This window comes from Heterodontus francisci, chromosome 3 (genome assembly GCF_036365525.1).
Source record: "Heterodontus francisci isolate sHetFra1 chromosome 3, sHetFra1.hap1, whole genome shotgun sequence".
Taxonomy (NCBI): Eukaryota; Metazoa; Chordata; class Chondrichthyes; order Heterodontiformes; family Heterodontidae; genus Heterodontus; species Heterodontus francisci.
Window position 1 is genome coordinate 190,074,381 of NC_090373.1, and position 130,970 is coordinate 190,205,350.

At 45.2% G+C, this 130,970-nt stretch overlaps 3 protein-coding genes across 4 annotated transcripts; 2 read left to right on the forward strand and 1 right to left on the reverse strand.

Annotated features, from left to right (window-relative positions):
* Window positions 1-24,424: 24,424 nt before the first annotated feature.
* On the reverse strand, window positions 24,425-94,569 carry sde2 (SDE2 telomere maintenance homolog (S. pombe)). Its single transcript, XM_068027927.1, has 7 exons — window positions 94,422-94,569; window positions 92,313-92,430; window positions 91,683-91,794; window positions 64,218-64,387; window positions 63,467-63,578; window positions 59,120-59,492; window positions 24,425-25,095 (listed from the first exon to the last, which is right to left on the reverse strand). The coding sequence occupies exons 1-7, from the start codon at window positions 94,521-94,523 to the stop codon at window positions 24,880-24,882; spliced, it is 1,203 nt and encodes a 400-aa protein (XP_067884028.1). The 5' UTR covers window positions 94,524-94,569; the 3' UTR covers window positions 24,425-24,879.
* LOC137365390 (left-right determination factor 2-like) lies at window positions 43,316-55,424 on the forward strand. Its single transcript, XM_068027928.1, has 4 exons — window positions 43,316-43,636; window positions 44,568-44,811; window positions 53,264-53,500; window positions 54,877-55,424. Exons 1-4 carry the CDS (start codon window positions 43,351-43,353, stop codon window positions 55,196-55,198), a joined length of 1,089 nt encoding a protein of 362 aa, XP_067884029.1. The 5' UTR covers window positions 43,316-43,350; the 3' UTR covers window positions 55,199-55,424.
* A 7,362-nt stretch (window positions 94,570-101,931) lies between the features above and the next one.
* LOC137365406 (histone H3.3A) lies at window positions 101,932-117,468 on the forward strand. 2 transcript variants are annotated; one of them, XM_068027929.1, is made up of 4 exons: window positions 101,932-102,046; window positions 107,229-107,384; window positions 108,361-108,514; window positions 116,434-117,468. In XM_068027929.1, exons 2-4 carry the CDS (start codon window positions 107,257-107,259, stop codon window positions 116,560-116,562), a joined length of 411 nt encoding a protein of 136 aa, XP_067884030.1. In that variant the 5' UTR covers window positions 101,932-102,046; window positions 107,229-107,256; the 3' UTR covers window positions 116,563-117,468. The 2 variants fall into 2 exon arrangements, with proteins under 2 accessions (XP_067884030.1, XP_067884031.1); XM_068027930.1 differs by lacking the exon at window positions 101,932-102,046 and adding an exon at window positions 102,755-102,848.
* The last annotated feature ends 13,502 nt before the right edge of the window (window positions 117,469-130,970 follow it).

The following is a 130,970-nucleotide window of genomic DNA, read 5'->3' on the forward strand; positions in this document are numbered from 1 at the left end:
ACATAGGTCCAGTACGGAGCATGCGCTGGGAACAGAGTAGATTGCTCCAGTGTGGAGCATGCACTGGGAATAGAGTTGATAGCTCTATTGTGGAGCACACACTGGGAATAGAGTTGATAGCTCTATTGTGGAGCACACACTGGGAATAGAGTAGATAGCTCCAGTGTGAAGCATGTCCTGGGAATAGATTGCTCCAGTGTGGAGCACGCACTGGGAATAGAGTAGATAGCTCTACTGTGGAGCACGCACGGGGAATAGAGTAGATAGCTCTACTGTGGAGCACACACTGGGAATAGAGTAGATAGCTCTACTGTGGAGCACACACTGGGAATAGAGTGGATAGCTCCAGTGTGAAGCATGCACTGGGAATAGATTGCTCCAGTGTGGAGCACGCACTGGGAATAGAGTAGATAGCTCCAGTGTGGAGCACGTACTGGGAATAGAGTAGATAGCTCCAGTGTGGAGCACACACTGGGAATAGAGTAGATAGCTCCAGTGTGGAGCACACACTGGGAATAGAGTAGATAGCTCCACTGTGGATCACGCACTGGGAATAGAGTAGATAGCTCTACTGTGGAGCACGCACTGGGAATAGAGTAGATAGCTCTACTCTGGAGCACGCACTGGGAATAGAGTAGATAACTCTACTGTGGAGCACACACTGGGAATAGAGTGGATAGCTCCAGTGTGAAGCATGCACTGGGTAATAGTTTGCTCCAGTGTGGAGCACGCACTGGGAATAGAGTAGATAGCTCCAGTGTGGAGCACACACTGGGAATAGAGTAGATAGCTCCAGTGTGGAGCACACACTGGCAATAGAGTAGATAGCTCTACTGTGGAGCACGCACTGGGAATAGAGTAGATAGCTCTACTGTGGAGCACGCACTGGGAATAGAGTAGATAGCTCTACTGTAGAGCACGCACTGGGAATAGAGTAGATAGCTCTACTATGGAGCACGCACTGGGAATAGAGTAGATAGCTCTACTGTGGAGCACACACTGGGAATAGAGTGGATAGCTCCAGTGTGAAGCATGCACTGGGAATAGATTGCTCCAGTGTGGAGCATGCACTGGGAATAGAGTTGATAGCTCTATTGTGGAACATGCACTGGGAATAGAGTTGATAGCTCTATTGTGGAGCATGCACTGGGAATAGAGTTGATAGCTCCAGTGTGGAGCACGTGCTGGGAATAGAGTAGATAGCTCCAGTGTGGAGTACGCACGGGGAATAGAGCAGATAACTCCAGTGTGAAGCATACACAGGGAACAGAATAGATAGCTCCAGTGTGGAGCACGTGCTGGGAATAGAGTTGATAGGTCTATTGTGGAGCACCCACTGGGAAAAGAGTAGATAGCTCCAGTGTGGAGCACGCACTGGGAATAGAGTAGATAGCTCCAGTGTGGAGCACGCACTGGGAATAGAGTAGATAGCTCCAGTGTGGAGCATGCACTGGGAATAGAGTTGATAGGTCTATTGTGGAGCACCCACTGGGAATAGAGTAGATAGCTCCAGTGTGGAGCACGCACTGGGAATAGAGTAGATAGCTCCAGTGTGGAGCACGCACTGGGAATAGAGTAGATAGCTCCAGTGTGGAGCACGCACTGGGAATAGAGTAGATAGCTCCAGTGTGGAGCACGCACTGGGAATAGAGTAGATAGCTCCAGTGTGGAACACGCACTGGGAATAGAGTAGATAGCTCCAATGTGGAGCACGCACTGGGAATAGAGTAGATAGCTCCAGTGTGGAGCACGCACTGGGAATAGAGTAGATAGCTCCAGTGTGGAGCATGCACTGGGAATAGAGTTGATAGGTCTATTGTAGAGCACCCACTGGGAATAGAGTAGATAGCTCTACTGTGGAGCACGCACTGGAAACACAGTAGAGAGCTCCGGTGTGTAGCACGCCCTGGGAATAGAGTACATAGGTCCAGTACGGAGCATGCGCTGGGAACAGAGTAGATAGCTCTATTGTGGAGCACACACTGGGAATACAGTAGATATCTCCAGTGTGGAGCATGCACTGGGAATAGAGTAGATAGTTCTACTGTGGAGCACACACTGGGAATAGAGTAGATAGCTCTACTGTGGAGCACACACTGGGAATAGAGTGGATAGCTCCAGTGTGAAGCATGCACTGGGAATAGATTGCTCCAGTGTGGAGCACGCACTGGGAATAGAGTAGATAGCTCCAGTGTGGAGCACGTACTGGGAATAGAGTAGATAGCTCCAGTGTGGAGCACACACTGGGAATAGAGTAGATAGCTCCAGTGTGGAGCACACACTGGGAATAGAGTAGATAGCTCCACTGTGGACCACGCACTGGGAATAGAGTAGATAGCTCTACTGTGGAGCACGCACTGGGAATAGAGTAGATAGCTCTACTGTGGAGCACGCACTGGGAATAGAGTAGATAGCTCTACTGTGGAGCACGCACTGGGAATAGAGTAGATAGCTCTACTGTGGAGCACGCACTGGGAATAGAGTAGATAACTCTACTGTGGAGCACGCACTGGGAATAGAGTAGATAACTCTACTGTGGAGCACGCACTGGGAATAGATTGCTCCAGTGTGGAGCACGCACTGGGAATAGAGTAGATAGCTCCAGTGTGGAGCACACACTGGGAATAGAGTAGATAGCTCTACTGTGGAGCACGCACTGGGAATAGAGTAGATAGCTCTACTGTGGAGCACGCACTGGGAATAGAGTAGATAGCTCTACTGTGGAGCACGCACTGGGAATAGAGTAGATAGCTCTACTGTAGAGCACGCACTGGGAATAGAGTAGATAGCTCTACTGTGGAGCACGCACTGGGAATAGAGTAGATAGCTCTACTGTGGAGCACACACTGGGAATAGAGTGGATAGCTCCAGTGTGAAGCATGCACTGGGAATAGATTGCTCCAGTGTGGAGCACGCACTGGGAATAGAGTAGATAGCTCGATTGTGGAGCACACACTAGGAATAGAGTAGATAGCTCCGGTGTGGAGCACGCACTGGGAATAGATTGCTCCAGTGTGGAGCATGCACTGGGAATAGAGTTGATAGCTCTATTGTGGAGCATGCACTGGGAATAGAGTTGATAGCTCTATTGTGGAACATGCACTGGGAATAGAGTTGATAGCTCTATTGTGGAGCATGCACTGGGAATAGAGTTGATAGCTCCAGTGTGGAGCACGTGCTGGGAATAGAGTAGATAGCTCCAGTGTGAAGCATACACAGGGAACAGAGTAGATAGCTCCAGTGTGGAGCACGTGCTGGGAATAGAGTTGATAGGTCTATTGTGGAGCACCCACTGGGAATAGAGTAGATAGCTCCAGTGTGGAGCACGCACTGGGAATAGAGTAGATAGCTCCAGTGTGGAGCACGCACTGGGAATAGAGTAGATAGCTCCAATGTGGAGCACGCACTGGGAATAGAGTAGATAGCTCCTGTGTGGAGCATGCACTGGGAATAGAGTTGATAGGTCTATTGTAGAGCACCCACTGGGAATAGAGTAGATAGCTCCGGTGTGGAGCACGCACTGGAAACACAGTAGAGAGCTCCGGTGTGTAGCACGCCCTGGGAATAGAGTACATAGGTCCAGTACGGAGCATGCACTGGGAACAGAGTAGATAGCTCTATTGTGGAGCACACACTGGGAATACAGTAGATATCTCCAGTGTGGAGCATGCACTGGGAATAGAGTTGATAGCTCTATTGTGGAACATGCACTGGGAATAGAGTTTATAGCTCTATTGTGGAGCATGCACTGGGAATAGAGTTGATAGCTCCAGTGTGGAGCATACACTGAGGATCGAGTGGATTGCTCCAGTGTGGACCATGCACTGGGAATAGAGTAGATAGCTCTACTGTGGAGCACGCACTGGGAATAGAGTAGATAGCTCTACTGTGGAGCACGCACTGGGAATAGAGTAGATAGCTCTACTGTGGAGCACACACTGGGAATAGAGTGGATAGCTCCAGTGTGAAGCATGCACTGGGAATAGATTGCTCCAGTGTGGAGCACGCACTGGGAATAGAGTTGATAGCTCTATTGTGGAGCATGCACTGGGAATAGAGTTGATAGCTCTATTGTGGAACATGCACTGGGAATAGAGTTGATAGCTCTATTGTGGAGCATGCACTGGGAATAGAGTTGATAGCTCCAGTGTGGAGCACGTGCTGGGAATAGAGTAGATAGCTCTATTGTGGAACATGCACTGGGAATAGAGTTTATAGCTCTATTGTGGAGCATGCACTGGGAATAGAGTTGATAGCTCCAGTGTGGAGCATACACTGAGGATCGAGTGGATTGCTCCAGTGTGGAGCATGCACTGGGAATAGAGTAGATAGCTCTACTGTGGAGCACGCACTGGGAATAGAGTAGATAGCTCTACTGTGGAGCACGCACTGGGAATGGAGTAGATAGCTCTACTGTGGAGCACACACTGGGAATAGAGTGGATAGCTCCAGTGTGAAGCATGCACTGGGAATAGATTGCTCCAGTGTGGAGCACGCACTGGGAATAGAGTAGATAGCTCGATTGTGGAGCACACACTAGGAATAGAGTAGATAGCTCCGGTGTGGAGCACGCACTGGGAATAGATTGCTCCAGTGTGGAGCATGCACTGGGAATAGAGTTGATAGCTCTATTGTGGAACATGCACTGGGAATAGAGTTGATAGCTCTATTGTGGAGCATGCACTGGGAATAGAGTTGATAGCTCCAGTGTGGAGCACGTGCTGGGAATAGAGTAGATAGCTCCAGTGTGGAGTACGCACGGGGAATAGAGCAGATAGCTCCAGTGTGAAGCACGCACTGGGAATAGAGTAGATAGCTCCAGTGTGGAGCATGCACTGGGAATAGAGTTGATAGGTCTATTGTGGAGCACCCACTGGGAATAGAGTAGATAGCTCCAGTGTGGAGCACGCACTGGGAATAGAGTAGATAGCTCCAGTGTGGAGCACGCACTGGGAATAGAGTAGATAGCTCCAGTGTGGAGCATGCACTGGGAATAGAGTTGATAGGTCTATTGTGGAGCACCCACTGGGAATAGAGTAGATAGCTCCAGTGTGGAGCACGCACTGGGAATAGAGTAGATAGCTCCAGTGTGGAGCACGCACTGGGAATAGAGTAGATAGCTCCAGTGTGGAGCACGCACTGGGAATAGAGTAGATAGCTCCAGTGTGGAGCACGCACTGGGAATAGAGTAGATAGCTCCAGTGTGGAGCACGCACTGGGAATAGAGTAGATAGCTCCAATGTGGAGCACGCACTGGGAATAGAGTAGATAGCTCCAGTGTGGAGCACGTGCTGGGAATAGAGTAGATAGCTCCAATGTGGAGCATGCACTGGGAATAGAGTAGATAGCTCGATTGTGGAGCACACACTGGGAATAGAGTAGATAGCTCCAGACTGGAGCACGCACTGGGAATAGAGTAGATAGCTCCAGTGTGGAGCACGCATAGGGAATAGAGGAGATAGCTCCGGTGTGGAGCACACACTGGAAACACAGTAGAGAGCTCTAGTATGTAGCACGCCCTGGGAATAGAGTACATAGGTCCAGTACGGAGCATGCGCTGGGAACAGAGTAGATTGCTCCAGTGTGGAGCATGCACTGGGAATAGAGTTGATAGCTCTATTGTGGAGCACACACTGGGAATAGAGTTGATAGCTCTATTGTGGCGCACACACTGGGAATAGAGTAGATAGCTCTATTGTGGAGCACACACTGGGAATAGAGTTGATAGCTCCAGTGTGGAGCATGCACTGAGGATAGAGTGGATTGCTCCAGTGTGGAGCACACACTGGGAATAGAGTTGATAGCTCTATTGTGGCGCACACACTGGGAATAGAGTAGATAGCTCCACTGTGGAGCACACACTGGGAATAGAGTAGATAGCTCCAGTGTGAAGCATGCACTGGGAATACAGTCGATTGCTCCGGTGTGGAGCACACACTGGGAATAGGGTAGATTGCTCCAGTGTGGAGCATGCACTGGGAATAGAGTCGATAGTTCTCACTGGGAATAGAGTCGATAGCTCCAGTGTGAAGCATGCACTGGGAGTAGGGTAGATTGCTCCTGTGTGGAGCACACACTGGGAATAGAGTAGATAGCTCTCACTGGGAATAGAGTAGATTGCTCCAGTGTGAAGCATGCACTGAGAATAGATTGCTGCAGTGTGGAGCACACACTGGGAATAGAGTAGATAGCTCCAGTGTGGAGCAAGCACTGGGAATAGGGTCGATTGCTCCAGTGTGGAGCACACACTGGGAATAGAGTAGATAGCTCTCACTGGGAATAGAGTAGATAGCTCCAGTGTGAAGCATGCACTGGGAATAGAGTAGATTGCTCCGGTGTGGAGCACGCACTGGGAATAGAGTAGATAGCTCCAGTGTGAAGCATGCACTGGGAATAAAGTAGATAGCTCCAGTGTGGAGTACACACTGGGAATAGAGTAGATAGCTCCAGTGCAAGGCATGCACTGGGAATAGAGTAGATATCTCCAGTGTGGAGCATGCACTGGGAACAGATTAGACAGCTCTATTCTGGTGCACACACTGGGAATGCAGTAGATAGCTCTATTGTGGAGCACACACTGGGAATAGAGTAGATAGCTCCAGACTGGAGCACGCACTGGGAATAGAGTAGATAGCTCCAGTGTGGAGCACGCATAGGGAATAGAGGAGATAGCTCCGGTGTGGAGCACACACTGGAAACACAGTAGAGAGCTCTAGTATGTAGCACGCCCTGGGAATAGAGTACATAGGTCCAGTACGGAGCATGCGCTGGGAATAGAGTTGATAGCTCTATTGTGGAGCACACACTGGGAATAGAGTTGATAGCTCTATTGTGGCGCACACACTGGGAATAGAGTAGATAGCTCTATTGTGGAGCACACACTGGGAATAGAGTTGATAGCTCCAGTGTGGAGCATGCACTGAGGATAGAGTGGATTGCTCCAGTGTGGAGCATGCACTGGGAATAGAGTAGACAGCTCTATTGTGGAGCACACACTGGGAATAGAGTGGATCGCACCAGTGCAAGGCATGCACTGGGAATAGAGTAGATATCTCCAGTGTGGAGCATGCACTGGGAATAGATTGCTGCAGTGTGGAACACACACTGGGAATAGAATAGATAGCTCTACTGTGGACCACACACTGGGAATAGAATAGATAGCTCCAGTGTGAAGCATGCACTGAGAATAGATTGCTGCAGTGTGGAGCACACACTGGGAATAGAGTAGATAGCTCTACTGTGGAGCACGCACTGGGAATAGAGTAGATAGCTCCAGTGTGGAGCACGCACTGGCAATAGGGTCGATTGCTCCAGTGTGGAGCACACACTGGGAATACAGTAGATAGTTCTCCTGTGGAGCACACACTGGGAATAGAATAGATAGCTCCAGTGTGAAGCATGCACTGAGAATAGATTGCTGCAGTGTGGAGCACGCACTGGGAATAGAGTAGATAGCTCCAGTGTGGAGCACACACTGGGAATAGAGTAGATAGCTCCAGTGTGGAGCACACACTGGGAATAGAGTAGATAGCTCTACTGTGGACCACGCACTGGGAATAGAGTAGATAGCTCTACTGTGGAGCACGCACTGGGAATAGAGTAGATAGCTCTACTGTGGAGCATGCACTGGGAATAGAGTAGATAGCTCCAGTGTGAAGCATGTACTGGGAATAGATTGCTCCAGTGTGGAGCACGCACTGGGAATAGAGTAGATAGCTCTACTGTGGAGCACGCACGGGGAATAGAGTAGATAGCTCTACTGTGGAGCACACACTGGGAATAGAGTAGATAGCTCTACTGTGGAGCACACACTGGGAATAGAGTGGATAGCTCCAGTGTGAAGCATGCACTGGGAATAGAGTAGATAGCTCCAGTGTGGAGCACGTACTGGGAATAGAGTAGATAGCTCTACTGTGGAGCACACACTGGGAATAGAGTAGATAGCTCTACTGTGGAGCACGTACTGGGAATAGAGTAGATAGCTCCAGTGTGGAGCACACACTGGGAATAGAGTAGATAGCTCCAGTGTGGAGCACACACTGGGAATAGAGTAGATAGCTCGACTGTGGAGCACGCACTGGGAATAGAGTAGATAGCTCTACTGTGGAGCACGCACTGGGAATAGAGTAGATAGCTCTACTGTGGAGCACACACTGGGAATAGAGTGGATAGCTCCAGTGTGAAGCATGCACTGGGAATAGAGTAGATAGCTCTACTGTGGAGCACGCACTGGGAATAGAGTAGATAGCTCTACTGTGGAGCACGCACTGGGAATAGAGTAGATAGCTCCAGTGTGGAGCATGCATTGGGAATAGAGGAGATAGCTCCGGTGTGGAGCACACACTGGAAACACAGTAGAGAGCTCTAGTATGTAGCACGCCCTGGGAATAGAGTCCATAGGTCCAGTACAGAGCATGCGCTGGGAACAGAGTAGATTGCTCCAGTGTGGAGCATGCACTGGGAATAGAGTTGATAGCTCTATTGTGGAGCACACACTGGGAATAGAGTTGATAGCTCTATTGTGGCGCACACACTGGGAATAGAGTAGATAGCTCTATTGTGGAGCACACACTGGGAATAGAGTTGATAGCTCCAGTGTGGAGCATGCACTGAGGATAGAGTGGATTGCTCCAGTGTGGAGCACACACTGGGAATAGAGTTGATAGCTCTATTGTGGCGCACACACTGGGAATAGAGTAGATAGCTCCACTGTGGAGCACACACTGGGAATAGAGTAGATAGCTCCAGTGTGAAGCATGCACTGGGAATACAGTCGATTGCTCCGGTGTGGAGCACACACTGGGAATAGGGTAGATTGCTCCAGTGTGGAGCATGCACTGGGAATAGAGTCGATAGTTCTCACTGGGAATAGAGTCGATAGCTCCAGTGTGAAGCATGCACTGGGAGTAGGGTAGATTGCTCCTGTGTGGAGCACACACTGGGAATAGAGTAGATAGCTCTCACTGGGAATAGAGTAGATTGCTCCAGTGTGAAGCATGCACTGAGAATAGATTGCTGCAGTGTGCAGCACACACTGGGAATAGAGTAGATAGCTCCAGTGTGGAGCAAGCACTGGGAATAGGGTCGATTGCTCCAGTGTGGAGCACACACTGGGAATAGAGTAGATAGCTCTCACTGGGAATAGAGTAGATAGCTCCAGTGTGAAGCATGCACTGGGAATAGAGTAGATTGCTCCGGTGTGGAGCACGCACTGGGAATAGAGTAGATAGCTCCAGTGTGAAGCATGCACTGGGAATAAAGTAGATAGCTCCAGTGTGGAGTACACACTGGGAATAGAGTAGATAGCTCCAGTGCAAGGCATGCACTGGGAATAGAGTAGATATCTCCAGTGTGGAGCATGCACTGGGAACAGATTAGACAGCTCTATTCTGGTGCACACACTGGGAATGCAGTAGATAGCTCTATTGTGGAGCACACACTGGGAATAGAGTAGATAGCTCCAGACTGGAGCACGCACTGGGAATAGAGTAGATAGCTCCAGTGTGGAGCACGCATAGGGAATAGAGGAGATAGCTCCGGTGTGGAGCACACACTGGAAACACAGTAGAGAGCTCTAGTATGTAGCACGCCCTGGGAATAGAGTACATAGGTCCAGTACGGAGCATGCGCTGGGAACAGAGTAGATTGCTCCAGTGTGGAGCATGCACTGGGAATAGAGTTGATAGCTCTATTGTGGAGCACACACTGGGAATAGAGTTGATAGCTCTATTGTGGCGCACACACTGGGAATAGAGTAGATAGCTCTATTGTGGAGCACACACTGGGAATAGAGTTGATAGCTCCAGTGTGGAGCATGCACTGAGGATAGAGTGGATTGCTCCAGTGTGGAGCATGCACTGGGAATAGAGTAGACAGCTCTATTGTGGAGCACACACTGGGAATAGAGTGGATCGCACCAGTGCAAGGCATGCACTGGGAATAGAGTAGATATCTCCAGTGTGGAGCATGCACTGGGAATAGATTGCTGCAGTGTGGAACACACACTGGGAATAGAATAGATAGCTCTACTGTGGACCACACACTGGGAATAGAATAGATAGCTCCAGTGTGAAGCATGCACTGAGAATAGATTGCTGCAGTGTGGAGCACACACTGGGAATAGAGTAGATAGCTCTACTGTGGAGCACGCACTGGGAATAGAGTAGATAGCTCTACTGTGGAGCACGCACTGGGAATAGAGTAGATAGCTCCAGTGTGGAGCACGCACTGGCAATAGGGTCGATTGCTCCAGTGTGGAGCACACACTGGGAATAGAGTAGATAGTTCTCCTGTGGAGCACACACTGGGAATAGAATAGATAGCTCCAGTGTGAAGCATGCACTGAGAATAGATTGCTGCAGTGTGGAGCACGCACTGGGAATAGAGTAGATAGCTCCAGTGTGGAGCACGTACTGGGAATAGAGTAGATAGCTCCAGTGTGGAGCACACACTGGGAATAGAGTAGATAGCTCCAGTGTGGAGCACACACTGGGAATAGAGTAGATAGCTCTACTGTGGACCACGCACTGGGAATAGAGTAGATAGCTCTACTGTGGAGCATGCACTGGGAATAGAGTAGATAGCTCCAGTGTGAAGCATGTACTGGGAATAGATTGCTCCAGTGTGGAGCACGCACTGGGAATAGAGTAGATAGCTCTACTGTGGAGCACGCACGGGGAATAGAGTAGATAGCTCTACTGTGGAGCACACACTGGGAATAGAGTAGATAGCTCTACTGTGGAGCACACACTGGGAATAGAGTGGATAGCTCCAGTGTGAAGCATGCACTGGGAATAGAGTAGATAGCTCCAGTGTGGAGCACGTACTGGGAATAGAGTAGATAGCTCCAGTGTGGAGCACACACTGGGAATAGAGTAGATAGCTCCAGTGTGGAGCACACACTGGGAATAGAGTAGATAGCTCGACTGTGGAGCACGCACTGGGAATAGAGTAGATAGCTCTACTGTGGAGCACGCACTGGGAATAGAGTAGATAGCTCTACTGTGGAGCACACACTGGGAATAGAGTGGATAGCTCCAGTGTGAAGCATGCACTGGGAATAGAGTAGATAGCTCTACTGTGGAGCACGCACTGGGAATAGAGTAGATAGCTCTACTGTGGAGCACGCACTGGGAATAGAGTAGATAGCTCCAGTGTGGAGCATGCATTGGGAATAGAGGAGATAGCTCCGGTGTGGAGCACACACTGGAAACACAGTAGAGAGCTCTAGTATGTAGCACGCCCTGGGAATAGAGTACATAGGTCCAGTACGGAGCATGCGCTGGGAACAGAGTAGATTGCTCCAGTGTGGAGCATGCACTGGGAATAGAGTTGATAGCTCTATTGTGGAGCACACACTGGGAATAGAGTTGATAGCTCTATTGTGGCGCACACACTGGGAATAGAGTAGATAGCTCTATTGTGGAGCACACACTGGGAATAGAGTTGATAGCTCCAGTGTGGAGCATGCACTGAGGATAGAGTGGATTGCTCCAGTGTGGAGCACACACTGGGAATAGAGTTGATAGCTCTATTGTGGCGCACACACTGGGAATAGAGTAGATAGCTCCACTGTGGAGCACACACTGGGAATAGAGTAGATAGCTCCAGTGTGAAGCATGCACTGGGAATACAGTCGATTGCTCCGGTGTGGAGCACACACTGGGAATAGGGTAGATTGCTCCAGTGTGGAGCATGCACTGGGAATAGAGTCGATAGTTCTCACTGGGAATAGAGTTGATAGCTCCAGTGTGAAGCATGCACTGGGAGTAGGGTAGATTGCTCCTGTGTGGAGCACACACTGGGAATAGAGTAGATAGCTCTCACTGGGAATAGAGTAGATTGCTCCAGTGTGAAGCATGCACTGAGAATAGATTGCTGCAGTGTGGAGCACACACTGGGAATAGAGTAGATAGCTCCAGTGTGGAGCAAGCACTGGGAATAGGGTCGATTGCTCCAGTGTGGAGCACACACTGGGAATAGAGTAGATAGCTCTCACTGGGAATAGAGTAGATAGCTCCAGTGTGAAGCATGCACTGGGAATAGAGTAGATTGCTCCGGTGTGGAGCACGCACTGGGAATAGAGTAGATAGCTCCAGTGTGAAGCATGCACTGGGAATAAAGTAGATAGCTCCAGTGTGGAGTACACACTGGGAATAGAGTAGATAGCTCCAGTGCAAGGCATGCACTGGGAATAGAGTAGATATCTCCAGTGTGGAGAATGCACTGGGAACAGATTAGACAGCTCTATTCTGGTGCACACACTGGGAATGCAGTAGATAGCTCTATTGTGGAGCACACACTGGGAATAGAGTTGATAGCTCTATTATGGAGCACACACTGGGAATAGAGTTGATAGCTCTATTATGGAGCACACACTGGGAATAGAGTTGATAGCTCTATTGTGGAGCACACACTGGGAATAGAGCTGATAGCTCTACTGCAGAGCACACGCTGGGAATAGAGTAGATTGCTCCAGTGTGGAGCATGCACTGAGGATAGAGTAGATAGCTCTATTGTGGAGCACACACTGGGAATAGAGTGGATAGCTCCAGTGCGAGGCAGGCACTGGGAATAGCGTAGATAGGTCCAGTGTGGAGCATGCACTGGGAATAGAGTAGATAGCTCTATTGTAGAGCACACGCTGGGAATAGAGTAGATAGCTCCAGTGTAGAGCACACACTGGGAATAGAGTAGACAGCTCGATTGTGAAGCACACACTGGGAATAGAATAGATAGCTCCAGTGTGAAGCATGCACTGGGAATAGATTGCTGCAGTGTGGAGCACGCACTGGGAATAGAGTAGCTAGCTCCAGTGTGGAGCACACACTGGGAATAGAGTAGATAGCTCTACTGTGGAGCACACACTGGGAATAGAGTAGATAGCTCCAGTGTGGAGCACGCACTGGGAATAGGGTCGATTGCTCCGGTGTGGAGCACACACTGGGAATAGAGTAGATAGCTCTCACTGGGAATAGAGTAGATAGCTCCAGTGTGAAGCATGCACTGGGAATAGAGTAGATTGCTCCGGTGTGGAGCACGCACTGGGAATAGAGTAGATAGCTCCAGTGTGAAGCATGCACTGGGAATAAAGTAGATAGCTCCAGTGTGGAGTACACACTGGGAATAGAGTAGATAGCTCCACTGTGGAGCACACACTGGGAATAGAGTAGATAGCTCCAGTGTGAAGCATGCACTGGGAATACAGTCGATTGCTCCGGTGTGGAGCACACACTGGGAATAGGGTAGATTGCTCCAGTGTGGAGCATGCACTGGGAATAGAGTCGATAGTTCTCACTGGGAATAGAGTCGATAGCTCCAGTGTGAAGCATGCACTGGGAGTAGGGTAGATTGCTCCTGTGTGGAGCACACACTGGGAATAGAGTAGATAGCTCTCACTGGGAATAGAGTAGATTGCTCCAGTGTGGAGCATGCACTGGGAATAGAATAGATAGCTCCAGTGTGGAGCACGCACTGGAATTGCCGTAGATAGGTCCGGTGTGAAGAATGTACTTGGAATAGATCACTCTGTTGTGGAGCTCACATGGACTGAATGTCCTTTTCTTAGTCAGAGTCATGCAGCTCAGAAACAGGCCCATGCCGACCATAATGCCTATCTATACTAAACCCACCTGCCTGCATTAATTCCATTTCCCTCTATGCTTTGTTCATTCAAGTACCTGTCCAGATGCCCCTTAAATGTTGTTACTGTTCCTGCCTCCACCACCTCCTCTGGCAGCTCATTCCAGATACCCACTATTCTTTGTGTGAAAAATTTACCCCTTTGATTCCCTTTCAACCTCCTCCCTCTCACCTTAAATCTATGCCCTCTAGTTTTAGTCACCCCTACCATGGGAAACAAACGCTGGCTATCTATGCCTCTCATAATTTTATAAACCTCTATCATGTCCCCTCTCAGCCTCCTTCGCTCCAGGGAAAACAGACCCATCCTATCCAATCTCTCTTTATAACTCAAGCCCTCCAAACTCGGCAACATCCTTGTGAATCTTTTCTGCACCCTCTCTAGCTTAATCGCATCTTTCCTGTAGTGCAGCGACCAGAACTGCACGCAGTACTCCAAATGCGGCCTAACCAACGTTATGCACAACTCTAACACGACATCCCAACTCAGTGCCTCGATCGATGAAGGCAAGCATGCCATACGCCTTCTTCACCACCCTGTTTACCTGTGTTGCCACTTTCATGGAACTATGTACTTGCACCTCAAGGTCTCTCTGCTCAACAACACTCCCCAGGGCCCTGCCATTCACTGTATATGTCCTGCCCTGGTTTAACTTCCCAAAATGCATCACTTTGCACTTGTCTGCATTAAATTCCATTTGCCAATCCCTTGTCCACTTTCCCAATTGATCTATATCCTGTTGTAACCTTAGACAACCTTCTTCACTGTCCACCATACCACCAATTTTGGTGTCATCTGCAAACTTACTAATCATGCCCCCTACATTCACATCCAAGTCATTAATATATATGACAAACAACAGAGGGCCCAGCACCGATCCCTGCGGCACACCACTGGTCACCGGCCTCCAATCTGAAAAACAACCGTCCACTACCACCCTCTGCCTCCTATCACAAAGCCAATTCTGTATCCAATTGGCTAGCTCACCCTGGATCCCATGTGTTCGAACCTTCCAGACCAGCCTACCATGTGGGACCTTGTCAAAGGCCCTGCTAAAGTCCATGTAGACAATGTCCATCGCCCTGCCCTTGTCAATTCTCTTGGTCACCTCCTCAAAAAACTCAATCAAATTCATGAGACTTGATTTCCCACGCACAAAGCCATGTTGACTATCCCTATTCAGACAAGCCTTTCCAAATGCATATAAATCCTGTCTCTCAGAATCCCTTCCAATAACTTCACCACCACTGATGTCAGACTCACTGGCCTGTAGTTCCCTGGCTTATCCCTGCTGCCCTTCTTAAATTTATTTTCTTCTTTGGCCTCCTTATCTCGAGAGACAATGGGTAAGCGCCTGGAGGTGGTCAGTGGTGTGTGGAGCAACGCCTGGAGTGACTATAAAGGCCAATTGTAGATTGACAGGCTCTTCCACAGGTGCTGCAGAAAAATTTGTTCGTCGGGGCTGTTACACAGTTGGCTCTCCCCTTGCGCTTCTGTCTTTTTTCTTGCCAACTGCAAAGTTTCTTCGACTCGCCACACTTTAGCCCCGCCTTTATGGCTGCCCGCCAGCTCTGGCGAACGCTGGCAACTGACTCCCACGACTTGTGATCAATGTCACAGGACTTCATGTCGTGTTTGCAGACGTCTTTATAGCGGAGACATGGACGGCCGGTGGGTCTAATACCAGTGGCGAGCTCGCTGTACGTGTCCTTGGGGATCCTGCCATCTTCCATGCGGCTCACATGGCCAAGCCATCTCAAGCGCCGCTGACTCAGTAGTGTGTATAAGCTGGAGATGTTGGCCGCCTTGAGGACTTCTGTGTTGGAGATACGGTCCTTCCACCTGATGCCAAGTATTCTCCAGAGGCAGCGAAGATGGAATGAATTGAGACGTCGCTCTTGGCTGACATACGTTGTCCAGGCCTCGCTGCCACAGAGCAAGGTACTGAGGACACAGGCTTGATACACTCGGACTTTTATGTTCCATGTCAATGCGCCATTTTCCCACACTCTCTTGGCCAGTCTGGACATAGCAGTGGAAGCCTTTCCCATGCGCTTGTTGATTTCTGCATCTAGAGACAATTTACTGGTGACAGTTGAGCCTAGGTAGGTGAACTCTTGAACCACTGCCAGAGCGGAGTTGCCAATATTAATGGATGGAGCATTTCTGACATCCTGTCCCATGATGTTCGTTTTCTTGAGGCTGATGGTTAGGCCAAATTCATTGCAGGCAGCCACAAACCTGTCAATGAGACTCTGCAAACACTCTTCAGTGTGAGATGTCCTGAGGTACTGCTCCCTCGTCCCAGCACAGGCATGTAGTGCTGAGAGTATAGCAGGCTTAGCACTCTTGATTATTTCAGGGGTAATGCTGTCCTTCCCAGGGGCTTTTCCGCTGGCTAGAGAATCAATGGCATCACTGAGTTCTGATTTTGTTGGCTGTACGTCCAGCTGATCCATGACTGGTAGAGGCTGGGCTGCATTGAGGGCGGTCTCAGTGATGGTTGGCCCAAAAGCTCTCTTAATGCCATCATACATTCCTCTGATGTTTCCCGTGTCTGAGGCCAGCTGAATATGACTGCATAGGTGTTGCCAGTAGTCATTTGCGCAGCGCCTGGCTGCTTTAAGTGCTCCGGATGCTAACTCGCTCGGGGCTTTCTTGTAGTTCAAAAGTGCAATGCGCTTAGCGGCTATGACAGGTTCCAGCTCTTCAATATGAGATTGAAACCAGTCTGCATTCCTCTTCGCACGTTTGCGGTCGGTGGTCAAAGCTGATTCATAGATGGCGTCTCTGATGTGGGCCCACTTGGTCTCAGCATCCCCTGTGGGAGTGTTTTGAAGGGCTGTTACAAGTGAATTTAGAAATTTTTGTAACAGCTGTGGATGAGAAATTCTGCTCGTGTTGATGCGCGGGTGGCCCTTCTGCTTGGAATGATGCAACTTCTTTGGTCTGAGTCTGACCTTGCTGCACACCAGAGAGTGGTCGGTGTCGCAGTCTGCACTGTGGAAGCTGCGTGTGATTTGGACACTGCTTAAGGAGGCTCAACTTGTGACGATGAGGTCTAGCTGGTGCCAACGACGCGATCTTGGGTGCCTCCATGAAACCTGGTGACAGGGTTCAGTGTGAAAGAACGAGTTGGTGATGCAGAGGTTATGATAGGTACACAACTCAAGCAGTCTCTGTCCATTCTCATTCATCCTTCCAACGCCATAGCGCCCAAGGCAGGAGGGCCATGAGTCATGGTCGGCCCCAACCCTGGCATTAAAGTCCCCCAGCAGGAACAGATGTTCGGTATTGGGGATGCTACTAATGATATTATGGAGTTCCTCGAAGAACTGTTCTTTAGCTTCATGTGGGGAGCAGAGTGTTGGAGCATAGATGCTGAGTAGGTGTACTGGACCAGAGGTGGTGAGCAGTCGGATGGACAGTATGCGTTCCGAGCCATTTGAGGGAGTCTCTATCATGCTGAGCAAGGAGTTTCTGATGGCGAAGCCCACTCCATGCTGTCTTGGTTCTTCAGGATCCCTGCCCTGCCAGAAGAAGGTGTAGTCTTGCTCTGCTAGAGATCCACTCGCGGGGAGGCGTGTCTCCTGAAGTGCTGCAATGTCTACATTGAGTCTACTGAGCTCGTTGTTAATGATGGTGGTCTTCCGAGAATCGTTGATTTGTGTAAGGTCTTCCGACAGGCCAGGACACCTAGTTCTGACATTCCAGCTTGCAAAGCGAAGGGCTTTCTTTCCTTTTTTCATGTTGTTTGTGTCGGTGTTGCAGTCCACTTTTCGGGCAATGACCCTGAGCTCCAAGCACCCATTGAAGCAGATAGACTGTGGTGGGACAGAACCTTATTGACCGGCGGCTTCCCGGTTTGAGGCGGGCGGTAGCTGACCAGTGAGGTGCGATGACCTCTCCCACCGACAAAGGCAACCCATGGCGCCCAGGTTCTACGCCAATTTAGCTGGACTTATAACCCGTAACTGCTGCCTTCTGTGTTGTTTCAGTCGCTGTGAGGCGACTATGGAGTGACCTCTCCATGGCGCATGCCTGGGCGAATTTATGGAGGTTGAGAGTTGCCCAAGCGTCAAAACCCCCCTCTCGGCCTTTCTGGTGGGGTCCAAAGGAATGCAGAGCATGACGTTTGGCACTGGTATGGCTGCAGGAACTGCCGGAAACATGCCAAAGGTGACACATGACTGCCTACGGGGTTCCGCTCCGGATTTTCTGTTCGGGTTTACTCCCCTAGCCTTGGTCTCTCCCGATACGCCCACAAGGCAGTGGGGTTGTTAGGGCCCCTACACAGGTGTAGGAGGATACCGGTGGGAGGAGGGGGTGCGAGGAGGAGCTGGGAAGAGGGCATTAAGGGGGTGCAGGGGAAAGGGGTGCAGGGGGAAGATGGTGCGATGGGGGTGCTGGGTAGGGGTTGTGAGTGCGGGGGGGGGTGGTGAGCTGAGAGAGTGGAGCTGGGAAGGGGGAGGGGGTGGTGGAAGGGGGGGAAGGGGAAGGGGAAGGGGGGGGGGGAAAGGGGTTGCAGGTAATAAGCCATTTCCTCAGTTCCAACCATCGACGCCTGGAAATCTCGTCCGCGTCCTTCGGGAGGTGAGCGACATCCTCGGGCGCCGATACCAGCATTGCCGACAGTGCGCTGCAGATGCTCTCAGAGCCATTTCCCGCAGGCGCTTTGAAGTTGCAGCCGAGGAGCTGTTCGTGGCTTTTTGCGTGTTCGGGGCTTCCCCTCTGTGATACTTATTTCCCTAGGGTCCTGCTGCTCCTTCTTCAATGGACTTACCGCAAGCCGTGGCCGCGGACAGTCTGGACGGTGAAGACAGCAGGATCGGAGATCAAAGTATCACCAGCTGTACTTTGCAGTTTCGTCCGGATTACGTTCAATTTCATTGAGAAAACAAAGAGCAGGTATGGCTGGGGGAGGACAGTGGGCCCAAGTAACATAAACTAACTGTTAGCTTGTAGTTAGGGCTAAAATGAACTGATTAAAGAGCCAGGGGAGTTTAAACAGTTCAAGAGGGTAGATTGGGGGAGAAAACACTGAGAATGGGAGCAGATGGCCATGGATAGAGTTGAACAGCAAGGGAGCTTCCTAGGGAGCTCACAGCCAGGAGTCATCTTGGCTAAATAAAGGCACAATATTAGCAATCCTCCAGTCTTCTGGTACCTCACCCGTGGCTAACGATGATACAAAAATCTCTGCCAGGGCCTCAGCAATCGCCTCCCTTGCTTCCCATAGCATCCTAGGATATACCTGGTCAGGCCCTGGGGATTTATCCACCTTAATGCGCTTCAAAAACCTCCAACACCTCCTCCTTTGTAATGTTGATAAGCTCCAGGATATCGCTGTTCCCTCCCTTGAACTCACTGACTTCCATGACCTTCTCCACAGTAGATACAGACGAGAAGTATTCATTTAAGACCTCGTCCATTGCCCGTGGCTCCACACATAGATTGCCACACTGATCCTTAAAGGGACCAACTCTCTCCCTAGCTACCCTTTTACTCTTAATATATCTGCCAGGGAAATCTCATGGCCCCTTTTCACGCTCCTAATTTCCTTCTTAAGTGCACTCCTACATCCCTTGTACTCCTCGAGGGACTCGCTTGAACCCAGCTGCCTTTTCCTGACATATGCCTCCTTCTTTGTCCTGACCAGACCTTCAATATCCCTCGTCAACCAAGGTTCCCTAAACTTGCCAGCCTTGCCCTTCCATCTAACAGGAACATGCCAGCCCTGAACTCTTCCTATCTCACTTTTAAAAGCCTCCCACAAAGCCTCCCACTTGCCAGACGTCCCTTTACCGGTCAACAGCCTCTCCCATTCAACTTTGGAGAGTTCCTGTCTGATGCCGTCAAAATTAGCCTTCCCTCAATTTAGGGCTTCAACCTGAGGACCAGTCCTATCCTTTTCCATAACTATCTTGAAGCTAATAGAATTATGGTCACTGGTCCCAAAGTGCTCCCCCGCTGACACATCAACCACCTGCCCAGCCTCATTTTCTAAAGGGAGGTCGAGTGTAGCCCCTTCTCTAGTAGGGCCATCCACAAACTATCCTGGACACTTAAATTCTTCCCCATCTAATCTCTTAGCACTAAGGCAGTCCCAGTCAATATTAGGGAAGTTAAAATCACCTATTACAACTCTATAATTCCTACACCTATCTGTGATTTCCCTACATATATGCTCCTCCACTTCCCTCTGACTATTGGGGGGCCTATAGTATAATCCCATCAAAGTGATCACCCCTTTCCTATTTCTAAGTTCTACCCATATGGCCTCACTGGACATTCCCCCCAGGATATCCTCTCTAAGTACTGCTGTGATGTCCTCCCTAATCAATAGTGCAACTCCCCCTCCTCTCTTACCTCCACCTCTATCACGCCGGAAGCATCGGTACCGCAGAACATTGAGCTGCCAACTTGCCCATCCCTCAACCACGTTTCCGTACTAGCTATAATATCACAATCCCATGTACCGATCCATGCTCTGAGTTCATCTGCCTTACCTGTAAGGCTTCTTGCATTAAAGTAAATGCAGTTTAGCCTACCAGAGCTTCCACGCTCCCTGTCCTGCCCCTGCCCGGCCTGCCTATTGGACTTGCTTGCTTTAACCTCTACATTTGCCTCAACTATCTCATCAGAGAGACTGCTACTTTAGGTCCCACCCCCCTCTGCAAGACTAGTTTAAACCCTCCCGAGTAGTACTAGCAAACCTCTCCGCAAGGATATTGGTCCCCTTCAAGTTTAGATGCAACCCGTCCTTCTTGTACAGGTCACCTCTGCACCAGAAGAGATCCCAATGATCCAAGTAGCTGAAGCCCTCCCGCCTACACCAGCTCTTCAGCCATGCATTCAATTGTCTAATCCTCCTATTACTACCCTTATTAGCACGTGGCACAGGGAGTAATCCTGAGATTACAACCCTAGAGGTCCTGCTTTTTAACCTTCTGCCTAACTCCCTATATTCACTTTGCAGGACCTCATCTCTCTTCCTGCCTATGTCGTTAGTACCAATATGGACCACGATCTCCGGCTGCTCACCCTCCCCTTTCAGAATGTCCTGCAGCCGCTCTGAGACATCCTTGACCCTAGCACCAGGGAGGCAACAGACCATCCTGGAGTCTCTTTTGTGGCCACAGAAACGCCTATCTGCACCCCTTATGATAGAATCCCCTATCACTATAGCTCTTCCACCCCTTTTCCTCCCCTGCTGTGCAGCAGAGCCCTCCGTGCTGCCACGAACTTGGCTGTTGCTGCATTCCCCTGGGAGGTCATCCCCTCCCCCCCCACCCACCCCCACCCACAACAGTATCCAAAGTGATATATCTGTTTGAGAGGAGGATGGCCACAGGGGACTCCTGCACTACCTGCCTACGCCTACTACTCCATCTGGTGGTCACCCATCCCTTTTCTGCCTGTGCAGCCATTACCTGCAGTGTGACCACCTCACCAAACGTGCTATCCACCACGTCCTCAGTATCGCGGATGCTCCACAGTGAATCCACCCGCAGCTCCTGCTCCGTAATGTGGGTAGCCAGTAGCTGCAGATGCAAACAGTTCCTGCACATGTGGTTGTCAGGGACACTGGAAGTGTCCCTAATTTCCCATATAGCGCAGGAGGAGCATATTGCGAGCTCTCCTGCCATGACTTACCCTTAGATTAATTAGTTACTCCCTTAATTAAAAAATAGTAATTACACTGGGGGCCATCATTTCTAGAATTATTATTTCTATGATTCTAAGGGAGCAGGGAGGGCTTAAGAAAGGAAGGGAAAAGACTCAAAAATCTGAAACAGGTATTGGAGTGTCTGTCAGGAGTTTGCATTAAACAAATGACTGGATTCTGAAATTTTCCTTTACACAACTGGAGAGCTGGCACGTTATTTTCCAGCAGTGGGCTTTTTCACATCCTCAGGATATCCCTGAAGAGTCATCACTGTTGCAGCATGGGAAATGCAGCAGCCAGTTTATGGATAGCGAGGTTCCACAAACAGTAAACAGTAATGCAATGAGCATCCCAGCAACTTCATCAAAGATGTTTTTGCATTACAAACAAACAGCTGTCCCTGTTGCAGGGCAATCTTAAATATAAATGGGCCCTCACACTCTGTAGTAAACAGGCAGTCTCCGTGACCCAGTAATGCAGGCAGATCAAAAGTACAAGTTAAGTCAGGGAGCATGTATGCACCCCTCTGCAGTCGGGTCGCTCCTATCACACAGCCAACACTGGCAGTTGTCAGCAGACTGACACCCAAGAGCAAATCTCAAATGGAAGGCAGGGCTACACAGGGATTATGCTCCCCGGACTAAAAAGCAAAGCTTAAGTGTAAAGCCTCTTTATTGTTGTGTTATTTTAATGTGGATTTGGAGAGAGCAGTGCCAGTGAGTTGGCTTCCAATTGTTCGTGGTACATCAATGCAGCTCTCTGGTAGATGCAGTTTTTTGGGATATGGATGCAGACAAAAGCAGTGATGTGGGAAAGTGGACAGTGTACCACTGGCGGTACGAGACCAGTGTTTCAGGAACTAGTGGCACCAGCATCTCCTGTGCTGCCAGTATAAAACTCGCTTTCAATCCATAACCAACAGGGATGCACTCCCTCTGTCCCCAGAGCCCGCACTAAAACAGCAGGGTAAACACAGGACAGCTTGCTAAGGCACTGCCCGTGAATACCGGCATCTAGACTAATCTCTGGAGCATCGCTAGCTTAATGATCAAAGTGCTTCTTAAGGAGGTGCAAAGTGCCAGTCAACACAATCCTTAATCATATTTCAGTTTCTCTATAATGAAGCCCCCAAATATCCCACAATCTCTTCCTTTCTAATATGACCTCCCTGTTAAGTGTAGAGTCAAACAACTTTGTAATTCTATGATTCATTTAGCACAGTAATTACACTGTAATGAGGTTAGCTTTCGACAGGGCAGCTTTATTATGGAGCCCCTCCCCACTGCTTCAAATGTTCATCTTCCACCTCATTTAATGTACAAAAGGTATACATTGTATATTTTCCCAAGTTACATGTCCATTTATTTCATTATTTTCCTGCAAAAAAAAGGGGGCGGGAGTGCTGCTGCCAGATGTTTGACCCATCACCACGTTCAAGTCTTCAAATCAAACCAGTAAACCCTTTCCTATCCTGAGTGGTGTGAAACAGGGCTGTGTTCTCGCACCCACACTTTTTGGGATTTTCTTCTCCCTGCTGCTTTCACATGCGTTCAAATCCTCTGAAGAAGGAATTTTCCTCCACACAAGATCAGGGGGCAGGTTGTTCAACCTTGCCCGTCTAAGAGCGAAGTCCAAAGTACGGAAAGTCCTCATCAGAGAACTCCTCTTTGCTGACGATGCTGCTTTAACATCTCACACTGAAGAATGCCTGCAGAGTCTCATCGACAGGTTTGCGTCTGCCTGCAATGAATTTGGCCTAACCATCAGCCTCAAGAAAACGAACATCATGGGGCAGGATGTCAGAAATGCTCCATCCATCAATATTGGCGACCACGCTCTGGAAGTGGTTCAAGAGTTCACCTACCTAGACTCAACTATCACCAGTAACCTGTCTCTAGATGCAGAAATCAACAAGCGCATGGGTAAGGCTTCCACTGCTATGTTCAGACTGGCCAAGAGAGTGTGGGAAAATGGCGCACTGACACGGAACACAAAAGTCCGAGTGTATCAGGCCTGTGTCCTCAGCACCTTGCTCTACGGCAGCGAGGCCTGGACAACGTATGCCAGCCAAGAGCGACGTCTCAATTCATTCCATCTTCGCTGCCTTCGGAGAATACTTGGCATCAGGTGGCAGGACTATATCTCCAACACAGAAGTCCTTGAAGCGGCCAACATCCCCAGCTTATACACACTACTGAGTCAGCGGCGCTTGAGATGGCTTGGCCATGTGAGCCGCATGGAAGATGGCAGGATCCCCAAAGACACATTGTACAGCGAGCTCGCCACTGGTATCAGACCCACCGGCCGTCCATGTCTCCGTTATAAAGACGTCTGCAAACGCGACATGAAATCGTGTGACATTGATCACAAGTCGTGGGAGTCAGTTGCCAGCATTCGCCAGAGCTGGCGGGCAGCCATAAAGACAGGGCTAAATTGTGGCGAGTCGAAGAGACTTAGTAGTTGGCAGGAAAAAAGACAGAGGCGCAAGGGGAGAGCCAACTGTGCAACAGCCCCAACAAACAAATTTCTCTGCAGCACCTGTGGAAGAGCCTGTTACTCCAGAATTGGCCTTTATAGCCACTCCAGGCGCTGCTTCACAAACCACTGACCACCTCCAGGCGCGTATCCATTGTCTCTCGAGATAAGGAGGCCCAAAAGAAGAAACCTACACCAGCAGGGTTTCAGTTTGCCTGATGTGAACGGCACAGATTCTTCAGTAAGGACAGGTTGACCAAGGCACAGGAATACCAGCACCCTCCCCCACCATCCCATTACCAATGAATTTTAACCAGGTAGCTGATAGGACACAAGGAGACTTCGGACTACTGGATCAAATAGGACCACCCTACCAGTTAGCAGAGAGGGATGAACCCCAGCCCCCAGTTATTATCCTTGTGTGGGGACCCGCCAATGAACCAGTCCTGGAGTACAGAGCTCCTGGCTGGTGGGCATACAGTGGGGTGGGAAAGTAAGGTGCACTGGAGAGTAGCTGGTTCCTGTGCTTCATGAGATTAAACAATCAATAGATCGGGGCCAAAGACTGTGGGACTGCACCTCACCTGCACCCCACAAGGAATCAACAGAGCAGAGGTGGGAAAGGAAGAAAATAAAAGTAAACTTTGATTCTCTTTATTCAGCATTTACAAAACAAATTAAAAATGATCCATACAGTCTTAACACACAGCTTTCACCTGACTCCAGCTCAAAGGACTGCTCACTGTCAACATACTGCTAACACCAAGGTTCAGAATTCAGAGAGATGAACAATGTGTGTGGATTGTCTTGAAACTAAGGGTGATGCATTGGAAAGGAGTTCAAACAATCACTTACTGACTGTACACTTCACTGAGCTGGTGAAGCTGTTGTTAACACAATCATGAAATCCCACCCCGTTCTCATCACTGACAGCAGTTGAGAAGTGCAGGAGAGTCTGAATTCCTGGACAATTACTTGTCTAAATAGATTCTGGTGTGAAAATAAATCTGATTCTTCCTTCAATTGTCATTTATTCAGGACACTCATTAGGAAGATTTGAAAACCTTAAAAAAAATAAATAAATCGATATTTCTCATTTCTTTTTCCCTTTGGCTGGTTTGGCAAACAGTGCTGGGTCAATTTGTTCCTTGGACAGTCCCTTCACGGAGAAAAGCCTTGCTGCACGCTCCTGTAAGGTGCCCCCACATTTTAACCCAAGCACCATCAGTTCACTCTTGAGTCTGTCCAGTCCTAAATTTTCAAGCTCCTCCACAGAGTTAAACGCTGTCCAATTCTTCACCACTGGCTCCTGGGGCGGGGGAAGGGGGGGGGGGGCAGAGAAATAAAGCACCATTCAGTTAGTCAGTCACTAAAACCAATGAGAAAGATCAAGGGAAGAGAAATCACTCGTGCTCCCTGTAAGAATTCAAAATAACAACAGCCTAAATCAGAATGGAAAGCATAGGCAACTGTCCCCATTTTGTACTGGGGTTAATATCACAAGTGCAAACAGCAGTAACTCATTTTCCCTGAACCAGAACCATTAAGAATTGGGGAGTAAGACAGTAGTTGCCTGATGGCACAGTGAATTTATTCAGGGATTTACTTAGCACATAGTTCAGGAATGCTCCAAGCTCTATCCTGCATTTGTGCTGAGACAGCTGACCTCAATGACTAGATCATCTGTTATAGTGGTGTTGGTTGAGGGATAAATATTGGCCAGAACACTGGGAAGAAATCTGCTGCTTCACTTCAAGAGTGCCATGGAATCTTTTACATCCAGCTGCAGGGACAGACAGGGCCTCAGTTTAACATTTCATCTGGTTCAGCTACTACTAGCAGCAGTTTCGGTGGGTATCATAATTTTACTGTTGAATTCTACATGAGAAAAACCAGGCCAGAGCTTCCCACTATTGGGCGGCACAGTGGCGCAGTGGTTAGCACTGCAGCCTCACAGCTCCAGGGACCCGGGTTCGATTCCGGGTACTGCCTGTGTGGAGTTTGCAAGTTCTCCCTGTGTCTGCGTGGGTTTTCTCCGGGTGCTCCGGTTTCCTCCCACAAGCCAAAAGACTTGCAGGTTGATAGGTAAATTGGCCATTATAAATTTCCCCTAGTATAGGTAGGTGGTAGGGAAATATAGGGACAGGTGGGGATGTTTGGTAGGAATATGGGATTAGTGTAGGATTAGTATAAATGGGTGGTTGATGTTCGGCACAGACTCGGTGGGCCGAAGGGCCTGTTTCAGTGCTGTATCTCTAATCTAATCTAATCTAATCTAATTGTGAAGTGTGCACCACCACCTAGTGGAGAATTAATAAATTATCCAAGCACCACTGGTTGCTCATATCCCACCAACAAGTCAACAACTTGCATTTTCCAACACCTTTCATGTACAAAGATGCACTCCAAGGAATCCTGCATAATCAGAAAAATGGATGTCCGGCTAACAAAGGAGATTTAGGAGGCTGATGAAAAGTTTGGTTGAAGAGGTGGATTCTAAGCGTATTATGGCAGAGCGCAAGGTGTAGAGGTTTAGGAGGGAACGCCAAAGCATAGGATCTAAGCGTCTGAAGACGAGGAAGTGGACAACAGGCTTTCAAAAGCAAACAACGCATTCGGCAGACTCTGCAAACGTGTGTGGAGCAACCACAACCTCAGAGCACAGACCAAACGTAAAGTGTACAAAGCCGTAATTCTCACCACCCTGGTCCTGTACCGCCATCATGTACGCCTTCTAAAGCACTTCCATCAGCGCTGCCTCCGCAGCATCAGGACCCGCTGGGAGGACCGCATTACAAACATTGAAGTCCTGGAAACAGCCAATATCTGTAACCAGCATCGAGGATATCCTCCTGTAAAGCCAACTGCGTTGGGTGGGTCATGTTGCTCGGATGTTCGTATAGGTTATAGGTAGGTGGAAGTGTGGAGTAATTAGTTCAGCCATTAACTCATTGAATGGCGGAGCAGGCTCAAAGGGCCGAGTGGCCTACTCCTGTTCCTAATTCGTATGTTCGTATGGACGACAGTCGCCTGCCCGAGATCGTTTGGAGAGCTGACCACTGGTAAATGGAACAGAGGGACCCCATGCAAACGTTTAAGGACTCCATGAAGTCCCTCTCTGTGTGCCACATCGACCATCGCCATCGGGAAGCACAGGCCACAGTGAAAGTGAAGGCGCATGGGGTCCAAGGTGTACTAGCTAGATGGATAAAGAACTGGCTGGGCAACAGGAGACAGAGAGTAGCAGTAGAAGGGAGTTTCTCAAAATGGAGACGTGTGACCAGTGGTGTTCCACAGGGATCCGTGCTGGGACCACTGTTGTTTGTGATATACATTAATGATTTGGAGGAAAGTATAGGTGGACTGATTAGCAAGTTTGCAGACGACACTAAGATTGGTGGAGTAGCAGATAGTGAAGGGGACTGTCAGAGAATACAGCAGAATATAGATAGATTGGAGAGTTGGGCAGAGAAATGGCAGATGGAGTTCAATCAGGGCAAATGTGAGGTGATGCATTTTGGAAGATCCAATTCAAGAGTGAACTATACAGTAAATGGAAAAGTCCTGGGGAAAATTGATGTACAGAGAGATTTGGGTGTTCAGGTCCACTGTTCCCTGAAGGTGGCAACGCAGGTCAATAGAGTGGTCAAGAAGGCATACGGCATGCTTTCCTTCATCGGACGGGGTATTGAGTACAAGAGTTGGCAGGTCATGTTACAGTTGTATAGGACTTTGGTTCGGCCACATTTGGAATACTGCGTGCAGTTCTGGTCGCCACATTACCAAAAGGATGTGGATGCTTTGGAGAGGGTGCAGAGGAGGTTCACCAGGATGTTGCCTGGTATGGAGGGCGCTAGCTATGAAGAGAGGTTGAGTAGATTAGGATTATTTTCATTAGAAAGACGGAGGTTGAGGGGGGACCTGATTGAGGTGTACAAAATCATGAGAGGTATAGACAGGGTGGATAGCAAGAGGCTTTTTCCCAGAGTGGGGGATTCAATTACTAGAGGACACGAGTTCAAAGTGAAAGGGTAAATGTTTAGGGGGGATATGCATGGAAAGTTCTTTAAGCAGAGGGTGGTGGGTGCCTGGAACGCGTTGCCAGCGGAGGTGGTAGATGCGGGCACGATGGCGTCTTTTAAGATGTATCTAGACAGATACATGAATGGGCAGGAAGAAAAGAGATACTGACCCTTAGAAAGTAGGCGACATGTTTAGATAGAGGATCTGGATCGGCGCAGGCTTGGAGGGCCGAAGGGCCTGTTCCTGTGCTGTAATGTTCTTTGTTCTTTGTGATGCTTGGAGATGTTACATCAGCAGTGCTACACACACCTTTGAGACTGAGCAAAGAACCAGCATGAAAGAGAAAGGAGGAGAAGGATAGATCTAATTACCCCAGCAGTGACTACACCTTCACTTGCACCTGCTGTGGGAGAATCTGCTGGTCATGGATAGACCTGACTAGCCACCAGTGGGTCTGCAACCGATGAGTACAACCGTCCCAAAATCTTTGTCCGTGAAGAAATGCCGAGAGAAGGCACTGAAGGCACAGCAAGGACAGGGACAGTGATGCAAGACCAGAGTCAGAGGAACTAGGAGTTCTAGGGATGGAGGTTAGAGAGATAAGGAGCAGGGGCCATGAAGGAATTTAAAAACAAGGATGAGAATTTTAAATTTGAGCCACTGGGTGACAGGGAGTTAATGTAGATCAGCAACAGGGGTGCTGGGCAAATGTGACTTGATGCAGAATAGGATATAGGTAGCAGAATTTTGATTGAGCTGAAATTTATGGAGGATGGAGAATGGGAGGCCAGCCAGGAGAGAGTTGGATTAGTCAAGATTTGAGGTAACTATGGCATGAATGAGAATTTTAACAGCACATGAGCTAAGGTAAAGGCAGAGGTGGGTGATGTTAGAGGTGAAAGTACGTGGAGGGGCTTTGTGGCTAAATAATTCACCAAGTTTGCAAATACTCTTGTTCAGCAGGGACAGTGGCCAGGGAAGAGATAAAACCAGTGATGTTTTGACCGAATTTGTCACAAAGCCAGAAGATGGTTTCGGTCCTCCCAGATAGCAGGTTGAAATCAGTCCATCCAATCTTGGATGTTGGATAAGTCTGAGGGGCCGTGGAAGGGTTGAGGGAGACGGTGGAGGGGTAGAGTTGAGTATCTGCGTACATGTGGAAGCTAACCCCAACAGCAGCTTGAACCTTTATGTATATACAGAATGTACAACACAGAAACAAACCGGTGTTTATAATCCACACAAGCCTCTCCCAGTCTAATTACCTCTTCCCACCCTTTATTCCCTTCTCCCTCATGTATTATTCAAGCCTCCCCTTAAATGCATCAATACTAACTACTGACATTTGTGACTTTGGTTGGGTTATTTGTGCTGTGGCATGAGCGCAGTCCTGATTGGAGACTCAAATCGATCTGCAGGACAGATGGATATGAATTTGGACATGACAACTTGTTCAAGGACTTGGGAGAGTAGAGGCAGGTTCCAGATGGAACACTGGTTTACAGAGAAAGAGGATTCAAGGAGGGGGTTGATGGCAGTTTCCACGGAAGAGAGGGAACCATTTACAATTTTGCCGCACAAATTCTCATCCATACTTTCAAATCTCCATTCTCTTTTTCACACCCTCCACTCCTCTAATTCTGAGCTTCTCCTGGTTCACCACACCCTCTGTTCAACACTGAGATTCTCCTGGTTCCTCAGGCTCTCCACTCCTCTAACAGAGCTTCGCCTGGTCCCCCACATCTCCAATCCAATATTACCATTTACTTCTTCAGTCATTAGGCTCCCGTCCGTTCTTTTTTCTTGGCATCTCCACCATTCCCTTTGGTCCCCCACCAATCTCCCCATTTCTTGCTCATCCCACTCTGCTGGAGTCCAGTGCTGTTCTTCCAACTGTAGAATTATAGAAAGTTTACGGCACAGCAAGAGGCCACTTGGCCCATCATGTCTGTGCCGGACGAAAAACGATCCACCTATTCTAATCCCACCTTCCAGCATTTGGTCCGTAGCCCTGAAGATTACGCGCTTGAGGTGCATATCCAGACTCCTTTTGAATGAGTTGAGGGTCTCTGCCTCAACTACCCTTTCAGGCAGTGAGTTCCAGACCCCCACCACCCTCTGGGTGAAAAACCATTTTCCTCATCTCCCCTCTAATCTTTCTACCAATCACTTTAAATCTCCGCCCCCTAGTCACTGACCTTTCTGCTAAGGTAAATAGGCCCTTCATCTCCATTCTATCCAGGTCCCTCAAATTTTTGTACATTTCAATCAGATCTCCCCTCAGCCTTCTCTGTTCCAAGGAGAACAACCCCAGCCTATCCAATCTTTCCTCATAGCTGCATTTTTCCAGTCCTGGCTATCTCCTCTGTACCCTCTCTAGTGCAATTACATCCTTTCTGTAATGAAGTGACCAAAACTGCACACAGTACTCAAGTTGTGGCCTAACTAATGATTTATACAATTCCAGCATAATCTCCCTGCTCTTATATTCTATACCTCGGTTAATAAAGGAAAGGATTCCATATGCCTTCTTAACCACCTTATTGACCCCTCCTGTTACATTCATGTATTGTGGACATTCACTCCAAGGTCCCTCATTTCCTCTACACTTCTCAGTATTTTCCCATTAATCGTGTATTCTTTTGCCTTGTTTGACCTCCCCAAATGCATCACCTGACACTTCGGGTTGAATTCCATTTGCCACTTTTCTGTCCATCTGCCCATCAATATCTTCCTGCAGCCTACAGCTATCCTCCTCACTATCTACCACACTGCCAATCGCCGTGTCTTCGGCAAAGTTCTTGATCATGCCCCCTACATTTACATCTAAATCGTCAATATATACCACAAAAAGGCTCTAAGATGCCTCCTAGGACTTCACGGGTGCTTATAGAAAAGCTAGTTGCTGTTATATTTCAACCAAATGCATACAACTCTGACCACTTGCTTATTTTGCTAGATGAAGACTTGTTTAAAAAAGAAAACACACTGTATGAGCACCCTACTTGTGCCCAACTCAGCAGGAAGCACCAATGGCTGCCTGGTTTATATCACAATGCTGCCTTGCAGAGTGGTAGACAAGATTCTGTGATGCCCTCCACAGTTGAATAATCTGCAAAAACTCACTGCCTAGATTTACGTATGAAGAATGACCACTTCAATTGAGATACAGGAAGGCACGTTTAGGACTGCAGCCCAGGAAGAGATAACAGTTTCATAACAGAAAACTGATTACACGATACCTACTTATAACCAATGTTCCCTCTATGCTTTATGGCCATGCAGCATCCAAAACTTCCTGCAAAGACGGCCCTTTTAAATCACATGTGCAAGGCCATGCAAAAAAATTTAAAGGGGTGTGCACCTAAATAAATTGCCCACACACTTCAAAATAAAAATTAAAGAGGGAACTTTGCTTATAACCTAATCACAGTCCTCTGCCACTCTACAATCTCCCTACAGAAAGGGTTTGGCATCTCTCATGCTTTCCCATGCCACTGTAAGGAAAAAGCTTAGCACAGGCTCCAAGCTCCCACACAACCCATTGCACTCCCAATCCATACTGCAGGATCATATGGGTTGTGTTGTGCTCTCTTTGCCCAGGTAGTGCAGAAAGAGCTAATATATGGTGGATAGTTTGGTGGACCTCAATCACAACTGCATACATACTCACTGGTCTCCATTTGGGCAAATTCCTGAACTCAACCACGTGGTCTTAGGGAGAGGACATGGACAGAAATCAAGCACCTCAACCGGTTCAGAGGACATTAAAGATAGCACCTCAGGATGAGGTCATTAAAAAAAATTCTAATGATGGAGGCTAGGTCAATTGAAAATTTAAAACTGAAATTTATTTGTTTCTCATAAGCAAAGATATTAAAGGTTGCCAGAACCAAGGCAAATGAAGTTAAGATAAAGGTCAGCCACTATCTAGCTGAATAGCTGAGCAGGCTTGAAGGGCTGAATGGCCTTCGCCTGTTCCTAATGGAGCTCCAGGTTTTGCCACAAGAATATAAATGAGATAATGTTATATTATATAAATGTATATTTCTAAATCTAAATCAGGGGACACAATCACTGACCAACGCAAGCAAATGGACCGCTGGGTTGAGCACTACCTAGAACTGTACTCCAGGGAGAATGTTGTCACTGAGACTGCCCTCAATGCAGCCCAGTCTCTGCCAGTCATGGATGAGCTGGACGTACAGCCAACAAAATCGGAACTCAGTAATGCCATTGATTCTCTAGCCAGCGGAAAAGCCCCTGGGAAGGACGGCATTACCGCTGAAGTAATTAAGAGTGCTAAGCCTGCTATACTCTCAGCACTCTACGAACTGCTTTGCCTGTGCTGGGATGAGGGAGCAGTACCTCAGGACATGCGCGATGCCAATATCATTACCCTCTATAAAAACAAAGGTGACCGCGGTGACTGCAACAGCTACCGTGGAATCTCCCTGCTCAGCATAGTGGGGAAAGACTTCACTCGAGTCGCTTTAAACAGGCTCCAGAAGCTGGCTGAGCGCGTCTACCCTGAGGCACAGTGTGGCTTTCGAGCAGAGAGATCCACCATTGACATACTGTTCTCCCTTCGCCAGCTACAGGAGAAATGCCGCGAACAACAGATGCCCCTCTACGTTGCTTTCATTGATCTCACCAAAGCCTTTGACCTCGTCAGCAGACGTGGTCTCTTCAGACTACTAGCAAAGATCGGATGTCCACCAAAGCTACTAAGTATCATCACCTCATTCCATGACAATATGAAAGGCACAATTCAGCATAGCGGCGCCTCATCAGACCCCTTTCCTATCCTGAGTGGTGTGAAACAGGGCCGTGTTCTCGCACCTACACTGTTTGGGATTTTCTTCTCCCTGCTGCTCTCACATGCGTTCAAGTCTTCAGAAGAAGGAATTTTCCTCCACGCAAGATCAGGGGGCAGGTTGTTCAACCTTGCTCGTCTAAGAGCGAAGACCAAAGTACGGAAAGTCCTCATCAGGGAACTCCTCTTTGCTGATGCTGCATTAACATCTCACACTGAAGAGTGTCTGCAGAATCTCATTGACAGGTTTGCGGCTGCCTGCAACAAATTTGGCCCAACCATCGCCTCAAGAAAATGATCATGGGACAGGACGTCAGAAATGCTCCATCCATCAATATCAGCGACCACGCTCTGGAAGTGGTTCAAGAGTTCACCTACCTAGGCTCAACTATTACCAGTAACCTGTCTCTAGATGCAGAAATCAACAAGCGCATGGGAAAGGCTTCCACTGCTATGTCCAGACTGGCCAAGAGAGTGTGGGAAAATGGCGCACTGACACGGAACACAAAGGTCCACGTGTATTAAGCCTGTGTCCTCAGTACCTTGCTCTATGGCAGCGAGGCCTGGACAACGTATGTCAGCCAAGAGCGACGTCTCAATTCATTCCATCTTCGCTGCCTCCGGAGAATACTTGGCATCAGGTGGCAGGACCGTATCTCCAACACAGAAGCCCACGAGGCGGCCAACATCCCCAGCTTATACACCCTACTGAGCCAGCGGCGCTTGAGATGGCTTGGCCATGTGAGCCGCGTGGAAGATGGCAGGATCCCCAAAGACACATTGTACAGCGAGCTCATCACTGGTATCAGACCCACCGGCCGTCCATGTCTCCGCTTTAAAGACGTCTGCAAACACGACATGAAGTCCTGTGACATTGATCACAAGTCGTGGGAGTCAGTTGCCAGCGATCGCCAGAGCTGGCGGGCAGCCATAAAGGCGGGGCTAAAGTGTGGCGAGTCGAAGAGACTTAGCAGTTGGCAGGAAAAAAGTCAGAAGCGTAAGGGGAGAGCCAACTGTGTAACAGCCCCGACAACCAATTTTATCTGCCGCACCTGTGGAAGAGCCTGTCACTCTAGTATTGGCCTTTTATAGCCACTCCAGGCGCTGCTCCACAAACCACTGACCACCTCCAGGCGCTTACCTATTGTCTCCCGAGACAGGGAGGCCAAAGAAGACAAAGCTATTTATCACAACTTATACTTATATTGCACCTTTAATGTAAGAAAACATCCCTTCACAGGAGCATTATAAAACAAACGATGATACTGAGCCACATAAGGAGATATTAGGTTAGATGTCCAAAAGCTTGGTCAAAGAGGTTGGTTTTAAGGAGTGTCTTAAAAGGTGGAAAGCGAGGTGGAGAGGTGAAGGGAGGGTATTCCAAAGCTTGGTAGCTGAAGGCACGACCACCAATGGTGGAGAGATTAAAATCATGGATGCACAAGAGGCCAGAATTAGGAGTGCAGATATCTCGGAGGGTTGTGGGGCTGGAGGAGATTACAGAGATAGGGAGGGGTGAGGACATGGAGGGATATGAAAACAGGGAGAGAATTTTAAAACCAAGACACTGCTTGATCTGGAGCCAATGTAGGTCAGCGAGCTATGGCAGGGGTATGCGACTTGGTGTGAGTTAAGACACGGACAGCAGAGTTTAGGATGACCTCAAATCTATGGAGGACAGAACGTAGGATCGGAGTGTGGTGGAATAGTTGAGTCTAGAGGTAACAAAGGCACGAATGAGGGTTTCAGTAGCAGATGACTTGAGACATCGGGGAAGCCAGGCAATGTAATGGAGGTGGAAATAGGCGGTCTTAGTGATGGCTTGAATACGTGGTCGGAAGGTAATCTTGGCATTCAATGTGACATCAACGTTGTGAACAGACAGGCTTAAGCTCAGACTGTTGCTAGGAAGAGAAAAGGGATGGAGTTAGCAGCTAGGGAATGGAGTTTGGAGCGGGGACGGAGAATATTGGCTTCAGTCTTCCCAATATTTAACTGGAAGAAATTTCTGTTCATCCAGTACTGGATGTCAGATCAGCAGTTTCATAATTTAGCAACAGTGGAGGAGTCAATAGATGTGGTAGTGAGTTGGAGCAGAGTGTTGTCAGCGTACATGTGAAAACTAATGCTGTGCTTTCGGATGATGTCGCCAAGGGACAGCATCTAGATGAGAAATAGGAAATGACCAAGGTTAGATCCTTGGGGACACCAGAGGTAACAGTGCTGGAGCAGGAAAAGAAGCCATTGCAAGTCATTCTCTGGCTACGATTAGATAAATAAGAATGGAACCAGGTGGGGCAATGGAGAGGTGTTGGAGGAGGATGGTGTGGTCAACTATGTCAAAGGCTGCAGACAGGTCAAGAAGGGAAAGTTTACCTCTGAGACTTCAGTTGGACCACTGTGTGCAATATTGGGCTTCATACTATAGGCAACTATGGAGTGACCTCTCCATGGCGCATGCCTGGGCAAATTTATGGAGGTTGAGAGTTGCCCAGTTGTCAAAACCCCCCTCTCGGCCTTTCTGGTGGGGTCCAAAGGAGTGCAGGACACGACGTTTGGCACCAGTATGGCTGCAGGAACTGCCGGAAACATGCCAAAGGTGACACATGACCGCCTACGGGGTTCCGCTCCGGATTTTCTGTTAGGGTTTACTCCCTTAGCCTTGGTCTCTCCCGAGACGCCCACAAGGCAGTGGGGTTGTTGGGGCCCCTACACAGGTGTAGGATGGTGCCGGTGGGAGGAGGGGATGCAAGGGGGAGGGGTAGAGGGAGGGGGTGGGGGGGGGGTGCAGGGGAAGGGGGTGCGGGGTGAAGATGGTGCGAGGGGGGGGGCGGGCTGGGACGGGGTTGTGAGGGGGTGAGCTGAGAGGGTGGAGCAGGGCTGTGCAACAGCCCCAACAAACAAATTTCTCTGCAGCACCTGTGGAAGAGCCTGTCACTCCAGAATTGGCCTTTATAGCCACTCCAGGCGCTGCTTCACAAACCACTGACCACCTCCAGGCGCGTATCCATTGTCTCTCGAGATAAGGAGGCCCAAAAGAAGAACTATAGGAAGGATATTGAGGCTTTAGCACAATGTAGATTTACCAGGATTCTGCCTGATATGAGGAAATCCAGATTCGATGAAAGACTTGAAAGATTGCAACTTTTTTTCTCTGTTCGAACACAGATTACTGTGTAATATAACAGAGGTGCTTAAACTAACCAAAGGTCTAGGCAGGGTTCATAGAAATAATTGACACTTTCCCTTGTTTGGTGCAGGAACAGAATCACAGCAGCCCAACTCTTTACGATCCAGGGAGCTTTCTGGCCTGCTAGGTTCTGCATCACAACTGGCCCACTGACGGAGTCTGCTTGATGGTTCACGCAATAAAAACCTACATGAGTGACAGCTGAGTACCACTCATCCTGTGTGAGCACCCAGCAGGGTGCTTCCTTACAACTTCAGAATTTTAAAAATAAATATTTCTTTGTTTAAAAAAAGCTCCCTCTCCCAAAAGGCAAAGAGAAACTGTTTTCCGACATCTGACTGATGAATACACTAGTCGATACAGTATACATTGTGCATTGGTTCCACCTTTGAAGCAAAGGCTATTATGACACAATCAGACTATGGCCTTAGACTGTGAGGGTGGGTCCTTAATGGGGTTTAATGAGGCAGCAGACAGGACAAAAAGGTTCAGTGAGTACATGAAATCAGTGGTCAATACACAGAAACTTAAAAGACAAACACACACGCACAAATGCCAAGAATGAATAAAAACAAGGGTTTATATAAAGTGTAACACCTCACTAACCAACACAACTGCGGAAACATAACCAGTGAATGGGCATCACAGATAGCTCTGAGGTGGAACATCTGATATGAATGGTTATCAGCAACTTCCTTTCATATTAACCTCTTGTCTTGGTGCATTTCCTACAAGCATCACTGTCCAAACAAATGCAAATGTCAACATGACTGCAGCATTGCCACATACTGCCATGTTAAGTTCATCGATAACACTAGTTGAAAGCAGCTCTGACGCCCACAAAGGCACCGTTAGAGTGCAGATCCTAGAAGCAGTTCCACAACTTGTAAAGGCTGCTGTTACTCTAAATTCAACCCATTTTCTAAAATTGTGAGGTCAAGCCCCAGCATTGAAGCAATTCATCCACATGTTATTTGTTCAAATGTTGCAATTGCAACACAGTTTCCAGCTATGCATGAGGATAAGGTTAAACTTAGCTGTGATGGCCCATGTGGTTGAATAGTCTAACATAATGCTTGCCATGGCTTCACATAAAGAATGGCCAAGTAGGTGGGGTACCGGTGCTCATAGAATCATGCCCCAGAAAGGAGGCAACAGCTTAGATGGGAACAGGAAAAAAAATCAGGAAATAAGAAAGCCTTCAGATATCTCAGTTGAACACTCAAACTCCCTCCTTAAACCTCTTCAGCTTGCCACCTTCCTGTCCATCTTTAAAATCCTCACAACCTGTGTTTTCAGTCATTGTCGTTAAATCTATTCCCACAGCCTATCCACCATAAAACGAAGCACCAGGGGAGATTTCATGACAGTAAAAGTACGAAACAAGGTGCAAGCCATTTGTGAAGCTGCCAGACCTGCTGAGTATTTCCGGGACTTTCTGTTCCCACTTCAGAGTTCCAGCATTCACAATATTTTGCAAGTCATTTATATTAGTTGTAGAATCACAGAATGGTTATAGCACAGAAGGAGGCCATTCACACAGTCAAGTCCGTATCCACACTCTGCAAGAGTAATTTAGCTAGTTCCACTTGCCACCTTTTCCCCGTAGCCCTGCAAATTCTCTCTCTTTAGGTGCTTTATCCAATCCCCTTTTGAAAACCATGATTGAACCTGCCTCCACCACACACTCAGGCAGTGCATGCCGGATCCTAACCACTCGCTGCATAAAAAAGCTTTTCATGTCGCCAGTGGCTCTTTTACCAATCGCCTTAAATCGGTGTCCTCTGGTTCTCGCCCCTGAAATCGGTGTCCTCTGGTTCTCGCCCCTTCTGCCAAAGGGAACAGTTTCCCTCCATCACTGTCAAGATCCCTCATGATTTTGAACACCTCTGTCAAATCTCCTCTCAACCTTCTCTTCTCTGATGAGAACAGTCCCAGCTTCGGCAATCTAACCTCGTAACTGAAATCTCTCATTCCTGGAAATATTCTCGTGAATCTTTTCTACACCCTCTCTAAATCCTTCACATCCTTCCTAAAGTGTGGTGCCCAGAATTGGACATAATACTCCAGTTTAGGTCAAACTAGCGTTTTATAAAGGATCATCATAACTTCCTTGCTTTTGCACTCTATGCTTCTATTTATAAAGCCCAGGACTGCTTATGCCTTTTTAGCCACTTTCTCAATCGGCTTTGCTACCTTCAACGAATTCTGCTGAGAATGGCCTGTAATATGGACAGGTTATAAGTGGACATGTCAAACACCAAACACTCAAGTCTATGTTCTACTGGATGGCTGCACAAACTCCCAACTACCCTTGTTTCATAGAGTCAGAGTAATACAGCACTGAAACAGGCCCTTCGGCCCACCGAGTCCGTGTCGACCATCAACCACCCATTTATACTAATCCTACATTAATCCCATTTTTCCCTCTCACATCCCCACCTTCCCTCAATTCTCCTACCACCTACCTACACTAGGGGCAATGTTTTACAACGGCCAATTTACCTATCAACCCACATGTCTTTGGCATGTGGGAGGAAAACGGAGCACCCCGAGGAAACCCATAGGGAGAACTTGCAAACTCCGCACAGGCAGTACCCAGAACCGAACCCTGTTCGCTGAAGCTGTGAGGCTGCGGTGCTAGCCACTACACTGCCCCTCACAATTCCCTCACAAATCGATCTGCACCCTGCCCAGTGGAATTCTCTCGACAAACCTCTTTGTTGAACACAGCAGCCTTACATAAATGTGAGCTGCTGTGTTTGAAGCTCATCCTATCAGCACTGAGATATTTCAGGAAGGTAGAAAAAGTAAATTTTTTTTTTTAAAGCAGAAGTCAAACCCCCGCCTCCCCACAGTGTCTGGGGAATATATAGTCAGCACACCATATACCGCAGGATGGAAGACGGTCACATACCCAAGGACCTTCCGTATGGTGAGATAGCCGGGGCCAGATGACCAGTGGGGCCCAAAGTTCCGCTTCAAGGATGCCTGCAAGTGTGACATGAAGGCCCTAAATGTTGACTATCGCACCTGGGAGTCACTAGCTGGGGAAAGAGGGAAATGGCGACACATCCTGTGGACTGGTGCGCACTACCACAATGACCAGTTGCTACGGCAGCTTAGCAACAGGTGCCAAAATCAAAAACAACTCACAGCGTCATTTGGCAGCTTCACATGTGACTCTCAATGACTGGCCTTCAGGGCCACCAGCAAAGGTGCACCAAGAGAAGACATTCCCCACCTAAATGGATTGTTTTCTGCATGTCCATCATCTTTTGTAGATGGAAGGATGCCAATCTACCAATCAATATCATATACTTGTGCTGTTTGCATCTTTGCAGGACTGCTATTTGGACACCGTGAGGCTGTGGTTCATGGACATGCGAGTCTTTAATGTATTATGACACAGACAACACAAAGGTACAGCATGCAACTTATACTGGCATCAAATACACAAAGAAAAACTATAGAGATGGGGCTCACTATCCTAAATTGTATGTCTTATGAAAAAGTAAATGAAGCACAGAATTAACAAATGCTTTCTGCAATCATGCAGTTTTGCTTCTTTTAGTTAGCTGACTTTTGTAAGTTGAGGCAAGGGGTCCAGGGAGTATGTAAGCTGAGCACTGTGGGAGTACCTCTATCACACAGATACAGCAGTTCAAGGTGGCTGCTCAGCACCACATTTTCACCACCTAGGGATGGCTAATGAATGCCACAATGCCCACATCCCGAGATTGAATTCCAAAAGCATATACAGGCATGATTACAACTTTTTGAACTGCAAAGTTCTGAACTGAGCTGCAAGAACGCAATGGTGTCAGTGGTGCGCTGAATTCTACTGTTAATGGGGTAGAATTGAAGCACCAACATATTCCACATATTATGAACCCCAATATGTTGCTTCTCTTAAAGTTTCATTTCATCAATGAAACAGGACTAGCCCATTCAGCTTCTCAAGTCTGTTATGCATTCTATTAGATATTGGCGGATCTGTATCTTAACCCAATTTACCACCTTGACTGCATATCCCTTGAGACCCTTGTCTAACAAAAAAAAATCTATGAATTTGCATTTAGAAATTTTCAAATGACCACCAGCATCAATAACCTTTTGGGAGAGTTCCAGATTTCCACTATCCTTTTACATGTAGAAGGCTTCTTGACATCACCCTTGAACGGCCTAGCTCCAATTTAAGATTATCTCCCCTTGTTCTGGATTCAACCACCACCCGCACCCCATTTCCCCCCACCACAACTAGAGGAAATAGATTCTCTATCTACCCTATGTGTCTCATTTATTGGCAAGCATTTTGGTAGAAAACTGCCCTTCAATGGTGCATGAGTTTGTTTTTTTTTCAGGGCACTTGTTTGCACACAGCATCGGTTTTCATTCTGCATGCCAAAGTCAAGTCAGAGCAGTTAGCATCGAAACGTCAGACTGGGTGTTCATGTCTCACAACCTCTCATCAAACACAAGTGCACCTCATGGATGTGTATTCTAGGAGCTCCCAAGTTAGACAGGGATAATTCCCAGCAGCAGGAATGTGGATTGCAGGCTTTCACAGGCTAGTGATTATCCTTTCTGATTGCTGGATTTGAGTGTAGCCCTTTGTAATGCAAACGACAAGAGTCAAGAATTTATAATCGTGTAGCTACTACTGTGCGTGTGCGCGCAGCCATGTAATGCTGTTTATATTATAACTCCATTTGTTAGACGTTAGAAAACCACTTGTTTTTGGCAAAAGCTTGTGTACACTGATGTTCTATATACTGTAATCCAGTCAAGATCTGGTATGGAATTGCCATCTTTACTTCCTAGTCAATGCACCAAGGCTCCTTTAACAGCACCTTCCAAACCCGCGACCTCTACCAACTAGAAGGACAAGGGCAGCACATATATGGGAACACCACCACCTGCAAGTTCCCCTCCAAGTTACACACCATCCTGACTTGGAACTACATCGCCTGTCGCTTCACTGTCGCTGGGTCAAAATCCTGGAACTCCCTTCCCAACAACACTGTGAGCAAACCTACCCCACATGGACTGCAGTGGTTCAAGAATGCAGCTCACCACCACCTTCTCAAGGGCAATTAGGGATGGGCAATAAATGCTGGCCTGGCCAGCGACGCCCACATCCCATGAATGAACAAGAAAAAAGCACCACAGGCACATGCAAGGGGAAGGGGATGAGATTATGCCTTGAGTTGATGAATACTGGTGAAAATTGTTAAAATTTTTAAACAGAGGGAAAATAATGCCATTTGCTCCCTTGACAAGTCAGCCTGTCTTCAGAATCATACAATGCTGAGTTAGAAAGAACAATCTGCATTTCCGTCACGCCTTTCACAACCTCAGGATGTCTCAAAGGCAGAGCAGGCTCGAGGGGCCGTATGGTCCAGCCCTGCTTCTATTTCTTAGGTTATGTTCAAAGCACTTTACAGCCATTGAAATACCTTCTGAAGTACTGCTGTAATGTAGGAAATGCAACAGCCAATATGTGTACAGCAATCTCCCACAACAGCGACAAGATGACAACCAGATATTTTTTTTTAAAGTGATGATGGTTGACAGATAATTATTGGCCAGGACATACAGAGGGGGCCTCAGTTTAATGTCTTATCCAAATGCTGCGCCAGCTGAGATCAGCTAATTTAACACACACTGGCTTGGAGATCAATCTAGGATCTTCCTGATTTGTGCTGCTCAGACTCTTGTTGAATAAACTTAGTGATCCACTGGTAGTGTCAAAAGTATCTTTATTACCCTTTCATTAATAGCACTGTTGATTTGTACCTGACTGACAAAAGAAGACATCCCCTTTATGACAATGTATATTTGAACAGTTGGTAGCCAGTCTAAAACGTAATTTTAATTGTCGTACATTGATGTGCTACTTCCTAACTGATTGCCAGCCATCTATTACCCTATATGCAATTATTTTAATGAAGAATTAAGAGTCTGACAACATTAGCACCACATTGAGCTGAGAAATGGACTGAATATGTGACTGTATATTCCACTTCTTTCCTGGGTCAGACATATCATGGAAGCTGCAGCTGGCTTCCCTACAGTTGAATTCTCTATCACAAGGAGTAGTTAAGGCAACTAGCATAGATGCATTTAATGGGAAGCTAGATAAGCACGAGGGAGAAAGGAATAGAAGATTATGTTGACCAGATTATATCAAGTAGGGTGGCAGGAGGCTTGTGTGGAGCTTAAACACTGGCACAGACTAGCTGGGCAGAATGGCCTGTTTTGGCATGGTAGATGCAATATAATTCTATGTAATTCTCAGCCCCCTCACTGACCATGCAGCGCTAGAAGTGAATCTTCACTGCTATCAATTGCAAGGATATTTGCATCAGCACAGCAGTGATGAAACTATTGCGCTGTTCTTATCTTCAACCACCTTTCCCCAGTCCCCATCAGATCACAGCTACAGAAGACACAAATGTGTGCACAATGAAATTAATCTACAATGTGAAAACCTTTAACCTGAATGTACGCAGAAAGTAGTGCATGCCACATTTATTCCCCATCAGCTTTAGACCCATCTAAACTGCAGGTGCGGGCAGGCTCCTTGCTATCAAAGCCTTGCCAACGCCACTAACTGGGCACCACAGTATGGGCAAACCTGCCTTCCTTCCACTGTGCTGTCCCACTGACAGCACATCACAAAGTCACCGTGTAGGGAGAACAAACTCTCATTTAAGTATTTCAGAACCCCACATTATCAAGGCTTCATAATTCTGAGTGTTCACAGTCTTCTTTCTGTGCTTTTTGTCTACTGCTTAAAGTGCAACCGTGTCATGTAGACTCAAGTTCCCATGTCTACCCAATCCCGGCTATGACAATATGGTCTCAGTACTCCTCAGTTAATAAAGGCGGTGGTGCGGGGAGGAGGGTGGAACATAAACATATCTCAAGTTCTTGTTTGTGTTCATGATTGAGAAACCTTGCTAAAAACTGCATGTATGTTAACAGCGGTTACAGATGGGGCAGGGTTGACGCAAGTGCATCCCCCCCACCCCCGCCTCGTAGCCCAACAGCTTGTGAGCACCCACCGACCCGGGTCACAGGTGGCTCATGGCCATTTGGGAGTGGTACTAGAGGGTTACACTGTACCTCAGCACTAGTCACCACCTTTATGGGGAGGCAGGGGAAAGCGAGAGAGAAGGGACGAATAAAAAAAGGAATATATATATATATACACACTCACAGACTTTTGTGTTTGTCATAAATTTCACACAGGCTAGCTCAGTCCTTTGTAAAAATTTAATGAGTTTTTTTAATTAGCCCGTTTGTGATTTCCACAGAAGTTAGAAGGTGTCAATCAAACTTAATGGGTGTGACTTTGACTCCATGGCCTTTGATGTCTGGTCTCTTTATATAATCTGCTTTGTCTGGAGTGCAGCAACTGCTTTAAAAACTCAAAGCTACCATCAGTTTGAGAGAGAAGGCAACTAGCACTTTTAGTTAGGAACTATACGGGCTAAAAGCCCCTCAGTCATATAGGACCGTTCAAGAACATGGTCAGAACCAACAACATTGCGCTGCTTGGCTTTGTCTTGTTCATGCTTCGGGCAAAGCAGGTGAGTGGAATCGCCCATGACAACATTAGGTACGTCATGCTTCGCAAACTGGGGCTAAGTGAAGTGCCAGAGATCGAGAAAAGAGACCTGGAGAACACAGTGGTCCCGGCTCATGTGAGGAACAAGTATATCGCCATGCTACAGCTCCACAAGGAAAAGGAGAGGAAGCGGAGAGCCCTTCCCAGCCTGACCGGCATCTTACGAGGAATTACAGGCAATGCAGGTAAACTGGTTTTAATTGCTGACTTATTTCTGGATCTGAGGACATAAGTAGATTTTCCTCCACCACTGCTGTTCCCACCACCACACCTTTGCCAGAGACACTAACAGGCATTGGGAGATGGCTTATATTATAGCAGCCAATGAAGGGAGATGCATACAGTGGGTGTATGTTGGAGCCCATTCCTAGAGTGCAGGTACAGCGGGGAGAACTCCACAGCATTAATACCAGGAATGGGCTCCAACATACACCCAACTATTTGTGTCGTCAGGTTAACAGAGCCAGTTTTAGTAGACACGGAAAGCTGGCATCTGGTTCTCTCACTTGGGTCCCTGCACTACACAGTGATGTGTACTGTGCACTTCAAGCACTTCCATGAGAAGTAAAGAGAAAAGTAATGTGTGGAGGGGATCCATAAACAGAAACAATGTGAGCTAAATAATGTAAAAAAAAAATTGTTACTAGGTCACCTCACCCAGCTGACCATTCACTGCATGCTGGTAGGATGCTCAACTGTGGGAGGCATCACAACTGATCCTGTCCTCATCCGATGGCTACAGAAAAGCACTGCAGTAAGAGTTCCTGAACAACAATTACAAGTGGAACTCTGGCAGTGATCTGCTAAGAGCAATTAACAACAATGGAGTTATTTAGTGTTTAAAAATAAAGGCATATTTTTAAAGTTTTTTTTCAAAAAAAAGCCTGCAAGAACTCCTCAGCCCTGTCTGGGGGGTCGGGGGGTGCAAGTGTGTGCTAGAGTTGCAAATTGATGAGTGTTTCACAGCTATGTGAATTACAAAGGCTGCAGCCAATTTCACACTGTCTGGAATACACAGTTAACTATCAGAAACCTTCTGAAGATTAATATTCTCAGGCAATCGAGTGGAAACGAGATTATAAACCACCTTGTCTGTGCCCTGCCCCGTTTCCCCAGATACGACTGGAGACGTGCTCTATTCGGACCCCACCAGGCAGAGGCTGGTGTTTGATATGAAAGGGCTGATTCCTGAAAACAGCGAGGTGACCATGGCAGAGCTCAAGCTCTTCAAGAAAGGTGTCCACAAAGGAGAGCTCCCTCCCAGGAGACACAGCCGGCCAGTAAACAACGCCAGGGTCAGCGTGTACTGGGTCAAGATTCTAGCTGACGGGAGCAACAGGACCTCACTCATAGATTCCAGGTAAGAGCAAGATTAATGCAGGAATATAATCTAGTGTTTGGCAGGTCTTTAACAAAAGGACAAATTTGTTCATTGAAAACGTGCCTGACATTAAAGCTGATCTTTGCCTCATATTTGCCAGAGATTATATTAAACAATCATTTGTGACTCATTCTGTACTTGGCAATGTTTGAAAAGCCTTTTTTAAAAATATATTAATTCCCAGGATAGTGGATATTGCAGGCAAGGCTGGCATTCACTGCCCATCCCGAGCTGCCAAAGTGACAGGGCCCACTTCCGGAACCAATGCAGTGCTGACAGGCATCTTGTGTAGTGGCTTGATACAACAGAGTCAATCAAATCAGTATGGGACTACACTCGCCAGGTTTTCTGGTGAACAAGTGAACTAGTTGGGTTTTTACGACCATCTTCGTGCTCAATTATATTGATACCAGTTTTTTAAAAAAAAGAAAACTGAATTAAAACTCAAACAGCAGTACAGGTATCTGAATTCTTTCCCTGGATTCCTTGTCCAGGGAAAGGCAGTTCAGAGATAGTTTACTAGGCTGATTCCTGGGATGCAGGAGTTGTCTTATGAGGAAACGTTGAACAGGTTGGGCCTATACACATTGGAGTTTAGAAGAATGTAAAGTGATCTTATTGAAACATGTAAGATTCTGAGGGGGCTTGACAGGATAGATGCTGAGAGGTTGTTTCAAAATGATGGGTCTCCCTTTTAAGACGGGGATGAGGAGGGATTTCTTTTCTCAGAGGATCGTTAATCTTTGGAATTCTCTTCCCAGAGAGCAGAGGCTAGGTCACTGAATATATTCAAGGCTGACTTAGACAGATTTACAAGGAAGTCAAGGATTATTGGGGGCAAGCAGGAAAGTGGAGTTGAGACCACAATCAGATCAGCCACGATTTTATTGAATGGTGGAGCAGGCTCGAGTAGCCAAATGGCCTACCCCTGCTCCTATTTCTTATGTTAACCAATGTGTATTAGTTTTTGCTGAAAATTGCTGTTGAGTGTTTTGCTGACTACTTCTACTCGGGTCATTATGCTTCAAATGAAACTCAGCAGAGTCAGCAGTCAACCACAGAGATGGCTGCTCCTTCTCATTTTTCCTCTTTAATCCACTTTGCTCCTAAATTGAGGTGGCTGTTACTGGGATACAGTGCCAGTTGCTGTCCTGTCACATATAAACCAGGACACAGAGGGCTTTTAGACTATTTGACCATGGAAACTAGCACAGCCAAATCCATCCACTATCCAGCAGGGCCTACTGGAACATAAAGTAAAATATAGGAGGAGTAGGCCATATGGCCTCCCAAGGCTGCTCTGCCATTCAATAAGATCATGGCTGATCTACTACCTCAACTCCACCTTCCGGTCCTATCCCCCTTCTCTTGACTCCCTTTGTGTCCAAAAATACATCGCTCTCTTTAGCAAGAGCTCTACTTGCCAAAAAAGACAGCCATGGATGACTAAAGAGGAAAGGGACAACATATATAAAAAATAAACAAAAATGCAAATAATAGCACAGATCCTGGAAAGAAAGAGCAGGTAAGGGTGACAAAACAGATAGTAAGAGCTACAAAAAGAGAGTATGAAACAAAACTTGCAAGGGATATTTTAGGAGAAAGAGGGAGGGTCAGGAGCAATGTGAATCCCTTGAAACTGAGGACAGTGATATTATCAATGAAAATAAGAAAATGGCAGACATGTTGAATAATTACTGTGTGTCGGCATGTTCAGTAGAGGAAGAGGTTAGTATGCTGGAAATCCCAAGGAAATATTGAATCAGGGACAAGGTCTCAACAAAATTAACAAAATAACAGTAATGAAGAAAATAATGGCACTAAAGAATGACAAATCCCCAGGACCAGATGATTTCTATCTCAGGCTTTAAAGAAAGTAGGTGAGATCATAGATGTCCTATTATCTTCCAAAGTTCTTTCAATTTTCAATCCTTTAGATTGGAAAATTAGCATGTCATTGTGCTATTTCAGAAATTGACAAAGGAAAACCAGGGAATTATAGACCAGTTGGCCTAAGATTTGGTATCAGGAAATTGCTAGAGTCTATAATTAAGGATAGGCTGAAGGTGTTGAAAGAGAGCCAGCATGGATTTGTAAAGGGTAGGTCATGCCTGACCATTCTGATTGAATTTTTTTGAAGTGACTGCAGTTGTGGATAGGGGAATATTGATGGATGTCCCTCATAAGAGGCTGTTTGCTAAAGTTGAAGCCGGAACAGAAGGCAGATTATTTACCTGGTTAGGAAATTGGCTGAATGGCAGCAGGAGGCATAGAGCAGGGATACTGGGCAGGTAACTGAATTGGCAGGATGTGTTGAGTGTTGTCTCACAAGGATCTGTGTTGGGGCCTCAACTATTCACTGTATTTATAAAGACATGGCTGATGGAATAGAAAGCCACATATCCAAGTTTGCCAATGACAGAAAGATAGGCAACATTGTAAGCAGTGCAGATGGAAGCATAAAAAAAAGAGATATTGATAGATTAAGTGAATGAGCAAAATCTATAGCAAATGGATTTCAAGATTGGCAAATGTGAGGTCATCCACTTTGGACATAAAAAGGAAAGAACATGTACTTTCTAACCAGTGAACAACTAGAAACAGTGGCAATCCAGAGAAGGTTGGGGACCCAGGCACATAGATCATGAACTGATACAGAAAATAATCAAAAAGGCTATTGGAATGTTGGCTCTCATAACTAGAGGACTAAAATACAAGGGGGAAGAAGTTATTCTTCAGCTATACAAAGCCCAGGTCAGACCACACCTGAGTACTGAGAGTAATTCTGGGCAACACACCTTATGAAGGATATATCTGACCTTGAAGGAAGTGCAGCATAGATTGATAACTGGACTCCAAGGGTTAAATTACAAGAGATTACACAAAGCACAGCTGTATTTGCTAGAATTTAAACTAGGGGTTAATTTGATTGAAGTTTTCAAGGTATTAAGGGGATCAAATAGGGTAGATAGACAGAAACTATTTCCACTGGTTGGGGAGTCTGGGACTACCGGATAGAGTCTAAAAATTAGAACCAGACCTTTCATTAATTAAATTAGGAAACACTTCCAAGCACAAAAGGTTGCAGAAGTTTGGAACTCTGCAAACGGTAATTGACGCTAAATCAACTGTTAATTCTAAATCTGAGATTGATAGATTTTTACTAACCGAAGACTAGCTTTTATTAGTAGGGGGATCGAGTTTAGGAGCCACGAGGTCATGATGCAGCTGTACAAAACTCTGGTGAGGCCGCACCTTGAGTATTGCGTGCAGTTCTGGTCACTGCATTATAGGAAGGATGTGGAGGCTTTGGAATGGGTGCAGAGGAGATTTACTAGGATGTTGCCTGGTATGGAGGGAAGGTCTTACGAGGAAAGGCTGAGGGACTTGGGGTTGTTTTCGTTAGAGAGAAGGAGGAGGAGAGGTGACTTAATAGAGACATACAAGATAATCAGAGGGTTAGATAGGGTGGATAGTGAGAGTCTTTTTCCTCGGATGATGATGGCAAACACGAGGGGACATAGCTTTAAGTTGGGTGATAGATATAGGACCGATGTCAGAGGTAGTTTCTTTACGCAGAGAGTAGTAGGGGCGTGGAACGCCCTGCCTGCAACAGTAGTAGACTCGCCAACTTTAAGGGCATTTAAGTGGTCATTGGATAGACATATGGATGAAAATGGAATAGTGTAGGTCAGATGGTTTCACAGGTCGGCGCAACATCGAGGGCCAAAGGGCCTGTACTGCGCTGTAATGTTCTAATTCTAAGAGATGTGGGGATAAGGCATGGAGTTAGGTCACAAATCAGCCATGATCTCAATGAATGGTGGAGCAGGCTCAAGGGGCTAAAAGGCCTCCTCCTGTTCCTATACTCCTCTCAGACTTGAATACACTCATGGACTGAGCGTCCACAACCCTCTGAGGTACAGTATTTCAAGGATTCACAACTCAGTGAAGAAAGTTCTCCATCTCAGTCCTAAATAACCATCCCCTTATCCTGAGACTATGACCCCTAGTTCCAGAGTCCTTGGCCAGGGCAAACAGCCTCTCAATATCTAACCTGTCAAGCCCTTTAAGCATATATATAACCTTCAATGAGATCACCTCTCATTTTTCTAAACTTCAGAGAATATATGCCCATTCTACTCAATCTCTCCTCATAGGAGAGCCCTCGCCTCCCAGGAATCAATCTAGTGAACCTTCATAAAACAAGTAAGCCAAAACTATTCATATTACTCCAGCAAGACTTCCTTACTCCAACCCCCTCGCAATAAAGGCTAAAATACCATTTGCCTTCCTAAGTGTTTGTTGGTAACTTTGTGATTCATGTATAAGGACACCCAAATCCCCCTAAACACCAATTAAAAGTCTCTCACGTTTTAAAAAGAATTCTGCTTTTTCATTTATCTGACCCAAGTGGATATAATTTCACACCTCCCCACATTATACTCCATCTGCTGTGTGCAGATGGTATGTCCAATCACTTAACCAGTCTATATGTCCCTTTGCAGCCTCTTTGTGTTCTTCTCAGCTCACTTTCCCTCCTAGCTTTTTAACTTCTGCAAACTCGGATAGATTATCCTGATTTTCCTCATCTTAGACTGAGAAAGCAATAAAAAGCAGGAACATGTGCCTTTAAAAGAAAGTGGAGGAATACACAAAACAGGGCATGGGAATGATACCTAGGAGATAATTTCTTTGTGAGCATGCAGACTCAATGTGCGAAATGACTCCCTTCAACACTGAAATTCTTTGATTTGACTTTCTCTTCCCCAGGTGAGTCCATTACTGAAATCAACAGGGATCTTAACAGAGTCCAATCCTATTTTATTTTAATTTTATTTTATTTAGAGATGCAGCACTGAAACAGGCCCTTCGGCCCACCAAGTCTGTGCCGACCAAGAACCACCCATTTATACTAACCCTACCATAATCCCATATTCCCTACCACCTACCTACACTAGGGGCAATTTACAATGGCCAATTTACCTATCACCTGGCAGTGGGAGGAAACCGGAGCACCCGGCGAAAACCCACGCGGTCACAGGGAGAACTTGCAAACTCCGCAAAAGCAGTACCCAGAATTGAACCCGGGTCCCTGGAGCTGTGAGGTTGCGGTGCTAACCACTGTGCCGCCCAAGTTATCTTGTACGAAAGTCTACATCAGACCAGTGGGAGTCATTCAAAAAGGAAAGTGTGTGTTCAGGGCCAACATGTCCCTCTAAAGGTGAAGGGTAGGACCAACAAGTCCAGGGAACCCTGGATGTCAAGGGATATAGAGGATTGGATAAGAAAAAAAAGGCTTATGGCAGATTCAGAGCGCTGAAAACAGCGGAGGCCCTAGAGGAGTACAGAAAATGTGTGTGCGTGGGGGAGGGGGGGTACTTAAAGTAATTAGGAGAGCAAAGAGGGGGAATGAAAAAACACTGGCAGATAAGATAAAGGAAAATTCCAAGGCGTTTTATAAGAATAATAAAGGCAAGAGATATCCAGGGAAAGAGTAGGGCACATTAGGGACCAAAGTGGCAATGTGTGAGAGAAGCCGGAGGTCATAGGTGAGGTTTTAAATGATTGCTTTTTATCTGTGTTCATTATGGAGAAGGACGATGTAGGTGTAGAGATCAGGCAGAGGGATTGTGATATACTTGAACATATTAGCATTGAAAGGGAGGAGGTTTTAGTGGGCTTAAAAGTGGATAAATCCCCAGGCCCAGATGAGATGTATCTCAGGTTGCTATGTGAGGCAAGGCAGAAGATTGCAGGGGCTCTGACACAAATTTTCAAATCCTCTCTGGCCACAGGAGAGGTGCCAGTGGACTGAAGGACAGTGAATGTGGTACCATTATTCAAGAAGGGTAGTAGGGATAAACCAGGTAATTACAGGCCACTTGGAGAGGCAGGGATTGATCAAGGATAGTCAGCATGGCTTTGGCAGGGGGAGATCATGTCTAACAAATTTGATTGAATTTTTTGAGGCGGTGACTCGGTGTGTAGATGAGGGTAAAGCAGTTGATGTAGTCTACATGGATTTCAGTAAGGTTTTTGATAAGGTCCCGCATGGGAGACTGGTCAAGAAGCTAACTGCCCATGTGATCCAGGGCAATTTGGCAAAGTGGATCCAAAATTGGCTTCGTGGCAGGAGGCAGAGGGTGATGGTCAAGGGTTGTTTTTGCGAGTGGAAGCCTGTGACCTGTGGTGTACCACAGGGATCGGTGCTGGGACCCTTGCTGTCTGTAGAGTACATTAATGATTTAGAAGTGAATATAGGAGGTATGGTCAGTAAGTTCGCAGATGACACAAAAATTAGTGGTGTCGTAAATAATGAGGAGGAAAGCCTTAGATTACAGAACGATATAGATGGGCTGGTAAAGATGGGCACAGCAGTGGCAAATGAAATTTAATCCTGAGAAGTGTGAGGTGATGCATTTTGGAAGGACTAACAATCTAGAACACACTGCCTGAAGTGGTGATAGAGGCAGGTACCCTCACAACATTTAAGAAGTATTTAGATGAGCACTTGAAATACCACAGCATACAAGGCAATGGGCCAAGTGCTGGAAAATGGGATTAAAATAGTGTCATAGAGAGATACAGCACTGAAACAGGCCCTTCGGCCCACCGAGTCTGTGCTGACCATCAACCACCCATTTGTACTAATCCTACATTAATCCCATATTTCTACCACAACCCCACCTTCCCTCATTTCTCCTACCACCTACCGACACTAGGGGCAATTTACAATGGCCAATTTACCTATCAACCTGCAAGTCTTTGGCTGTGGGAGGAAACCCACGCGGTCACAGGGAGAACTTGCAAACTCCGCACAGGCAGTACCCAGAACCGAACCCGGGTCACTGGAGCTGTGAGGCTGCGGTGCTAACCACTGCGCCACCCTTTTTTTTCCATCAACCATCCATTTATACTAATCCTACATTAATCCCATTTTCTCCCTCTCACATCCGCACCTTCCCTCAATTCTCTTACCATCTACCTACACTAGGGGCAATTTTTTTTTTTTACAATGGCCAATTTACCGATCAACCCGCAAGCATGTGGGAGGAAACCGGAGCACCCGGAGGAAACCCACGCGGTCACAGGGAGAACTTGCAAACTCCGCACAGGCGCTTGGTGGCCGGCAAGGACACGATGGGCCGAACAGCCTGTTTCTATGCTGTATAACTCTATGACTCTATCCACAACGGGTCTTTTGTCCCTCTCCGCCTCTAGCTGCACTCGCACACACTTCAGTCAGGTTCACAAAGTATGATCAGGAACCGGAACACTAGTCAATCTGTTTCCCCCCTTACCTGCAGACAACCTGTATTTCAAGCTTTATATTTTAATTCTTTCTCAACATAGTTTTTAAAAAATGACATAAAATTTTCTCTCCTCCACCTTTGAAAGCAGAAACTCCTTGCCAGGCAAATGGACACCCATCTGGTGCCTTGCCTAAATGGCTATTCTTCCATGTCAGCCTTACTCACTGGTATCAGTGAACCATTTGACTACTAAAGCATAACAGTTGAGACCAATTCTGTCCTCACCCGATATCAAGGCATACTCATTGGAAAAGCAATCAGGAACTGGAACTCGGGTTCAGCACATCGTCTTCACTAGCCTGGGGCTAAGCAAGGCCAATCACAGCCCCTACAGATCACCTAACTCAATACAAACCAGAATGAAACTTTCTCCTATTTGATGGTACAGCTACTCACTGAGCTACTGGGAAAAACAGATAGACACAGCTTTTAATTCAAATCAAGATCAGGAGAACAAAGTACACAGTTCATGGTTTGTTTACACAAGGTAAATCCTGAATATTACTTTAAAATGAGGCAGGGTAGTAGGCCTGGCTGCAAGTAAAAAATTGTGAAAAATAAACTGGTATGAATAGGTACTAGGTGAAAATTCTTTACACAAAGAAGCAGAGGTTTGATGAGGAGAATTTTATTTATGCCGTGAGTTACGAGGATCTGGAATGCTATGGCTGAAAAGGTGCTGGAAGCAGATTTAATCGTAGCTTTCAAAAGGGAATTGGATAAATACTTGGAGAAAAATTTGCAGGGCTATGAGGAAAGGGCAGGGGCGTGGGACAAATTGGATAGCTTTCAAAGAGCTGGCACAGACACAATGGGTCAAATTCTGTGCTGTAAGATTCTACGAAAAGTTATGACAGAAATTGGAGGGAGAAACGTGGTTCAGTAAGCCATGTGGTCTTGCATTCATTTTTCCCCATGTTCTTAATCTGGCGACTCAACTTTAGATAATGACATGGAACACTAGTTTGTTACGGACATCTTTTTTGATTAACAGGATCTTTTCACTGGCTCAGCAAGTTGGTGCACTGCTTGATTGCTGGCTGGTTGCGATTTTTAATGCAAAGCCAAGAGACAGGGAAATAACCAATAGCTTTCACTTTTGCTGAAATTGGCAGGTTGGTTCCGATCCTCGACTCTGGGTGGAAAAGTATGGACGTCACTCAGGCCGTGCACTACTGGATGAATAACGCTGACATGCCCATGTACCTAGAGATCTGGATCGAAGCAGAGCGACTGGGCAGCTATGCAGCTGAACTGGCCAAACTGGTGCACTTTACCACTCAGAGCCCCACTGACCAAGTCCTGGGCAAACCAGAATTAGTCCTCTACACCCTCAACCTTGAAGAATATGGGTATGTCTTCATTCAGTCATTTTTCTGGAATAACAGCCAATCTTGTCTACCACGCAACATACCACTAACTTTGCTGAATTTAAATTAAACATGCATTTTGATATAGACCAGAGTTTTATTTTATTGGCCTTGCAAGTATTCTGACCCATGTTAAAAATCACAAAATAATTAAAATCTCAAAGGAATTTAGACAGTATTCCATAAGTTTTCTAACTCAGTGTGATAGCTAATATGAATGCAGTACTTGCTATCACAGGCTGTTCTTCTTTCTGTCCTACTAGCTCCACTGGTTTAGTTTTTAACATTTATTTTTGGAAGCATATATTTAGGCGACTCGCTCTTTCATTTCATTCCACTGTGTGTACTGCGTCAGAGATTAGTGCTTGGAATTGTAGAATGGTTACAGCACAGAAGGCTGCCATTCGGACCATCTTAAGAACAACTCACCTAGTTCCAGTCCACCTTTTCCCTGTAGCCCAGAATTTTTTTTCTCCTTCAATTACCCAATTCCCTTTTGAAAGCCACGATTGAATCTTAGAAACCAATTGTTCACCTCCTTCACCTTCTCAAAATTAGAGACCGGAATAAAAATAAATAAATCTCACTCTTACTGCAAAAATACACAGAATTGAGTCTCTGGTCACATCCCAAATAACACACATAATGTAAACTTTGGTCAGTCCCTAACTGACAGTCACCACAATGATGAAGTAGACACAATTTTACAGATTGTTAAGTGTGTCTGTTGTGCTCTGTGGAATAATCTTTCACAGAGAGACTGGAATAGCAGTTAATTCCTATAGTACAGCAGGGTTTGGGGCACAAGGAGTCCTTGTCGGCTGATCAACACATTTCAACTTGAGTTAACTGCAATGAAACGGCATAGTAACACAAATCAAACCTATAGTGACCAATTCCAATCAACAGTTACTGACTGAAAAAACAGATCCTCGACCTTCCTCCACATAAAATTTAAACTGCATACTTACAAAGAAGCAGCAGGCAGCTAGCTAGCAGTTATTTCAAGGCTAGAATCCAATTAAGAGGTCTGAGCTACTAAATCTTTCCTCCTGTAACTTGGGAAGTAACCAGACCCTTCTCATTGGATTACAGCTTTTTGGATCATTTGAAGCAGCCATTATCCAGTATTTAATCTGTGTATTGGGTGTTTCTTGGTATTAAAAGGCCATCTCTTCAAATCAAACAACTGCAAGTTAGTTTTTAAGAAGGTGTTCGCTAACAATTGTACTTTTGATTTAGTTTCAACACTGAGCTATCAAAACCATTCACTGCAGCTTATTCTATGCAATTTACTTTCGTTTTGTCTTACAGGCAATTTTTCAAGTAACTCATATTTTTGCTGTCTTTATGTCTAGGGGTACTGGGGATTGTGGCACAAAGCAAAGTGGGACTTGCTGTAGACAGGAATATTTCATCAACTTCAGGGAACTGACGTGGACCCAGTACTGGATCATCGAACCCCCTGGCTACCAGGCCTTTCATTGTGTGGGGGGCTGCAAGCAGCCACAGTGGCCCTTTGACTATGGCGAGAGAACCTGCGCAGTGGTGGAGAGTGCCTCCCTGCCCATGATGTACCTGGTGAAGAAGGGGAACTACACTGAGATTGAGGTAGCAGAATTCCCCAACATGATTATCGAGAAGTGCGGCTGCACCATGGACAATGTTTCGGTGATATAGCAGCGACCTCCATGGGTCTATATTTCCTCCGAGAATGGGTTTCTCGTAAAACTCTCATCAATGCAGAGATGCACAATTCAGAAGCACTTTATATAAATATTGTAATTTGAAAATGTATATTTTTGCTATTTTTGCTTCTTCCTTTTCATGTGAAACATTGGTATCAATAATATTACAGTTAGTTATCAGTCTGTATGATAGTTCACTGCTGGGTAACGAAGAGGCAGGCAGGACTTGTGGAAATTTGTAATACAACAGTAAAATCCTCGATTGGTCCTGTCCTGAGTGCATTCTTGAAGTTTTCTTACATACAGGAATGTGACGTGAGTTGGGAGGAGGCTTCAGAAACTTACTCTGGCCTTGGTCAGAAACTGCATCCACATCATGACGGTTGATATTACAAAATCGAATGGGGAGTGTTGACATAACTAATTTGCAATGATGTGTTGACAGAAATAGGTAGAAGGAAATCCATGACAATAGCAAGTTCAGCTTGTGGGCATGCCTACACAAGATTTTAATATTGGCAGGGTAAAGAGAGAGAGAAGAAAAAAGCATCCCCACACAGAGGGGACAAATAGGCAACCAGCTTACTCTCTGATTTAGGTGGCACTACCCAAGTCATTCGGGACTGAGATGAGGAGGAATTTCTTCACTCAGAGGTTGGTGGATCTTTGGAATTCTCTACCCCAGAGGGCTGTGGAAGCTCGATCATTGAACACATTCAAGAGAGAAATTGATAGAAATCTGGATACTAATGACATCACGGGAAAGTGGTGTTGAGGTAAGATGATGACAAGCCATGCGGATATTGCACACCAACCCAACAGAAGGCAAGCAAGGTCTGCAAAAAGATTTAATAAGCATGACTAAAAATAGTGTGAGGTTGAAGTCATTTCTAGGCCAGACTACACAGGGATGACAGATTGCCTGCCTGGAATCTGTTGTGATTTTACAATGACCCAAGCTATTTTATGATCATTTCTTTTACAGGAGCTAAAATGCAAATCACCAGATTTATTGAATTCAATTTAACAACTTGCCAAGGTGGGATTTGAACCTTACCCTTTGGGTTGCTCACTCAATACCATAACCAGGACACTATTATATCTGTACTTCTGACATGCAAGGAGTAAACCCTACATTTTTATTAAGGAATGGAATAAATGATCCCAGAAATATTTGTTTATGATCCTGCAAATCTTGTCTGGCATTTAGTCATGTCATCCCTGTGCTAAGTAGCAGTTTTGCACATATGTAGAAAGCAGACAGCTGGAGCTCACATGATAAATAGCAGTCAGTTTGCACTTGCAGAATCTGAGAACACATCCCAGCAAAGCAGCTCAATAGTTAATCCATTCACCACAGTGTCTACTACAGAACTGCTTGTATATTGAGCTAATTCCCCAGCACGCCACCCACAAACGTGTCACGGCCTATGTCAACCTCATAATAAATCTACTGGATCTGCTGAGGACAGCAGGCAGGCAGACTCATGAGTATATTAACTGGGTCTTCCCGTCTGATGAAAGGTCACCGACCTAAACATTAAGTGTTTCCCTCTCCACAGATGTTGCCTGACCTGCTAAGTAATTCAAGCATTTTCGGTTTGTAGTTCAGATTTCCAGCACTCGTAGTATTTTCCCTTTGTCTTCCTGTCTGCTATCTGTCTTCAGGCCTGCAATAAAAGGACTCCATACTTAGTGTGCTCGTCCTAGACGTCTGACACGACAGGCCACCAGCACTTTGTGCATCCGCATCAGACAACCGCATAGGTGCAGCACACCAGGCTGAAGCTTGCAGCGAATGAACACAGACCAGCTACATGCTCATTCTGTTAAAACAGACTCTGGGAGAGGGAAATTACAGATCTTTTATAATCTTAAATAATGGTGTACAAAGTTCACAAATCGGATCACAGATTAGGTACATGAAGTGATTTTTTTTATTCATTCATGGGACGTGGGCGTCGCTGGCTAGGCCAGCATTTATTGCCCATCCCACCCACCCAGCTCTCCAACACCTCTAAACAACTTGGAATGTTTTTCTATATTAACTACTTTTCACATTAAGCTATGAAGACATAACTGGTAACGTGAACAAGTACATCCCTCCCTGTGATGTAACTCAAAAGGAGGAAGATTACATACAATTTCTAAACAGGATGATTGTAAAATGTGGCTGCAGCATGGACAACATACATCAGCGTGCCCATGGACAATACTCCAAATGATATGACAGCACCTCCAAGGCTTTAGTTGAGAATCATCCATTTCTATAAATTAGAGATGCACTATTTAGAAGCACTTTCTGTAAATATTCTAATTCAGAAATATCCTCAAACTGCATATTTAGTAAAGGGGCCAGGAGCAAGAACCCTGGCTGATGTTACCATCACCTCCCCCATCCCCCCACATCTTTGTGTCACAAATCAAGGACTGAACCAGAGACAAAGACTTTACCTTAGACATGGAAAAAGCTTAACAATGTCAATTTTTTTTCCCCCAGGTGTACTGGAGAGAATGTCAGTGACGCCATTGAAACTAGAGCACAGTACACAGGGTAGACTGATACCATACAGGCGGCCATTCAGCCCATTGTGTTTGTTCCAGATAATGCAAGTCTGATTTAAAATGGATACATGTCCTGTCTAAAATTGATAAAATTCCATCTTGCCCTCTATGCCAAGATACAAGACAAACAGAACACCCAGTGAAGATAAGAACAGTAAAGAAACGTCAATTGCAGAGTACATCAGTCAGTATCCATCATTTTCCTTCCTTCAGACTTGCATATTTCCTTCTTATACCCAGTGATTAGCCGACAGACAATACTTTCCCCCCCACTTCCCACCAATTTAGAGCCCTGACTGACTCACAATGCTCATGAGTTCCCAGATCATGCAATTCAATATAAATATACCATTTGTTCCAACTACCAATATCCACTTGTCATCCAAAATTCAAACTCCATACCAGGAATTAATTTAGGCCGACGCTGTAGGGCATTGCTGAGGGGCTGCTGCATTGATGCAGGTGCCTGGCTTCAGCTGGAGGGGTTAAGGCATTGATGTGGATGATCAGCCATGATCGTATTGAACGGCGGAGCAGGATCGATGGGCTGAACGGCCTACTCCTGCTCCGGTGTAAACTGTAGGCTCCGATAGCTTGTTACTCGTGGATATTAAAGATCAGATGGCACTATTCAAAGAGGGGAAAGGAGGTCCCCTGTTTCCTTGATCAACATTCTTCTTTCACTGGTCCGTCACCTTGTCACCATCAGAGTCATAGTCATAGAGAGATACAGCACTGAAACAGGCCCTTCGGCCCACTGAGTCTGTGCCGACCAGCAACCACCCGTTTATACTAATCCTACATTAATCCCATATTCCCTACCACATCCCCACCTTCCCTCAATTCCCCTACCACCTACCTACACTAGGGGCAATTTACAATGGCCAATTTACCTATCAACCTGCAAGTCTTTGGCTGTGGGAGGAAACCGGAGCACTAGGCGAAAACCCACGCAGTCACAGGGAGAACTTGCAAACTCCGCACAGGCAGTACCCAGAATTGAACCCGGGTCGCTGGAGCTGTGAGGCTGCAGTGCTAACCACTGCGCCGCCCTGTGAGGGATCTTGCTGTGTAAAAACTGGCTGTTGCATGTGCCCTGTCACAGTATCTCAAAGTAATCAACTGCACATGAAGCACATAAGAGATGGAAATGTCAGAAACAGGCCATATAAATGCAGATCTTTCTTTTCAAATTATTGTGCAAATACAATTGTGTAGGAGCAGTTTATAGAACTTCTTCAAACTATAATGCAGCTTCTTCCATTCACAATCATATTAACTTTAGCAATTATCTTGAAATAATGTCTATTACAACAATTAGGAAGCTACAAAAGATACCAGTACTTACAACAGCCTTTGAAGGGTTATCATCTTGTGTGTCTGCCATTATGTCTTTCTCCACCTCTTCATGACACTCTCTGGCGCCCTCTTCTGTTACCAGCCTGTCACTGTCCTCTGAAACTGAAGCCTTTTCCTCCACTTCACTGCATGCTCCTGGTTCTGCTACATTTAGAGGTTCCTGCTGTACTAAAGCTGGCTCAGGCACACACGATTCAGCAGAAGGCCCGGGAGTGCAGTCCCTCGTGTCATAAACGCTACCGTTCTCCACACTCATCCTCCCCTTACTCTCGGAGTAAGACGGACCCTCATTGGATGAGCTGCTGCCTGCTGTGCTCTCTTCATCAGAGCTCCCACATTCTTCTAAATCCTCTGTTCCCATCCTGTAAGAAACAAAACTCATACTGAGTACACAAAAGGTCAACTTTTACAAGATGTTTCGACTTATTGGGGGGGAGGGAAGATGATCAAAAGACTCACGACCCTCAGAGGAAAAACATTCTCCTCATCTCTGTCTTAAATGGGCGACCCCTTACTTTTAAACAGTGACCCCTAGTTCTAGATTCTCCCACAAGGGGAAACATTCTTTCCACATCCACCCTGTCAAGACCCCTCAGGATCTTATATGTTTCAATCAAGTCGCCTCTTACTCTTTTAAACTCCAGCGGATACAAGCCTCGCCTGTCCAACCTTTCCATTCCAGGTATTAGTCTAGTAAACCTCTGAACTGCTTCAAATGCATTTACACCCTTCCTTAAATAAGGAGATCAACACTGTGCTCTGTATAACTGAAGCATAACCTCCCTACTTCTGCATTCAATTCCCCTCGCAATAAACGATAATATTTTATTATAAAATAAAAACAGAAAGTGCTGGAAAAACCCAGCAGGTCAGGCAGCATCTGAAGAGAGAGAAAAAGAGTTAACGTTTCAGGTTGGTGACCTTTCATCAGAACAGATAACATTCTATCAGCTTTCCTAATTACTTGCTGAACCTGCATACTAACCTTTTGAAATTCATGCACCAGGACATCCAGATCCCTCTGCATCTCAGAGCTCTGCAATCTCTCACCATCTAGATAATATCCTTTTTAATTCTTCCTACCAAAATGGACAATTTCCCATTTTCCCACATTATACTCCATTTGCCAGATCTTTGACCATACATAATCTCTCTATATCCCTTTGTAGCCCCCTTATGTCCTCTTCACAAGTTACTTTCCTCCCTATCTTTGTGTCATCAGCAAATTTAGCAATCATACCTTAAGTCTCTTCATCCAAGTCATTTATATAAATTGTAAAAAGTTGAGGCCCCAGTACTGATCCCTGTGGCACACCACTTGTTACATTTTGCCAACCAGAAAATGACCCATTTATACCTCCTGTCTGTTTCCTGTTAGCTAGCCAATTTTCTATCCATGCCAATATGTTACCCCCTACGCCATGAGCTTTTATTTTCCGCAATAACCTTTGATGTGGTACCTTATCAAATGTCTTTTGGAAATCTAAGTACAGTACATCCACGGTTCCCCTTTATCCACAGCACATTACTTCTTCAAAAAACTCCAGTAAATTAGTTGAACATGATTTCCCTTTCACAAAACCATGCTGACTGCCCGATTACCTTGAATTTTTCTAATTGGCCTGCTATAAAGTCTTTAATAATAGGTTTGAACATTTTCCCTAAGACAGATGTTAAGCTACCTAGCCTGTAGTTTCCTGCTTTCTGTCTCCCTCCCTTTTTGAAAAAAGGAGTTACATTCGCTATTTTCCAATCCAATGGAACCTTCTCCAAATCTAGGGAATTTTGGAAAATTAAAACCAACGCATCAACTATCTCACTAGGCACTCTTTTAGGGCCGTAGGAGGATGCCCATCAGGACCCGGGGACTTGTCAGCCCACAGCTCCAACTATTTGCTCAGTATCATTTTCCTGGTGATTGTAATTTTCTTCCATTCCCACAAAGGAGGAGGGTGGGACGGCCAAATCTAGAGCCCCATAGATGTCAAGGAGCTTACAGGGCAAGATGAGGCAGAAAAGGAAAGCTTATGTCAGACACCGAGAACTCAATACTACAGAAAACTGAGTATAGAAAGTGCAGGGTTGAAATCAAAAAGGAAATTAGGAAAGCAGAGAGGGCATGAAAGCATATTGGCAAGTTAAATCAAGGAGAACCCAAAGATGTTTTATCAATAGATTAAGAGTAAGAGGATAACTATGGAAAGAGTAGGGCCCATAAAAGACCAAAAAGGTAACCTATGTGTAGAGGCAGATGATGTTGATATGGTTCTGAATGGACCCAATAGGAATCTCCCCTATGAATGCCTCCCACTGCTCTCTCACTTCGTGAAGCTACCTTCAAGTAGCTGTTTCCAGTCCACATTTGCTAAATCCCTCCTCAGCTTAGCAAACTTGGCCTTACCCCAATTTAGAACTTTAACTCCAGTTCTATCTTTGTCCTTTCCATTATTCCTGTTCTGTATTTGTTCTTTTCCATAATTATGTTAAAACTAACTGAATTACGATCACTACCCACAAAATGCTCTCCCACTGTCACTTCTTCCACCTGCCCAGCTTCAATTCCTAAAACTAAGTTCAGAACCATGCCTTTTTGTTGGACTTGCTACATACTGGCTAAAAAAGTTCTCCTGAATGCACTTCAAGAATTCTGTTCCATCCACTCCTTTCACACATGGACAGCAGCAGTTCAAAAGGCAGCTCAGCACCACCTTCTCAAGGGCAATTAGGGATGCGCAATGAATGCTGTCCTTGCCAGCGATGCCCACATCCCATGAATGAATAAAAAACTATGCCAGTTAATATTGGGGTAGTTAAATCCCCTATTACTGCCCTGTTATTTTTGCACTTCTCAGAGATTTGCACACATAGTTGCTCTTCTAACTCCCTCTTAATGTATTGATAAGTCATCCCAACAGCAAACGCTGGCAGATTATTTCACTGTGGGGGAATTGGGGTGGATCTGGCATTCCGCAGGCAACCACAACCCCAGCCTCTGAAGACATCCAGTTCCACAAGAGATCTGATGCAGGGAACCTTCACCTTAAACTGGACTTACAGTGACAGCTAGTATAAGAAATGGAAAATATCGCACAAGCAACTTAGGGAACGTTACATGTGTACATATCATTCCCTTTTGGAGGTTTATCAAGTGGTGTGTATTGTTTTCAATAGCAGTTTTGTTCATTTTGAAACCTCCCAATATTTCCCATTTCTCTCTTGTTTGGCATGGTCCTATGGGTGCCAGCAGCCCTCTGTTACACATTCTTCATGAGTGAGCCTAATGCAGCAAGACTCAGCAAACAATCAGATTACAGGGATCTTGACCCAGCCAAATTCCATGCATGCACCCAATAACAGGATAGGGGTGAGTGTGCAAGAATCAGGTCAATTTCGGTTCTGTGAATTATAATCACTCCTACCGCTATCCAGCGGAGATCAACTGATCCAACACACATTGCAGGTTTGAACCTAGCTCCTGAAAAGAATCCCTCAAATATATACTCACTCTCTGCAATTTGGACCAAATAAAAACTAATCACTTAATTGTGTACAATTCTTCGCATGAAACTTTAGGAAGGATGTCAAGGCCCTGGAGAGGATAGGAACTTTACCAGGTTGATACCAGGGATGAGGGAGTTCAGTTATGTGAAGAGATTGGAGAAGCTGGGATTGTTTTCCTTCATAGAGAGAAGGTTCACAGGAGACCAATTAGAGTTATTCAAAAATCAATTTTGATAGAGCTCCTCTGGCAAACTGTTGGTAAGCAAAGGTCATGGATTTAAAATAGTTGGCAAAAGAACTGGAGGTGAAATGATGAGAAATTTCTTCACAGTGTTAAAATCTGGACTGCACCACCTGCAAGTGTGGCGGAATCAGATTCCATAGTGACTTTCAAAGAGCAACTGGAATTGTAGTTGAAGAGGACTAATTTGCAGGTTATGAGGAAAAAGCCGGGATCTGGAACTAAATTGGCTCTTCAAAGGAGCCAACACAGGCATGGTGGGCTGAATAACGTTTTTCTGTGCAGTAAAATGCTATGACTCAACTAAGACTATCACAGCCCCATTGGCTCAGTTCACCATGCAGGAAGATTCCTGGTTCAATTCTTGGTCTGTGCTGCACTAGTTTCTGCGTGGGTTAACACTAAACGAGGGCAGGACCCAGGGCAGTTATGCTGCTTGCCTGTCCCCAGGTACTGAAATTCAAAGACTGCGGCCACTCGTAGAACAATCCACCAGCACATGGACAGCAGAGGAAAACTGCATCGTAATAGCAGCATTCAGCAGGGACTGAGGAGTAAGGAAGGCCACATCTAGAGAAAGTTTACTCTCTTTACCAAAGACATTTTCTCTTTCCCTCCTTTGCCTCTGAACTTGCGGTAGGGTATGCACGCTTGCGAACTGCTCCAACTTCAGCTGACACCACATCACTAGATGATGCTTGTAAGCCTGGACAGAAATACAGGATTATAAAATATGCATAGGTAACAATATCCAACAGAGAAAGAATCTTAGAAAGACTCTGTTCATTAAAATTTGTAGTACAACTGTGTGAATGGTCCAGTAAGTACATAGTTTACACTGATTACATTCAACAAATATTGGTCTTCGGATCTCTTCCATCTTAATTGGCACTATGTCAAAATAAACAGCATTTTGTAAATGCGCAGTAAATTCAGTTTCCAAAATATTGCCATTGAACGTAAATAAACCAATGCTGCTCCAACTGGCAGTTTAACGTCTTTACTCTATTTAAACACTGCCCTCCTGAAACTGCATACCAGCACCCAGTTAGCAGGGACATTGGACCATCCAATCCCCAGATCTCACTCAATTTGTCACAGCCAAGCACTTGGAAAGCTTCAAGACCAGCTGGAGCTGAATGCGACCACTTGTGGAGCTCTGCCTCGCTTCCACTGTTGAGCACTGATGCTCCACCTACCTTCTCACACGATGGCCAAGATCCAGAACTGGACTTACATGAGGATTGGTACCATTGGCTAATCACTCCATACAACAGTTCATTTGATAATACAATCGTGACACTGTTGGGCACCAGTAGGGCCTGGTTTCTGAATGCAGCTGCACCTTTAAGCACCGAGTCCTCCAGGCGCTCAGACATCTCATCCAGCTGCTGCTCGTACTGTGGATCAGAGAAATAGTGCTTTGGCTCGGCGAGCTTGCGCTGTAATCGTTCCAATCGCTTCTGCTCCTTTTCTGTTTCCCGTTCTGCCTGCTTCTTTATCCATTCAGCCATACTGTACAAAGAAAGCAATGAAGAAATTATTGCAGGCTTCAACTTTTCGAGCATCATGGTCACAGTGGCAAGTTAAGTTGCCCCTCCTCCTCTCCTGTGCCACTTGTACACGATTACATGAGTAAAGCAGCTCTCTGGCATATCAAAAAGTGCTCCATTCTTGAGCATCCAAAGAAAGTCTAGAATCACTATCTGAGGACGTTGTAAAACGCTTTACAGCCAATTTACACACAGCAAGCTCCCACAAACAGCAATGAGATAACTACCGGGTAGACAGGAAAAACTATTCCTAGTAGTTGATGGTACAAGGACGAGGGGGCACAGATTGAAGGTTTTGGGCAAGAGATGCAGGGGGATGTGAGGAAGAACTTTTTTACGTAGCGATTGGTAATAACCTGGAACACTCTGCCTACGAGGATGGTGGAAAAGGAGATGATGGATAATTTCAAAAGGAAATTGGATAGGCACTTGAGGGAAATTGACTTACAGGGCTACGGAGATAGTGCAGGGGAATGGGACTGATTGAATTGCTCGACAGAGAGCCAGCATGAACTCTATGGTCAAATGGCCTCCTTTGCTGTAATGGCTCTATGGCTGCGTTTAGTGAGGTTGGTTGATGGAGAGACATTGGCCGGGGCACTGGGGAAAACTCCCCATCTCGCGTTCAAAATTGTGCCATGAGATCTTTTATGCCTTTAATGAGATGGCAGACATGACCTCAGTTTAACGTCTCATCTGAAAAACGTCATCTCCAATGGTGCAGCATTCCCTCAGTACTGCACGGGACTATCAGCCCCGATTTTGTGCTCAGCCTCTGGAGCGGGGCTTGAACCCACAACCTTCTGACTCAGAGGCGAGCGTGCCACGGCTTAGAACTAACCCTCAGGCTACAAACAGGTCGCACACAAGAAGCGGTCCATTTAGTAGTGATTCATTTTGGTAGGATGGACGAGGAAAGACAATATAAATTAAAGGATTCAACACTAAAAGGGGTCCAGGAGCAGAGGGACCTGGAGGTGTATGTGCACAAATCATTCAAATAGTTGCTCCTGGCTCAGTGCACAGATGTTACAGAAACAGCAAAACTAACTTGGTTATTTTCTTCCCTTCACCAATTCCACCCAAATACCATGAGTCTGGACCATGACTTCTGTAAATGCAGCAAGAAATTGCAGGTGCCAACCCACTGTATAGTAGCAAAGTGTCAGCTCAAAGCAGGGAAGGGAAAGAAATGAAAATTGGCAAGTAAATCCATTCAGCCCAATACTGTGCATGACTGAAGGGAGTCCCAGTCTAAGACTTTGTGTCATCACTGAAGGTAGTCCCAGACTAAGACAGCATGTCATTCCTGACGACTGTCCCCAGTCGGATACCCTGTCATTGGCGGAAACTGACCGGAATCTAACACTATGTCATTAGGGAGGACTGCCCCCAGTCTGAGGATCATTATTGGACACTGTCCACAAACTAATACTGTGTGCCATTAGCAGAGACTGTCCCCAGTGTAATACTTTGTGTCATTATTGGACAGTGTCTCCAGTCTAATACTGAGGGTTATTATTGGACACTGTCCACAGTCTAATGCTGTGTGCCATTAGCAGAGACCACCCAGAGTCTAATACTGTGTGTTATCACAGACTGTTCAGTCTAATATTGTGTGTCAATATTGGAGACTCTCCATAGTCTAATACTGTGCGTCATTATTGGAGACTCTCCATAGTCTAATGCTCTGTGTCATTATTGGAGACTCTCCATAGTCTAATACTGTGCGTCATTATTGGAGACTCTCCATAGTCTAATACTGTGTGTCATTATTGGAGACTCTCCACAGTCTAATACTGTGTGTCATTATTGGAGACTCGCCATAGTCAAATACTGTGTGTCATTATTGGAGACTCTCCATAGTCTAATGCTGTGTGTCATTATTGGAGACTCTCCATAGTCTAACACTGTGTGTCATTATTGGAGACTCGCCATAGTCTAACACTGTGTGTCATTATTGGAGACTCTCCATAGTCTAATACTGTGTGTCATTATTGGAGACTCTCCATAGTCTAACACTGTGTGTCATTATTGGAGACTCGCCATAGTCTAACACTGTGTGTCATTATTGGAGACTCTCCATAGTCTAATACTGTGTGTCATTATTGGAGACTCTCCATAGTCTAACACTGTGTGTCATTATTGGAGACTCGCCATAGTCTAACACTGTGTGTCATTATTGGAGACTCTCCATAGTCTAATACTGTGTGTCATTATTGGAGACTCGCCATAGTCTAACACTGTGTGTCATTATTGGAGACTCTCCATAGTCTAATACTGTGTGTCATTATTGGAGACTCTCCATAGTCTAATACTGTGCGTCATTATTGGAGACTCGCCATAGTCTAACACTGTGTGTCATTATTGGAGACTCTCCATAGTCTAATACTGTGTGTCATTATTGGAGACTCTCCATAGTCTAACACTGTGTGTCATTATTGGAGACTCGCCATAGTCTAACACTGTGTGTCATTATTGGAGACTCTCCATAGTCTAATACTGTGTGTCATTATTGGAGACTCGCCATAGTCTAATACTGTGTGTCATTATTGGAGACTCTCCATAGTCTAATACTGTGTGTCATTATTGGAGACTCTCCATAGTCTAATACTGTGTGTCATTATTGGAGACTCGCCATAGTCTAATACTGTGTGTCATTATTGGAGACTCTCCATAGTCTAATACTGTGTGTCATTATTGGAGACTCTCCATAGTCTAACACTGTGTGTCATTATTGGAGACTCGCCATAGTCTAATACTGTGTGTCATTATTGGAGACTCGCCATAGTCTAATACTGTGTGTCATTATTGGAGACTCTCCATAGTCTAACACTGTGTGTCATTATTGGAGACTCGCCATAGTCTAATACTGTGTGTCATTATTGGAGACTCTCCATAGTCTAACACTGTGTGTCATTATTGGAGACTCGCCATAGTCTAATACTGTGTGTCATTATTGGAGACTCGCCATAGTCTAATACTGTGTGTCATTATTGGAGACTCTCCATAGTCTAACACTGTGTGTCATTATTGGAGACTCTCCATAGTCTAATACTGTGTGTCATTATTGGAGACTCTCCATAGTCTAACACTGTGTGTCATTATTGGAGACTCTCCATAGTCTAATACTATGTGTCATTATTGGAGACTCTCCATAGTCTAATACTGTGTGTCATTATTGGAGACTCGCCATAGTCTAATACTGTGTGTCATTATTGGAGACTCTCCATAGTCTAATACTGTGTGTCATTATTGGAGACTCTCCATAGTCTAACACTGTGTGTCATTATTGGAGACTCGCCATAGTCTAATACTGTGTGTCATTATTGGAGACTCGCCATAGTCTAATACTGTGTGTCATTATTGGAGACTCTCCATAGTCTAACACTGTGTGTCATTATTGGAGACTCGCCATAGTCTAATACTGTGTGTCATTATTGGAGACTCTCCATAGTCTAATGCTGTGTGTCATTATTGGAGACTCTCCATAGTCTAACACTGTGTGTCATTATTGGAGACTCGCCATAGTCTAATACTGTGTGTCATTATTGGAGACTCTCCATAGTCTAATGCTGTGTGTCATTATTGGAGACTCTCCATAGTCTAACACTGTGCGTCATTATTGAAGACTCGCCATAGTCTAATGCTCTGTGTCATCATTGGAGACTCTCCATAGTCTAACACTGTGTGTCATTATTGGAGACTCGCCATAGTCTAATACTGTGTGTCATTATTGGAGACTCTCCATAGTCTAATACTGTGTGTCATTATTGGAGACTCTCCATAGTCTAATGCTCTGTGTCATTATTGGAGACTCTCCATAGTCTAATACTGTGCGTCATTATTGAAGACTCGCCATAGTCTAATACTGTGTATCATTATTGGAGACCCTCCATAATCTAACACTGTGCGTCATTATTGGAGACTCTCCATAGTCTAATACTGTGTGTCATTATTGGAGACTCTCCATAATCTAACACTGTGCGTCATTATTGGAGACTCTCCATAGTCTAATGCTCTGTGTCATTATTGGAGACTCTCCATAATCTAACACTGTGCGTCATTATTGGAGACTCTCCATAGTCTAATACTGTGTGTCATTATTGGAGACTCTCCATAATCTAATACTGTGTGTCATTATTGGAGACTCTCCATAATCTAACACTGTGCGTCATTATTGGAGACTCTCCATAATCTAACACTGTGCGTCATTATTGGAGACTCTCCATAGTCTAATACTGTGTGTCATTATTGGAGACTCTCCATAGTCTAATACTGTGTGTCATTATTGGAGACTCTCCATAGTCTAATACTGTGTGTCATGATTGGAGACTCTCCATAGTCTAATACTGTGTGTCATTATTGGAGACTCTCCATAGTCTAATACTGTGTGTCATGATTGGAGACTCTCCATAGTCTAATACTGTGTGTCATTATTGGAGACTCTCCATAGTCTAACACTGTGCGTCATTATTGGAGACTCTCCATAGTCTAACACTGTGCGTCATTATTGGAGACTCTCCATAGTCTAACACTGTGTGTCATTATTGGAGACTCTCCATAGTCGAATACTGTGTGTCATTATTGGAGACTCTCCATAGTCTAATACTGTGTGTCATTATTGGAGACTCTCCATAGTCTAATACTGTGTGTCATTATTGGAGACTCTCCATAGTCTAATACTGTGTGTCATTATTGGAGACTCTCCATAATCTAACACTGTGCGTCATTATTGGAGACTCTCCATAATCTAACACTGTGCGTCATTATTGGAGACTCTCCATAGTCTAATACTGTGTGTCATTATTCAAGACTCGCCATCGTCTAATACTGTGTGTCATTATTGAAGACTCGCCATAGTCTAATACTGTGTGTCATTATTGGAGACTCTCCATAGTCTAATACTGTGTGTCATTATTGGAGACCCTCCATAGTCTAATACTGAGCGTCATTATTGGAGACTCGCCATAATCTAACACTGTGCGTCATTATTGGAGACTCTCCATAGTCTAATACTGAGCGTCATTATTGGAGACTCGCCATAATCTAACACTGTGCGTCATTATTGGAGACTCTCCATAATCTAACACTGTGCGTCATTATTGGAGACTCTCCATAGTCTAATACTGAGCGTCACTATTGGAGACTCTCCATAGTCTAATACTGTGTGTCATTATTGGAGACTCTCCATAGTCTAACACTGTGCGTCATTATTGAAGACTCGCCATAGTCTAACACTGTGTGTCATTATTGGAGACTCTCCATAATCTAACACTGTGCGTCATTATTGGAGACTCTCCATAGTCTAATACTGTGTGTCATTATTGGAGACTCTCCATAATCTAACACTGTGCGTCATTATTGGAGACTCGCCATAGTCTAATACTGTGTGTCATGATTGGAGACTCTCCATAGTCTAATACTGTGTGTCATTATTGGAGACTCTCCATAATCTAACACTGTGTGTCATTATTGGAGACTCTCCATAATCTAACACTGTGTGTCATGATTGGAGACTCTCCATAGTCTAATACTGTGCGTCATTCCAGGAGACTCTCCATAGTCTAACACTGTGCGTCATTATTGGAGACTCTCCATAGTCTAATACTGTGTCATTATTGGAGACTCTCCATAATCTAACACTGTGCGTCATTATTGGAGACTCGCCATAGTCTAATACTGTGTGTCATTATTGGAGACTCTCCATAATCTAACACTGTGCGTCATTATTGGAGACTCGCCATAGTCTAATACTGTGTGTCCTGATTGGAGACTCTCCATAGTCTAATACTGTGTGTCATTATTGGAGACTCTCCATAATCTAACACTGTGCGTCATTATTGGAGACTCGCCATTGTCTAATACTGTGTGTCATTATTGCAGACTCTCCATAGTCTAATACTGTGTGTCATTATTGGAGACTTGCCATACTCTAATACTGTGCGTCATTATTGGAGACTCTCCATAATCTAACACTGTGCGTCATTATTGGAGACTCTCCATAGTCTAATACTGTGTGTTATTATTGGAGACTCTCCATAGTCTAATACTGTGTGTTATTATTGGAGACTCTCCATAGTCTAATACTGTGTGTCATTATTGGAGACTCTCCATAGTCTAATACTGTGTGTTATTATTGGAGACTCTCCATAGTCTAATACTGTGTGTCATTATTGGAGACTCTCCATAGTCTAATACTGTGTGTTATTATTGGAGACTCTCCATAGTCGAATACTGTGTGTCATTATTGGAGACTCGCCAGAGTCTAATACTGTGTGTCATTAATGGAGACTCTCCATAGTCTAATACTGCGTGCCATTATTGGAGACTCTCCATAGTCTAATACTGAGCGTCATTATTGGAGACTCTCCATCGTCTAATACTGTGTGTCATCAAGGGAGACTCTCCATAGTCTAATACTGTGCGTCATTATTGGAGACTCTCCATAGTCGAATACTGTGTGTCATTATTGGAGACTCTCCATAGTCTAATACTGTGTGCCATTATTGGAGACTCTCCATAGTCTAACACTGTGCGTCATTATTGGAGACTCTCCATAGTCGAATACTGTGTGTCATTATTGGAGACTCTCCATCGTCTAATACTGTGTGTCATTAATGGAGACTCTCCATAGTCGAATACTGTGTGTCATTATTGGAGACTCTCCATCGTCTAATACTGTGTGTCATTAATGGAGACTCTCCATAGTCTAATACTGAGTGTCATTATTGGAGACTCTCCATAGTCTAATACTGTGCGTCATTATTGGAGACTCTCCATAATCTAACACTGTGCGTCATTATTGGAGACTCGCCATAGTCTAATACTGTGTGTCATGATTGGAGACTCTCCATAGTCTAATACTGTGCGTCATTATTGGAGACTCTCCATAATCTAATACTGTGTGTCATTATTGGAGACTCGCCATAGTCTAATACTGTGTGTCATGATTGGAGACTCTCCATAGTCTAATACTGTGTGTCATTGTTGGAGACTCGCCATAGTCTAATACTGTGTGTCATGATTGGAGACTCTCCATAGTCTAATACTGTGTGTCATTATTGGAGACTCTCCATAGTCTAATACTGTGCGTCATTATTGGAGACTCTCCATAGTCTAATACTGTGCATCATTATTGGAGACTCTCCATAATCTAACACTGTGCGTCATTATTGGAGACTCTCCATAATCTAACACTGTGCGTCATTATTGGAGACTCTCCATAGTCTAATACTGTGCATCATTATTGGAGACTCTCCATAATCTAACACTGTGTGTCATTATTGGAGACTCTCCATAATCTAACACTGTGCGTCATTATTGGAGACTCGCCATTGTCTAATACTGTGGGTCATTATTGGAGACTTGCCATTGTCTAATACTGTGCGTCATTATTGGAGACTCTCCATAATCTAACACTGTGCGTCATTATTGGAGACTCGCCATAGTCAAATACTGTGTGTCATTATTGGAGACTTGCCATAGTCTAATATTGTGTGTCATTATTGGAGACTTGCCATAGTCTAATACTGTGTGTCATTCTTGGAGACTTGCCATAGTCGAATACTGTGCGTCATTATTGGAGACTCTCCATAATCTAACACTGTGCGTCATTATTGGAGACTCGCCATAGTCTAATACTGTGCGTCATTATTGGAGACTCTCCATAATCTAACACTGTGCGTCATTATTGGAGACTCGCCATAGTCTAATACTGTGCGTCATTATTGGAGACTATCCATAGTCTAATACTGTGTGTCATGATTGGAGACTCTCCATAATCTAACACTGTGCGTCATCATTGGAGACTCGCCATAGTCGAATACTGTGTGTCATGATTGGAGACTCTCCATAGTCGAATACTGTGCGTCATTATTGGAGACTCTCCATAGTCTAATACTGTGCGTCATTATTGGAGACTCTCCATAGTCTAATACTGTGCGTCATTATTGCAGACTCTCCATAATCTAACACTGTGCGTCATTATTGGAGACTCGCCATAGTCTAATACAGTGTGTCATGATTGGACACTCTCCATAGTCTAATACTGTGTGTCATTATTGGAGACTCTCCATAGTCTAACACTGTGCGTCATTATTGAAGACTCGCCATAGTCTAACACTGTGTGTCATGATTGGAGACTCTCCATAGTCTAATACTGTGTGTCATTATTGGAGACTCTCCATAATCTAACACTGTGCGTCATTATTGGAGACTCTCCATAGTCTAATACTGTGTGTCATTATTGGAGACTCTCCATAATCTAACACTGTGCGTCATTATTGGAGACTCGCCATAGTCTAATACTGTGTGTCATGATTGGAGACTCTCCATAGTCTAATACTGTGTGTCATTATTGGAGACTCTCCATAATCTAACACTGTGTGTCATGATTGGAGACTCTCCATAGTCTAATACTGTGTGTCATTATTGGAGACTCTCCATAATCTAACACTGTGCGTCATTATTGGAGACTCGCCATTGTCTAATACTGTGTGTCATTATTGCAGACTCTCCATAGTCTAATACTGTGTGTCATTATTGGAGACTTGCCATACTCTAATACTGTGCGTCATTATTGGAGACTCTCCATAATCTAACACTGTGCGTCATTATTGGAGACTCTCCATAGTCTAATACTGTGTGTTATTATTGGAGACTCTCCATAGTCTAATACTGTGTGTCATTATTGGAGACTCTCCATAGTCTAATACTGTGTGTTATTATTGGAGACTCTCCATAGTCTAATACTGTGTGTCATTATTGGAGACTCTCCACAGTCTAATACTGTGCGTCATTATTGGAGACTCTCCACAGTCTAATACTGTGTGTTATTATTGGAGACTCTCCATAGTCTAATACTGTGTGTCATTATTGGAGACTCTCCATAGTCTAATACTGTGTGTCATTATTGGAGACTCTCCATAGCTAATACTGTGTGCCATTATTGGAGACTCTCCATAGTCGAATACTGTGTGTCATTATTGGAGACTCGCCAGAGTCTAATACTGTGTGTCATTAATGGAGACTCTCCATAGTCTAATACTGTGTGTCATTATTGGAGACTCTCCATAGCTAATACTGTGTGTCATTATTGGAGACTCTCCATAGTCTAATACTGTGTGTCATTATTGGAGACTCTCCATAGCTAATACTGTGTGCCATTATTGGAGACTCTCCATAGTCTAATACTGTGTGTCATTATTGGAGACTCGCCAGAGTCTAATACTGTGTGTCATTAATGGAGACTCTCCATAGTCTAATACTGTGTGTCATTATTGGAGACTCTCCATAGCTAATACTGTGTGCCATTATTGGAGACTCTCCATAGTCGAATACTGTGTGTCATTATTGGAGACTCGCCAGAGTCTAATACTGTGTGTCATTAATGGAGACTCTCCATAGTCTAATACTGTGTGTCATTATTGGAGACTCTCCATAGCTAATACTGTGTGTCATTATTGGAGACTCTCCATAGTCTAATACTGTGTGTCATTATTGGAGACTCTCCATAGCTAATACTGTGTGTCATTATTGGAGACTCTCCATAGCTAATACTGTGTGTCATTATTGGAGACTCTCCATAGTCTAATACTGTGTGTCATTATTGGAGACTCTCCATAGCTAATACTGTGTGTCATTAATGGAGACTCTCCATAGTCTAATACTGTGTGTCATTATTGGAGACTCTCCATAGTCTAATACTGTGTGTCATTATTGGAGACTCTCCATAGCTAATACTGTGTGCCATTATTGGAGACTCTCCATAGTCGAATACTGTGTGTCATTATTGGAGACTCGCCAGAGTCTAATACTGCGTGCCATTATTGGAGACTCTCCATAGTCTAATACTGAGCGTCATTATTGGAGACTCTCCATCGTCTAATACTGTGTGTCATCAAGGGAGACTCTCCATAGTCTAATACTGTGCGTCATTATTGGAGACTCTCCATAGTCGAATACTGTGTGTCATTATTGGAGACTCTCCATAGTCTAATACTGTGTGCCATTATTGGAGACTCTCCATAGTCTAATACTGTGCGTCATTATTGGAGACTCTCCATCGTCTAATACTGTGTGTCATCAAGGGAGACTCTCCATAGTCTAATACTGTGCGTCATTATTGGAGACTCTCCATAGTCGAATACTGTGTGTCATTATTGGAGACTCTCCATAGTCTAATACTGTGTGTCATCAAGGGAGACTCTCCATAGTCTAATACTGTGCGTCATTATTGGAGACTCTCCATAGTCGAATACTGTGTGTCATTATTGGAGACTCTCCATAGTCTAATACTGTGTGCCATTATTGGAGACTCTCCATAGTCTAACACTGTGCGTCATTATTGGAGACTCTCCATAGTCGAATACTGTGTGTCATTATTGGAGACTCTCCATCGTCTAATACTGTGTGTCATTATTGGAGACTCTCCATAGTCTAATACTGTGTGTCATTATTGGAGACTCGCCATAGTCTAATACTGTGCGTCATTATTGGAGACTCTCCATAATCTAACACTGTGCGTCATTATTGAAGACTCTCCATAGTCTAATACTGTGTGTCATTATTGGAGACTCGCCATAGTCTAATACTGTGCGTCATTATTGGAGACTCTCCATAATCTAACACTGTGCGTCATTATTGGAGACTCTCCATCGTCTAATACTGTGTGTCATTAATGGAGACTCTCCATAATCTAACACTGTGCGTCATTATTGAAGACTCTCCATAGTCTAATACTGTGCGTCATTATTGGAGACTCTCCATAATCTAATACTGTGTGTCATTATTGGAGACTCGCCATAGTCTAATACTGTGCGTCATTATTGGAGACTCTCCATAATCTAACACTGTGCGTCATTATTGAAGACTCTCCAAAGTCTAATACTGTGCGTCATTATTGGAGACTCTCCATAGTCTAATACTGTGCGTCATTATTGGAGACTCTCCATAGTCTAATGCTCTGCGGCATTATTGGAGACTCTCCATAGTCTAATGCTCTGTGGCATTATTGGAGACTCTCCATAGTCTAACACTGTGTGTCATTATTGAAGACTCGCCATAGTCTAATACTGAGCGTCATTATTGGAGACTCGCCATAGTCTAATACTGTGTGTCATTATTGGAGACTCTCCATAGTCTAATACTGTGTGTCATTATTGGAGACTCTCCATAGTCTAATACTGTGTGTCATTATTGGAGACTCTCCATAGTCTAATACTGTGTGTCATTATTGGAGACTCTCCATAATCTAACACTGTTCGTCATTATTGGAGACTCTCCATAGTCTAATACTGTGTGTCATTATTCAAGACTCGCCATAGTCTAATACTGTGTGTCATTATTGAAGACTCGCCATAGTCTAATACTGTGTGTCATTATTGGAGACTCCCATAATCTAACACTGTGCGTCATTATTGGAGACTCTCCATAGTCTAATACTGTGTGTCATTATTCAAGACTCGCCATAGTCTAATACTGTGTGTCATTATTGAAGACTCGCCATAGTCTAATACTGTGTGTCATTATTGGAGACTCTCCATAGTCTAATACTGTGTGTCATTATTGGAGACCCTCCATAGTCTAATACTGTGTGTCATTATTCAAGACTCGCCATAGTCTAATACTGTGTGTCATTATTGAAGACTTGCCATAATCTAACACTGTGCGTCATTATTGGAGACTCTCCATAATCTAACACTGTGCGTCATTATTGGAGACTCTCCATAGTCTAATACTGAGCGTCATTATTGGAGACTCGCCATAATCTAACACTGTGCGTCATTATTGGAGACTTTCCATAATCTAACACTGTGCGTCATTATTGGAGACTTGCCAGAGTCTAATACTGTGTGTCATTATTGGAGACTCTCCATAGTCTAATACTGTGTGTTATTATTGGAGACTCTCCATAGTCTAATACTGTGCGTCATTATTGGAGACTCTCCATAGTCTAATACTGTGTGTCATTATTGGAGACTCTCCATAGTCTAATACTGTGTGTCATTATTGGAGACTCTCCATAGTCTAATACTGTGTGTCATTCTTGGAGACTCTCCATAGTCTAATACTGTGTGTCATTCTTGGAGACTCTCCATAGTCTAACACTGTGTGTCATTATTGGAGACTCTCCATCGTCTAATACTGTGTGTCATTATTGGAGACTCGCCATAGTCTAATACTGTGCGTCATTATTGGAGACTCTCCATAGTCTAATACTGTGCGTCATTCCAGGAGACTCTCCATAGTCTAATACTGTGTGTCATTATTGGAGACTCTCCATAGTCTAAAACTGTGCGTCATTATTGGAGACTCTCCATTGTCGAATACAGCGCGTCATTATTGGAGACTCTCCATAGTCTAATACTGTGCGTCATTATTGGAGACTCTCCATAGTCTAATACTGTGTGTCATTATTGGAGACTCTCCATAGTCTAATACTGTGTGTCATATATTGGAGACTCTCCATAGTCTAACACTGTGTGTTATTATTGGAGACTCTCCATAGTCTAAAACTGCGTGTCATTATTGGAGACTCTCCAATGTCTAATACTGTGTGCCATTATTGGAGACTCTCCATAGTCTAACACTGTGCGTCATTATTGGAGACTCTCCATAGTCGAATACTGCATGCCATTATTGGAGACTCTCCAAAGTCTAATACTGTGTGCCATTATTGGAGACTCTCCATAGTCTAACACTGTGCGTCATTATTGGAGACTCTCCATAGTCGAATACTGCATGCCATTATTGGAGACTCTCCATAGTCGAATACTGTGCGTCATTAATGGAGACTCTCCATAGTCTAATACTGTGCGCCATTATTGGAGACTCTCCACAGTCAAACACTGTGCGTCATTATTGGAGACTCTCCATAGTCGAATACTGTGTGTCATTATTGGAGACTCTCCATCGTCTAATACTGTGTGTCATTATTGGAGACTCTCCATCGTCTAATACTGTGTGTCATTAATGGAGACTCTCCATAGTCTAATACTGTGTGTCATTAATGGAGACTCTCCATAGTCTAATACTGTGTGTCATTAATGGAGACTCTCCATAGTCTAATACTGTGCGCCATTATTGGAGACTCTCCATAGTCTAACACTGTGCGTCATTATTGGAGACTCTCCATAGTCTAATACTGTGTGTCATTCTTGGAGACTCTCCATAGTCTAACACTGTGTGTTATTATTGGAGACTCTCCATAGTCTAATACTGTGTGTCATTATTGGAGACTCTCCATAGTCTAATACTGTGTGTCATTATTGGAGACTCTCCATAGTCTAATACTGTGTGTCATTTTTGGAGACTCTCCATAGTCTAATACTGTGTGTCATTATTGGAGACTCTCCATAGTCTAATACTGTGTGTCATTATTGGAGACTCTCCATAGTCTAATACTGTGTGTCATTATTGGAGACTCTCCATAGTCTAATACTGTGTGTCATTATTGGAGACTCTCCATAGTCTAAAACTGTGTGCCATTATTGGAGACTCGCCATAGTCTAACACTCTGTGTCATTATTGAAGACTCTCCATAGTCGAATACTGCATGCCATTATTGGAGACTCTCCATAGTCTAATACTGCGTGCCATTATTGGAGACTCTCCATAGTCTAATATTGAGCGTCATTATTGGAGACTCTCCATAGTCTAATACTGTGTGTCATTAATGGAGACTCTCCATAGTCTAATACTGTGCGCCATTATTGGAGACTCTCCATAGTCTAACACTGTGCGTCATTTTTGGAGACTCTTCATAGTCTAATACTGTGCGTCATTATTGGAGACTCTCCATAGTCTAACACTGTGCGTCATTTTTGGAGACTCTCCATAGTCTAATACTGTGCGTCATTATTGGAGACTCTCCATAGTCTAACACTGTGCGTCATTTTTGGAGACTCCCCATAGTCTAATACTGTGTGTCATGATTGGAGACTCTCCATAGTCTAACACTGTGTGTCATTATTGGAGACTCTCCATAGTCTAATACTGTGTGTCATTATTGGAGACTCTCCATAGTCTAACACTGTGTGTCATTATTGGAGACTCTCCATAGTCTAATACTGTGTGTCATTATTGGAGACTCTCCATAGTCTAAAACTGTGTGTCATTATTGGAGACTCTCCATAGTCTAACACTGTGCGTCATTATTGGAGACTCTCCATATTCGAATACTGCATGCCATTATTGGAGACTCTCCATAGTCTAATACTGTGTGTCATTATTGGAGACTCTCCATAGTCGAATACTGCGTGCCATTATTGGAGACTCTCCATAGTCGAATACTGTGTGTCATTATTGGAGACTCGCCAGAGTCTAATACTGTGTGTCATTATTGGAGACTCTCCATAGTCTAATACTGCGTGCCATTATTGGAGACTCTCCATAGTCTAATACTGAGCGTCATTATTGGAGACTCTCCATCGTCTAATACTGTGTGTCATCAAGGGAGACTCTCCATAGTCTAATACTGTGCGTCATTATTGGAGACTCTCCATAGTCGAATACTGTGTGTCATTATTGGAGACTCTCCATAGTCAAATACTGTGTGCCATTATTGGAGACTCTCCATAGTCTAACACTGTGCGTCATTATTGGAGACTCTCCATAGTCGAATACTGTGTGTCATTATTGGAGACTCTCCATAGTCTAATACTGTGTGTCATTATTGGAGACTCTCCATAGTCTAAAACTGTGTGCCATTATTGGAGACTCGCCATAGTCTAACACTGTGTGTCATTATTGAAGACTCTCCATAGTCGAATACTGCGTGCCATTATTGGAGACTCTCCATAGTCTCATACTGCGTGCCATTATTGGAGACTCTCCATAGTCTAATATTGAGCGTCATTATTGGAGACTCTCCATAGTCTAATACTGTGTGTCATTAATGGAGACTCTCCATAGTCTAATACTGAGCGTCATTATTGGAGACTCTCCATCGTCTAATACTGTGTGTCATCAAGGGAGACTCTCCATAGTCTAATACTGTGCGTCATTATTGGAGACTCTCCATAGTCGAATACTGTGTGTCATTATTGGAGACTCTCCATAGTCTAATACTGTGTGCCATTATTGGAGACTCTCCATAGTCTAACACTGTGCGTCATTATTGGAGACTCTCCATAGTCTAATACTGTGTGCCATTATTGGAGACTCTCCATAGTCTAACACTGTGTGTCATTAATGGAGACTCTCCATAGTCGAATACTGTGTGTCATTATTGGAGACTCTCCATCGTCTAATACTGTGTGTCATTATTGGAGACTCTCCATCGTCTAATACTGTGTGTCATTAATGGAGACTCTCCATCGTCTAATACTGTGTGCCATTATTGGAGACTCTCCATAGTCTAATACTGTGTGTCATTATTGGAGACTCTCCATAGTCTAATACTGTGTGTCATTCTTGGAGAATCTCCATCGTCTAACACTGTGTGTTATTATTGGAGACTCTCCATAGTCTAATACTGTGTGTCATTATTGGAGACTCTCCATAGTCTAATACTGTGTGTCATTATTGGAGACTCTCCATAGTCTAATACTGTGTGTCATTATTGGAGACTCTCCATAGTCTAATACTGTGTGCCATTATTGGAGACTCTCCATAGTCTAATACTGTGTGCCATTATTGGAGACTCGCCATAGTCTAACACTGTGTGTCATTATTGAAGACTCTCCATAGTCGAATACTGCATGCCATTATTGGAGACTCTCCATAGTCTAATACTGCGTGCCATTATTGGAGACTCTCCATAGTCTAATATTGAGCGTCATTATTGGAGACTCTCCATAGTCTAATACTGTGTGTCATTAATGGAGACTCTCCCCTCTCCATAGTCTAACACTGTGCGTCATTATTGGAGACTCTCCCCTCTCCATAGTCGAATACTGTGTGTCATTATTGGAGACTCTCCATCGTCTAATACTGTGTGTCATTAATGGAGACTCTCCATAGTCTAATACGGTGCGTCATTATTGGAGACTTTCCATAGTCTAATACTGTGTATCATTATTGGAGACTCTCCATAGTCTAACACTGTGCGTCATTATTGGAGACTCTCCATAGTCTAATACTGTGTGCCATTATTGGAGACTCTCCATAGTCTAATACTGTGCGTCATTATTGGAGACTCTCCATAGTCGAATACTGTGTGTCATTTTTGGAGACTCGCCATAGTCTAATACTGTGCGTCATTATTGGAGACTCTCCATAGTCGAATACTGTGTGTCATTATTGGAGACTCTCCATCGTCTAATACTGTGTGTCATTAATGGAGACTCTCCATAGTCTAATACTGTGCGTCATTATTGGAGACTCTCCATAGTCTAATACTGTGCGTCATTATTGGAGACTCTCCATAGTCTAATACTGTGCGTCATTATTGGAGACTCTCCATAGTCTAATACTGTGTGCCATTATTGGAGACTCTCCATAGTCTAATACTGTGCGTCATTATTGGAGACTCTCCATAGTCTAATACTGTGTGCCATTATTGGAGACTCTCCATAGTCTAATACTGTGTGTCATTATTGGAGACTCTCCATAGTCGAATACTGCATGCCATTATTGGAGACTCTCCATAGTCTAATACTGTGTGTCATTATTGGAGACTTGCCAGAGTCTAATACTGTGTGTCATTATTGGAGACTCTCCATAGTCTAATATTGAGCGTCATTATTGGAGACTCTCCATAGTCTAATACTGCGTGCCATTATTGGAGACTCTCCATAGTCTAATATTGAGCGTCATTATTGGAGACTCTCCATAGTCTAATACTGTGTGTCATTAATGGAGACTCTCCCCTCTCCATAGTCTAACACTGTGCGTCATTATTGGAGACTCTCCCCTCTCCATAGTCGAATACTGTGTGTCATTATTGGAGACTCTCCATCGTCTAATACTGTGTGTCATTAATGGAGACTCTCCATAGTCTAATACTGTGCGTCATTATTGGAGACTTTCCATAGTCTAATACTGTGTATCATTATTGGAGACTCTCCATAGTCTAACACTGTGCGTCATTATTGGAGACTCTCCATAGTCTAATACTGTGTGCCATTATTGGAGACTCTCCATAGTCTAATACTGTGCGTCATTATTGGAGACTCTCCATAGTCGAATACTGTGTGTCATTTTTGGAGACTCGCCATAGTCTAATACTGTGCGTCATTATTGGAGACTCTCCATAGTCGAATACTGTGCGTCATTATTGGAGACTCTCCATCGTCTAATACTGTGTGTCATTAATGGAGACTCTCCATAGTCTAATACTGTGCGTCATTATTGGAGACTCTCCATAGTCTAACACTGTGCGTCATTATTGGAGACTCTCCATAGTCTAATACTGTGTGTTATTATTGGAGACTCTCCATAGTCTAATACTGTGTGCCATTATTGGAGACTCTCCATAGTCTAATACTGTGCGTCATTATTGGAGACTCTCCATAGTCGAATACTGCATGCCATTATTGGAGACTCTCCATAGTCTAATACTGTGTGTCATTATTGGAGACTTGCCAGAGTCTAATACTGTGTGTCATTATTGGAGACTCTCCATAGTCTAATACTGTGCGTCATTATTGGAGACTCTCCATAGTCTAATACTGTGTGTCATTATTGGAGACTCTCCATCGTCTAATACTGTGTGTCATTAATGGAGACTCTCCATAGTCTAATACTGTGCGTCATTATTGGAGACTCTCCATAGTCTAACACTGTGCGTCATTATTGGAGACTCTCCATAGTCTAATACTGTGTGTTATTATTGGAGACTCTCCATAGTCTAATACTGTGTGCCATTATTGGAGACTCTCCATAGTCTAATACTGTGCGTCATTATTGGAGACTCTCCATAGTCGAATACTGCATGCCATTATTGGAGACTCTCCATAGTCTAATACTGTGTGTCATTATTGGAGACTTGCCAGAGTCTAATACTGTGTGTCATTATTGGAGACTCTCCATAGTCTAATACTGTGCGTCATTATTGGAGACTCTCCATAGTCTAATACTGTGTGTCATTATTGGAGACTCTCCATAGTCTAATACTGTGTGTCATTATTGGAGACTTGCCAGAGTCTAATACTGTGTGTCATTATTGGAGACTCTCCATAGTCTAATACTGTGCGTCATTATTGGAGACTCTCCATAGTCTAATACTGTGTGTCATTATTGGAGACTCTCCATAGTCTAATACTGTGTGTCATTATTGGAGACTCTCCATAGTCTAATACTGTGTGTCATTCTTGGAGACTCTCCATAGTCTAATACTGTGTGTCATTCTTGGAGACTCTCCATAGTCTAACACTGTGTGTCATTATTGGAGACTCTCCATCGTCTAACACTGTGTGTCATTATTGGAGACTCTCCATCGTCTAATACTGTGCGTCATTCTTGGAGACTCTCCATAGTCTAATACTGTGTGTTATTATTGGAGACTCTCCATAGTCTAATACTGTGTGTCATTATTGGAGACTCTCCATAGTCTAATACTGTGCGTCATTATTGGAGACTCTCCATAGTCTAATACTGTGTGTTATTATTGGAGACTCTCCATAGTCTAATACTAAGCGTCATTATTGGAGACTCTCCATAGTCGAATACTGCATGCCATTATTGGAGACTCTCCATAGTCTAATACTGTGTGTCATTATTGGAGACTTGCCAGAGTCTAATACTGTGTGTCATTATTGGAGACTCTCCATAGTCTAATACTGTGCGTCATTATTGGAGACTCTCCATAGTCTAATACTGTGTGTCATTATTGGAGACTCTCCATCGTCTAATACTGTGTGTCATTAATGGAGACTCTCCATAGTCTAATACTGTGCGTCATTATTGGAGACTCTCCATAGTCTAACACTGTGCGTCATTATTGGAGACTCTCCATAGTCTAATACTGTGTGTTATTATTGGAGACTCTCCATAGTCTAATACTGTGTGCCATTATTGGAGACTCTCCATAGTCTAATACTGTGCGTCATTATTGGAGACTCTCCATAGTCGAATACTGCATGCCATTATTGGAGACTCTCCATAGTCTAATACTGTGTGTCATTATTGGAGACTTGCCAGAGTCTAATACTGTGTGTCATTATTGGAGACTCTCCATAGTCTAATACTGTGCGTCATTATTGGAGACTCTCCATAGTCTAATACTGTGTGTCATTATTGGAGACTCTCCATAGTCTAATACTGTGTGTCATTATTGGAGACTTGCCAGAGTCTAATACTGTGTGTCATTATTGGAGACTCTCCATAGTCTAATACTGTGCGTCATTATTGGAGACTCTCCATAGTCTAATACTGTGTGTCATTATTGGAGACTCTCCATAGTCTAATACTGTGTGTCATTATTGGAGACTCTCCATAGTCTAATACTGTGTGTCATTCTTGGAGACTCTCCATAGTCTAATACTGTGTGTCATTCTTGGAGACTCTCCATAGTCTAACACTGTGTGTCATTATTGGAGACTCTCCATCGTCTAACACTGTGTGTCATTATTGGAGACTCTCCATCGTCTAATACTGTGTGTCATTATTGGAGACTCTCCATAGTCTAATACTGTGCGTCATTCTTGGAGACTCTCCATAGTCTAATACTGTGTGTTATTATTGGAGACTCTCCATAGTCTAATACTGTGTGTCATTATTGGAGACTCTCCATAGTCTAATACTGTGCGTCATTATTGGAGACTCTCCATAGTCTAATACTGTGTGTTATTATTGGAGACTCTCCATAGTCTAATACTAAGCGTCATTATTGGAGACTCTCCATAGTCTAACACTGTGCGTCATTATTGGATACTCTCCATAGTCTAATACTGTGTGTTATTATTGGAGACTCCCCATAGTCTAATACTGTGTGTCATTATTGGAGACTCTCCATAGTCTAACACTGTGCGTCATTATTGGAGACTCTCCATAGTCGAATACTGCATGCCATTATTGGAGACTCTCCAAAGTCTAATACTGTGTGCCATTATTGGAGACTCTCCATAGTCTAACACTGTGCGTCATTATTGGAGACTCTCCATAGTCTCATACTGCATGCCATTATTGGTGACTCGCCATAGTCTAATACTGTGCGCCATTATTGGAGACTCTCCATAGTCTAACACTGTGCGTCATTATTGGAGACTCTCCATAGTCGAATACTGTGTGTCATTATTGGAGACTCTCCATCGTCTAATACTGTGTGTCATTAATGGAGACTCTCCATAGTCTAATACTGTGCGTCATTATTGGAGACTTTCCATAGTCTAATACTGTGTGCCATTATTGGAGACTCTCCATAGTCTGACACTGTGCGTCATTATTGGAGACTCTCCATAGTCGAATACTGCATGCCATTATTGGAGACTCTCCATAGTCTAATACTGTGTGTCATTATTGGAGACTCGCCAGAGTCTAATACTGTGTATCATTATTGGAGTCTCTCCATAGTCTAATACTGCGTGCCATTATTGGAGACTCTCCATAGTCTAATACTGTGCGTCATTATTGGAGACTCTCCATAGTCTAATACTGTGCGTCATTAATGGAGACTCTCCATAATCTAACACTGTGTGTCATTATTGGAGACTCTCCATCGTCTAATACTGTGTGTCATTAATGGAGACTCTCCATAGTCTAATACTGTGCGTCATTATTGGAGACTCTCCATAGTCTAATACTGTGTGTCATTATTGGAGACTCTCCATAGTCTAATACTGTGTGTTATTATAGGAGACTCTCCATAGTCTAATACTGTGTGTTATTATTGGAGACTCTCCATAGCCTAATACTGTGTGTCATTATTGGAGACTCTCCATCGTCTAATACTGTGTGCCATTATTGGAGACTCTCCATCGTCTAATACTGTGCGTCATTATTGGAGACTCTCCATAGTCTAATACTGTGCGTCACTATTGGAGACTCTCCATCGTCTAATACTGCGTGCTATTATTGGAGACTCTCCATTGTCTAATACTGTGCGTCATTATTGGAGACTCTCCATAGTCTAATACTGTGCGTCACTATTGGAGACTCTCCATCGTCTAATACTGTGCGTCACTATTGGAGACTCTCCATCGTCTAATACTGCGTGTTATTATTGGAGACTCTCCATTGTCTAATACTGTGCGTCATTATTGGAGACTCTCCATCGTCTAATACTGTGCGTCACTATTGGAGACTCTCCATCGTCTAACACTGTGTGTCATTATTGGAGACTCTCCATCGTCTAATACTGTGCGTCATTATTGGAGACTCTCCATCGTCTAATACTGTGCGTCACTATTGGAGACTCTCCATCGTCTAACACTGTGTGTCATTATTGGAGACTCTCCATCGTCTAACACTGTGTGTCATTATTGGAGACTCTCCATCGTCTAATACTGTGTGTCATTATTGGAGACTCTCCATAGTCTAATACTGTGCGTCATTATTGGAGACTCTCCATAGTCTAATACTCTGTGTCATTATTGGAGACTCTCCATCGTCTAATACTGTGTGTCATTATTGGAGACTCTCCATAGTCTAATACTGTGCGTCATTATTGGAGACTCTCCATAGTCTAATACTGTGTGTTATTATTGGAGACTCTCCATAGTCTAATACTAAGCGTCATTATTGGAGACTCTCCATAGTCTAACACTGTGCGTCATTATTGGAGACTCTCCATAGTCTAATACTGTGTGTTATTATTGGAGACTCTCCATAGTCTAATACTGTGTGTCATTATTGGAGACTCTCCATAGTCTAACACTGTGCGTCATTATTGGAGACTCTCCATAGTCGAATACTGCATGCCATTATTGGAGACTCTCCAAAGTCTAATACTGTGTGCCATTATTGGAGACTCTCCATAGTCTAACACTGTGCGTCATTATTGGAGACTCTCCATAGTCTCATACTGCATGCCATTATTGGTGACTCGCCATAGTCTAATACTGTGCGCCATTATTGGAGACTCTCCATAGTCTAACACTGTGCGTCATTATTGGAGACTCTCCATAGTCGAATACTGTGTGTCATTATTGGAGACTCTCCATCGTCTAATACTGTGTGTCATTAATGGAGACTCTCCATAGTCTAATACTGTGCGTCATTATTGGAGACTTTCCATCGTCTAATACTGTGTGCCATTATTGGAGACTCTCCATAGTCTGACACTGTGCGTCATTATTGGAGACTCTCCATAGTCGAATACTGCATGCCATTATTGGAGACTCTCCATAGTCTAATACTGTGTGTCATTATTGGAGACTCGCCAGAGTCTAATACTGTGTATCATTATTGGAGTCTCTCCATAGTCTAATACTGCGTGCCATTATTGGAGACTCTCCATAGTCTAATACTGTGCGTCATTATTGGAGACTCTCCATAGTCTAATACTGTGCGTCATTAATGGAGACTCTCCATAATCTAACACTGTGTGTCATTATTGGAGACTCTCCATCGTCTAATACTGTGTGTCATTAATGGAGACTCTCCATAGTCTAATACTGTGCGTCATTATTGGAGACTCTCCATAGTCTAATACTGTGTGTCATTATTGGAGACTCTCCATAGTCTAATACTGTGTGTTATTATAGGAGACTCTCCATAGTCTAATACTGTGTGTTATTATTGGAGACTCTCCATAGCCTAATACTGTGTGTCATTATTGGAGACTCTCCATCGTCTAATACTGTGTGCCATTATTGGAGACTCTCCATCGTCTAATACTGTGCGTCATTATTGGAGACTCTCCATAGTCTAATACTGTGCGTCACTATTGGAGACGCTCCATCGTCTAATACTGCGTGTTATTATTGGAGACTCTCCATTGTCTAATACTGTGCGTCATTATTGGAGACTCTCCATAGTCTAATACTGTGCGTCACTATTGGAGACTCTCCATCGTCTAATACTGTGCGTCACTATTGGAGACTCTCCATCGTCTAATACTGCGTGTTATTATTGGAGACTCTCCATTGTCTAATACTGTGCGTCATTATTGGAGACTCTCCATCGTCTAATACTGCGTGTTATTATTGGAGACTCTCCATAGTCTAATGCTGTGTGCCATTATTGGAGACTCTCCATCGTCTAATACTGCGTGCCATTATTGGAGACTCTCCATAGTCTAACACTGTGCGTCATTATTGGAGACTCTCCATAGTCTAATACTGTGCGTCATTATTGGAGACTCTCCATCGTCTAATACTGCGTGTTATTATTGGAGACTCTCCATTGTCTAATACTGAGCGTCGTTATTGGAGACTCTCCGTAGTCTAATACTGCGTGTCATTATTGGAGACGCTCCATAGTCTAATACTGTGTGTTATTATTGGAGACTCTCCATAGTCTAATACTGTGTGTCATTATTGGAGACTCTCCATAGTCTAATACTGCGTGTTATCATTGGAGACTCTCCATTGTCTAATACTGTGTGCCATTATTGGAGACTCTCCATCGTCTAATACTGTGTGTCATTATTGGAGACGCTCCATAGTCTAATACTGTGTGTTATTATTGGAGACTCTCCATAGTCTAATACTGTGTGTCATTATTGGAGACTCTCCATAGTCTAATACTGCGTGTTATTATTGCAGACTCTCCATAGTCTAATACTGCTTGTCATTATTGGAGACTCTCCATAGTCTAATACTGCGTGTTATTATTGGAGACTCTCCATAGTCTAATACTGAGCGTCATTATTGGAGACTCTCCATAGTCTAATACTGCGTGTCATTATTGGAGACTCTCCATAGTCTAATACTGAGCGTCATTATTGGAGACTCTCCATAGTCTAATACTGCGTGTCATTATTGGAGACTCTCCATAGTCTAATACTGTGTGTTATTATTGGAGACTCTCCATTGTCTAATACTGTGTGCCATTATTGGAGACTCTCCATCGTCTAATACTGTGTGTCATTATTGGAGACGCTCCATAGTCTAATACTGTGTGTTATTATTGGAGACTCTCCATAGTCTAATACTGTGTGTCATTATTGGAGACTCTCCATAGTCTAATACTGCGTGTTATTATTGGAGACTCTCCATAGTCTAATACTGCTTGTCATTATTGGAGACTCTCCATAGTCTAATACTGCGTGTTATTATTGGAGACTCTCCATAGTCTAATACTGAGCGTCATTATTGGAGACTCTCCATAGTCTAATACTGAGCGTCATTATTGGAGACTCTCCATAGTCTAATACTGTGTGTTATTATTGGAGACTCTCCATAGTCTAATACTGAGCGTCATTATTGGAGACTCTCCATTGTCTAATACTGCGTGTCATTATTGGAGACACTCCATAGTCTAATACTGTGTGTTATTATTGGAGACTCTCCATAGTCTAATGCTGTGCGTCATTATTGGAGACTCTCCATAGTCTAATACTGTGCGCCATTATTGGAGACTCTCGATAGTCTAATACTGTGTGTTATTATTGGAGACTCTCCATAGTCTAATACCGCGTGCCATCATTGGAGACTCTCCATAGTCTAATACTGTGTGTTATTATTGGAGACTCTCCATAGTCTAATACTGTGCGTCATTATTGGAGACTCTCCATAGTCTAATACTGTGTGTTATTATTGGAGACTCTCCATAGTCTAATACTGTGTGTCATTATTGGAGACTCTCCATAGTCTAACACTGTGCGTCATTATTGGAGACTCTCCATAGTCTAATACTGTGTGTTATTATTGGAGACTCTCCATAGTCTAATACTCCGTGCCATTTTTGGAGACTCTCCATAGTCTAACACTGTGCGTCATTATTGGAGACTCTCCATAGTCTAATACTGTGTGTTATTATTGGAGACTCTCCATAGTCTAATACTCCGTGCCATTATTGGAGACTCTCCATAGTCTAACACTGTGCGTCATTATTTGTGACTCTCCATAGTCTAATACTGTGTGTTATTATTGGAGACTCTCCATCGTCTAATACTGTGCGTCATTATTGGAGATTCTCCATAGTCTAACACTGTGCGTCATTATTGGAGACTCTCCATAGTCTAATACTGTGTGTTATTATTGTCATTGGCACCAGCTGGACCTCATCGTCACAAGGCGAGCCTCTGTAAACAGTGTCCAAATCACACGCAGCATCCACAGTGCGTACTGCGACACCAATCGCTCCCTGGTGTGCAGCAAAGTTAGACTCATACCAAAGAAGCTACATCACTCCAAGTCGAAGGGCCGCCTGCACATCAACACTCACAGAATTTCTCATCCACAGCTGTTTAACAAGTTTCTAAATTCACTTGAAAAAGCCCTTCAAAATACTCCTACAGGGGATGCAGAGTCCAAGTGGGCCCAATCAGAGACACCATCTATGACTCAGCAATGACCACCTATGGCAAACATGAGAAGCAGAATGCAGACTGGTTTCAATCTCACTTTGAAGATCTGGAACGTGCCATAGCCACTAAGCGCATTGCACTGCTGAACTACAAGAAAGCCCCCAATGAGTTAACATCCGTAGCACTTAAAGTAGCCAGAAGCGCTGCACAAGAACAGCCAGACGCTGTGCAAATGACTACTGGCAACACCTATTGCAGTCGTATTCAGCTGGCCTCCGACACCGGAAACATCAATTGATATTAAGAGAGCTTTTGGGCCAATCATCAAGAAGATCGCCCCCCTCAAGTCTAAATCAGGGGACACGATCACTGACCAACGCAAGCAAATGGACCGCTGGGTGGAGCACTACCTAGAACTGTAGTCCAGGGAAAATGTTGTCACTGAGACCACCCTCAATGCAGCCCAGTCTCTGCCAGTCATGGATGAGCTGGACGTACAGCCAACAAAATCGGAACTCAGTAATGCCATTGATTCTCTAGCCTTTGGAAAAGCCCCTGGGAAGGACGGCATTACCCCTGAAATAATCAAGAGTGCCAAGCCTGCTATACTCTCAGCACTCCATGAACTGCTTTGCCTGTGCTGGGATGAGGGAGCAGTACCACAGAACATGCGCGATGCCAATATCATCACCCTCTATAAGAACAAGGGTGACCGTGGCGACTGCAACAAATACCGTGGAATCTCCCTGCTCAGCATAGTGGGGAAAATCTTCGCTCAGGTCATTTTAAACAGGCTCCAGAAGCTGGCTGAGCGGGTCTACCCTGAGGCACAGTGTGGCTTCCGAGCAGAGAGATCCACCATTGACATGCTGTTCTCCCTTCGCCAGCTACAGGAGAAATGCCACAAACAACAGATTCCCCTCTACCTTGCTTTCCTAGATCTCACCAAAGCCCTTGACCTCGTCAGCAGACGTGGTCTCTTCAGACTACTAGAAAAGATTGGATGTCCACCAAAGCTACCAAGTATTATCACTTCATTCCATCACAATATGAAAGGCACAATTCAGCATAGCAGTACCTCATCAGACCCCTTTCCTATCCTGAGTGGCTGAAACAGGGCTGTGTTCTCGCACCTACACTGTTTGGGATCATCTTCTTGTTGCACTCACATGCGTTCAAGTCTTCAGAAGAAGGAATTTTCCTCCACACAAGATCAGTCTATAACTGTGTGTTATTAGTAGAGACTGTCCCCAGTCTCACTGTCTGTGAGTCAATACTTTGTCATTTGTGGAGATTGTTGCTGGTCTAATACTGTGCATCATTAATGGAAACTGCCCCCAGTCTAATAATGTACGATTAGCCGGGACTGCCCCAAGTCTAATACTGCGTGTCATTTGTGGAGACTGTCCCCAGTCTACTATGGCAAGTCATTACTCAAGATCCTCCCTCGTCCCATACTGTGTGTCTTTAATCGAATCATAGAATGGTTTCAGCACAGAAGGAGGTCCTTTGCCCAGCCGGGCCTGTGCTCTGCAAGAGCAGTTTAACTCGTCCCTCTCCACTGCCCTTTTCCCTGTAGTCGTGCAAACTTTTCCCCTTCAGATGCTTATCCAATGCTCTTTTAAAAGCTGCTGTTGAACCTGCCTCCACCACACTCTCAGGCAGTGCATTCGAGATCTGAACCAAGCATTACATATCAAAAGTTTTTCCTCATGTACCCTTTGATTCTTTTGCCATTCACCTTAAATCTATGTCTGCTGGTTCTCAATCTTTCTGCCAATAGAAACAGTTTCTCTCTATCTACTCTGTCTAGACCCCTGGACTATCCCCAGTCTAACACCGTACATCATTAGTGCCTGACAAGACATGTATAAGAAAAAAATAAAGCAGCATAATATTGTTATGTCTACCACTAAGAGTACATTTTAAAACAACTTTGTTAATTAACTGATTGTCTTACGCCTTCTCGTGGTTTACATCTCGCAGCCTTCTTCCGCTCAAATCCCGGCATGCCTCTCGGTTTGTCGTTTTTTCGATTTGCGCTCCAAGAGCACGAAGCATCGACCCGAAACCTGTGCAATGATATAACCCGGAAAATTTACAAACCACTTCCTGCCTGCATCATCTAAATTGTCAAAAATTCTTCATCTCTATTTATCCTATCCCTTTTTTTTGGAAGCAGGAAGACTGCATGGTCACGCAGGTTTTTTTCGGAGAAAGCCGAGGCAAAGAGATTCAGCTGAGGATATTTTAAAGGTATCTTGTTTAAGTTAACTGAGTAGAGACGTAGGCAACCATGAAGTGTTGTGTTTTGTATTATTACGCAAAATAATATGAGCGACTCCCATCATAAGCTGCTTAATAGTTTTTAACCAGGCCTCGTCTCACCAAGCATTTGCTCAGTCACATGTAAAAACATGAATACCCTGATCAGGTCACCAGGGGGTACTAATGCTGCACCTGCCAGTCACGTTAACGTACAGGCAGAAACAGAGCTGCAGCCACTCAGACTGCTCATGGGAACAGTGACACCACGGTGACTGGCAGACCCCAAGCTCTAAATGAAGCCATGATACTGTTTAAACCTTACCTCCTTTCCCCCCAACAAGTCTTCGTTCCAGATTGTAAATTCCTCCATGATGTAGTTCCTCCTCTTCACCAACCAGTCTTCCATTATATTTCAGGTAAACATCCACAATGTGGAAGCCCTACATTAAAAGAATTAAGTTGAAATAAAATATAAAACACAGGTTTCTTAATTTCACATATCTATTTCATTCTATATGTATAATTATTTCACACACAGGTCAGGCAGGGAAGGAGGGAACAGCAGAGAGGTAGAGAGTTCCTAAGCTCTGGAATTTCACACCTAAACCACTACATAACATAAAAATACAAACTAGGAGTAGCAGTAGGCAATTCAGCCCCTCAAGCCTTCTCCGCCATTCCATAAGATCATGGCTGATCTGTTTGTGGACTCAACTCCACTTTCCTGCCTACCCCAATGACGTTTGACCACCTTGTCAAGAATCTATCTCTGCCTTAAAAATATTCATATAAGAGCTGGAGTAGGCCATTTGGGGCGGCATAGTGGGGTTTGCACCGCAGCCTCACAGCTCCAGGGACCCGGGTTCGATTCTGGGTACTGCCTGTGTGGAGTTTGTGACCGCGTGGGTTTTCGCCGGGTGCTCCGGTTTCCTCCCGCTGCCAAAGACATGCAGGTGATAGGTAAATTGGCTGTTGTAAATTGCCCCTAGTGTAGGTAGGTGGTAGGGAACATGGGATTACTGCAGGGTTAGTATAAATGAGTGGTTCTTGGTCGGCACAGACTCGGTGGGCCGAAGGGCCTGTTTCAGTGCTGTATCTCTAAATAAATAAATAAACACTGAAGCACCTTGGGAATGTTTTACTACATCAAAGGTGCTATATAAATGTAAGCTGTCGATGTTCTTGTGTCAGGGTTATAGGGTTACTGTCTCCCTGGAATTAGAACAGAAAATGTTGGAGATACTCAGTGGGTCAGGTTCTGTAGAGAGAGAAACAAAGTTAACATTTCAGGTTGATGACAGAACTGGAAAAAGTTAAGCAATGTAGGTTTTAAGCAAATAGAGGCAGGGAAAGCTGGGAAGGAGAGAACAAAAAGAATTGTTTGAGATAGGGTGGAAGATGGGAGAGATTAAATGACAAAAGGGATGATGGTGCTCAACAAAAGATGGCAATGGGGCAAAGGAACAAAAGATGGGTCTACAGGAGCTGTAAATGGGAATAGCAGAATTATTACCAACAACTGCCAACAATAAAATGGAGGCAGAGGTTATGATCTGAAATTGTTACACTTAATGTTGAGTCCAGAAGGCTGTAAAGTGCCTAACCAAAAGATGAGGTGCTATTTTTCGATCTTCTGTTGGGTTTCATTGGAACAGTGTAAGTGGCTGAAGTCAGAGGTCAGAAAGTGGGGCAACTAATTAAAATGACAGTCCACTGAAAGCCCAGGGTCACACTTTCGGACTGCATGGAGTATTCCGCAAAGCAGTCACCCAATATGCATTTGTTCTGCCCAATGTAGAGCAGACTGCATCGTGAGTAGTGAATACAGTATACTAAATTGAGAGACGTACACATAAATCACCGGTACGCCAGGGAGAAGTGATTGACGCACTGGATGGTATTAAATTAACAAGTGTTAGATCTCCTGCGTTTGCATGGGAAGATACCGTGGGTTGGGGAGTGGGTGATTGAGGAGTGCACCAGAATGTTGCAGAGGGAATGGTCCCTTCGGATTGCTGAAAAGACAGGGAAAGATTTGTTTGGTGGTGGCATCATGCTGGAGGTAGCAGATGATGTGTTGGACGTGGAGGCTGGTGGGTTGCAAGATGAAGACAAGGGGGTACCCTATCATGGCTCTGGGACTGATGGGCCTTCTTTACCGTCATTCCTGGGGATAGACTACTGTTCAATATCCACTATAAACCATTAGCTCCCACAGCTACGTCCACGATTCCCCCCCCCCCAGGGAGACAGCCGCTCCACCCATCCCTCTTCCCCGGGGGGTAACAACCATTACCCCCACAGTTACCCGCCCGCCCCGAACATCCAGCGTCTCTTGTGCTCCTGCCACTCCCAGTCGGCCGGACAGAGAGTCAGGAGGCGCTGCTCCCGGAGGCTGCCTGAGGCCCAGGTGAATTCGGTGCCCGCTCACCTCCTGCTGGCAGCGGCGCTGCTTGAGCTCCAACCCGGAGGAGCCGGCCGGCAACGCCACAGCAGAGAGCCGGGAACCGGAGCTGCGCAGCCATACTTCCATGGCGACCACCGAGAAGCCTTGCACCTGCGCACAAACACACACGGCGTCCACCGCGATACGCGCTGACGTCTGAACGTCGACCGCACTGACGCGCAGCGAGCGCTGCCACGTGACCGCGCCGCACGGAAAGTCCGCTCACGCACTTCACGTCACGTGATGCATATGCCGCTTCGCGGAAAAAATTATTCCCGCGCCACGTGATGGTGGTGAAGCAGGCAGTGGGGATGAACCCCATTCAAAACTCTGCCTTACTCTCTCAGGTCTTTATAAAGCAAACGAGGAATTTGTACATTTTTGAGCAATGTTTCATGCACCCCTCCAATACAATATTTATATTGGTATCAATTTGTATCCATGTAAAGGCTGTTGTGGAGTGACTGGGGGGCCATGACACAATGCACTAAATGAAGAACAAATTCCTGGTTTACTTTGTGAGAATAAGAAATACTGATATGTTGTTTCTACAGCTTGTGGAAAGTTACCAAGAAATCATTTGTACACAACATAATGAAATCACTGAAAAAGAGAACTGATAAGGGTATGTAAGTGGAGACCTTAAGACAGTACATCACTGAAAAAGAGAACTGATAAGGGTATGTAAGTATAGACCTTGGGACAGTACATCACTTAAAAATTGTGCTTAGGCAGATAAAAGAGAAACAGCAAGAGTTAGAACAAAGGATGTAGTGAATAAGAAACTGCCCCACTAAGATAAAGGCTGACAGCTGCAAGTTAAAACACACAATGGAGAGCCAAATAAGGTAAAACAAAAACAAGAGTTAGGGGCTAGAAAGTTAGAGTAGGGGGAGAAGTAAACAGAGGAGGAGACTGTAGCAACCATAGGATAGGTTAGTGTCATAATACGTTATAACCAATAATGTAAAATAAAGGCGTGGACAAATGGATTTGTATTGTATAAACATGAACTGAATATGTTGATCGGTGTGCCTGCTTGTAGGACACCCGATCTTGCAAGAACGTTAAATAAACTTACTTCTTCAGAGTTTGACTTGGTGTAAATTATTATTAAGTGGGCTACGTTTCTCACAACTTCATGAAGACTCAGAGGGGGAAAGGCAACATTAGTGGACAGAGAGACAAACTTAATGTTTCAGATCAATGATCTTTCATTGGAACTTCCCATCTGAAACTTTAACTCAGTATTCTTTTTCTCTCTCTCTCTCGCCTGGCCTGCTAAGTATTTCCAGAATTCTCACTTAATTTCTGATTTACAGTATCCACAGTATCTTGCTTTTGTATTGAACTCAATATTGAGTCCAGGTGGCTGTAAAGTGCCTAATTGAATGATGAAGTGCTGTTCCTCGAGATTCAGTTAAGATAATTGATTGTAGTTAACCAATATTAAGAGAAGAAAGAAACAAAAGAAAGGTCTGGCACTATTTTTTAAAAAGGCAGAAAAATCCTGATCAATATTTATCCTTCATCTGCCATCATTAAAACAGATTATCTGGTCATTAACACATCGCTATTAGTAGGAGCTTACTGTGTGAAAAATTAACTACTGTGTTTCCGACATTAAACATTACACTAATGGCCACACCTCTAAAGTACTTCATTAGCTGTAAAGCACAGTGGTGTGTCATGAAAGGCGCTACAGAAATCCAAGTCTTTCTTTTCAAAATGCTGACAGGTAATGAGGATGTCAATGATGAGGGGGCAGAGATTTAAAGTGATTGGTAGAAAAATTAGAGGGGAGATGAGGAAAAACTTTTTCACCCAAAGGGTGGTGATGGTCTAGAACTCACTGCCTGAAAGGGTAGTTGAGGCAGAAACCCTCAACTCATTCAAAAGGAGTTTGGATATGCATCTCAAGTGTCGTAAACTGCAAGGCTACAGGCCAAATACTGGAAGGTGGAATTAGAATAGGTGGATCATTTTTCGGCTGGCACAGACACAATGGGCCAAGTGGCCATTTCTGGGCCTTAAACTTTCTATGATTCTATGGTTCTAAGTGGGAGACCTTATAGGGGTATATAACCTATTAAAGGAGAGCAAACGTAATGCCACATGGAATGGATTTCCAGGCTGGGGTGTAGAGCCATTTAGTAGATAGTAGATACCATTTCTCCTCACCACATGAGCTATTCAGTGGCAGTGGATACTGGTGGGAAGCAAGAACCATGGCCCTTTTACTCTCTGCAGCCTAATTGGAGTCTCATTGTCAGCCCAGCTAAAATCAGCAGAGGCTGTAGAAGAAAGCTGGAATGTTCCTGGTTTGTAAGACAATCCTACTGCATTACTGGAGCTACACAGACAAAAAGTTCTCCTGACAATTTGACCAACATTCTTCTCTCAACCAACATGCCCCAAACAAAGATTAACTCATCATTTGTCTCATTATGGGATCTTGCTGTATGCAAATAGCTGCTCCATTCACCTACATAACAACAATCACTGTATTGCAAACTAATTCTTTGTATGTGAGGAATTTAGAGATATTTTTTAGACATGCCATGACTTTCATTATAATGGAAAAAGCTTATAATGGGAGGTCTAGTTTGGCCGAGTAGAGAAATGAGGTGTCTCCCGCAACAGATCTTAGTGGGAAGATTAATGTGATGTCTTCCATGGTCATGGCCACAATGCACTTTGGGTAGTCCCTCATCTTCCACTTGTTGAAGAAGGGTCACTGACCCGAAACGTTAACTCTGCTTCTCTTTTCACAGATGCTGCCAGACCTGCTGAGTGGTTCCAGCATTTCTTGTTTTTATTTCAGATTTCCAGCATCCGCAGTATTTTGCTTTTATATTTTGCTCGATGTGGATTCGGTTGAGCAGTGTCCATTGCCTTTGAGGGAGGTGGAAGCCAGGGAACTCTTCTGTTGGGTCAGTGATGAGGTATTTGTTCTTTATGCTGCATGCATCCCATGACTCTGTTCACCTGGATAGTGGGTTGAAACCAGCTGCTTGAATATTAGCTGCTGTTTCCCAGAATGGCCAGCCTGATTTTAAGTGCTTTCTAGGTCTTTGTGAATGGGAAGGTTGATGTCGCTGACGATTTTTTCCATCGTATGGAGCAGGATGGTGTTGTGCTGAATGGCAGGCAGGGAAATATGGGACAGCCCTGGGAGCCATTCAATTGGAATGGACTTCAGCATCTTTGACATTGTTCTCATGGCAACGCTTAGCTGCACAGCCACAATCTTTGTGTGACGGCTGCAGGACCATGAGGCGGAGCAGCATTCTGCAGCAGAGTAGACTAGGATCACTGTTGCGGTGCAATGTTTTAGCTGTACTACTCCATGACATTCCAATGAGTTTCCAGATCAGGTTCACCCTAGTTTTTATTTTGTGGCTGGTGTTGACGAGATGAGGCCGATAGGTGAGTTCTGTCCAGAATGGGCCTGTATTCTCTAGAGTTTCTAAGAATGAGAGGTGATCTCAAGAAACTTTCAAAATTCTTACTGGGCGTGTAAGGGCAGATGTGGATAGGATGTTTCCTCTGGCTGGTGAGTCTAGAACCGGGGACACAGTCTCAGAATAAGGGGCAGGTCATTTATGATTAAGATGATGAGGAATTTCTTTACTCAGAGGGTGATGAATTTGTGGAATTCTCTACCCGAGAGGGCAGTGGAAGCTCAATCATTGAGCATGTTCAAGACAGAAATCGATAGATATCTGGATACGAATGACATCAAGGGATATGGAGATAGTGGGGTGTAGAGGTAGATGATCAACCACGATCTCCAAGCAGACTTTGGCATACCATTGTTGAGCCATCATTTGGGACATGCGAAGGCATTATGTAAATAAAAGATCTATCTAACCGCCACCTAATAAGTATCTGCTTCTTGTCTCCCAGCGCATGGAGTTCAAAATCTTTGACCTTTGTTCTAAGCCCCTCCATGGTATCATCCTACCTTATTTATTCCAATCTTGCCATCTCAGCATCCCAACCTGTGCCCTCTATCCACTGGTGGCCTCCTGTGCATCCAACCTTTCTCACTCCATCATTCCATTGTCGTGGTCCTACTCTCTTGAACTCTTTTGCTCTTGCTCTCTCCCTACCTTTAAAAGCAAAACTTCTGCCACCGTACACTTGGCCATCTCCCTTAACTCTTCAACTGCCACACAAAGTCTGGATCTTGAGACATTTACAACATTGGCAAAAAGAAACAGAGGTGACAATGAGTTGTTATAATCTGGATTGCACTGCCTGAAAGTGCAGTGGAAGCAGATTCAATAGTAACATTCAAAAAGGAATTGGATAAATACTTGGAAAGGAAAAATTTGCAGGTTTGTGGGGAAGGGGCAGGAGTGTGGAACTAATTGGGAAGCTCTTTCAAAAAGCTAGCAGAGACACAATTGGCTGAATGGCCTTCTTCCATGCTGCAACATCCTAATTGTCTATGAAAGCACTTGTATATCCATAAATTTTCATGACATTTTTCCAACTCATTTAAACTTATAATTTGGTTTTGTTTCTGTTTATGTGAACAGTTCCCAGGGATCCATTGGTTACAATTATCCAATGGGGAGCTGGGAGATGAGAACCAAATGTTGTAACGTTGTTGCTTCTTTGCTTCATGAACAAGCTCTCCCCACGATAGTGAAATTGTATACCTGGTAGATCTGTGAGATGTATTCCCCTAGAGACAAGATCTAGCTGAAAATGAGTGACAGATGTGTTCATGCATTTGCATGAAATTCCTGCTGTAACTAAGTTGTTATCCCATTTTTCTTAAACACATCTGTTACCAATGTTGCATAGATCGATCCCAAACCCAAAGCTGTTTAAAACTACTCTGTACTTTGTGGTGGTATTTTTATGACTCATTGGTCAATGCATCACATGATGTGCACTTAAGACCTTTTGGAGATGCGATAAGGCATTACATAAATGTTATTTAACAACAACGTGTATTTAAATAGCGCCTTTAATATGTGCCAAGGTGTTTCACAGGAGCATTATTAAACAAACTATGACACAGCCTTATAAAGAGATATGAGGACAGATGACCAAAAGCTCGATCAAAAAGGTAAATTTTAAGGAATGTCTTAAAAGAGGAAAGCAAGGTAGAGAGGTGGAGAGGTTTAGGGAGGGAATTCCAGAGCTTATAGGCCGAGGCCTCTGAAGGCGTGGCCACCAATGGTGGAGTGATTAAAATCGGAGATGCTCAAGAGGCCAGAATTAGAGGAGTGCAGCTACCCCGGAGGGTTGTGGGGCTGGAGGAGATTACAGAGATACGGAGGGACGGATTTGAAAACAAGAATGAGAATTTTATAATCGAGACATTGTTTCACTGGGAGCCAGTGTAGATCAGCGAGCACATGGCTGATGAGTGAACGAGATTTGGTGCAAGTTTGGACACAGGCAGCAGAGGTTTGGATGCTCTCAACTTTTCAGAGTATAGAATGTGGGAGGCCAGCCAGGAGTGTGTTGCAATAGTCATGTCTGGAGCTAATGAAGGGTTTCAGCAGATGAGCTGAGGCAGGGATCAAGACAGATGATGTTATGGAGATGGAGATAGGCAGTCTTAGTGATGGTGTGGATATTTGATTGGAAGCTCATCTCAGGGTCTAATATGGCATCAAGTTTGCAAATAGTGGTTCAGTCTCAGACTGTTGCCAGGGGGAGGGATGGAGACGGTAGCTAGGGAGCAGAGTTTGAAGCTGTCTGTCTTTCCAATATTTAATTGGTAGAAATTTCTGGTCATCCCTTCACCACCGACCCACAGTGGCAGCAGTGTGTACCATCTACAAGATGCACTGCAGCAAAGCACCAAGGCTCCTTAGACAGCACCTTCCAAACCCGCAACCTCTACCAACTAGAAGGACAAGGACAGTAGATGCATGGGAACACCACCACCTGCAAGTTCCTCTCCAAGTCACACACCATCCTGATTTGGAACTATATTGCCATTCCTTCACTGTCGCTGGGTCAGAATTAACTGTCTGATAATTTTGCAACGGCAGAGGTGTTGAGAGAGAGGTGGTGGTGAGGTAGAGCTGGGTGTCATTGGCTATGTGTGAAAAATAACGCTGTGTTTTTGAATGATGTCACCGAGGGGCAGCATGTAGATGAGAAATAGGAGGGGGTCAAGGATAGATCCTTCAGGTCACTAAAGGTCACAGTGCAGAGGCGGGAAGAGAAGCCATTACAAGTGATTTTCTGGCTTGGATTGGATATGTAAGAATGGAACCAGGTGAGTGCCGTCCCACCCAGCTGGATGAGGGAAAGTTTACATTTGTCACCCACATAGGATGTAATTTGTGACTTTGATTAGGGAAAAAACCTACAACACAGGTTTTTCGGCCCAATCAGCTTGTGTCAGTATTTACCCCCCACAGGAGCAAATAGTCCTAATCACATTTACCTGCCCATTTCCCATATTCCTTCAACATGCATCCCTTGAAATCTGAACTCTCTCTCCCACAAGAGGTTGCGTAAATGGAGTTCAGGTACAGATCAGCCATGACCTAATTGAATGGCCTACTGCCGTTCCTATGGAAGCCCGTTCTTTCGCTCATCGAACCAATCTAATCTTGGACGTTAACATCGTTTCAGCCTCAGCCTCCTGTTTGTCTCAGGCTGTGAGTGGTGCTGGTTGGAACACAAAACCGGCTGTACTCTCTTGTAGGGCATAGAATATTAATGTGATCTTCCTTAGCCTGAGAGGAAGCATGGCTGCTTGGAGCAACTAGACTAGGATTACCAACTCTGGTTGTACATATTCTTGGAGATGGCATCACATGACCTCCTGCCTCCAACTGTGCCATTGGTTGCCTGAAACACGAGTACTTTCAGTGCACCACTTTCCCACAGTTAATTGGAAAGCAAATAGACTCATTACCAATGGGATGATTGTTGACGGTTGGTCAGCCTTTATTCCCATGTGTAGATATTTTTATAACTATTAAATCAAAGGGTTCAATGAAAAGCAGAATTTTTAAAATGCCCTTATGATTTATTCCTGGGTTAGCTGTCAGCAGTGCCTTGAAGATTAATCTTTTGAGTCTTGGAGACTCCAGGACAATCCTGGAAGGTTGGTAATCCTAGTTTACCAGCTGGGTACCCAAAGAGCTGCAGATGCCCATTAAAACACAGGCCAGGATGAGTCACTATAGTCAGTGGAAGAGGAGGAGAGAAAACTGATGCTGGGTGTGAAATCAAGTTTATACACTGCTTGAACTTATGTCAAGCAAGATAAATCTTTAATTCTTGCAGGCTTTTTTGTGCTCGTTTACCACACAATGGAGGAAGGAGGGGAACCCTGTCAATTGACATTAGCTATTTGGTTTTGCAGGATGGGGGAGAAAGGGTTTATATTCCTTTCCAGGCTCCATCACTTCGTCCTTCTACACGTAGTATCTAAGCTATGCATTGCTCCCATTGCAGTGGGTGTGTGTTTATAAGAGACAGGCCTGGGCGCGGGAGCTTCTGGGAAGGCCTCAGTCAGCCATATTCTTCAATTGTGTTTTGCAGCGAAAGGGGATTTTTAAAATAAATTGCAAAAGAGGCTCGCGCGGGGGAGACAAGACAGGGAGGAAAAAATAGAGCAGGTAAGTGGCAGCATGTTGCATGGATGCATTAGGTGACAACTTGTAAAAATCTTGAACAAAGTGTCCTCCTCTCTTCCCCATTTTGCATTGACTTTGCATCCAGCTCTTTGTTAAAGCTGGAGCTGTTGTAACAAACTTTAAGGTGTCCATTTTGTGGCGGAAACATTGTAGCAAATTCGCGCGAGCTCCCGGGTCAACGTTCCATTTCTGGCTCGCTCGCCTCTGCTAGTTTTGTGTGTCTCTGTCTCTTGCAGTTTACTTTTTTAGTCCTTTTTAAATTTTATTTTAGTGAAATGCTAACCGTGTAAACGGTTTTATTTCGTCGAATAAGCTATATAAGAACTGGGATTCTTATTTCCGAAAAATGGGTTTAAATTTTTTTTTTGCATTAATGTTTGATGTAGATTTATTTTTCTTCTTAAAAAAAAAATGCTTTATTTATATTTTGCTTTAGTTTCTTCGCCTCCAGCTGTTACAATGCTTCACCATCTTTGTTCTGCCTCTTTCCTCTTGTATCGCCCATTTTAAATCTAGAGTTGTCTTTGAATCTGCAGCTGCTTCACTCAGCCAGGAGGGAAGAGTTTGGTTTTTGTTTTGTTTTTTGGCGGGGTCGGGGAAGGTTAAACTTGTATTTGTTTTTGATCTTTTTTAAGATTCCTGACAGGAAATCCCCTTCGTGCAGCTGATGCCAATGATATTCTGAGTCTCTGTTGCTGTCTAAAACTAGGCAGGTTAGGTCAGTTGGAGCAAGGATCTTGCTTCCTATTGGGTTCCTCAGGCGTTTCACTCAATATACACCAGGGTGAGAGGTTTGTATATTTTTTGTGTGGGTTGGATCTATTGATTCTCAATTTCAATTGCTTGAAAGTCATGTTTGCACATCAAATGGCATCTCTACAGCAGAGCCTGACTTCCTTATCATTATTACTCACCAGCACAAGTGGCTGGTATTTACAAACAATAGGAAGTGAACACTCTCCTGACCAAAAATAACTTGCTTTTTGCCAAAATTTCAAAAACAAACTGACAACACCTTGGGTGTGTCTGCCCAAGTTTTGGAATTTCCAGCCCATACCTTTTCACCCTTCCTTTTTGAGACGCTCCTTAAAACTGATCAAGCTTTTAGTCACCTGTACCTAATATCTCCTCATTGGCTCAATGTCAGATTTTGTCTGATGTTTTTGAGAAGTATCTTGGCTGTATAACTGTAAAAGTGCTATGTCAATGCAAGTTGTCTATCTATTTTCCATTGCTGGTAATGCAGACTGTTTGTTTCCCAACTGCTCAATTTTTATACAATATGCTTTAAGTTTCCTTATTTTGTTTTAACTATTCAGTGCGGATTGGATGTGGGGGGTTTACTTATTTTATTTATTTAGAGATACAGCATTGAAACAGGCCCTTCGGCCCACCGAGTCTGTGCCGACCATCAACCACCCATTTATACTAATTCTACACTAATCCCAGATTCCTACCACATCCCCACCTGTCCCTATATTTCCCTACCACCTACCTATACTAGGGGCAATTTATAATGGCCAATTTACCTATCAACCTGCAAGTCTTTGGCTGTGGGAGGAAACCCACGCAGACACAGGGAGAACTTGCAAACTCCGCACAGGCAGTACCCAGAATTGAACCCGGGTCGCTGGAGCTGTGAGGCTGCGGTGCTAACCACTGTGCCACCCAAATTAGGACATTGACCAGGTTCTGCTAGCAGCTGACATAGGCTGCTTCATCGTTGGAGATGTGAATGGAGCTCATCACTGGATAGTAAACAGTCTGACCTCTGATCTTATGAGAGAGGGAAGGTCCTTGAAGTGGTTTACGATGGTTGGGCTGACAACACTGACCTTGAACTCCTGGGCGATGTCCTGGGGCTGTGATGTTTGGCCTCTGATGGCCACATCCATCTTCCTTTTGTGTCAGGATATGGCTCCAGCCACTGGGGTGTTTGCCCTGAAATCTCCATCTACCTCAGTTGTGCTCAAACTCCTTGATGCCATCCTTGGCCATATGCCCGCTTGATGTCAGGTCTCCTCTGGCATTCAGCTCTAGTGTCCCTGTCTGGATTAAATCTGGGATAAGGTCTGGAGCTGAGTGGTTCTGGCAGAACCCATATTGAGCATTGGTGAGCAGTTTGTTAGTGAGAAGGTGTCACTTGATGGCACTGTTGATAACTCCTTCCATCACTGGGTAGTAATTATTCATATGGAAGCTCATGGTAGGCCATTTGACTGTGGAGGGCATCACACTTGGGGCTTGTTTCTATTTTTATTTGGTCATCAACTGAAGTTCTCACAGTCAGCAGGAGGCACTGGACAACCATGTCAAGAGGGATCTAGGCCTGGCCAATTTCAGCAGCATTCTGTAGCTAACTCTGCACATGTCAAGAATCTGACCTGCCCCTCCCTGCTCCTCCCTACCCCTCCCTATCCTGCACTCCCCACAAAAAGCTTTTTCTTCCTTTTCAGTCTCCACCTCCAGCAAAGTGAGATGTTCCACATAAAGGGGTTTATGGATCAGTTTAGGTTTTCCACTTCAATTGCACTCCAGTGCAATGTTGAGAGGGTGCTGCACTGTCAGAAATGCCTGCCCTTCCAGATGAGATGTTAAACTAAGGAATAAAAACAAGAAATGCTGGAATCACTCAGCAGGTCTGGCAGCATCTGTGGAAAGAGAAGCAGAGTTAACGTTTCGGGTCAGCGACCCTTCATCGGAACTGACAAATATTAGAAAAGTCACGGGTTATAAGCAAGTGAGGTGGGGGTGGGGCAAGAGATAACAAAGGAGGTCTAGATTGGACCAGGCCACATAGCTGACCAAAAGATGCTGCCAGACCTGCTGAGTGATTCCAGCATTTCTTGTTTCTATTTCAGATTTCCAGCATCCGCAGTATTTTGCTTTTATTTTAGTGTTAAACTAAGGATATGTCTGTCTGCTTCAGTGGTTCAAGTGAATGTTAAAAGATCCTGTTACAGCGTGAAGCGGCTGTTGGAAGCACATAGCCAGGTTAATAGACTGGATAGATAGGTGTCAAATGACATTTAATGCAGAGAGCTGTGTGATGATACATTTTGGGATGCCAAACTAAGGAGCGGACATAAACTTGTGGCAGACTCGGAACGAATGGATAACTTTGGACCTATGGAGTTGAGAGATGGGCGTAAGAGTGTTGAAGTGAGCTCCTCTCATCCTTTTTTTTTAATAAGGAGTGGAATGTATTCCAAGTAATACTCAATTATTCTGCTTGGCTCACAGAGTCGAGCAGTTATTCAGTAAACACAGGGTGAAGTTAAAATATAATTATGCTTGCTGACCAATATTGGCTGCTGATCCAGCAATGTTTTAAATATTTATCCTGGTTTTCAAATCCTTCCTCCCTATTTCTGTAACCTCCAGCCCCTTTGCGATTACCGCGCTCCTCCATTTCTGACCTCCACCATTGGCAGCGATATACCTGTCTAGGCCCCAAGCTCTGGAATTTCCGCCCGAATCCTCACTGCCTCTCTTCTTTTTACGATGCTCCTTAAAACCTAGTTCTGAACAAGCTTTTGGTCGTTTGCCCTGATATCTCCTTATGTGGCTTGGTATCAAATTTTGTTTGATAACACTCCTGAGAAGCACCTTGGGTCATTTAATCATGTTAAACATGCTATATAAATGCAAGTTGTTGTTGCTGCCAGAAGATTCTTGTAAATTTCAGCCTCCAGGTCACAATGGAATGCAAGTCTTCCTTTTTTTGGGGAATACTCTTGCCTGATGTGGGTGGACCCTGTGTTTATGTTTTTTAATGGGTGCTTGAGTTTTAGTGTTGATCATTGTTTGAATCCAATGTTGCGGTTGTTTTCTGTGTACATTGGCAGTCTGCACAGCTGTAGAATTGGCCGTGTGCGCTTCTGAAGCTGCTGGTGATCATCTGTTGCTTGATGGGATTGGGAGAGTATTGGTGTTGGTGAGCATCCCAAGCAGTGTGGCTCCATTCGGCCCATCCTACCTGTGCCAGCTGTTCAGAGCTATCCGATTAATCCCACTCCCCTGTTTTCACGTAGCTTTGTAATTTTTTTTCCTCCTTCTAAATATTTATCTCCATGTTCATACTATCTGCAACATGTTGAACTGAATGAGCCCCTGATGGAAGTAAAGGGCTTAACTGAAGAATAATTTTGTTGGCAGGGGATAATCTGGTGTCACTTGAGATATATATAGAGTAGCAATGTTGTTGGATGGGATTGAGATGACAGCATAAAGTTGTGAGGTCAGTGTTCATCTGAACTACGCTTATTAATTTCCATGTGAATTTTCTCTTGAAAGAAGCTCCAACACTTGCTGCAGAAGTTTTCCTTTTGCAGGTGTCAGTAATGTTGAGCAATAGAAAGCAAGCTGGCTGTTTATAGATGTATTTTGGTGCTTCCTGCTTGGCTCGGTGAGTTTATCCAGGGAGTTTCTACACCACAGAGATCAGGAGGGCTCCAATTTCGAGTCCTGGTCTCTGCTGAGCTAGCTGACCTGGTGCCCAAGTTAGAGGAGAGATGCCATTGACCAGAGTTCTGGCTCATTAGCTCCGCCCAGTGATTGCGTAGTGTGCACAGGTTGAAGCTCATTGTCAGGACTCGCAGGTAAAAGAATAATTACTTGGGTGGAGTATTGGAGAGTGATTGACATTTCAAGCTGGTTGGTAACATGCCTGTTTAGCTGTAGATCATGTAAGCCATTAGTGGAAATGGGCGGACGGGCCATGAGAGTACTGTAGAGTAGTGATTATGTTGCTGAACTTGTAATTCAGAGGCCTGAAAAATGTAAGTGTGGGTTCAAATCCCACCATGGGCAGTTTGACAATTTGATTTCTTTAGTTTCTTTTAAACAGAAGTGGTCTGGAATCAAAAAGCTGGTAACAAAGTGAACATGAAGCGGTTGGATTGTTCAAAACAATCCTTCAGTGAAGGAAATTTGCCTTCCTTACTCAGTTTGGTCTGTGTGTGACTCCAGTCGCACACCACCACAGTTTACTATCTCGAGAATTAAATTTTATAAAATCTAGATGCACTGAAGGATAATGACAACTTTGTAAATTAAATTCCCACTGCATTGGAGGCAATCCTATTGGTTGTCTCGGTGCTGCCCTTACAGAAGGTACAGTGCAGTGATATCCTAAAATTATCTCGTCCTCTTTGTATTGCAGGCCCTAGGTCAACTCGGAAGGAAGGAAAATGGCTCGTACCAAACAAACTGCCCGTAAATCTACTGGTGGCAAAGCGCCAAGGAAGCAGCTGGCAACTAAAGCTGCCCGTAAAAGTGCGCCATCTACTGGTGGTGTGAAGAAGCCTCATCGTTACCGGTCAGTGACTGAACTGTTAATGAGGGGGGGTTTGAAGCTTAGACTTGGGCTTGAGCAGATCTCCACTTCTCCACTCTATTATCCTGTTGATTCTTGCCAATTCTCCTGCTCCAGCATCCAGGGCAAGGGGTGAATCACACAGTGTCACTCCCAATCCCTCCCATTGCCCACAAATGGTCCCTTAATCAGTAGGGCTCACTGAATCCTGCTCAGGACTGACCTGAGTACCACTGAAGTCAATCCATGGCTCCCCAGTGCCATCCGAAGCAACTCACTAAATCTCAGAGCTGTCAGAATTTTCCCAACTGAATTATAGTGTCTGGGAAGAACTGCCCCTAAAGTGTTGTGAAAGCACTGATGAAAAGTTAAAGCAAAAGTTTCCATGATCAGAAATGGATCTCCATGTTTAAGACAAGGCACAGCGATTTCAGGTTGGGGGACTAGAGGGTGGTGGAATTTAAAGAGTAAATTGATTGTTTTCTTCCATTGTATTTTTGAGAGTTTCTGTTTTTTCTCTGTCATTTTATGGGATATGTGACAACACAGGCTCATCGGACCTTACCAGAAGCATGCCATTGAAAGAGCTATCAATTAATTTCACTTCCTTCTGCTCTTTTCCTGATAGCCCTGCATATTCTTCCCCTTTAAGTATTTATACAGTTCCCTGTTGAAAGTTTACCTGATTCTGCTCCCACCATCAGTGTATTCCACATCTGAACTCTTAGCATCACAGACTGTCCTTCCTGATGAAGGCAGCTTGGACTGTGGAAGTGGGGTACCTGTTACTGAAGGGCTGTTTTCTTATGTGTGAACAAGGTATCCCAATTCAACCCCTCAATCTACTTATGTCAAAACTAAATCAACAATTCTATTTTTTTGTTTAAATCATAAAAATGTGCGTGGGTTATTCTGAAATATGATTGTGGCAGCTACAACTGGAACCCACTGATATAACCTGCCTAACCTTCTCTCCCAGCCCGGGTACCGTGGCCCTCCGAGAAATCAGACGCTACCAGAAGTCCACTGAGCTTCTGATCCGCAAGCTTCCCTTCCAGCGCCTCGTCCGTGAAATTGCTCAGGACTTCAAGACAGACCTGCGCTTCCAGAGCGCTGCCATTGGCGCTTTGCAGGTGATTTATTTATTTTCTCTCTGAAATTTTCCCCCTTATTCAAGGTGATAACTCCTTGCCCATGAGGGTGTGTGGGGGGAGGAGGGGCAGCGAGGGTAGAGATTGGCAATCTGTAATTTTCACATGTGAGACTTGACGTTGAGTACTCAACCAGAAGGCCTGACATTGTCCTCGCCTGCTGTGTATTGAAAGTGTCAGCCGTGGCTCAGTGGGTTATATTCTCACCTAGATACATGACCCACTCCAGAGACTTTAGCACGTCATTTAAAAAAAAATAAAAATTCATTCATGGGATGTGGGCGTCGCTGTCCAGGCCAGCATTTATTGCCCATCCCCAATTGCCTTTGAGAAGGTGGTGGCGAGCTGCCTTCTTGAACCGCTGCAGTCCATGTGGGGTAGGTACACCACAGTGTTGTTAGGAAGAGAGTTCCAGGATTTTGACCCAGCGACAATGAAGGAACGGTGACATAGTTCCAAGTCAGGATGGTGTGTGACTTGGAGGGGAACTTGCAGGTGGTGGTGTTCCCATGTATGTGCTGCTCTTGTCTTTCCAGTTGGTAGAGGTCGCGGGTTTGGAAGGTGCTGTCTAAGGAGCCTTGGTGCATTGCTACAGTGCATCTTGTAGATGGTACACACTGCTGCCACTGTGGGTCGGTGCTGGAGGGAGTGAATGTTTGTAGATGGGCTGTTAATCAAGTGAGCTGCTTTGACCTGGATGGTATCGAGCTTCTTGAGTGTTGTTGGAGCTGTACTCATCCAGGCAAGTGGAGAGTATTCCATCACACTCCTGACTTGTGCCTTGTAGATGGTGGGCAGGCTTTGTGGAGTCAGGAGGTGAGTTATTCGCCGCAGGATTCCTTGTCTCTGACCTGCTCTTGTAGCCACAGTATTTATATGGCTACTCCAGTTCAGTTTCTGGTCAATGTAACTCCTAGGATGTTGATAGTGGGGGATTCAGCAATGATAATGCCGTTGAATGTCAAGGGGAGATGGTTAGATTCTCTCTTGTCGGAGATGGTCATTGCCTGGCACTTGGGTGGCACGAATGTTACTTGCCACTTATCAGCCCTAGCCTGGATATTGTCCAGGTCTTGCTGCATTTCTACACGGACTGCTTCAGTATCTGAGAAGTCACGAATGGTCCTGAACATTGTGCAATCATCAGCGAACATCCCCACTTATGGCCTTAGGATTGAAGGAAGGTCATTGAAGTTCATTACCTGAAGACAGGAGCGGCTGCAGCTGGCGGACCTGGGCAGAAGCTGATCCAGAGTGGGAGCTGCGGTGGCTGGCGGACTTGCTCTTCCCCTCAGCGCGCGCTGAGACTCAAAAAAAAACTGTGACATCACGGGAAATCTGCAAGGTGATTGGTTGTGTGAGTAGCAGCTGTTAATGTATTTAAATAGCTGAAAAAATAAGGGAACATTTTTTTTGTTGAAAAAAAACCTCTGGTGAGTACTACTAAAGTTTTTTTTAATTCAGTGTAACTTATTAAGGACTTTAGATTGTAGTGGGTAGAACAAGGCCCCTAGTGTAATTAGTATTTTTTAATTAAGGCAGTAACTAGTTAATCTAAGGGTAAGTCATGGCAGGAGAGCTCAACCCCGTGATATGCTCCTCCTGCGCTTTGTGGGACCATGTGTGCAGGAAGTGTATCCAGCTGCAGCTACTGGCTACCCGCATTACAGAGCTGGAGCTGCGGGTGGATTCGCTGTGGAGCATCTGCGATGCTGAGAAAATCGTGGATAGCACGTTTGGTGAGGTGGTCACACCACAGCTAATGGCTGCAAAGGCAGAAAAGGGATGGGTGACCACCAGACGGAGTAGTAGGTGCAGGCAGGCAGTGCAGGAGTCCCCTGTGGCCATACCCCTCTCAAACAGATATACCGATACTGTTGTGGGGGGGGGGGGGGGTGACCTCCCAGGGGATAACAGCAACAGCCAAGTTCGTGGCACCATGGAGGGCTCTGCTGCACAGCAGGGGAGGAAAAAGGGTGGCAGAGCTATAGTGATGGGGGATTCTATCGTAAGGGGTACAGATAGGTGTTTCTGTGGCTGCAAACGAGACTCCAGGATGGTATGTTGCCTCCCTGGTGCTAGGGTCAAGGATGTCTCTGAGCGGCTGCAGGACATTCTGGAGGGGGAGGGTGAGCAGTCAGAGATAGTGGTACACATTGGTACCAACAACATAGGTAGAAAGAGGGATGAGGTCCTGCAACAAGAATTTAGGGAGCTAGGTAGCAGATTAAAAAGCAGGACCTCAAAGGTCGTAATCTCTGGATTACTCCCTGTGCCACGTGCTAGTGAGTATAGGAATAGGAGGATAGAGCAGATGAATGCGTGGCTGAGGAGATGGTGCAGGAGGGAAGGCTTTAGGTTCCTGGATCACTGGGTCTGTTTCTGGCAAAGGTGGGACCTGTGCAAGTTGAACGGGTTGCACCTGAACTGGAACGGGATCAGCATCCTTGCTGGGAGGTTTGCTAGTGCTGTTCGGGTGTGGGGGGGGGGGGGCGTGGGGTTTAAACTAATTTGGCAGGGGGGGATGAGATACAGAGTGGAGTGACAGTAGGGGGATGAGGCACAGCCAAATATAGAAGAGAAACTGAGTCAGTCTGGAAGGCAGAGCAAATATAGACCTGTTAAGGCAAGTGAAAAATGCAAGGCTGAATTGCATATACTTTAATGCAAGGAGTCTTACGACTAAGGCAGATGAATTGAGGGCATTGATTAGCACATGGGATTATGATGTTGCTATTACAGAGACATGGCTGAGGGAGGGGCAAGACTGGCAACTCAATATTCCAGGGTATAGAATCTTCAGGTGTGATAGGGGAGGGGATAAGAGGAGGTGGTATTGCACTGTTGATCAAGGAGTCAATTACTGCAGTAAGAAGGGATGATATCTTAGAAGGTTCCTCAAGTGAGGCCATATGGGTAGAACGTAAGAACAAAAGGGGGGCAATCATTTGGCTGGGAGTGTACTATAGGCCTCCAAACAGTCAGGGAGAGATAGTGGAACAGATATGTAGACAAATCTCAGAGGTGTAATAATAGTCGGGGATTTCAACTTACCTAATATCAACTGGGATAGTCTTCGTGCAAAAGGCTTAAAGGGGGAGGAATTCTTAAAATGCATACAGCAGAGCTTTTTGAGCCAGTATGTAGAAAGTCCTACAAGAGAAGGGGCAGTACTGGACCTGATCCTAGGTAATGAAGCTGGACAAGTAGTAGAAGTATCAATGGGGGAGCATTTCGGGGCTAGTGACCATAACTCTGTAAGATTTAAGGTAGATATAGAAAAAGACAAATTCGGGCCAGAAATAAAGTTACTGAATTGGGGGAAGGCCGATTTCAATTGGATAAAACAGGATCTGGCCAAAGTGGACTGGGAGCAGCTACTTGTAGGAAAGTCTACATCAGGCCAGTGGGAGGCATTCAAAGAGGAAATAGTGAGAGTTCAGAGCCAACATGTTCCTATTAAGATGAAGGGTAGGACCAAAATGTCCAGGGAACCCTGGATGTCAAGGGATATAGAGCATTGGATCAGGGGGAAAAAAAGGAGGCTTATGGCAGATTCAGAGCACTGAAAACAGCAGAGGCATTAGAGGAGTATAGAAACTGTAGGGGGTACTTAAAAAGTAATTGGGAGAGCGAAGAGGGGACATGAAAAAACATTGGCGGTCAATATAAAGAAAAATCCTAAGGTGTTTTATAAGTATATTGAGGGCAAGAGGATAACCAGGGAAAGAGTAGGGACCAAAGTGGCAATCTGTGTGTGGAGCCGGAGGACATAGGTGAGGTTTTAAATGATTACTTTTCATCTGTGTTCACTATGGAGAAGGACCATGTAGAGATCAGGGAGGGGGGATTGTGATATACTTGAACATATTGACATTGAAAGGGAGGACGTATTAGCTGTTTTAACAGGCTTAAAAGTGGATAAATCCCCAAGCCCAGATGAGATGTATCCAGGCTGTTGTGTGAGGTAAGGGAGGTGATAACAGGGGCTCTGATACAAATTTTCAGATACTCTCTGGCCACAGGAGAGGTGCCAGAGGACTGGAGGACAGCAAATGTGGTGCCATTATTCAAGAAGGGTAGCAGGGATAAACCAGGTAATTACAGGCCAGTGAGTCTAACATCAGTGGTTGGGCAACTATTGGAAAAAATTCTGAGGGACAGGATTAATCTCCACTTGGAGAGGCAGGGATTAATCAAGGATAGTCAGCATGGCTTTGGCAGGGGGAGATCATGTCTAACTAACTTGATTGAATTTTTCGAGGCGGTGACTAGATGTGTAGATGAGGGTAAAGCAGTTGATGTAGTCTACATGGACTTCTGTAAGGCTTTTGATAAGGTCCCACATGGGAGATTGGTTAAGAAGGTAAGAACCCATCGGATCCAGGGCAATTTGGCAAATTGGATCCAAAATTGGCTTCGTGGCAGGAGGCAGAGGGTGATGGTCGAGGGTTGTTTTTGTGATTGGAAGCCTGTGACCAGTGGTGTACCACAGGGATCGGTGCTGGGACCTTTGCTGTTTGTAGTGTACATTAATGATTTAGACATGAATATAGGAGGTATGATCAGTAAGTTCGCAGATGACATGAAAATTGGTGGTGTTGTAAATAGTGAGGAGGAAAGCCTTAGATTACAGGACGATATAGATGGGCTGGTAAGATGGGCTGAGCTGTGGCAAATGGAATTTAATCCTGAGAAGTGTGAGGTGATGCATTTTGGGAGGACTAACAAGGCAAGGGGATATACAATGGATGGTAGGACCCTAGGAAGTACAGAAGTTCGGAGGGACCTTGGTTTACTTGTCCATAGATCACTGAAGGCAGCAGCACAGGTAGATAAGGTGGTTAGGAAGGCTTATGAGATACTTGCCTTTATTAGCCGAGGCATAGAATATAAGAGCAGGGAGGTTATGGTGGAGCTATATAAAACGCTAGTTAGGCCACAGCTGGAGTACTGTGTACAGTTCTGGGCACCACACTATCGGAAGGATATGATTGCACTGGAGAGGGTGCAGAGGAGATTCACCAGGATGTTGGCTGGGCTGGAGTGTTTCAGCTATGAAGAGAGACTGAAAAGGCCAGGGTTGTTTTCCTTAGAGCAGAGAAAGCTGAGGGGAGATATGATTGAGGTGTACAAAATTTATGAGGGGCAATGATAGGAAGAGACTTTTTCCCTTAGCGAAGGTGTCAATAACCAGGGGCATAGATTTAAGATAAGGGGCAGGAGGTTTAGACGGGAATTGAGGAAACATTTTTTCACCCAGAGGGTGGTTGGAATCTGAAATACATTGCCTGAAGGGGTGGTAGAGGCAGGAACCCTCAACATTTAAGAAGTATTTAGATGAGCACTTGAAACGCCATCGCATACAAGGCTACGAGCCAAGTGCTGTAAAATGGGATTAGAATAGATAGGTGCTTGATGGCTGGCACAGGCACGATGGGCCGAAGGGCCTGTTTCTGTGCTGTATAACTCTGACTCTATGAAGCAGCTGAAGATGGTTGGGCCTAGGACATTACCCTGAGGAATTTCTGCAGTGATATCCTGGAACTGAGATGATTGACCTCCAACAACCACAACCATCTTCCTTTGCACTAGGTATGACTCCAACCAGCAGAGAATTATTCCCCTGATTCCCATTGACTTCAGCTTTGCTTGGGCTCCTTGATGCCATATTCAGTTAAATGCTGTCTTGATGTCAAGGGCAGTCACTCTCTCCTCACCTCTTGAGTTCAGCTCTTTTGTCCATGTTTGAACCAAGGCTGTAAGAGGTCAGGAGCTGAGTGACCCTGGTGGAACCCAAACTGAGCATCACTGAGCAGGTTATTGCTAAGCAAGTTCTGTTTGATGGCACTGTTGATGACACCTTCCATCACTTTACTGATGATTGAGACTGATGGGGCGGTAATTGGCCGGGTTGGATTTGCCCTGCTTTTTGTGTACAGGACATAGCCGTGCAATTTTCCACATTGCCAGTTGGATGCCGATGATGTAGCTGTACTGGAACAGCTTGGCTAGGGCGCGGCCAGTTCTGGAGCACAGGTCTTCAGTACTATTGTCAGAATATTGTCAGGGCCCATAGCCTTTGCAGTATCCAGTGCCTTCAGTCGTTTCATGATATCATGCAGAGTGAATTGAATTGGCTTCTGTGACACTGGGGACTTCAGGAGGAGGCTGAGATGGATCATCAACTCGGCAATTCTGGCTGAAGATTGTTGCAAATGCTTCAGCCTTATCTTTCGCACTGATATGCTGGGCTCCCCCATCATTGAGGATGGGGATATTTATGGAGCCACCTCCTCCAATTACTTGTTTAATTGTCCACCACCATTTATGGCTGGATGTGGCAGCACTGCAGATTTAACCCGTTGGTTACGGGATCTCTTGGCTCTGTCTATCGCATGCTGCTTATGCAGTTTGGCACACAAGTAGTCCTGTATTGACTCTTCATTTTGAGGTATGCCTGGTGCTGCCCCTGGCATGCCCTTCTGCACTCTTCATTGAACCAGGGTTGGTCTCCTGGCTTGATGGTAATGGTAGAGTGGAGAATATGCCGGGCCATGAGGTTACAGATTGTGGTTGAGTACAATTCTGCTGCTACTGATGGCATCCAGGAGGTGCTGTGGGAGGTGCTGTGGGCCCAGTTTTGCATTGCTAGATCTGTTCAAAATCTATCCCATTTAGCACAGTGGTTGTGCCACACAACACGATGGTATCCTCAGTGTGAAGGTGGGACTTCGTCACCACAAGGGCTGTGCGGAGGGCACTCCTACCAATACTGTCATGGATGGATGCATCTGCGGCAGGCAGATTGGTGAGGACGAGGTCAAGTATGATTTTCCCTCTTGGTTCCCCCACCACCTGCCGCAGACCCAGTCTGGCAGATATGTCCTTTAGGGCTCGGTCAGTAGTGGTGGTACTGAGCCACTCTTGGTAATGGACATTGAAGTCCCCCCACCCAGAGTACATTCTGCGACCTTGCCACCCTCAGTGCTTCCTCCAAGTGGTGTTGAACATGGAGGAATACTGACTCATCAGCTGAGGGAGGGCGGTAGTTGGTAATCAGGAGGTTTCCTTTTCCATGTTTGAACTGATGCCATGAGACTTCATGGGGTCCGGAGTTGATGTTGAGGACTCCCAGGGCAACTGTAAACCACTGTGCCACCACCTCTGCTGGGTCTGTCCTGCTGGTGGGACAGGACATACCTGGGGATGGAGATGGTGGTGTTTGGGACATTGTCTGTCATGTATGATTCTATGTCAGGCTGTTGCTTGACTCGTCTGTGGAACTTTAACCTATTGAGTATTGGCCTTCATACTATGGGAAGCATATCGAGAGGGTTTAATGTTAGATTCACTAGGATGCAGCCTGGTATAAGGAAATATGAAGTAGTACTTCGGAGAGGGGGCGGCGGGGGGGGGGTGCGCAGTGTGGGAAATAGATTTTTTTCTTTAGTGTAGATTATCGAGAGAGATGATAGAGGTATTTGAATATGATGTGAGGCTGGGACAGGTTAAATAGAAGCAGACAATTTCCAGTAGCCAAGAGGCCAGAGATCGGAGATTAAATGCAAAGTATTTGGAGTAGAGGGGAGGAGAAACTACTTTCGATAGAGATATGAAGCTGTGGTATTCACTTTAAGGTTGAGGTATAAACTATTGTCAACCTTCAAGATTAGATTGGATAGCTGGATGAAGGGAACAGGATGGCTAAATGTGTTTAGGACTATTTTGTGGTGTGGAGGGTAAACACTAACATGGGCTGAATGGTCTGTTTCCATGTTGTAGATTCTATGTATTTCAGGAGATTGGGGTACGTTGGTTTGGATGGTGGATCTTTGTATTGTACATGAATGCTATTTAACTTTTTGTTTTTCCCCCCCTGCCGCACCCCCCCTGCATAGGAAGCAAGTGAAGCCTATCTGGTGGGACTGTTTGAAGACACCAATCTGTGCGCTATCCATGCCAAGCGTGTGACGATCATGCCAAAAGACATACAGTTAGCTCGTCGCATCCGTGGGGAGCGTGCGTAAACATCCCATTACCTTGGGCAGGGGGCAGGGGGTGTTAGCATTGAAATCTTCCCCCATAATCCCAACTTTCATCCTCCAAACCTCCTTCCTGCCCCCCAAAAAATAAAAAAATAATTTAAAATCAGCCTATTCTTCCTATCTGGTAGTAGTCAGTGGTTGTTTTCTCATTTTATTTCCTTGGGAGGTGGGGTGGGTGATATGGGGGGGGGGGGGGTGAGTGGGGGATATGACGGGAGAATCGGTGTGAGCGGGAGGAGAGTGGGGGATATGGGAGAATGGGGGTGAGTGGGAGCAGAGCGGGGGGGATATGACAGGTGAGTGGGGGGATATGACGGGGAGAATGTGGGAGACATGCAGGGGGCAAAGAGAGAAGAGTTGGATATGATGATGACGGGGGAAGTGTGGGTTGTGTTGGGAGAAGGGAGGAGTGTGGGGGATCTGGTTAATTGATGGGGTCCTGAGCTTCTGTCTATTTTGAACGTGAATGGGTGCTAGGGAGCAGGTGGTAGAATGATCTCAACGAAAGCTGCTCTGGGTATTCTCGTTCATACCTGCATGGATCTTCAATGTGGAAGGGAGAGTGAAATTAAAGAGCAGACCGATTTATGTATTTGATTTTTTTCCTTCTTTCGTTTTCCAACGATGCAGCTTTGAAAATATTTTAAAACAATTTTTGATTTCTGAACAACGCCAGCATTTGGGAGTTCTTTTTTATATAGTACAAACTTAAATTTCTTATTGGATCTGAAATATAAAATTTAATATTTTTCATAAAGTAGATCCCATTGTTTGCTTTACTTTTTATAAGAGATGTTTTTGGTGTATTTGGTAACTGTTTTTAAATATTTGTGTGTCCTCCTGTGCTGTTTCCAGTAAGGTTTTCCTATTAAAGTATTTGAAACGTAATGGTGTTGGGTGTGAATTCTTTTTTTTAAAAAGATCTGTTATAAAGTCCCCACTGCATGTAATGGTTGTATTCATACAAACATGCTTTGCCAACAATGCACAATGGCCAGAAGAACGCAATAGGTAGCAATACATCATAATATTGTCTTCACTCATCAGCAGCTGCGGTTTCCTGACCCACTACCTACGCCTTACCACTGGAATCGAGCCCTGCAGCCTCACGAATATGATTCGATAATCAGTGAGCTGCTCGCTTGTTTTGCAAGCCCATAGCTTTGATCTAGGGGCTGAGTCAATAAGTTGAGGCATTCTGTTGCTCGTGACCCTGAATAATTCACAAAGTTGTGGAGCAAAACTATGAGGTGTGAACTTGAGTAAGCACAACTGTTTATGCTTGTAAAACAAAGGGCACCTGAAACTGAAATGTAAAGGGCTAATGGTTATCGCTATTTTGGCCGATAGTTTTCAACATGAATGTTTTTAAGTGGCGGGAACTGTAATTTAAAAGTCTTGCAATGCCTTCAGTGCCATATGTTTTATGTAAGCATCTTACATTATAAGTGTGGACATGGAAATTAATAATGAAACTATAAAATTAAGGCCAGAATGTGTGATTTTAAAATGGGAGTTGAATTACATCCGTGCATTTGTCTCCTGTCCTCATCTGAAGACCACACTTAATCTCTACTTCCTGTGTGAAAATGCTATGGGAGATACAAAAATAAAGTCAGTCAACTGTGGCTAACAAAGGGGGTTAAGGATTGTATAAGATTTTTTTTTTAAAAAGGCCTGTTAAGTTGTCAGAAATAGTAGTAAACCTGAGGATTGGGAGGATTTTAGAATACAGCAAAGGAGGACCAAACTAACTGAAAGGGAGAATAGAATATGAATGTAAACTAGCAAAAAACATAAAAATGGACTGTAAAAGCTTCTGTAGGTATGTAAAAAGGAAACGCGTGGCTAAGACAAATGTGGGTCCATTACAGGCAGAGTCAGGAGAATTTATAATGGGGAATAGAGAAATGGCAGAGAAGCTAAATGATTACTTTGTGTCTGTCTTCACTGAGGAAGATACTAGAAATCTCCCAGAATTAGAGATCGAAGGGATTAGGGAGAATGAGGAATTGAAGGAAATTAATGAGAAGGTTGTATTGCAGAAATTAGTGGGGTTGAAGGTTAATAAGTCCCCGGGACCCAATATTCTACACCCCAGAGTTTTGCAAGAGGTAGCTAAGGAGATAATGGATGCATTGATGATCATCTTTTAAAATTCTATAGATTCTGGAACGGTTCCTGCAGATTGGAAGGTAGCAAATGTCACCCACTATTAAAGAAGGGAGCCTTACATCAGTAGTAGGGAAAATGCTAGATTCTATTCGAAAGGATATGATAAATGGACACTTTGACCATGTCCAATCAGATTATTATCCATGTGGATTTATGAATAGGAGATCATGTTTGACGGACCTCTTGGAGTTTTTTGAGGATGTTACAGAATTGATAAAGGGGAGTCGGTGGATGTAGTATACTTGGGTTTTCAGAAGGCTTTTGATAAAGTCTCCCACAGGAGATTGGTTAGTAAAATTAAAGCACACGGGATAGGAGGTAATATACTGGCAGAGATAAAGGATTGGTTAACAGGCAGAAAGAGAGTAGGAATAAATGGATCATTCTCGCATTGGCAGGCTGTGACTCATGGGGTACCACAGGGATCAGTGCTTGGGCCCCAACTGTTCACAATATATATCAATGATTTGGGTGTGGGGACCAAATGTAATATTTCCAAGTTCACAGATGACACAAAACTGTGAGGAAGATGCAAATCAGCTTCCAGGGGACTTGGTGAGTGGGGAAGAGCGTGGCAGATGGAATATAATGTGGGAAAATGTGAGATTATCCACTTTGGTAGGAGGAAGAGGTGTGCAAAGTATTTTTTAAATGGTAAGAGATTAGAAAGTGTAGATGTGCAAAGGGACCTGGGTGTCCTCGTCAATAAGTTACTGAAAGCTAACATGCAGATGCAGCAAGCAATTAACAAGGCTAATGGTATGTTGGCATTTATTACAAGAGGATTTGAGTACAGGGGTAGTGTTTCAATTGTATAGAACCTTGGAGTAATGTGTGCAGTTTTGGGCCCCTTAGGAAGGATATTATTGCCTTCGAGGTTCACCAGACTTGTTCCCAGAATGATGGGACAGTCCTATGAAGAGAGATTGGGGAAACTTGGCCTGTATTCTCTAGAATTTTGAAGAATGAGAGGTGATCTCATTGAAACCTACTAAATATTTAAAGGGATAGACAGGGTTGATGCAGGTAAGATGTTTCCCTTGGTTGGGGAGTCTGGAACCAGGGGACCCAATTTCAAAATAAGGGGGAAGCCCCTTAGGACAGAGATGAGGAGAAATTTCTTTACTCAGAGGGTTGTGAATCTTTGGAATTCTCTAACCCAGCGGGCTGTGGAAGCTCAGTCATTGAGTATGTTTAAAGCAGAGATTGATAGAATTCCGAGTACCACTGATATAAAGGGGTATGGGGATAGTGTGGGGAAAAAGGCATTGACGTGGATGATCAGCCATGATTGTATTGAGTGGTGGAGCAGGCTCGATGGGCTGAATGGCCAACTCCTCCTATATTCCTAATAGTTATATAGGAAAATTTGCATTTATTTCGTATCTTGTCATATCGCAAGAGTGTCTTATGGCGGCTCGCATCCACTATGTAACTTCACGCAGAAGAGGTGTTTGAAGTGCTTTGGGTTTGAAATTATGAAAGGTTTTGATGAAAGAGTGGGAAAAGACTGTTTTCTCGGGTTCGGAAGTCGGTGACGAAAGGTCAATTTAAACCTAATTCGAGGGGAGATGTTTGGAAACATTTCTTCTGTACTCAGGGATATTGGAGTTTTTAAAATTCTTTCATGGGATGTGAGCATCATGGGCAAGGCCAGCATTTGGTGCCAATCTCTAATTGCCCTTGAGAAGGTGGTGATGAGCCACTGCCTTGAACCGCTGCAGTCCATGTGGGGTAGGTATACCCACAGTGCTGTTAGGAAGAGAGTTCCAGGTTTTTGACTCAGCGACAGTGAAGGAACAGCAATATAGTTCCAAGTCACGATGGTGTGTGACTTGGAGGGGAGCTTACAGGTGGTGGTGTTCCCATGCGTCTGCTGCTCTTGTCCTTCTGGGTGCTAGAAGTCGTGGGTTTGGAAGGTGATGTCGAATGAGGCTTGACGCGTTACTGCAGTGCATCTTGTGGATGGTACACACTGCTGCTAATGTGTGCTAGTGTGGAGGGAGTGAATGTTTAAGGTGGTAAATGGGGTGCTGATCAAGTGGGCTGCTTTGTCCTGGAGTGTTGAGCTTCTTGAGCTGTACTCATCCAGGCAAGTGGAGAGTATTCCATCACATTCCTAACTTGTGCCTTGTAGATGGTGGACAGGTTTTGGTGAGTCAGGAAGTGAGTTATGCACTGCAGAATTCTCAGCCTTTGACCTGCTCTTGCAGCCACAGTGTTTATATGGCTGGTCCAGTTAAGCTTCCAGTCAATGGGAACCCCAACAGATGTTGAGGTTGAGGAAGTATGGAATGCCTTGCACAGAGCAGAACATTGAAAATTTTAACATCCCTTCTAAATCTATGTGTGGAGCTTTTGGCGATGATCTTTGCGTCTTCACTGTCCACTGGAGTAGTGCCGGATGATTGGAGGATGGCAAATGTTGTTCGCTTGTTCAAGAAAGGGAATAGGGATAACCCTGGGAATTATAGACCAGTCAGTCTTACGTTGGGAGTGGGCAAATTATTGGAGAGGATTCTGAGAGACAGGATTTTGATTATTTGGAAAAGCATGGTTTGATTAGAGACAGTCAGCATAGCTTTGTAAGGGGCAGGTCATGCCTCACAAGCCTTATTGAATTCTTTGAAGATGTGACAAAACACATTGATGAAGGAAGAGCAGTGGATGTGGTGTGTATGGATTTTAGCAAGGCGTTTGATAAGGTTCCCCATGGGAGGCTCATTCAGAAAGTAAGGAGGCATGGGATTCAGGGAAAGTTGGCTGTCTGGATACAAAATTGGCTGGCCCACAGAAGTCAGAGGGTGGTAGTAGATGGAAAGTATTCAGCATGGAGCTCGGTGACCAGTGGTGTTCCACAAGGATCTGTTCTGGGACCTCTGCTCTTTGTGATTTTTATAAATGACTTGGATGAGGAAGTGGAAGGCTGGGTTAGCAAGTTTGCCGATGACACGAAGGTTGCTGGAGTTGTGGATAGTGTGGAAGGCTGTTGTAGGTTGTAACGGGACATTGACAGGATGCAGAACTGGGCTGAGAAGTGGCAGATGGAGTTCAACCTGGAAAAGTGTGAAGTGATTCATTTTGGAAGGTCGAATTTGAATGCGGAATACAGGCTTAAAGACAGGATTCTTGGTAGTGTGGAGGAACAGAGGGATCTTGGGGTCCATGTCCATAGATCGCTCAAAGTTGCCACCCAAGTTGATAGGGTTGTTAAGAAGGAGTATGGTGTGTTGGCTTTCATTAACAGGGGGATTGAGTTTAAGAGCCGCGAGGTTATGCTGCAGCTCTATAAAGCCCTGGTTAGACCACACTTGGAATATTGTGTTCAGTTCTGGTCGCCTCATTATAGGAAGGATGTGGAAGCTTTAGAGAGGGTGCAGAGGAGATTGACCAGGATGCTGCCTGGACTGGAGGGCATGTCCTACGAAGAAAGATTGAGGGAGCTAGGGCTTTTCTCATTGGAGCGAAGAAGGATGAGAGATGACTTGATAGAAGGGTACAAGATGATGAGAGGCATAGATAGAGTGGACAGTCAGAGACCTTTTCCCAGGGTGGAAAGGGCTATCACCAGGGGGCATAATTTTAAGGTGATTGGAGGAAGGTTTCGGGGAGATGTCAGAGGTTGGTTCTTTACACAGAGAGTGGTGGGTACGTGGAATGCGCTGCCAGTGGTGGTAGTAGAAGCAGATACATTAGGGGCATTTAAGCGACTCTTGGATAGGTACATGGATGATAGTAGAATGAAGGGTAGGTAGTTAGTTTGATCTTAGAGTAGGTTAAAGGTTCGGCACAACATCGTGGGCCGAAGGGCCGGTACTGTGCTGTACTGCTCTATGTTCTATGTTCTAAATGGGCGAGATACTAAATGAGTACTTTGCATCAGTATTCACCAAAGAGAAGGACTTGGAGGATGATGAGTCTAGGGAAGGGAGTGTAGATAGTCTGGGTCATGTCGTTATCAAAAAGGAGGAGGTGTTGGGCATCTTGCAAAGCATTAAGGTAGATAAGCCCCCAGGGTCTGATGGGATCTACCCCAGAATACTAAGGGAGGCAAGGGAAGAAATTGCTGGGGCCTTGACAGAAATCTTTGTATCCTCATTGGCTACAGGTGAGGTCCCAGAGGACTGGAGAATAGCCAATGTTGTTCCTTTGTTTAAGAAGGGTAGCAAGGATAATCCAGGAAATTATAGGCCAGTGAGCCTTAGGTCAGTGGTAGGGAAACTATTAGAGAGGATTCTTCGGGACAGGATTTACTCCCATTTGGAAAAAAATGAACTTATTAGCGAGAGGCAGCATGGTTTTGTGAAGGAGAGGTCGTGTCTCACTAACTTGAGAGAGATTTTTGAGGAAGTCTATATGGACTTCAGTAAAGTCTTTGCCAAGGTCCCTCATGACAGACTGGTACAAAACGTGAAGTCACACAGGATCAGAGGTGAGCTGGCAAGATGGATACAGAACTGGCTCAGTCATAGAAGACAGAGGGTAGCAGTGGAAGGGTGCTTTTCTGAATGGAGGGATGTGACTAGTGGTGTTCCGCAGGGATCAGTGCTGGGACCGTTGCTGTTTGTAGTATATATAAATGATTTGGAGGAAAATATAGCTGGTCTGATTAGTAAGTTTGTGGGCGACACAAAGGTTGGTGGAGTTGCGGATAGTGATGAGGATTGTCAGAGGATACAGCAGGATATAGATCGGTTGGAGACTTGGGTGGAGAAATGGCAGATGGAGTTTAATCTGGACAAATGTGAGGTAATGCATTTTGGAAGATCTAATACGGGTGGGGGGTATACAGTAAATGGCAGAACCCTTAGGAGTATTGACAGGCAGAGAGATCTGGGCGTACAGGTCCACAGGTCACTGAAAGTGGCAACGCAGGTGGATAAGGTAGTCAAGAAGGCATACGGCATGCTTGCCTTCATCGGTCGGGGAATAGAGTATAAAAATTGGCAAGTCATGCTGCAGCTGTACAGAACCTTAGTTCGGCCACACTTGGAGTATTGCGTGCAATTCTGGTCGCCACACTACCAGAAGGACGTGGAGGCTTTGGAGAGGGTACAGATGAGGTTTACCAGGATGTTGCCTGGTCTGGAGGGCATTAGCTATGAGGAGAGGTTGGAGAAACGCGGATTGTTTTCACTGGAACGACGGAGGTGGAGGGGCGACATGATAGAGGTTTACAAAGTTATGAATGGCATGGACAGAGTGGATAGTCAGAAGCTTTTTCCCAGAGTGGAAGAGTCAGTTACTAGGGGACATAGGTTTAAGGTGTGAGGGGCAAAGTTTAGAGGGGATGTGCGAGGCAAGTTATTTACACAAAGGGTGGTGAGTGCCTGGAACTTGCTGCCGGGGGAGGTGGTGGAAGCAGGTACGATAGCGACGTTTAAGAGGCATCTTGACAAATACATGAATAGGATGGGAATAGAGGGATATGGTCCCCGGAAATGCAGAAGGTTTTAGTTCAGACAGGCATCAAGATCAGCGCAGGCTTGGAGGGCCCAATGGCCTGTTCCATGGCTGTACTGTTCTTTGTTAAAGTGTGGTACCCAGAATTGGATACAATTCTCCATTTGAGGCTGAACCAGTATTTTATAAAGGTTCATCATGACTTCCTTGCTTTTGTACGCTATGTCTTCATTTATCAAGCCCAGAATCCTCTCTGCCTTTTTAGCCACTGCCTCAACCTGCCTTGTCACGTTCAATGATTTGTGCACATATATCCCAAGGATCCTGCACCCCTTTAGAATTAAACTCTTTATATTGCCTTTCCAATTCTTCCTACCAAAATGTATCACTAAAACTACCAGAGCAGGAAGCAGCGATAGCGGAGCCAGAGTATAAAGAGACCAGGAGAGAGAGAGAGAGAGTTCACTCAGACAGCGGGTAACAGCGAGAGTAGGGTTGGAGTATAAAGAGACCAGGAGAGAGAGAGAGAGTTCACTCAGACAGCGGGTAACAGCGAGAGTGGAGTTGGAGTATAAAGAGACCAGGAGAGAGAGAGAGAGAGTTCACTCAGACAGCGGGTAACAGCGAAAGTGGAGTTGGAGTATAAAGAGACCAGGAGAGAGAGAGAGAGTTCACTCAGACAGCGGGTAACAGCGAGAGTGGAGTTGGAGTATAAAGAGACCAGGAGAGAGAGAGAGAGTTCACTCAGACAGCGGGTAACAGCGAGAGTGGAGTTGGAGTATAAAGAGACCAGGAGAGAGAGAGAGAGAGTTCACTCAGACAGCGAGTAACAGCGAGAGTGGAGGTGGAGTATAAAGAGACCAGGAGAGAGAGAGAGAGTTCACTCAGACAGCGAGTAACAGCGAGAGTAGGGTTGGAGTATAAAGAGACCAGGAGAGAGAGAGAGAGTTCACTCAGACAGCGAGTAACAGCGAGACTGGAGTTGGAGTATAAAGGGACCGGGAGAGAGAGAGAGAGAGATCACTCAGACAGCAGGTAACAGCGAGAGTGGGGTTGGAGTATAAAGAGACCCGGAGAGAGACAGTTCACTCAGACAGCGGAAAACAGGAAGAGCGTAGCCGGAGTATAAAGAGACTGGGAGAGAGAGAGAGAGAGAGAGAGTTCACTCAGACAGCGGGAAACAGCGAGAGCGGAGCCGGAGTATAAAGAGACCAGGAGAGGGAGAGAGAGAGAGAGAGAGAGAGAGAGTTCACTAAGACAGCAGGAAACAGCGAGAGCGGAGCCGGAGAATAAAGAGACCTGGAGAGAGAGAGAGAGTTCACTCAGACAGCGGGAAACAGCGAGAGCGTAGACGAAGTATAAAGAGACCAGGAGAGAGAGAGAGAGAGAGAGAGAGAGAGAGAGTTCACTAAGACAGCAGGAAACAGCGAGAGCGGAGCCGGAGTATAAAGAGACTGGGTGAGAGAGAGAGAGAGAGAGAGAGAGAGTTCACTCAGACAGCGGGAAACAGCGAGAGCGGAGCCGGAGTATAAAGAGACTGGGTGAGAGAGAGAGAGAGAGAGAGAGAGTTCACTCAGACAGCGGGAAACAGCGAGAGCGGAGCCGGAGTATAAAGAGACTGGGTGAGAGAGAGAGAGAGAGAGAGAGAGAGTTCACTAAGACAGCGGGAAACAGCGAGAGCGGAGCCGGAGAATAAAGAGACCTGGAGAGAGAGAGAGAGTTCACTCAGACAGCGGGAAACAGCGAGAGCGTAGACGGAGTATAAAGAGACCAGGAGAGAGAGAGAGAGAGAGAGAGAGAGTTCACTAAGACAGCAGGAAACAGCGAGAGCGGAGCCGGAGTATAAAGAGACTGGGTGAGAGAGAGAGAGAGAGAGAGAGAGAGAGAGAGAGAGTTCACTCAGACAGCGGGAAACAGCGAGAGCGGAGCCGGAGTATAAAGAGACTGGGTGAGAGAGAGAGAGAGAGAGAGAGAGTTCACTAAGACAGCGGGAAACAGCGAGAGCGGAGCCGGAGAATAAAGAGACCTGGAGAGAGAGAGAAGGTTCAGTCAGAGAGCGGGAAACAGCGTCAGCAGAGCCAGAGTATAAAGAGACCAGGAGAGAGAGAGAGAGTTCACTCAGACAGCGGGAAACAGCGAGAGCGGAGACGGAGTATAAAGAGACCCGGAGAGAGAGAGATAGAGAGTTCACTCAGACAGCGGAAAACACTGAGAGCGGAGCCGGAGTATAAAGAGACACAAAGAGAGAGAGTTCACTCAGACAGCGGGAAACAGCGAGAGCGGAGCCGGAGTATAAAGAGACTGGGAGAGAGAGAGAGAGTTCACTCAGACAGCGGGAAACAGCGAGAGCGGAGTTGGAGTATAAAGAGACCGGGAGAGAGAGAGAGAGTTCACTCAGACAGCAGGTAACAGCGAGAGTGGGGTTGGAGTATCAAGAGACCAGGAGGGAGAGTGAGAGTTCACTCAGACAGCGGGTAACAGCGAGAGCGGAGTTGGAGTATAAAGAGACCGGGAGAGAGAGAGAGAGTTCACTCAGACAGCAGGAAACAGCGAGAGTGGAGTTGGAGTATAAAGGGACCGGGAGAGAGAGAGAGAGAGAGATCACTCAGACAGCAGGAAACAGCGAGAGTGGAGTTGGAGTATAAAGAGACCGGGAGAGAGAGAGAGAGTTCACTCAGACAGCAGGTAACAGCGAGAGTGGGGTTGGAGTATAAAGAGACCCGGAGAGAGAGAGTTCACTCAGACAGCGGAAAACAGGAAGAGCGTAGCCGGAGTATAAAGAGACTGGGAGAGAGAGAGAGAGTTCACTCAGACAGCGGTAACAGCGAGAGCGGAGCCGGAGTATAAAGAGACTGGGAGAGAGAGAGAGTGTTCACTCAGACAGCGGGAAACAGCGAGAGCGGAGCTGGAGTATAAAGAGACTGGGAGAGAGAGAGAGAGTTCACTCAGACAGCGGGAAACAGCGAGAGCGGAGCCGGAGGATAAAGAGACTGGGAGAGAGAGAGAGAGTTCACACAGACAGCGGGAAACAGCGAGAGCGGAGCCGGAGTATAAAGAGACCCGGAGAGAGAGAGTTCACTCAGACAGCGGAAAACAGGGAGAGCGTAGCCGGTGTATAAAGAGACTGGGAGAGAGAGAGAGAGTTCACTCAGACAGCGGGAAACAGCGACAGCGGAGCCGGAGAATAAACAGACCTGGAGAGAGAGAGAAGGTTCAGTCAGAGAGCGGGAAACAGCGTCAGCAGAGCCAGAGTATAAAGAGACCGGGAGAGAGAGAGAGAGTTCACTCAGACAGCGGGAAACAGCGAGAGCGGAGACGGAGTATAAAGAGACTGGGAGAGAGAGAGAGAGTTCACTCAGACAGCGAGTAACAGCAAGAGTAGGGTTGGAGTATAAAGAGACCAGGAGAGAGAGATAGAGTTCACTCAGACAGCGAGTAACAGCGAGAGTGGAGTTGGAGTATAAAGGGACCGGGAGAGAGAGTTCACTCAGACAGCGGGAAACAGCGAGAGCGGAGGCGGAGTATAAAGAGACCAGGAGAGAGAGAGAGAGAGTTCACTCAGACAGCAGGAAACAGCGAGAGCGGAGCCGGAGTATAAAGAGACCAGGAGAGAGAGAGAGAGAGTTCACTCAGACAGCAGGAAACAGCGAGAGCGGAGCCGGAGTATAAAGAGACCAGGAGAGAGAGAGAGAGAGTTCACTCAGACAGCAGGAAACAGCGAGAGCGGAGCCGGAGTATAAAGAGACCAGGAGAGAGAGAGAGAGAGTTCACTCAGACAGCGGGAAACAGCGAGAGCGGAGGCGGAGTATAAAGAGACCAGGAGAGAGAGAGAGAGAGTTCACTCAGACAGCAGGAAACAGCGAGAGCGGAGCCGGAGTATAAAGAGACCAGGAGAGAGAGAGAGAGAGTTCACTCAGACAGCGGGAAACAGCGAGAGCGGAGCCGGAGTATAAAGAGACTGGGAGAGAGAGAGAGAGTTCACTCAGACAGCGGGAAACAGCGAGAGCGGAGGCGGAGTATAAAGAGACCAGGAGAGAGAGAGAGAGAGTTCACTCAGACAGCAGGAAACAGCGAGAGCGGAGCCGGAGTATAAAGAGACCAGGAGAGAGAGAGAGAGAGTTCACTCAGACAGCAGGAAACAGCGAGAGCGGAGCCGGAGTATAAAGAGACTGGGAGAGAGAGAGAGTTCACTCAGAGAGCGGAAAGCAGGGAGAGTGTAGCCAGAGTATAAAGAGACTGGGAGAGAGAGAGAGAGAGTTCACTCAGACAGCGGGAATCAGCGAGAGCGGAGCCGGAGTACAAAGAGACTGGGAGAGGGAGACAGAGTTCACTCAGACAGCGGAAAACAGCGAGAGCGTAGACGGAGTATAAAGAGACTGGGAGAGAGAGAGAGTTCACTCAGACAGCGGAAAACAGCGACAGCGGAGCCGGAGTATAAAGAGACCGGGAGAGAGAGAGAGAGTTCACTCAGACAGGGGGAAACAGCGAGAGCGGAGCCGGAGTATAAAGAGACTGGGAGAGAGAGAGAGAGTGTTCACTCAGACAGCGGAAAACTGGGAGAGCGTAGACGGAGTATAAAGAGACTGGAAGAGAGAGAGAGAGTTCACTCAGACAGCGAGAAACAGCGAGAGCGGAGCCGGAGTATAAAGAGACTGGGAGAGAGAGAGAGAGAGAGAGTTCACTCAGACAGCGGGAAACAGCGAGAGCGGAGCCGGAGTATAAAGAGACTGGGAGAGAGAGAGAGAGTGTTCACTCAGACAGCGGAAAACTGGGAGAGCGTAGATGGAGTATAAAGAGACTGGGAGAGAGAGAGAGAGTTCACTCAGACAGCGAGAAACAGCGAGAGCGGAGCCGGAGTATAAAGAGACTGGGAGAGAGAGAGAGTTCACACAGACAGCGGGAAACAGCGAGAGCGGAGCCGGAGTATAAAGAGACCCGGAGAGAGAGAGTTCACTTAGACAGCGGAAAACAGGGAGAGCGTAGCCGGAGTACAAAGAGACTGGGAGAGAGAGAGAGAGTGTTCACTCAGACAGCGGGAAACAGCGAGAGCGGAGCCGGAGTATAAAGAGACTGGGAGAGAGAGAGAGAGTGTTCACTCCGACAGCGGAAAACTGGGAGAGCGTAGATGGAGTATAAAGAGACTGGGAGAGAGAGAGAGAGAGTTCACTCAGACAGCGAGAAACAGCGAGAGCGGAGCCGGAGTATAAAGAGACTGGGAGAGAGAGAGAGAGTTCACACAGACAGCGGGAAACAGCGAGAGCGGAGCCGGAGTATAAAGAGACTGGGAGAGAGAGAGAGAGTGTTCACTCAGACAGCGGAAAACAGCGACAGCGGAGCCGGAGTATAAAGAGACTGGGAGAGAGAGAGAGAGAGAGAGTTCACTCAGACAGCGGAAAACAGCGACAGCGGAGCCGGAGTATAAAGAGACTGGGAGAGAGAGAGAGAGAGAGAGTTCACTCAGACAGCGGAAAACAGCGACAGCGGAGCCGGAGTATAAAGAGACTGGGAGAGAGAGAGAGAGAGAGAGTTCACTCAGACAGCGGGAAACAGCGAGAGCGGAGCCGGAGTATAAAGAGACTGGGAGAGAGAGAGAGAGTGTTCACTCAGACAGCGGAAAACTGGGAGAGCGTAGACGGAGTATAAAGAGACTGGAAGAGAGAGAGAGAGAGAGAGAGTTCACTCAGACAGCGAGAAACAGCGAGAGCGGAGCCGGAGTATAAAGAGACCGGGAGAGAGAGAGAGAGAGAGAGTTCACACAGACAGCGGGAAGCAGCGAGAGCGGAGCCGGAGTATAAAGAGACCCGGAGAGAGAGAGTTCACTTAGACAGCGGAAAACAGGGAGAGCGTAGCCGGAGTACAAAGAGACTGGGAGAGAGAGAGAGAGTGTTCACTCAGACAGCGGGAAACAGCGAGAGTGGAGCCGGAGTATAAAGAGACTGGGAGAGAGAGAGAGAGTGTTCACTCAGACAGAGGAAAACTGGGAGAGCGTAGCCGGAGTACAAAGAGACTGGGAGAGAGAGAGAGAGTGTTCACTCAGACAGAGGAAAACTGGGAGAGCGTAGCCGGAGTATAAAGAGACTGGGAGAGAGAGAGAGAGAGTTCACTCAGACAGCGGAAAACAGCGAGAGTGGAGCCGGAGTATAAAGTGACTGGGAGAGAGAGAGAGAGAGAGAGTTCACTCAGACAGCGGGAAACAGCGAGAGCGGAGCCGGAGTATAAAGAGACTGGGAGAGAGAGAGAGAGTGTTCACTCAGACAGCGGAAAACTGGGAGAGCGTAGACGGAGTATAAAGTGACTGGGAGAGAGAGAGAGAGAGAGAGTTCACTCAGACAGCGGAAAACAGCGACAGCGGAGCCGGAGTATAAAGAGACTGGGAGAGAGAGAGAGAGAGAGAGTTCACTCAGACAGCGGGAAACAGCGAGAGCGGAGCCGGAGTATAAAGAGACTGGGAGAGAGAGAGAGAGTGTTCACTCAGACAGCGGAAAACTGGGAGAGCGTAGACGGAGTATAAAGAGACTGGAAGAGAGAGAGAGAGAGAGAGAGAGTTCACTCAGACAGCGAGAAACAGCGAGAGCGGAGCCGGAGTATAAAGAGACCGGGAGAGAGAGAGAGAGAGAGAGTTCACACAGACAGCGGGAAACAGCGAGAGCGGAGCCGGAGTATAAAGAGACCCGGAGAGAGAGAGTTCACTTAGACAGCGGAAAACAGGGAGAGCGTAGCCGGAGTACAAAGAGACTGGGAGAGAGAGAGAGAGTGTTCACTCAGACAGAGGAAAACTGGGAGAGCGTAGATGGAGTATAAAGAGACTGGGA

What these genes read in the sequence shown, in the direction of transcription:
- LOC137365390 (XM_068027928.1), top strand. Translation starts at nt 43,351, where the DNA reads ATGGTCAGAACCAACAACATTGCGCTGCTTGGCTTTGTCTTGTTCATG. An exon ending in ACCTCACTCATAGATTCCAG is followed by an intron (nt 44,812 to 53,263) that starts GTAAGAGCAAGA and finishes TGAAATTGGCAG; the next exon opens with GTTGGTTCCGATCCTCGACT. An exon ending in CTCAACCTTGAAGAATATGG is followed by an intron (nt 53,501 to 54,876) that starts GTATGTCTTCAT and finishes CTTTATGTCTAG; the next exon opens with GGGTACTGGGGATTGTGGCA.
- sde2 (XM_068027927.1), bottom strand. Translation starts at nt 94,523, where the DNA reads ATGGAAGTATGGCTGCGCAGCTCCGGTTCCCGGCTCTCTGCTGTGGCG. An exon ending in ACTTGTTGGGGGGAAAGGAG is followed by an intron (nt 91,795 to 92,312) that starts GTAAGGTTTAAA and finishes ATCATTGCACAG; the next exon opens with GTTTCGGGTCGATGCTTCGT. An exon ending in GGAAAGAGAAAATGTCTTTG is followed by an intron (nt 59,493 to 63,466) that starts GTAAAGAGAGTA and finishes TGTTTCTTACAG; the next exon opens with GATGGGAACAGAGGATTTAG.
- LOC137365406 (XM_068027929.1), top strand. Translation starts at nt 107,257, where the DNA reads ATGGCTCGTACCAAACAAACTGCCCGTAAATCTACTGGTGGCAAAGCG. An exon ending in AAGAAGCCTCATCGTTACCG is followed by an intron (nt 107,385 to 108,360) that starts GTCAGTGACTGA and finishes CTTCTCTCCCAG; the next exon opens with CCCGGGTACCGTGGCCCTCC. An exon ending in CTGCCATTGGCGCTTTGCAG is followed by an intron (nt 108,515 to 116,433) that starts GTGATTTATTTA and finishes CCCCCTGCATAG; the next exon opens with GAAGCAAGTGAAGCCTATCT.